We start from the raw sequence: 137,549 nt of genomic DNA, 5'->3' as shown, positions 1-137,549 counted from the left end.
TGGCTTTTCCTGAGACTTGCCCAGCTTTGAGAATCTCCTCATCCGCCCTCTGGCACCCAGCCTATGGGGGAAGGGAGGGGAGGGACGGGCGTAGTGGGAGACCTAGCTAAGAGCTGAGGGTAAGGGCAGGTAGGTGTGAGGCTGTGGACATTATCGGAGTGTTTCGGTTTTGGTTTTGGTTTTTTGGTTTTTTGGTTTTCTTTTTTTTTTTTTTTAAACCGGGCAATATTGTGTTCAGTTCAAGCTGTGAAGAAAAATATATATCAATGTTTTCCAATAAAATACAGTGACTACCTGACATGGGTCTTCCCTCTTGTCTCTGTTTCTGGGCCTGCTCCCTGCATGGGCCCTTCAGCCCTGCCCTGGATGAGCCTGTCCTCCATGCTCACTCAAGAGCCTTTTCCTTGCCATGGCAGCCGAGAGGACTTGTGACCCCAGCCAGGTTTCATGGTCACTGAGGGCATGGTACTGATTGGCGATGCAGCCAATCAGTTTTGGTGCTTGCCGTAGTTAAGAGGGGGTGCCCCTGGAAGACCAGTCCCAGCCCAGGTGCCAGTCACTTGAATGAGTGCATAATGAGGACTGGCCAGGCCTGGGGCCAGTCCAGGGCCACGAGAGCAGCCCATTGTGCCAAGACCTGAAGGCCGAGCACTCCTATAGTTGAGGGGAGGAGGAGTCACCCAAGGGAACAGCAAAGAAGCAGCTCCTGGGGGTGAGACCAGGTGGGGGATTCTCAGGGTGCTCTGGGGAAGGGGTGACATTCACTGAATGAGTCAGTGTCAGTCAAGCGGCCCACACGCCAGACGGTCCCAAGCTCACAGAGCTTTAGTCAACTCCCTATGAGGGCACGAGACAAGGAGATTTGAAACAAAAAGCCCCTTAACTTCCTTGCCACAAGTGAGGTGGTGAAGAAGAAAGACCTGGGGTCCAGTGGTTCTGTAGTGGAGGCATTAAACAGAATCCTTAGGGGCTTTCCCCAAAATATAGGCGCCCTGCCCCCAACTGCACATCCCACCTGCTTGCTGTTCAGGGGTGCAGTGAACGAACAGTTAACGGACACCATCTAACTTGTGACCTGTACCCCGACCACCACAGGGGCTAGGCAGGAGGGAATCAGAGCCCAAATCCAGTGGAATAAAAATAACAACCTTGCTTTGACTCATCTTCACCTGGCCTTAGAAGGGCTGAGAAGCCCATCCCCAGGGCTCTTCCTTGAGGTGGAGACCTAGGCCCAGGCTGGATCTTCCTGGTGTGGGCCAGTTGCTGAGTCCAGTTCTGTGGGTGGGGAAGTCCGGAGCAGCAGACCATTTTTCCGGAACCCCAGCTCCTCTGTCCCCTTTTTCTGCCAGCTGATTGTGGCTCACCTCTCAGTTGGTATAGCAGAAGTAGAGCGTAGGGACGAGAGCTGTGGGCCTGGCATGCCTGGCTGCCTCCGTGACCTCAGGCAGATGACCCTGTCCATAAAATGGGAGTGGTAGCACCGGGGCTAGCTGAGGCCTGAGGGAGCCCACAGGAACTAGGCCTGGGGTCCAGCAAGTGCCGGCCATTTACTCCGCAGACTCTCTTCTCAGCTCTGCCTCCATCTGGGGGAATCCTGCAGGAAACCATTTGGGCTGGAGGCGTGAATCCAGACTAGGAAACAGAGGCCTGGAAGAGTGAAGAGATTATTCCAAGGCTATTGAGGCAAGCCTCAAATGGCAGAGCTGGAGTTTGAACCCAAGTAAACCCATGCTCTCAGCTTCCTGCCTTCAGAGTAGTTGTATTTTTTTTTTAAGATTTTATTTATTCATGAGAGACACGGAGAGAGAGGCGGAGACATAGGCAGAGAGAGAAGCAGGCTCCATGCAGGGAGTTTGATGCGGTACTCAATCCCAGAACCCTGGGATTATGACCTGAGCCAAAGGCAGACGCTCAACCACTGAGCCCCCCAGGTGCTCCTAAATAGTCCTTTTATTTTTTTATTTTATTTTATTTTTTAAATAGTAATTTTAAAACTGACTTCAGGCAAGCCAGAGCCAGCAGGAAGCCTAGGCTGAGTCTGGGGTCACAGTGGTAAAGTATAAGATGGGAGCTGCCCTCCTGGCTGCCAGGACACCTGTGGAAAATTCTAGTCTCACAGTTGAGAGAAACAAGTCTCGGTGACCCACAGAATTGGGCTCCAAGCCCAATGTGAGCACTTGCTCCAGCGAGTCTGTGCACTCCCTAAACTTCAAGGTCTGCTTCTGCCACTTCCTACTTTGACCTTGGGGTGGTGACTTTACTTCTTTGGGCCTCAGTTTGCCCGTCTGCAAAATGGGGAATAATAATGACACTGTTAGAGGAAGATCATAAAAATACCCACTTTGGAGGCTTGTGCCAACCACTTTCTAGACCTACTGCATTTGACTGGCACGCAGGCCAGATTGAATCCTAACAGGATGCAACCCCCATGGAGGGTGCTCATAGGCATGGAGTAATGATCAAGATCTGACACTAAAGAACTGGAAGCCCCGGGCAAATAAAGCCTCTTGCACCACACTTCTTGGAAGTGGCTGAGCTGAGTCTCAAAACCCCAGATCATTTGGATCCCAAACACCCATGCTTTCAACTGCTGCCTCACATTGCCTGCACTGCTCTACCACCTATCATTATTTCCCCCCCTTGGGCCCTATGTTTTGAAAGACTTTTACTCCCAGATAGGCTGCTTTATTAAATAATCATGACTTCTCTTTCCCGTTCTTTATTAATCAAAGATGCATAGATGGCACTCTGAGCTTTTAATGGACATGGGGCAGGCCCTGAGAGGGCTGACTCCAGCCCAGGGCAGGAGGCTGAGAGTGGGAATCACATCCAGTTCTGGCTCTCGGGTCCAATAGACCAGCTCACACCTCTCCTTAGCGGGTGACTAGCCCAGGGGCACAGCGGGAGGTGCACACCCAGGGCCCCTCACTTTCCCCAGAGTAGGGACCACTTCTAAATGCCACTCCCAGTGTGGCCAGCAGGTGGGGCAATGAGTACAGAAGGCCCGGAGAGCTGCCACTCCTGGGAATGCGCCAGAGACACAGAGAGAGTGTGTGTGTGTGTGTGTGTGTGTGTGTGTGTGCCCGTGCTGGAGTCCCATCTGTGGGCCAGGCCCAGTTCTAGGAAGTCCAAAATGAATAGAATGAAGTTATAAATGAACAGGGGCTTCCTGATGCTCCGCCACACCGGGCAGGCCCCCTGGGCTATGCTCTCTCAGCGCTCATCCTGGCTCACAAATCTGTCTTTTTTTCTGCTTACTGGAATATTTAGTTCTGTGATTATTAAGTTGTCATCCCGCTGGAATGTGAGTGAGATAGGGCCAAGGCAGTGTCAATCACCGCTGTATCCCCAGCAGGCACAGAGCAGCCCAGGGCCCTGAGCAGATTCCAGGGACTCTGTGGAGTTAATGAAATGAACAAGAGGCTAAGAGGCCGGAGGCAGAACTGTGAGCACACGGGAGCACCCCTCCGTCCTCAAGTCCAGCTCAGCCATCCCCTTCTCCAAGAAGCTCTCCCCTTTCAGGTGTCCCCTCTCAGCTCTGCCCATTCTGGACTGTGAAACCCAGGAGAGCAGGGCCAGGGCTGTGTGTGTCACCGCCATGTCCCCAGCGTCAATAAGAGCCTGCTGAGTGAGCAAATGTCTGTGCCAGGGCAGGCTGCAGGGAGCACCACCATGGAGCTCCAAAGTGCCTGAGATAAGTGAATAAGTCTTTAAGGAGAAGGAATAGGGGCACCCAGCTGGCTCAATCAGTGGGTCAGGCGCCTTGATCTCAGGGTTGTGAGTTCGAGCCCCACGTTGGGCATAGCAATTACCTAAAAATATAATCTTTAAAGGAAAACTAGGGATCCCTGGGTGGCGCAGCGGTTTGGCGCCTGCCTTTGGCCCGGGGCGCGGTCCTGGAGACCTGGGATCGAATCCCACGTCGGGCTCCCGGTGCATGGAGCCTGCTTCTCCCTCTGCCTACTATCATAAATAACAAATAAATAAATAAATTTAAAAAAAGGAAAACTAAAGGAGAAGGAATAGTTTAAGTGGGACCTGGAAAGCTAGGGCACGCTTTTGACAAAAGAAGGGGAAACACTGCTCCAAGAGGGATGGGCTCAATGACCAAAGAGGTGGAAGCCCGACAGGTCATGCACAGGCCCTGAGAGAGCCCTCGGCTGTCTGCTGTGGCTGAGCAGAGAGCGAGGGAGCTGGCCTCGGCCTCCAGGCGGTGGGGCAGCTCCCAGTTTGGCAAGCAGGGGAGTGACCACTTGGATCAGGCTCCGGAAGCGAGCAGGGAAGACAGTCAGGGGTCAGGACACCAGCTAGGAGAGGAGTTTCTAAATCCTCCCGGAGGGGCTGCAGGCAGATAGATGGGGCAGGAAACGCTTGAGAGCCTCTGACCTGGAAGATAGTGTACACATCCAGGCCAGAGGTGGTGAGAGTCTGCGATGATACAGCGGGATGCAGAGGGTGGACGGATTCTTGAGATGTCAGGCCTGGTGGGTCACAGCCAGCGGAAAACCAGCTTGTGGGGCGCCTCTGAGTGGCTCAGTGGGTTAAGCATCTGCCTTCGACCCAGGTCATGATCCCAGGGTCCTGGGATCCAGCCCCACATCGGGCTCCCTGCTCAGTGGAGAGTCATCTTCTTCCTCTCCCTCTGTACTTGCTTGCTCTCTCTCCCTCAAATAAATAAATAAAAATCTTGAAGGAAGGAAAGAAAAAGAAGAAAGAAAGAAGAAAGAAAGAAAGAAGAAAGAAAGAAAGAAGAAAGAAAGAAAGAAAGAAAGAAAGAAGAAAGAAAGAAAGAAAGAAAGAAAGAAAGAAAGAAAGAAAAAAGAAAAAGGGCAGCCCCAGTGGCGCAGCGGTTTAGCACCTCCTTCAGCCCAGGGCGTGATCCTGGAGGCCCTGGATCGAGTCCCATATCAGGCTCCCTGCATGGAGCCTGCTTCTCCCTCTGCCTGTGTCTCTGCCTCTCCCTCCCTCCCTCTCTCTCTCTCTCTCTGTCTCTATGAATAAATAAAATAAAAATTTTAAAAAGAAAGAAAGAAAGAAGGAAAGAAAAGAAAGAAAGGAAGAAAGAGCAAGCTTCCATACTGAATCCTCACTTCCCCTTCATCCAAATCTGCAAAATGGGAATGATAATAGCACCCACCCCAGGCTTGGATGGGGTGGGCTGGAATGCCCAGCCCTGTGCTGCCATAATTTAGCGAGCCCTAAGAGGCGAGATAGACAGACTGACCCACTTGCTGGGACAGCACAAACGGCGGAGGAGAGCGCCCCCTTGGGGGTCCTGCCTGGACAGGCAGGCAGGCTCCCTTTCTCATGCCTCCCACCCAAAAGGTCCCTCTGGGATCCCTCCGCCCACCCATCCTTTTCCACTACCCTTGGGGCTGGGGGAGAGTCCCTCTGGATGGATTCCCACTGAGGCCGGGCCAGGTTTGCTGACAAAGGCCAGACTCCACTTGCCCTGTTTGTTTTTTGTACAGGTCAGCTTATTTTTTATTACTAAATTCAACCAATATGTCACCCTGGCAAGAGTCATAAATGTCAAAAATGTCAAAAAAATTCTAAACACCCTTAAATTTTTTTAGGGTTACATATTTTTTTATTGTGGCAAAATACCCATAACATAAAATTAACCATTTAAACGTGTATAATTCAGAGATACTTAGTATATCCATAATGTGATACAACACTGAGCACTATCGAGTTCCAGAACATTTGCATTACCCCAAAAGGAAACCAGTACCAACTAACTCAATCATCTTGACTATTTTTGACTCTCCCAGACACCCTCTTGTGCTGTAATATGATTTGATCATAGTGGTTGAAAAAACAAGGTAGCAAAATGTCGCTTTTTTTTCTCCAGCCCACCTTCGCCCAGCTAGCCACAGATAACAATAGCAAAGACAGGATGGCAGTAACAGTAACATTTCTTGTGATATTTATTCCAGGCAGGCCCTCTACTCAGCTGCTTATCAGAGGGAATCAGTTAATAACCCCACACAACCCTATAAACTGAATTCTAGATTATGATCGCCACTCTGCACAAAAGGAAGCCAAGGCACAAAGAGCCAAAGCCACTAGCCAAACAAGTGAGCAGGCTTCTGGAGACAGAACGTTCAGCTTCACCTATAGACTGCTGTGTGACTGAGGGCTGGCGATTACCCTCTCTGGACCTTGATTCTAGTTTCTGTGGAAAGTCTCCATACGAGCAGGGCGGAGGACTCACTGATGTTAGCTGCTGTCATCTCTACAGAGGCCTCCCTACCCTGCCTGTTCCAGGGTGTACATTTACCCTTTTAACACTGGATCCCGTGCTTTTAACCCTAGAGCAAGTGTGAAGGGGAACTAGGTGGGGCTGGGGGTGGAGAGGATGGGCTTTCCCGTATCCCCTAAACACCACTTCCTTTCCTGCCAGTCAGCTCACTCTCAGAGCACTGCTAATCCTAGGCCTCTCTGAGGGCAGAGGATGGCACCCAGAGTCCCCAAGGCTGGAAATCACCTCTGCGGAGTCCAGGAGGGTGGGGCAGAGACTGGTCTGTGTCTCCAGCACCTGCAGAGTCAGTGCCTACCAGCTGTTGAATAAATAAATGAAATTTTTGTGAGGGCTCGGACAACATAGGTGGTTGAGGTCAGGCTTTGTAACCAAGCGACAGCTACTCATCCAGGGACAGGCTCAGGACTTAGGGCTGTGTTCCCAGGTGGTCCCTGGGATCCGTAACTCCCATGCCTTTGGGAGGCCTGGACGCGGCCACTCCATCTCCCCCTACACCTGGGTCCCCACGGTCCACATCTTGCCGCCCACCGAGCTATGCAGATTCCCCGGCACATGTCCAGCAGTGCCACCTACAACGTAGCAGTCTCTCCTTCATCTGCCCTCCCCCTGGGGGGCCAGGGCTTCCAAGTCTGATGGGAAATCAGAAGTGAAGGGAGTCAGGGAGCTTGTCCAAGAATCTCTGGCTCCCAGGAGGCCACTTTCGGAGTGGCCTGGGAGAGGTCAGGGCTGTCCCCTGGGGGCTTGGGGTAGGCAGCCAGGCACCCTGAATGAGTGCGGGTCAGAGCCAGAACCCGGACTAGAGCAGACCTGAGTGCACAGAAGCTTCTGGGAACTTTTCTGCCTTCTAAATATTTAGACAGTGAGATGGATGGGCAAGCGAGGGCCAGACTGGGCCGGCCGGGGCCCTGGTTATTTTGAGAGAACCGTTCTTTTTGGGATCCAGGATAAATGTTCCCTCTGTCCCGCCCTCTTCTCCCAGAGCCTGTCCTGAAAGAGGAGAAATAAGGAAATAGCAGCTGATCGCCCCCTGGCCCCTCATTCAGGGGGTAAAGATCCTGGCAGGCAAGGACTCCGGGACTCATCTCCGTTCGTCCTCCACCAGCCATGCCCCTGAGCATCTGGCTCCTGCACCCAGAAGACAGGACAGGAGATGATGGGCAGCCGATGTCAGCAGAGGGAGCAGGCTGCTGCAGACCCCACCTTGGATGATGCTCCCACAGTGCTGACCGATCGCTGTGCCTGGGGCAAGGGTGCCCCCTGCCCCTCGCCCCAGACTGACAAAGGTACCCAGCTCCCCTCCGTCCCCCCGAGAGCAGCGGGAGGCCTTGAGTCCTTCCTGCCCGAGGCAAGCCTGGAGAGGGTTGTCTGCGAGTCACCGAGGGTAGGCCTGGGGCCCGGGCAGCAGAGCCAGAGCCGGAGCTTCTGGAAGACAGCCTTGCGGAAGAGGATGAAGACCCAGGGGTCCAGGATGGGGTTGAAGGCGTTGAATCGGAAGGCAAGGAGGTCCCCCATCTCACTGCTGTCCGGGGAGATGGCCTGCGTGAAGCCTCGGATCTGGGGGCAGGGTGGGCATATCCAGGGGTTCCCTTGAGTCCTCTGCCCCCACCCCACATACACCCCAACCCTCGCTCCCCTCCTTGCACTTGATTACTGGCAGGAATGAGGGAGGGTCCCGTTCAAAAGGGGAAGGAAATAAAGATGAGATGAAAAGTAAGAGATGCGTCCGGGGAGCAGAGGGAGAGAAAGCCCCAGGAAACCACCAGCCTGGAGGGACGGAGCAGAGGTCATGTGGGTAAGTCCTGGGGCTACGGCTGGGTGTCTCTCCACATTTCCAGTCTGTGAGTCATCTCTAATGCCCCCCAAAGCTTTGAGGAGCAGCCCTTGCATTTTACAAAAAGAGAAGCTGAGGCCCAAAATACAGGGCGGGGGTTGGGGGTGGGGATGACCAGGTAGGTGCCACAGTACCGGGGACCAGGCGACCAACCCACTCCAGTTCCTGGGAGGCAGGCAGGAGCTCTGCAGGCAAGGGGCAAGGCCAGGCGAGTCCCAGGCAGAGGCGGGGTGGGGCTGGGGTGGGAAGTGATGGGGAAATCAGACTCTAGAGCCAGAGAAGCCTTTGGACCAGGCCTGGCTCAGTAAGACCCATCACCCTTCATCTGTGAAAATAGCGACAGGACAGGAACTTCGTTCCATTCCTTGCTGGTGCTTGCAGAATGGGTGCCTAAGGTCATTTAAAGATCACGTGAGAGAGAATTTGTAAAACCGCAGGGCAGAGGGTGGACACACAACAAGCGCTCAATGAATGGTGGATCTTATCATGGTTACAGGGGTAGGGGAAGGCTGGGGCGTGTTGCTGGGGTAGCGAGAGGTAGAAAAGGTGGGGAGACCCAGGGGTCAGGAGGAGTCAAATGGGCCAGAAGCAAATGGGGAGAGACTTGCCCAGAAAGTCGGGGGCTGTCTGATGGTGGACAGAGCCTCTGACCTCTTCAGGCCTCAGCGTCCCCATCCGGGAGATAGGCGCGGCCCCCACCCGCCGCAGCCGCAGGGGACTCACCGTGAGCGGCAGGGAGCACACGGCCATGATGCCCGTCATGAGGGCCAGCAGGATCAGATGGTCCACCTCGTCCTCTCCTGCCCGGGGGCCCGGGACCAGCGAACCCTGGTGGCGCCTCTGCTGGCGGTACATGCGGCAGAGGCTCAGGGTGACGGAGCTGTTGCACAGGACGATGGCGGCCACCAGCAGGGCCACGAGGCTGGCGTAGGCCAGCGAGAAGGCGCAGGCGGCCGGCTCGGCGGAGCGCATGCGGATGAAGCACCAGCTGCCCGGGCAGTACTGCTGGTGCTGGCCCAGGCCCAGCAGGGGCAGCGAGCAGAAGAGGGTGCAGAAGGCGTAGACGGCAGGCAGGGCCAGGCGGGCGCAGCGCGGCCCGTCCAGCTGGGCGTACAGGTAGGGGTGGCTGAGCGCCAGGCAGCGCTCCACGGCCATGGCAAAGAGGATGAGCGTGGAGGCCAGGCCGAAGAAGGTCATGGCGAAGGCGAAGGCGTCGCACAAGGCGGGCCGGCCCCGGGCCAGGCCCAGCAGCGAGCTGTTGCGGGCGTAGGCCACGAACACGGCCGGGCTCAGGAAGCAAGTGCCCAGCAGGTCGGTGACCGCCAGCCCGGTGACCAGCACGGCGAAGGCCGAGGGGCGTGACCGGCGCCGCGCCCCCAGGATGCCCAGTGCCAGCCCGTTGCCCACCACGCCCGCCACGAACATCAGGGTGCTGGTGGCCGGGCCTACCGAGTCCCGCACGTAGGTCAGGTTCCTGCAAGAGTCCGCCATCCGCACCCCCTGCCTCCGGGTGGGGTGCCCGCTGGACTAGAGGGGCCCCGGGGTGGGGGGGGCGAGCGGGGGGTGGGAGCCGGGAGCCGGGCTGCCCCTGAGGCCCACTCAGACGCCCACCGCCCTCCCCATGGTCACACCCCCTCCAGTTCTCCGGCCTGCTGTCCGGCTGTCTGTCTCCTCTCTCTCCCTCTCTCCCTCTCTCCTTCGTCCTTCCCTCGCCCTAGTTCCCTAGTTCTGCACTTCTCCCCTCCTTGTCCACCCCGTCTCCCCCTCTGCCTCGCCCTCTCACTCCCCAGCACCCCTCCACCCCCTCCTCACCGCACCTCTGCCTTCTGTCCCGTCCCCTGCTCTGTCCCCTGCTCTCCGCTCTGCTGGCCGAGCTGCTCTCCGCGCTGTGTCAGCCTCTCAGCCTCCTTCCCTCCCCCGCCCTCCCTCCTTCTCATCTAGCCCGCTCGCCCCGGCTTTTTCATTTCCTCCGGCTGCCCCGCCTTCCCTCCCCCTGCCAGCTCCAGAGCTGCCCCCCTCCCCCGGGGCTCCCTCCCCACTTCCCTGGCCTGCTCACTCCCTCCGGCTCCCCAGCCCAGTGCAGCCCAGTCTCGCCTCTGCCTCCCCTCCCTGCTTCCTCTCACAGTCCCATCCCTGAGCCACCTGCCACTTCCCCACATGTAGGTCTCTCCCAGTGGCCCCACATGGGGATCACTGAGTCATCCCGCTCTGGAGCACACCAGGATGAGACCTGAGGGGCACGGCTGACCAGTCCGAGAAGCTGTCTGGGGATGGCCTGTGAGATCTATTCCGGGCTCCAGGCCCCGGGGTTAGGACATTGCCCAGGGATTGAGAAATGACCAGGAAATTCCTCCCGGATGGAGTGTTTTACAAGCACTACTGAGATTTCTGTTCCCCCCAACACAATTCAGTCCTTCCAGAAGGCTGGGGCAGGAGGTGGCCAAGCTAGAGGGAAAAAATGCCTGTCCTTGTGTGCAAGCCCATCCACCCAGTGGGAGTGTTGGGAGGAGAGATTCCAGGGAGGATGGACTTGGTGTCCAAGAGTCTGTTGGGGACAGGCCCCAGGACTTCCAAGAGCATCAAAGGGGACTGCCCTCCCACCCTCCTGCTTCTCACTCTGACAGTCCCAGGCCCCAGGCCAAGCTCTGAAGACCTTGACTTCCAGGAATAATATTTTGGCCACGGACAGCAGTTCAAGACTCTAAGATCGCTGTCACATCCATCTCTCCCACACCTCCCCAGACACACCCCCGGCCACCACCCTGGGGGCCAGTGCGGTCAGCCCACACGTCCCAGCTGCCGGCACAGCGGTCACCAGCCCTGGTTCCCACTGAGTCAGTGGCTTTCCATACAGCCTCCCTTCACCCATAAGGGCCAGATGCCCTCTCAGCCACCTCTTATTTTTGAGGGAGGCAGTTTAAGCAGAGAAATTACAAACTCCGGGGCTCGCTCATTTGACTCGAGTCCCTGTGCCCCCCCATCTTTGTGGCACGACAACCTGGGTGAGAATGAGAAGCTAGTGTGCCTCAGTTTCTTCATCTGTACAATGGGGTACTCCCGGCCTCCTGGGCCTGGTGGCCATCCATGGCAACATGTTGTATCATGTTCCCGGTCCCAAGGGCTGGACAACACTGGGTAGCTGCAGACTTCCCCTCTCTGGACCCATGCCCCTCGGTGACCACAACTCCCTCACCCCTTCCCCCCTCTCCCTATCACCCAAGCTCAGCTGGCATCCCCAGCTTCCGGCCTCAGCTCCAGCCATACCGGGAGCTTAGAGAGGTGCCTGCAGCCGCGTGGGTCTCAGGCCTCCTGGCTGAGTGGTTCCCCCACCGCCCTGCTCTGCAGTCCCCAGGCTGCAGAGGGAACTCAGGCCAGAGGGAACTCAGGAAGTTATATCATATTAATGAAGGATGATGCCTGGCGGGCTTATGTCCTGTGGCAGCATCAGGGGAGTTGTAGGGTGGGGTGGGTGGGTGGGATAGCTCTGGTTCCTGGAGCCTCCTTCCTCTTGCCAGCCCCCCCACTCAGGCTTCCTGTCCCCACCAGGGACTGACTGTTGAGCATTCAGGAAGTCCACTCTGCTCCCAGGCCCAGTGTGGCCTTAGGCATCCTGCCCCCCTTCCAGGCCTCAGTTTGCCCACCTATGCCACTGGGAGCCGGGAGCCCTTGCAACCCTGGCTTCAGCTGTAGGCTCCGCAGAAGGCACAATAATGGGAGGTCCCTGGAGCTGGGTCAGTGACCCACACCCTTCACCCCACTTTCTGAGAACCCTGTCATCCTGCCCAGCTGTGGCCACACCCACAGCCAGGGCCAGAAAGGGTTCCTCTTCCTTCAGGTGCCTTGGGTTGAGAGGTTGCCCCAGCTGGCCTATGAGGGGGTGGCCTCCAGGGTGGCAGAAGTTGGGAGAGGAATTGTTCCAGGTGGGGGCATCAGTCTTCCTCCTTTCCCACTGCTTGGACAGGACTCAGGTGTCCTCAGAAGGACCAGGGACTGGGGCAGAAGAGGGAGGACAGCTCAGAGATGATAGAAGCAGCCAGCCCATACCTGGGAGGAGAGGGACATGGGCTCCTGGGGGACTGGTGCGCAAGGCGCTGTGCTGACGTATGAACTTCATGTGTGGGTCTCTGTGATATTGTGGGACCTGTGTCACCGAAGAGAGCATTGTTTTTTATTTTTATTTATGTATTTGTTTATTCGAGGCAGGGGAGGCGCAGAGGGAGAGGAACAAGCAGACTCCCTGCTGAGGCTGACTGCAGACCCCGAGATCGTGACCCGAGTGAGCCAAAACCAAGATCAGATGCCCAACAGACTGAGCCACCCAGGCGCCCCAGAAGTAAGTGTGTTACCGTGAGGGGGTGCGTGCGCACTGTGGCAGCAGGTGGGCATTATTTGCTCTCCAGCCTGTTTGTACATCTGTGTCTATTCACGCATCTTGTGTGTCTGTGCATGTCTGTTTATTGTGGGCTCATGTGCTTCTTTATGGCTGTGTCTACCCGTGGGTGTCCACTCGCGGACAGGCTGCCCAGCGCCGTGGGAAGAGAGCGGAACCTCCCCTCCAGCCCCCTGCCAGTCGCTCACCCACTGTGTGACCCTAGAAAATGACTTCTCCTAGCTCAGCCTTGATATCCTTCATCAAGTGGCTGCCATGCCCGTACTGGGGTGTGGTGTGCGGATCAGACACAGAAGCCCCCCTGCCTGCCCTCCAGGAAGCCCTCAAATACTGTTGGCGTTATTATTCGTTCAACAAACTGTCACCCCCTTACTGTGTGCCGGGGGCGAGGGGCACAGAGGGGCTCGGAGGGCACCATCCGATGGAGGCATGTCCCCAAGTGGCATGTCACAGCGATGGGAGAGGAAGGTCAGGGCGGGAGCCTGGGCAGCCAGGTCGTCGGCTGAGTCATCCGCAGCGCTGGGTCTGTCCCACGCCCGCCGGCTGGCCTGCGTCTCCAGCTGCCTGCCCGGGCCTGCATCTGACATCTGACGTGCTGTTGAGTGAAGGCCTCACTTTGCCCGGGTCCCGACCCTCTCCTGACTCCCTGCTGTCCATCCTCCTGACCCTGCCCTGGGAAGAGGCTGGCCCCACCTTGTACACACACACTGGCCCCTCCCCATACACACACACACACACACACACACACACACACTGGCACACACCCCATCAGCAGCTCATACCCGCTGAGCCTATCTGTCCACCCATGCCCTCCTGCTGCTGCAAGAAGTTGCTGTGTATCCATCCTGACCTGTCCCTCATTGGCAGGTGCCAATGCCTTCAATCAGGGGCCATTTTTGTGGTGCCTACCGCCCTTTCCTGAACCCCAAATGGGCTCTTGCCTACCTCCCTTTCTGCTTCTCTTCCCTGCTCACAAGGGCTTGGCCCTGCCATCCCTCCCCTGCCTTTGGGCCTGTGCTTGTCACCTAGGATACCCTCACTTCTGTCCTTCCAGCCCCCCCAACACCTCCAGCCCCCCACAACACTCATCCATTGGCCCACTCCAACCTCAAGCCCCAGCTGGCCAGGTGATGTCATTTCCCTGTACCTGATTCTTTTTTTTTTTTCCTGTACCTGATTCTATGTCTGTAAAATGGGGATAAACAGAGTCCTTTTGGGGGTTATCTGAAAATTAAGCGAGGTGGGGCTTCAGAAAGACTCCAATAAGTGATAGTCATAGCTGTGGCTGGGGGGGGGGGGGCTGCCCCTCCCCCAGGCCCCCTGGGCAGAGCCAAGCACTGCTAGGAGCAGGTGGGGTCCAGAGGGAAGACAGAATGGGAGGGCCAGCTAACGGGCCCTCAGCATTTGGGGATGCTGTGAGGGGACTGCTAGCAGCAAACACTTCCTCAGGCGGTCACCCCTTTGCCTCTTGGCCTGGCTCTGACCCCAGAGCTGACCTCACAGCTGAGGCTGGCCGGAAGGAATAGCAGGTAACCAGAAGCTGGTGCACTACAGAGTCATACCCACTAACAAGATTATCCAGGTTTGCATGCATGGATGCTGGCCACCCAGGACCTGCCCTGTCTAGCTCATCTAGCACTGCCCTTCCCCACCTCCCTGCCCAACCTCCTCCAGGTGGACCTCCTTCCTGCCCACCCTCCCTTCCCCACACAGGGTCAGCCAGTCCCCTTCCTTCTCCTGACTTCCATCCCCCAAGACCAGGAATGTGAAGGAAGTTGGATCTACACTACACAGCCCAAAGATTTCAGGGCTAAAAGGACATCCCAACAATTGAGGCTCAAGAAATCCTTACACTCTCGAAGTGCAGAGCTCTGGATCCTCACCGGACAAAAGAACAGGATTCTGGCCCCACAAAGCTGAAAGACTCCAGAATTCCAGCCTTCTGAGGTCCTGCAATTCTAGATTGATGCCTATGCATTTCAGGTTCTAAGATGCAAGGATGCTGGGTCTGAGAATTCCAGAATCCTCTGGCAACTTCCCTCCCAGCATCCATCCTCCCCAGCCCCCCCAGCTCATCCTTGGCTCTCTCTGTCCCCAGTCTCCCCCGGGGCTCCCACAGACATGATGCAACTAGGCTGGAGCCGGCTGAGAGGGGTGGGAGGCAGGAGGGAGATGTAATTACAGCTGCTCCTGCCTCAACCCAACAGGAAGCTCAGAGTTGGGGCCCAGGGGACCCTAATCCAATGTGAATAATGGAGCACTCGCCAGAAGCACACATGGCCCGGTGAGCCGGCTCCATCCAGATCCAGGGGTCCAGCCCCTGCTAGCCCCAAGCTGGGGAGCACAGGTTTTAGTCTGGAGGAAAGAGGAATTTGGGGTGAGGAGATGGGAGGGGGGTCTCTAACTTGGTGGCCCTCCAGCCAACCAGGTAAGATGATTGACCAAACCCACAGCTCACCCAGTCTGCATCTCTCTCTCTCTCATTCCCTCTCTCTCTCTTTTTTTTTTTTTTTTTTTAGATTCTATTCATTCATTTATGAGAGACACAGCGAGGCAGAGATGTAGGCAGAGGGAGAAGCAGGCTCCATGCAGGGAGCCCGATGCGGGATTCGATCTCAGGACCCTGGGATCACTACACAAGCCAAAGGCAGACGCTCAACCACATAGCCACCCAGGCGTCCCTGCATCTCATTTTCAACAAACATTCAAGAACATTACACGTTCCACTGTAAGAAGCCCCTGACACAACCTCCATGATAAATAACAACTGGCACCCAGTCTTCTTAGCCAGGAGACAATAGGGCACGGTGGAGACTTTAGTGAGCTAGAAAGCCCAGATCCCATCTCCCAGCCTATGGTCACCCAGAGGGATAGATGGGCTTGAGGTCACCCAAACTTCCAATTTGGGAGAAGCTGCAAATAAAGACTTTTAAATGAAGTACTCCTGTTTTTCCATTTGGGAGCCAAGTCAAGAATATTTTTAAACATTATGTAGGCCAAAAGTAGAGAACCCAAAAAAATAAATAAATAAAAGACAAAATAAAATAAATAGAACTGCAGGCTATAAATGTCCTGCGGGGCACCAATGTGTGAAGTGAGAAACATAGGGCAGGAGCCAGAGCTGTCACAGTCACCCCTGTGTCCCCAGAACAAAGAAATTACTATTGAAGGAAAGAACGGTGCACATTAATCTGTCTCCTCTCTCTAGCCACATTTCTCTCTCCTCCTGGTCCCCAAATTTTATTACCATTCTGTCCCAGCTCAGATGTACCCTCCTCCAGGAAGCCCTCCCTGACCCCCTAGGCTGAGTCAAGAGCATCCTCTGAACTCCCACACCCCAGCCCAGCCCACTCTGTGTCATCATTATCTGGGGATAGGTCTGTCTCTCCTACTGGATACTGAGCCCCAAGAGGGCAAGGTCAGGGCTGTCTCCGTGACAATTATGTGCCCAGCTTCACTCAGCAGGGGGCTGGTCAAGAGCAACCAGAACAACAGAGATCAGTGCTAAGGACAGAGGTAAGCAAGCCTGTGGCAGGGCGTGGAGTCATTCAGGGGGTGAGAAAGGCAGGATGAGCACAGAGGCTCCTAAAAATCGACAACCCAAGGGAGGAGAGAGGCTAGTTCAGGGGTTTCGGGGTTCCAGTGCTGGATGCCAGTCTTCACCCCATTCCCTCCTAGCTGTGTGGCTTGGAGTAAGGGAACTCCTTTGGCTGTTTCCTCATTTGCAAAATGGATACTATACTAGCAGCCCAGCTGCGGAGCTACTGGAATAATTAAACAAATTCAAGATCGTGGAGGGCTCAGTGGAGGTCGGAGCCCAGAGGGCTCATTTCCCCTCCCTCGCCCCCTCTGCATCCACACCGCACACCCTACACACTCCTGCACACCCTCACCTCCCAGCACGCTCCACACACACACACACACACACACACACACACACTCAGAAGGGATGAGAAGGGACACAGGTTCCCCCACGATGCCCCAAGCTCCGGGCGTGCCTCAGTTTCCCAGAAAGCACAGGCACTACCACAGTCACCACGTTTATTGGATTCATACTTTGGCCCCGGGAGGGTAAGCTGTCGGGAAGACTCAGAGCAGGACGCAAAAGAGGCGCTTGTCGCGGAAGGGGTTCTCCGCGGCCGGCACCGGCGTCACCAGCGGGTCGTCTTTGGCGTGCGTCTCGCAGAAGGCCAGGAGCTCGGCCGCCGCCTGCGACACCTGCGGGCGCCCGCGCGGAATCCGTCCTCGCCCGAGGCCCCGCCCCGACCACGCCCCCACCGAGCCCCGCCCCCGGGTCCACCCCAGCTGGGAAAGGAATCATCCCGCGGGCCCCACCCCCAGCAGCGCGGGGTGCGGTCCCCCGCCCCGGAGCCCCCGCCTTCCACCCCAGCGCGTCCCCGCACCTTCATGCGGTCGAGGTTCACCTCCAGCTTCAGCTGTTCCACCGTCTTGCGGGCCTCCGCGATCTTGGCCATGTTGTTGGACATGGCTAAGGGTGGGAAGAGCCTAGAGGCCGGCGGGAGTGGGGGGCTGAGAGCGTTAGGCTCGGGCAAGCCTGGGGCCCCAGGTGAGGGTGGCTGCGGTAGTGGGGCCCGCGACGGGGTTGGGGATGCCAGAGGTGGAGGGAGGGACAGGAAAACAGAGGGGGGGAGGAGGAATGAAGAGACACGCACAGACGGGGGTGGGGGGGCAGAGGCAGGCCAAAGCAGGACGTGTGGGAGGAGAGGGGTAAGAGCGGAGGGTGGAGGGTGCCTAGGATGGGGTACCCAGGGCCAGGTGCAGGGAGGGACAGGAGGGGCCAGGGGAGGCAGGAGGGAAGCACGGATGCGAGGCCGCCCCGCAGGTGGAGGGAGGGACCCAACGAGGCCACAGGTGCTGGATCAGGATCCAGGTGTCCTGGGCCCCCCGGGGACCGAGCAGGAGCCAGGAGGGGGGCCTCCCCAGGCCAATTAGCGGTGGCTCCGGGGAGAACAAGGAATTAAGATCGCGGCGGGAAAGGCGCAGAGGGGGCCTCATTAGGGCCTTGGCAGCAGCTGCCCCCTCCGGCCCCCTCGGGGCGCTCCCCCACCCCAGCCCTGGCCACCTCAAAGGCTCCTCTGCTCATTAGCAGCCGGAGAGAGGGCTGGGGGGTGGGGGGCGGGTAACCCAGCCAGGACCGGGGAGACGGGCAGGGAGGATGGAGGGATGAAGCAATGGAAGGAGTAGAGGGAGGGGAGGACAAATTGAGGCATAAAGAAAGGGATGGAGTGATCCAGGGGGACGGAGGCACAGAGGGGACGGTGGGGGGACAGAGAAGGGGAGGTGGGGGGTCCGGGAGGGATGGAGTGAGGGGGTGGGAAAGGAGAGGGATGATCGGAGCGGCAGAGAGAGGCACCGCGGGGATAGGGGACAGAGGAGAGGAGGGCTGGGGGGACAGGGAGAGGGAGGTGGAGGGGCGGGGGCAGAGACTGGCTGATGGAGACGCGAAGTAGAAAGTCATTCATTCGCTCACTCATTCATTCATTCCCAGGCGGACAGACCATGGCTGCAATCTGGGGCAGAGGGATTAACTGCGCGGTGGGGAGACCCGAGCCTCCTACCTGTTGCAGCTCCGGCCGGGCTGGCGGGCAGGTGGCGGCTGGGAGACCGCGTCTGGGTGTCCCCCGCTCCCAGGCCCGCCCCGCCCCCTCCCCCGGGGCGCAGCCCCTGAGGCCCGCCTCCTCCCGCTGCCACCGCGCCGGCCCGCACCCTGGCCCCCTCCCGATGTCCTTCCCCTTTGTCTTTCTGTGTCTCTGTCTCTCCCTTTCTCTCTTTGTCTCTGTCCCTCCGGAACACGCACGCACACTCACTCACAGGTGTGCCCCACACCCCACACTTACGCCAGGTCACACACACCCCTCCTGTGAGGCCCGTGCAGCTTGTCCCCCCCCATCACACGTGCTCTCCCACCCTGTCACAGCTGCCCCCCGGGGTCACCCCACCACAGACGGCCCCCCTCACATGCAGGTGCCCGCCACCTCACTGTCTCACAACACCCTGGTGTTCCCCACAGAGTGTCCTACAGTGCCACAGTCACGCGGCCCCTCAAAATGTCACGCAATGTCTCACAATGTGTCAGATGTCACGTCATCCCCAGTGCCACCTGGCACAAGCACAGATACACTATCTTAGAGTATCAAAGGTGCAAACGGAGGTTCGCCCCGTGTCACACACAGTCTCTCAATGTGTGTCCATCACACACATTCACTGTGTCAGGGTCTCACACTGGGACATGGAATTACACGACATCTTTGTTGAGCACTGTCACTCAACAGCACATGGTGTTACACGGTGACACGCAGTCCCACGTCCAGGGATCCCCACATACACACTCATGCTCACTTTTGCACAGTCTACTGGTGTCACACACAATCTTACACCATCCCTCACAGAGTGTCCCCCCACACACACCCCATCATGCAAACGAGCTCCTGCTGAGCCCCTCACAGTCCCCGTTACCCTCAGCTGTCACCACCCTCACCCAGCAGTCTCGTGTATTGCACACTTACACGGGCACAAGGTCTCTCACTCATGTTCTCATCTGCTTGTGCCCTGCACGGTCACACAACCCCTGGAGGGCTGTCACAACGCCTTGTGTGTCTCACTATCCCACATGATCTGTGTCACACAGAGTCACACGGCTTCTCACAGTTCACCAGTGTGGTTGACATATGCTGTCACACTCACACGGTCCCTCTGTCACACCTATTCCCCCTTGGGCCTGTCACACCGACTTCCCACGCCCCTTCTGGGTGTGTCATACTCATTCTGTCTCACCCTCTGTCACACACGTTTGCCCGCATGACACACACAGGCCCTCATGTCTCCCCACGTTGCACACTGTGCCACACAATCTCTCGTTCCTTCATAGTCTCAATGTCACCACCAGCCCCACGAATAGTGTCTCAGGCAGAGCCAGCCTCTCAGGGTCCCACGCAGTCACCTGCATGTGATCTTTCCCATCTCACAGGCACAGCCGCACACAACCTTTCGGCGTAACACGTGGTTTCACAGTCACACCCTGTGTCTGGTGGTCACAAAATCTCCCCAGGTCACACAGCCACACAACAACCTCTAGCGTCACGCACAATCCCAAGGTAGTACACGCTCATACTATCTCTCGGCGTCTCACGCCATTCCCCGGTGTCACCCAGGGACACTCAGTGTCTCTCCTTGCCCTCGCACACCCCTGTGGGCGCCCACACTCAACCCTCCGGGCCTTCTTGCGACAGCCCCCGGATGACCACACGGGGGCGCTCGCGGCCCGCCGCGCCAGAGCCGTAGGCGGAGGGATATTAGGGCGGGCGGGAGAAGCACCCCCGGGAGGGAGACCCGGACGCTGCAGGGCGCAGGGGGCTGGAGGCCAGGGCGAGAGACTGAAGCTGAGAAATTCAAAGAGAGGTGGGGAGAGGCAGAGAGAGTGGCAGAGAGAGACGCAGAGACAGAAATGTGGAGAGATTGAGACCTAGGGACTAGGTGAGAAAGAGACAGGGGGTTGCAGAGACAGAGACGTGCCGGGTATAGGAGAGACACACAGGAACGTAGAGAGCCAGAGACAGCCAGAGACACCGAGGCGGACAGTCCGGCTCGCACACCGAGCAGCCCACAGGGGCTGGTGGCGGAGGCGGGGCCGGGGCGGCCGGGGGCGGGGCCTCGGGGCGGGGGCGGGGCGGCCGGGGCGGGGCCGCGGGGGCGGGGGCGGGGTTCCGAAGGGGCGCGTCCGGGGCGTACCATTGGGGGCGTGGGCCGGAGGAGGCGTGCCCCGAGGGGCGGGGTTGGGGAGAGCCGGAGGTGCTGCAAGGAGCGTCTCCACGCAGTCAGCCGGTCCCAATTCGCTTTTTATCGCCTAGACGGGGAAGCGAGAAGGGCGGGGAGGGGACAGCGGGCCGGGTGCCTGGTGGCGATTCCATCTGAGAGTATCGGACCCTGACTCCCCCGCCGCCAACCCCGCAGGAGACACGGGGCCAGGTGGGGGAAGGGAACCGGGCTCACATCTGGAAAGCATCAGGCGCGCCGGACGTGCCAGGGCCCCGGGCCCGGCTGCGGAAGGGGGGGAGGGGAGCTGGGGCGCCCTCGTCCCCCTCCTTAGCGGGGTCTGCCGGCGCCGGGGAGGGGCCTGGGCTTGCGCCGAGCCTCTGCGCCTCCCGCAGCTGGTTTCCATCAGCAGTTTTTTGGCCCGGGCCGCCCCCAAGGAGGAAACCCAGCTTAGAGTGGGGGAAGACAGGGTGACGACCCAGGCTCCTATTCCCCTCCCAGACGGCAGCCAGACGCTGGGGGACGGGGGAGACGGACCGACGGACGCTGCTTGAAGCGTACACAACCTGCATTTCTCGCCCGAGCTGCAGACCCCAGCCGTCTCTCCACCCCACGCATGACTTTAGTTTCCAGGTGTGCAGTGTGGTGTTGTGCTGCAAAGGAATCGCCCCAGCCTCGTGACAGCCTAGGATCAGTGGTATTATTGTGACCATTTTTTAGAGGGGGAGACTGGGACCCTGGATTCGGCTTCAGTTCTGGCTTGAATTATTCAAGAAATGTGCAGTGAACGCCAACAGTAGGGTCAACTACCCAATCGCCTGCTGTATATTCCCAACTGGAGGTCTGGTGGGTCTCACACGGCACTGACACTGAGCTCCATCGGTTGCACCCGCCAAACCCTCTTCTGCAGCCTCAGCCATCTGAGAGTAAATCTTTGGGGTCATTCTTGACTTCCCTCCCTCCCTGGCACCCCAACTGACATAGTAACAAATGCCATTAACTCCAGCTTGGGACTGTCCTGGGTGCCCAGTCACTTCTCACCTCCTCTGCTGCTCGCACTCTGGTCCAGCCACATTCCTCACTGGCTTCCCTCATCCTGGTCCCCACAAAGCAACCAGAGGGACCCTGCTTGAAATAATCTCCCCAGATAATAGCAAGTGTTAGCAAGGAGGTGAAGTTGGAACCCTCACATACCGATGGTGGGAAGTAAAATGGTGCAGCCACTGTGGCAAGCTGCCTGGCAGTTCCTCAAAAGGTTAAGCTCACCATGTGGCCCAGCAATTCCTTCCCAAGGTATCTACCTAAAAGAAACGAAAACATACGTCCACCCAAAAACTTGTACGTGAACGTTCATAGCAGCATTATTCATAACAGCTCCCAAGAGGAAAAAGCCCAAATATCTATCAACTAATGAGTGGAAAGATTAAATGTGGTCTGTCCAGACCATGGGATAGCTTTGGCAATAAAAAGAAACGAAGCACTGAGACGTGCTGCCTCAGAATAAACTTGGAAAACATCATGCTAAGTGAAAGAAGGCGGTCACAAAAGGCCACATATTGCATGATTCCATTGATATGAAATGTCCAGAATGGGCCAATATATAAGGACAGGGAGTCAGACTAGTGGTTTCCAGGGCCAGGGGATAGTGGAGGATTCATCATGGTGAGAGTTGCACAACTCTGTGAATCTACTAAAAGCCACTGAACTCTATATTTTTTAAAAAAAGATTTCATTTATTTATTCATGAAAGACAGAAAGAGAGGCAGAGACATAGGCAGAGGGAGAAGCAGGCTCCCTGTGGGGAGCCCAATGTGGGACTGGATCCCAGGACCCTGGGATCACCCCCTGAGCCAAAAGCAGATGCTCAATCACTGAGTCACCTGAAGCGTCCCCGAACTCTATATGGGTGAAGTCTATGGTAGATGAATTATATCTCAGTAGAGCTGTTAACCTTTTCACCTCCCTCCCTGCCCACCCCCCAAACCTAAGTCCCTCTTGTGCTCAGCATTCTCCCTCAAAGTAAAAACCGAAATCCTCGCCAAGGCCCATGCGGCCCCACACAATGTGATGGACCCGACCATTCTCGGGCCCCCACTCTAGCTATTCCCACCACTGTTGTCCGACCCCCAAGACCTTCACAAGCTTCGTTCCCCACATCCTTCAGATCTCTTTTCAAATGACACTTTCTTAATTAGACCATCCCAATCACTCTATGTAAAATCACAGACTCCTCTGCTCCCCCATCCCACCCAATTCCCTCATATCTCTGCTCAGTATTTCCCCATAGTCCTTACCACCTTCAATAAATCATAGAATTTATGTATTTATGTCAACACCCCTACCCCCCTCCCCAGCTCCCATCCCTGTAAGCAGTTCCTTTTGCACCCTTCTAGGGATAATCCGTGTAGTGAATAGGCTATGCAGGTCAGTGCTTAAGAACATGGATGGACTCTTAGGCAGCCTGAACTTAAATCTGGCTTTGCTACTTACTGATTTACTTCAGGCAAGTTACCTACCACCTCTGTGCCTCAGTTTCTCCATCTGTAAAATGGGCATAATAGTATCTATATATCTATCTAATATGCTGTCCACGTTGTGAGGATTAAATGAGTCACTGAGATTAGACTCTGGCATGCAATAAATGCTCAATTTATTGGGACGCCAGGGTGGCTCAGTGGCTGAACATCTGCCTCTGGCTCAGGTCGTGATCCTGGGGTCCTGGGATGGAATCCCACATCGGGCTTCCTTCAGGGAGCCTGCTCCTCCCTCTGCCTCTGTCTCTACCTCTCTCTCTCTGTCTCTCATGAATAAATAAATAAAACCTTTTTTTTTAAATGCTCAGCTCAATTTATTGTTAGCTTTTTTGTTTTATTTATTTATTTATTTTTAAAGATTTATTTATTTATGATAGACACACAGAGAGAGAGAGAGAGAGGCAGAGACACAGGCAGAGGGAGAAGCAGGCTCCAGGCAAGGAGCCCGATGCGGGACTCGATCCCTGGACCCCAGGATCATGCCCTGGGCCAAAGGGAGGCACTCAACTGCTGAGGCACTCAGTCGTCCCTGTTTTATTATTTATTTTTTTAATTTATTTTAAGATTTTATTTATTTATTCAAGACAGACACAGAGAGAAAGAGAGACAGAGACACAGGCAGAGGGAGAAGCAGGCTCCATGCAGGGAGCCTAATGTAGGACTCGATCCCAGGTCTCCAGGATCACACCCTGGGTCGAAGGTGGCACCAAACCGCTGGGCCATCGTTGCTGCCCCAACTGTTTTATTTTGTTTTGTTTTGTTTTATTTTTAAAAGTAGGCTCCATGTCCAACGTAGGACTTGAACTCCCCACCCTGAGATTGAGTCACATGCTTTACCGACTGAGCCAGCCAGGTGTCCCGCTGCTACCTTTTTTTTTTTTTTTTTTAATGAGTAAGCACTAAAATCTTAAAAGAGAAGGAAGATCATCCTTTTGTACTTCAACTATTTTGGCTACTGAGTGGTCCAGTAGCCTTACACAAGTCCCTCCCCCTTTCTGAGTACAGTTGCCTCCCTTATGGAACGGAGATGGGGCAAATATTCCCAAAGGCCTGACAAGCAATCACTTTTCCTGGCAAATGTTCAAAACTGACTTCTATTGATTGGTACTCTACAGGAACTTTTTTTTTTTTTTTTCTGTTTTGTTCCTTGCTATTTCCCCACTGCCTCCGTGGGCACTAGACATGCAGGTGAGCATAGCAGGTCTGCTCTCTGTTCTCTGAGTTCAAAGCTACAGAGAGGTGGACCCACCCGTGTAGACACAAAAGTCAAAGAAGCACAAATACCATTCTTCAGACTGTAGTGTCAGGAGGAGTTTGGGTCCTAGCCTTAGCTCCCTCCTCCTTGCTGTATGATCAGGGTTCTAATGGACCCTCCCCAAACTTCTACTTACCCATCCATGAAATCGGCATGATTACTGAACTTATCCAATAGAAATATGGGCAAAGGGTGTGAACAGGCAATTCATAGAATTAAAAGTGGTTCAATAAACATACAAAAGTATGTGTTGCCTCAAGAAAACGGGGAGTGAAGGGCACCTGGGCGGCTCAGTGTTAAGTGTCTGCCTTTGGCTCAGGTCGGATCCTGGGATGGAGTCCCACATAGGGCTCCCCTCAAGGAGCCCACTTCTCCTTCTGCCTGTGTCTCTGCCTCTGTGTGTCTCTCATGAATAAATAAATAAAATCTTAAAAAAAAACAGAGGAGACATGCTAATTAAAACAACACAGTTTTCCCCCATAAGATTGGCACAAATGTTTGGTAAACAGGTGGGAAAATGGGCATCGCAGGGGCGCCTGGGTGGTTCAGTCTGATTAAGCGTCTGCCTTCAACTCAGGTCCTGATCTCAGGGTCCTGGGATTAAGCCCCACATTGGGCTCCCTGTTCAGTTGGGAGCCTGCTTCTCCTTCTCCCTTTCCTGCTCCCCCTGCTTATCCTTGTACTCTGTCAAATAAATAAAATCTTCAAAAGAAGAAAGAAAGAAAGAAAGAAAGAAAGAAAGAAAGAAAGAAAGAAAGAAAGAAAGAAAGAAAGAAAGAAAGAAGAAAGAAAGAAAATGGGCATTTCAGAAATTGCTGTTGTAAATGTCAATTGAGGGCACTCTTAGTGGAAGGAAGTGTGGCAGTGTCAATTAAATGTTCTTAAATAGGGGCACCTGGGTGGCTCAGTCAATTAAGCATCTGCCTTCAGCTCAGGTCATGATCCCAGGGTCCTAGGATCGAGTCCCACATCAAGCTGCCTGCTTCTTCCCCTCCCTCTGTTGCTCTTCTTGCTTGTGCTCTCTCTCTCTCTGTCAAATAAATAAACAAGATATTTTTAAAAAATAAAAGTTTTTAGGGGATCCCTGGGTGGCGCAGTGGTTTAGCGCCTGCCTTTGGCCCAGGACGCGATCCTGGAGACCCAGGATCGAATCCCACGTCGGGCTCCCGGTGCATGGAGCCTGTTTCTCCCTCTGCCTGTGTCTCTGCCTCTCTCTCTCTCTCTCTCTCTCTGGGCTCCCGGTGCATGGAGCCTGTTTCTCCCTCTGCCTGTGTCTCTGCCTCTCTCTCTCTCTCTCTCTCTCTCTCTCTCTCTCTCTCTCTCTCTCTGTGTGTGTGTGTGACTATCATAAATAAATAAAAAATTAAAAATTTAAAAAATAAATAAATAAAAGTTTTTAAATGAGCATACTCTAATGACCAAGCAATTCTATTTCTAGGAGTGGAGCCTCTGGAAATGCATACATGTATACACAGAAGTATGTACAAGGACATTATTGCAGCAAAATCCTTAACAGCAAAAGAATTGGGAGAGCTGACATTCTCACAGTGGATTCCTATGGAGCTATTGATAATACAGTGATGGGAGCACCTGGCTGGCTCTATTGGTAGAGTACATGACTCTTAATCTCAGAGTTATGAGTTTAGGCCCCACGATGGGGGCAGAGATTACTTAAAAATAAAATTTTTTAAAAAGTGGCAGGAAAATATGTCATCTAAATTTAGATGAAATGGACAAATTCCTAGACGAATATAACTTAGTAAAAACTGACACAGGAAGAAACAGAAAAGCTAAATAGTGCTATAACCATCAAAGAACTCCATTTTTTTTTCTTTTGAGAGAGAGAGAGAGATAGAACAGGAGTGGGGGTGGAGGGGAGGCAGAGGGAGAGAGAGAGAGAGAGAGAATCTTAAGCAGGCTCCATGCCCAGTGTGGAGCCCAACTCCAGGCTCAATCTCACAACACTGAGACCATGATCTGAGCTGAAATCAAGAGTCAGACAGTTAACCAACTGAGCCACCTAGGTGCCCCTAAAAAATCCAATTCTTAATCAAAATCCTTCCCATTAAGAAATCTCTGGACACAGATGACTTAATCCCACCAAAAACAGTGATAAACAATGTAAATATATAACTCAATTTATATAAATATATATGGTAGAACTATACACATAAGTATTTAATGGTTAAATATTCATAGAGTTATTCAGATTCATATATGTAGGCAAACAGATAAACATAATCAACCTGATGATGAGGACTTTGAGAGGAGTTTGGGGTTGTCCCTTCACCTATATTTTTATGAAACCATGTTTATACTCAAACACAACTGAATCAAAGGTCAGATTCATTGTAGTAAAATAGCCGGTGGTAGGAAAATGAGGTTGAGACCCACCCTGAGATTTCCCATCTGGTTTTGGACACTACTATATTCAAAGCAAACAGGAGTCACTCACTTAATGTTAGTCCAAAGGAAAACCACATCTCTCATTTTACCACAGAAGAAGAGCCCACCACATATGTAACACTGTGCATTTATTTACAAAGAGGTTAGAGAAACACACAGAGTCTGGCCCCCCTGTGCACTGGGGAGTCACCATCGTCATAATAAATACAGTAATTTTAAAAAAGAAAAAAAATACTGGATTGGAACAGCTGAGGGTCTTCCTGGGCTCCCCCACTCCCTCTCAGCAGGGGAGAAAGGGGGGGCACCGAGATAGAAGCCATCTTCCTTCCCCTCTCTTACCTCCTAATCCCCTACAACTGTCCAGGGATAGAGGTGAAAGAGTCTTTCTTTCCAGGTGTTACCACCTCCTAATTGACCCTCAAAACCCCAAAGTCAGTGCTCCTTCCTTTTCCAGGGCACTCTGCAGGCACCACCCGGGTCAGACACGGAGTCTCTGACCATGGTGCCAAGGGGATATCCCAAGAATCCAGGGACGTGGACGGGGGCACTTTGTGAATGGGGGGTTGGGGGGAGACACCGCATCTGGGCATGGAAAGGAGGAATAAGAGGGTTCAGTGACAGAAGTGAACGGGAACAAACGGACTAAGCGTCTAAACTAAAACGGGGAAATTCAAACTGAATTGCCCCTTCTGCATACCATAGTACACCCATTGTACAGATGAGGAAAGTGAGGCCCAGACAAAGGGAACTTTCTTGCCCAAGGGCTGCAGAGCCAGCAGCTGACAGTGTCAAACAGGGCTCCTCCCCCATTCCTCCCTATGGTGGAGGGGGAGCCTTTTCAACCAAGACTGCAGTGGATGGGGGGCAGTGAGGAAGGGTCTTTGGAAGCAGAGAAGATGGTGGTCTTTGGAAGGGAGGTATGGAAGGGCCAGTGACTGGGAGCGTGGTGGTGCAGAGGCCATGAAGGCGGAGCCCAAGCAATTCCCAAACTCACACCGTAGTCATGACCTTGAGAGAACCCGAACGGAAACGCAGTATCTTTTTCTTGAGTGCGTGAGAAGCCTTGATCTTCACGAAGACTTTGGCGGGGCCCGCGGGCGCCCCTCCACCTGCGCCACCCCCGGGCCCGGAGGCGGCGGTGGCCGCCACCAGCTGCTGCGGCCACACCAGGCCACCGCTGCCGTCCGAGTCGCTGGACGCGGAGCTGAAGGCCGGCGACTCCCCCTCGCTGGCGCTCGACTCGCTCTCCCCGTAGCCGCCGCCAACGCCGCCCGCGGGCCCCCGGCGTCCCAGGGGCCCCACGCGCCCCGCGGAGCACTCGGAGTCGCTGCCCGCGCAGCCGTAGAGGAGGCGGCGCGGAGGGGCTGACGGCGACGGGCCGGGCCCCGGGCCGCGGGCCGCGGGGGCTCGGGGCCGGCCGCGGCGCCCGTCCGCCGCGTCGATCTCGGCCGTGGAGCGCCAGCGGCGGCAGGACCCCGCGGCCTGAGCCGCGAGCGTGGGCGCGGGGCCGCGGCGGGGCCTCGGCGGCCGGGGCTCTTCCCGTTCGGCCGTGGGGTACTTGGGGGGCCCCGGGGGCGCCGCGGCCGCGCGGCCCAGCAGACTGGTCTCGGACTGAGAGCGCGCGGCCTTGCGCGCCCTGGGCGAGCCCCTGCGGCCGGAGGCCTCCGTCACGCGTCCGCGGCGGCCGGCGGCCCGGGGACGCTCCCGGGGCGGGGACTGCTCCACGCTGCGGCCGCGGGTCAGTGGCGGCGCTTTGCGGCGCGCCGCGCGCCCGGGGAGGCCGCGGGTGGCGGCCTGCGCGCCCGGGATGTACTGCGCCTTCACCAGGCGACCCTCGGCCGGGCTGTCGGGGGGCGACGGAGCGGCGGGCGGCGCGGCGGGCTCGGGCGCCGGCTCCGACTCCCACGGCGGGGCCCAGCCGCGGCCCAGGGCGGCCGGGCTGGCGGGGCGGCCCCCCGCGCGCTCCACCGGGGGCTCGGGCGCGGGCCGCGCGCCTCCGGGGGGCGGGGACACGTCGGGCGGCCTCTGGCGCACGCTGTTCTGGCGCCGCGGGCCCCCGTCCGCGCCCCCGGGACTGGTCCGGGGCTGGCCCGCCCCCCGGCGGCGGCGCCTGCGCAGGAGCGCCGAGATGTAGCCGTCCAGGGGCCGCCCCGCGCCCGACGGGTCCGGAGAGTCCGCCGGGGGCCGGGCGCAGGGCCGCGGGCTGCGCAGCGCCACGGCGTGCAGGGGGCTGGGCGTCAGGAAGGGCCCCGCGCGGGCCCGCCGCTCCGCGGAGGAGCAGGCCTCGGGGCCCGCGGAGCCCGCTGCCGTCGGGTAGGGCGCCGAGTACGATCGCGGCACGGCGGCCCGAGCGCTCACCGCCTCCGGAGCGCTGGGGCTGGCGTCTCCTGGGGAAGGAGGCAAAAAAAAAAAAAAAAAAAAAAAAAGAAGGAAGAGAGTGGAGGGACTCGAAGCCCTTGCTCCATGAGCCTAGGAGGGTCAAGTGGCCAACCCCCGTCCTCTTCTGCTGTCAACCAAACCTCTGCTCTCCCCCGCCCCCTTATACCAGGTTCATGACAGAATCTTCCCGAGGCCCTGAGTGGTGTGTCCTGCCTCTGCCGCTTGCCCTCCATCTCTAACCCCTCTTTTCCATAATTATGGGCCTTCAGCTCCACTGACCTCCTGGAAGCACCTGCCAGTCACGTTCCAGCCTCACGGACCTTTGCACTTGCTGTGTCCGCTCCCTGAACACTCTTCCCCGAGGGTCTCTGTTTGGCCCCCTCCCTCACGTACTTTAGGGCGCCACTCAGGTGTCACACTCTCAGTGACGCCCTCGCTAGCCATGTCTCCTAAAATTGCATCTTCGTCCCCAGCTCAAAAGGGGACCCCCAGTTGCCTGGGAGGCTCAGCGGTTGAGCGTCTGCCTTCGGCTCAGGTCGTGATCCCAGGGTCGTGGGATCGAGTCCTCCATCAGGCTCCCCATGGGGAACCTGCTTCTCCCTTTGCCTGTGTCTGTATCTCTCATGAATAAATAAAATCTTTTTTTTTTAATGAGGGGTGCCCTCCCTAGCCCCCTTCCCTAACTTTCCTCTCATCCTACACATCTATATCTTATTTATCTTGTAGATTATCTGTTTCTCCCACTGGGAAGTCAGGTTTATGAGGACAAGGGTGTTTTTTTTGTTTGTTTGTTTGTTTTCCTTTTCCACTGTCGTATCCCTCACGGTGCTAAGCTGGCACAGAGTGGGAACTCAGAAACTTACTTGCACACATGAACAACAGCAGTTTCTGCTTACCGAGGGGCTACCATGTGCCAAGTCCAATGGCAATAAGGGCTGAGGCTCCCTGAATATGTAAAACTTCCCTCTGAGGTAGGTGCTGTTATTAATCCCATTTTAACAGATGGAGAAACAGAGGCCCAGAAAGATGCAACATGCTCAAAATCACACGGAGAGGGAATGTCACAGCCAGAATTTGAATCCAGGTCAGCCTGACTCAGAAGCGTGTGCTCAGAACCATTCTCTTACTGTCCATTCCCTGGCTCTCGGGGCCCAACCCCACCCACCTTACCTAGGGACTTGGGCCTCTCGCTGGCATAGATGCCCCGGGGTTCAGAGGGACCCAGGCGTCCATAGGAGCCAGATCCAGAGAAGCCACTGTCCCCACAGAAGGTTGAGGGTGGTGAGTCTGGACCTCCTGTGGAGCTGGGGTCTTCATAGAAGCCTGGATTCCAAGGAGAGGAGGAGAGAGAATCAGGGGCCTGGGTGGGGAAGCCAGTGGTGTAGAAAGAGGCAGAGACAGGAGCCTAGGTCCGGGACAGTAGGAAGGGTGGGGGTGTCCCAGGCAGACCCTGCTCCCTCTGCACCTGCTCACCTGAGCTGCGCCCGCTCTCCTGTTCCAGTCCCCCAGACTCCAGGCTCAGGTCTCCAAGCTGCTGGCCCAGGTCCCAGATGAGCCCGGGCAAGGCCTCCTGAGGGCACGAGGAGAGCAGGATGATCACAATGCCCCCCATCCTCTGCCGACTGGTCCCCCACATCTCCCCACCTATGGGCAGAGCTTCACTTTGACAAATGAGGCTCTGATTTCCAAAGTGTAAAAGGAACACTACCCGAGTCCCAGGACCCCCTCAAGATCTCTGTCCCTTCATCCCGTAAGAAGTCCTTCTGACTGTCTAACTCGAGCCCTTCGTGCTGCAGCAGCTACATCCTCCTTTCTTAGGCGTGATAAGCTTCCGAAGGCCCCACCCCTTGCCCCCTCTCTGTCAGGTGTTCCCTCTATGGCCCCTTAACTCCTATGAGCCTAAGTTCCAAAAGTCTTGCAGACTTTTTGCTGCTAAAAGTCGGTATCCAGGACCTAGCAGATCCCTTAGCCATTGGCCTGCGTCCTCCCAGTCCTTGGCCTTCTCCTCTCAGATGTTCCCATCTTCTCCCACTGCCCCTTATCATCAGCAAGTCCTTCTGCAAGTCTTCCTTGAGTCCTTCCTGCTGCAGACCGATCCTTTCCCTCACGAGGATATAGTAGGCTGACCACGACTCATATTAACTCTTTGCTCCTGCCCTCAGGAAGAAACCACTGCCCCCTCCCATGCCTATTGGAAAGTCCTACTGCGAGTCTAGCCTGTCTTGGTACTACACCAACGAGCACAGCAGGTTGTTTTGCCCCAGGAACCACATCTTCCTCTTGCCTTTGCTTCTTTCCCACCCCGAGGCCCCCAGCGTCTGCCCTCTGCATCCCCATGAGAAATTTCTATTGAGTCTATCCTGGATCCTTCTTGCTGCAGGGAATGACCATTTCTTATCAAGTGAGAATAAATGAAGGTGAAAACCCTTTGAGGGGAGCAGCAGTGACTAGGGATGGGGGGTGGTGCGGCTAGGAGCTAGAATAACACCGGTGGGGCCTCCCAGACCCTAGGATTTGGAAAACCCCGTTTTGGAAAACAGGGCCAGATCCAGGAAGAGTCTCACATGGGTCTGGGTGAGGCCAGAGGTGGCAGCAGCCACAGGCTGACGGTTGACCCTCAGACAAAAGCGGTTTGTCTGGACGGCAGGAGGGAGGAGGGAGGGAGGGAGGAGGGGCTGAGGGGCCAGGCGCCCAGCCCTGCCTATTTAGGGCAGAAAGACTGGCCGGCTCCCCCGCAGACGCCCCCCCTCCCCTGGCTTCCTACTCTGTGGCTGCTCTGCCCATGCTCACCCCTCCCCCCCAGAACAGAAGCCCCCATCTGGGCTTGTTTATGGGAGGAAAGTCAACAAATCATTCCACTTTGGGCTCCTGCCCTGGGTGTGCAGAGATGCTCAGGGTCGCGTCATCTTTGAGCAGAACCCAGGAAAGCTGGAGAAATGTGCAGTCTCGGGGTGGCCAAAAAAATTCACAGACCGCCCATATGCCCCGTGTCAGGTTCCCCACTAATCGCCCCCTGGCCCACTCTGCTCTAGCCCCGCTGGGCTCCGTGCTGTTCCCCGGAACACTGCCTGGCCTGCTCCTGGCCCAGTCTGGACGAGCCGCCCCTGCATTTCTTCCTGGCTCACTCCCTGGCTTCATTCAGATCTTTGCTTACCCGAGCCCTCCTCTGACCAGACTTTCCAAAATAGCTCCCCTGTCACTTGGCACCCGTTGACCTGCTTTGTCTCCGCCTCTGCCACACAGCGGTAATGACCTCCCAGCTCAAAACGATGCATCAGGTTGTCATTTGGTTATGGTCTGTCTCACTAAATGTCATCCCTGGAAGGCTGAGATTTTTGTCTGCTTTGTTCACTGCAGTTTCCTTCTCTCAACCCCACCCCACCCCACTCCCAGGGTGCATAGCACAGTGCCTGGCACAAGGCAGGTGCTCATGCAAAGTTTGATGAAAATGAATGTAGACGGCAGAATACTATACAGTTGTCAAAAAGGAAGGAGGCAATTTCTATCATCACTAAGAGGGATGCCTGGGTGGCTCAGTGGTTGAGCATCTGCCTTTGGTTCAGGTGTGATCCTGGGATCCTGGGATCGAGTCCCGCATCAGGTTCCCTGTAGGGAGCCTGCTTCTCCCTCTGCCTACGTCTCTCCCTCTCTGTGTGTCTCTCATGAATAAATAAATAAATAAAAATCTTTAAAAAAAAAGAATCATCACTAAGATACAGCATTGAGCAGAAAAAGAAAAAAGTGCATAGTTCGAGCAGGAGTCAGAATTACCTGAAGGGCCTGGGGTCCACCTCCAGAGCTTCCGATTCCTGTCTGAAGCTCATGTTTTATAAATTCTCATGTGATGCTGCTTAGTCCAGCAGCTGCATTTGGAGAAACCACTGGCATTATCGCTGAGATCTCACCCAAGCAACTGGAATTTGCAAAAAGCAAAGCCAAACTCTACATTTCTTGGTATGTAAACTGCATTGGTAGAGGTAGATGCATCGGTAGAGGTCTGGAAGGATTTACACCAAGGTGACGGCGGCGGTGATCTCTGACGAGACCCCTGTCCCTGTGTGACCTTGAGCAGGTTACCCCAGCTCTCTGGGCCCTGGTTTCCTCATCTGTAACATGGCATCATTCAACTCTCTCTCTTACAGGGCATTGTGAGGATTCTATGATTTAAAACAGCAGATCCTTTTAAGCTCTTAATAAATGCTAGGTTCTATCATTACATGAAAACTATGACTTTCTAACAAGGAAAATATAAAGTCATGTTTCACTTGTGTAAATAAAAATAAATATAAAAGAATAGATGGGGGGTGCCGGTGTCTCAGCGGTTAAGGGTCTCCCTCTGGCTCAAGGCCTGACTGATCCTGATCAGTCCCCGGATCGATTCTCACATCAGGCTTCCTGCATGGAGCCTGCTTCTCCCTCTGCCTGTGTCTCTGCCTCTCTCTCTCTGTGTCTCTCATGAATAAATAAATAAATAAAATCTTTAAAAAAGGGGAGGGGATAGATTGTGGGGGGTAAGTTCTGCAGGTCTAATTTCAGTCCTTGTTCTGTAAGGGAAGAGCAAGGGTGAAAGGAACAAACAGAAGAGGCCTCCTCTTCCCCCATGCCTGGACCATCCAACACGGCCCCAGTCTACACACTCCCATTGTGTGTAAGTTTGACCCCGTCCCTTCCAGGTGCAAAGCAATGACTCTTCAAAAGACCAGAAGGACCTTGGCCTGAATCTGGCTCCCTGTGTACCCACAATGCCCCTCATCCCTTTCTTTTCTTTCCTTTCCTTTTCTTTTTTCTTTTCTTTTCTCTCTTTCTCTCTCTTTCTTTCGCAAGCCCTTCTGCTGGTGGCCACCCAGTTCAGGCAGGTTTAACATCCATGTGGTCAGGACCCCTGGAGACCCCTTTGCCCAAACTTTTCCAGACCTCTCTTCCTCCCATGCTCACATGCCCCTAGTCTGTGTCCAATTCCCTTTATCTCTATTAGGAAGTCCTTCTGCCAGTCTAACTGAAGTCCTTCTTGCTGGAAGGGGACTCTTTTCCTTGGTGAGAGAGAAAAGAACTCCTACCCCTAACCAGGATTCTTACCTCATTTCTCTGAGATATCCCTGGTCTTTCCCTGCCTCTCCACCATTCCTATTAGAAACTAATCAAGTCTGGCTTCAATCTTTCTTGCTTCAAAGGGAGTGTATTCCTGGGCAGGGTCTTTGGGGTGGGAGGGGTAAGCACCGTAAGACAGAGGCTCAGGGATCCAAGGAGGTGCCCGCACCCTCTTCAGAAGGACCCAGGAACCCCCCAACAGCAGTGGAGTTTATATTTAGCGCTTCTCTATTCCTCCTTCGGTATCGCTGTCTCCCTCCCGCTGCCTGCCACCGCCTCCTCCCTGACGCTGGGACGGAGCTTTGCCTGGAGAGTGTGGGGGGAAGAGGCCTCTCCACTACCACCTCCTGGGGGGTGGGGTAGACAGAGGGGCATATATGGGGGGGAGACTCAGCAGCAGGGATGAGGAAGCTGAAGGGCAGAGAGGGGAAACTGAGGCAGACAGAGGGAGAGCCTGAGGGACAGAAGGAAGGACACAGCTCGCCCATCCCCATGCTCTCTCCCTCTCCTCGTGCGTAGGGTGGGAGGTGCCTTCCCAAGCCCAGCAAGCCTGGGGTGGGGTGGGGTGGGGTGGGGGAGCTGGTGAAGGCCCCCACATCGCGTCTCTAACTTTGGGAGGGGGTGGGGCCTCCCACAGCTGTTTCTGTTTCCCGAGAAGAATGTGCAGGGTCCCACTCCCGGTCGGGGGAGGGGCTGTGCGTGCAGCCCCGGAGTCTGGCGGCAGCCCCCCCTCCCCATTCCCCATGTGGGGAGGGGGCAGTGGAGGTCAGCAGCAGGGAGAGCCCCCTCCCCCGCCGCCCGGGGTCAGGTTTCCCCAAACGGGAAGCTCTGACCACACACAGGCTTGGGGATGGGATCTGCAAGGGGAGCCAGGGTCTGGGGCCTGGCAGGCTGGGGGGAGGGGAAGAGAGAGATAGGGACAGGGACGTGGGGCGGGAAAAGGGAGAGAGATGCCGAAATGCCAAAGGAGGCCAGGGAGACCGAGATGGAGAGACAGAGAGAGAGATTAAGAAACAGGCACTGAAAGTCACAGAGATGTGGCAGTAGGGAGAGAGTGAGAGAAATCCAGGAAGAGCCGGGGAGAAGCAGAGAATGACAGAGGAGAGAGGGGTGGTGCTCTTGAAGTCGTTCTGGAGACCTCTGCCTCCTTCTCTACCATTAGAGCACTCGGGGAGTTGAGAAGCCAGCCCCCCACGCCGCCTCGACCTGCCTCATCTTGGGTTAACCGAGGCCGGGACCCGCTAGGGAAGGAGGGAAAGTGTCACCGGGGAGTAAAGATCACCGCGGGGTCCTCAAGGACTGCAAGCTTCCTCTCAGCAGGGATCCCTCCCTCCGGAGGCCCGAGGATCCCCTCCCCCCACCCCGCCCCCTCCAGAGATCTCCAAGCACACCGGGACTTAGGGAAGATGGAGCCCTGCTGGCGGGGCCGGAGGGGGGCATGTTTGGATCCCGGCTGTGTGACCTTGGGTGAGTCGCTTGCCGTCTCTGAGCCTCAGCTTCTTTCTCTGTAAAATGGGGACTATCACCCCCCCCCCCTTTCCTCCAGGCTGCAAGAAGACAACGCATGCCGAATCCTCGGCCCAGGCTTGACACACACTTAGCACCCAGAGGAATTTTCTTTGGGGAAGGGGCCTGTGCATTTCACGAGGCTCCGGCGGAGGCGATGCAGTCCCCCTTCCCCAGTTTGGGGGCGAGGAGGCCAGATCCCGCCCGCCCGCCGCCCGTACTCCTGGGTCTCCAGCCCCACCCCCTGTCCTCTCCCCCTCCCCCACCGGAACGGGTGTCTGAGCATCCGACCGAGACAGACAGACAGATAGACACAGACGGGGGCGGAGGGATGGACGGACAGCCCCTCACCAGCTGCTCCTCCAGGGCCGCTGCGGCCCGGCGCGCCGCCGCCGCATCTTCGTCCTCCTCGGCGTCCTCCTCGTCCTCGGCCTCGGCGCCCCCCATTCCGGGCTGGGCCAGCCGCAGCGCCTGCTGCACGCGGTACTCCTGCCTCTCCCGGAGCCAGTGCAACTCGCAGAGCCCGGCCAGGCTGCCCTCCAGCCAGCCCCGCAGCCGGCCCCGCTCGGGGCTCACCGGGAACGAGAAGGCCCGGATCATGGCTGCGGCCCCCCACCCCAGCCCGGCCGGGCCCCACGGCCACCCCTCTCCGGGTCCCACCTCCCCGCCCCAACAGCCCGCCTGCCCGCCCGCTGGCCCGGCTGTCACCGTCTCATCTGCATAGGCGCCCGCCCATTGGGCCGCCCACCCGCGCCTTATCTGCATGGCCACGCCCCCGGCGACAGAGCAACCGTCGCCTATTGGCTGCTACCTCCCTGACGAAGATGCCCGGCGGTGCATCCGCGCCCCCCAGCGCGACGCATGCTCGCAGCTTCCTACTCGCTCCGCTTGGGGCGGCCTCGCCACGCCCCACCGCTTGCCTGCCTTTGGGGCCTAGTCACGCCCCCTCTCGCGTCACAATGAAACAAGTCCGCCCTTGCTCCAATGTCATTGGTTCGCGCCCCTCCGGTCCCGCGGCTGGTTCCGCCCCCTTGCGGGCGAGCTCCGGCTACCATTGGACTGTCCGGCGAAAGGGGCAGGGGTGATCTATAAATAGAGAATGGGTCCACGTGACAGGTTGGCAGCCTTTCCTCTCCCCCCACCCCTAGCGACGCTAAGCCGCTGAGGCTGAGCAGGGGGCGGAACGGGTTATTGAGTCGAGCCCTGATTTTGCCTCCTCTTCCACGAAGCCTTCCCAGACACTCCGCTGTAAAACTAGAGGCCAGCTGAGACCGACATCCTCCCCTAAAAAAATGCTTCTAAACGGGACCGGCTTCACCGGCATGTGACCAGCTTAGGAGGGCCCCGCGCCTGGTTTAATATTCTTCTGTCACCGTCTTGAAATTCTTATTTTTTTGAACAAGGGGCCTCGCATATTCATTTTGCACCAGGCTTCACAAATTCTGCAGCCAGTCTTCTAAGAGTCGGAGATCGGTTATATCCCAAATTCTGGAATTATGAGACCTTCCTGGGTTGAAGATTCTCCGATTCGACCAAAACAGAATCTAAGCGTCTTTTGTCTCCCAGATCGTGTGGGGCATAGCGTCCATCATTCGACGATTCCAGGAGCCTTTGTTCGACGTTCTAAGAGGCTTTGTTCTCAGCGTTCTAAGATGCTCTGTTCTCAACGTTCTGTGGTCCTAAGAGTCTGAGCCTGACTTTGGTTTCCAAGGTTCCCTTCTGGCTCCCCTGGCTCCGCAAGCCGGGCTGGCGCCCCCTCAGGTGGCCAGCCCGTGTCACTACGCCGAGTGTGTGTCCCTACAACCTTCAAGATCTAGCTCCGACATTCATACCCATTTCTCAGACAGATCTTGACTCCCTACAAGCCAGGGCTCACAGAAGATCATGTGAGAACTTCCCTCTTTTATGATCTCCTCTTTTATGGCACCAGAGACATTCTGGTGGTAAGCTGGAGAAACAGGGATAGCCCTTGAGAACAAACACGGGACTAGACTACCTGGGGGTGGGGGGCTGGGGGGTGAGCCCCAGCTCTGCCACTTTCTACCTGTGTGACCTTGGAAAACTTGCTTAACCTCTGTGCCTCAGTTTCCTTATCTGTATGATGGGAGTCAATGCTGTCTACCTTCTGCAGTCATTCTTAGGACTGAGATACTTGTCCAGCACCTTCCGTGTATAAAGAGCCACAGAAGGGTCTGATAAATAAGTACACAATAATCCTAAGCCCCCTCTTGTTTAAGACAGACCAGTGGCTCAGTGGTTGAGCGTCTGCCCTCAGCTCAGGGCGTGATCCTGGGGTCCCAGGATTGAGTCTCACATCAGGCTCTTCACAGGGAGCCTGCTTCTCCCTCTGCCTCTCTATGTCTCTCGTGAATAAATAAAATATTAAAAAAAAGACACACCTAGACTGTCCTTAAATAGCCTTAATTTTCCAACAGTGGGTAGATGATCGGGATTTATGATAGGTGGATTTGGAGAGCTTGCTCTCAAACGAGATTTTCTCAGTAGTTAGTGTCTGGGATGATGTCAGGGTTGGTTTTTCATCTCTGTTCTTTGTGCAAAGCCAGTTGAACCATTTCTTGCGTGGAATGTTGGATCTGGAACGGACTTAGGTTCTGATCACTGGACATTCGAAGACAAGTATTCCTAGGAAGATAAATTAAAAGATTATTATTAATGGTTGAATAAGGGAGTAAAACCAAGATTTGAGACCCGAGCGCAGCCAGTTGAGAGGGTTCCCAGAAGGAGGTACAGAGAGATCCTTGGTTGATGGAGTAAGAACAGCAGTCACAGTTCTGCAGATTTCCTCGGTGGCCTCTTGTTCTTACCGATGACAATGACATATGAGGGGTCCCTGGAAATGAACCAGCAGTAGCTTCCAACCTTAACACACAAGTCCTTCCCTTGGAAGTCCCTAACCAGGGTATAAAAGTTGCCTAAACATTGGGCACCTGCATCGCTCAGTGGTTGATCATCTGCCTTCAACTCAGGTCATGATCCCCGGGGCCTTGGGATCGAGTCCCGCATCTGGCTCCTTGCAGGGAGGCTGCTTCTCCCTCTGCCTGTGTCTTTGCCTCTCTCTCTCTGTGTTTCTCATGAGTAAATAAATAAAATCTTTTTTAAAAAGTTGTTCAAACATGGTTGGAAGCCATATGAAATCCTCAGAGCTTACTGCTAAGCATTTGGCTTCCTGTTCCAAGCCTCCTTTGGATGCTAATGAAGGAGGAGGTCACAGTCATCCTGGATCTTGCGTCTGCACGGCGACTTTCAGCCTTTACAGAATGTGGCAGATGTCTTATATTTGTGGGGGATTTGGTGGAGGTTTGGAAGAAGATAGAGTGAAGTTTAGACATCCATAGAATGAAGGGGAATCAAAACTGATAAAGGACTTACAGGATTGGCAAGATACCAGAAGCCAGTCCAGCCTCTGACAGGTGGATACTAGTCTGCAAAATCTTTACACATAGAATACACATCACTGGGCAGCCCAGGTGGCTCAGCGGTTTAGCGCCACCTTCAGCCCAGGGCGTGATCCTGGAGTCCCGGGATGGAGTCCTGCATCGGGCTCCCTGCATGGAGCCTGCTTCTCCTTCTGCCTGTGTCTCTGCCTCTCTCTCTCTCTTTGTCTCTCATAAATAAATAAATGAATTCTTAAAAAAATACACGTCACTGGGGGCAATCCCAAGACTCATGTGAATAATTGCCTTATTTATTTGAGGGGTCAGAAAATAAACATTGTGGGGTTTTTTTCTTGTTGTTGTTGTTGTTTTTAAAAATATTGATTAAAGTAGAAAACCAAGGAGAAGATGCAGGGACAGGACTGGGACCATAAAATGAGTCATCAGAGGGGTGATACAATTGATACCAAGAGAAATTGTGAGCGGCACCAGTTGACTTGAGATCAGCAATATTTTGATAGCTGGAAAATCTGGGTGAATTCAGTGAGGAGGTGGTTCTTGCCATTAGGGTTGTTACTGTGTCATCTACCACGTGAAAGGTTCAGTGATTCTAGAGACTGAGTCCCCTGAAGGGGCTGTTGGGGAAGTTGGGGAAGCAGCGCAGAAATCCTGACTCATAGATGTCAGGGAGAGGGCAAGTTTTGCTGTGACAGGCATTGAGGGGCGCCTGGGCAGCAGCTCATTCAGTTAAGCATCTGTCTTTAGCTCAGATCATGATCCCAAGATCCTGGGATGGAGTCCTGGATTGAGCTTCCTGCTCAGTGGAGAGCCTACTTCTCCCTCTCCCTCTGCTGCTCCCCCTGCTTGTGCTTTTTCTCTCTCAGTCAAATAAATAATTTTTTTTGAAAATCAAGCGGTGAGTTGGGAGGGGTCTTTGAGGGGTATGTGAGATAATGCTCAATCCATTCGTAACCATCCTATTTCCAAATCAGATCACATGCTAAGGTATTGGGCAATAAGACTTCAACATATCTTTTGGGGATGTGGGGGGACATAATTCAACCCCTAACAGGCCTAGAAATCACTGGAGTTGCATTTTAGTCTTCGGGAAAGATGATATTAACAATGAGATATTAAAAAACAACAACAATGAGATAAATTCATTCTGTGGATGGGGCACCTGGGTGGCTCAGTGGTTGAGCATCTGCCTTTGGCTCAGATCATGATCTTAAGGCCCTGGGATTGAGTCCTGCATTGGCTCCCCACAGGGAGCCCGCTTCTCCCTCTGCCTGTGTCTCTGCTTCTCTTTCTGTGTCTCTCATAAATAAATAAAATCTTTAAAAAATTCATTTTGTGGATAAGGATAGCCTTTGGGGGTGATGTCATGTCCTAGATGGTGTACCTGTGACTCACATGGCTGGAATCTGTCCCTAGATACCTTGTGTCCCTGTGAGCAAGGGCCTGGGGTAGGTATTGTCAGTGAGTGAGCTGAGTGAGGGATCATCCACATGTGGGATTCCAGGGGTATTGCAAGGGAAAACCACATGGGGCAAATCAGCCTTCAGAGTCCCCGAAAAGTAAGGAGGGGCTTTAGTGAACTCTTGAGGCCCACCCGTCCCCAGGTATTGTTGACTTTCCCAGGTGAAAAGAAAAAGATTGTGAATCAGGCACAGAGGGACATGAAAGAATGTGTAGAGGAGGTGATAATACAGTAAAATGGGGGAGAGTTTGCTGGGCTTGTTTGTGGCAGGGGGCTGGGGAGTGAGGAAGGATAGTGGGCTGAGATGGACAGGAGCACTCCAGGACTGTGAGACATAAACATGAAATCATAACATTCCGGATGGAAGGAAAATCCCTTCCCGAAAGATTTCTTAGAATCGTTTGGGAATAAACCGTCCTGGGTAGTCAGGGGGCCTAATGAGTCACAGAGTGACTTAGACAAACATAAACACATGGCGGACTGTGGGATTCATCGTAATCATTGACTGTGTACGGAGGGAGGGGGAGAGGGGAGCCGGGAGATATTTAAGAGGAGGGCGTGGCCCCTGTGTCCCAAACCGGGTAGGATACCCACTAATGGGGATAGTCATTTCCCCTGTGGCTTGAGGGGTTATTTATAGACACAGAGGAGAAAGCCTGCCAGGAGAGAATCCCTGGGGAGATGAAATTTTACCCCTCAACTTTAGTGTCCCATTTTCTTTACAGTCCCTGCAAGTTTGGGGTTGGTGGTATCCGATGGCTCTGATAGGATGGGGTTTCTCATCTCTGATTGTTTAAGTTGTGGGGCCTTACATGACATCATGTGGCTTTGATTTGAACTGCCGTGGCCTCCTCATGATGTTACACGGCCTCATGGAATTCTGTGATCAAGGCATTTTCCCAGCTAACATTATGGGTTTTTAATTTTTTAATTTCTATTTTTAAAAGATTTATGTGAGAGAGAGCGAGAGAGAGAGAGAGAGAGAGAGAGAGAGCAGGAGCACGAGCAGGGATGGGGGGGGAAGGGAAGAGGGAGAGGGAGAAGCAGACTCCAGGATCATGACGTGAGCCGAAGGCAGGTGCTCAATTGACCGAGCCACCCAGGCGTCCCACATTGTGAGTTTTTAAAAAAGTTTTTATTTATTTATTAATTTAAGTCATCTCTGTACCCAATGTGGGACTTGAACTCACAACCCAGAGATCAAGAGCCCCTCGCTTTTCTGACAGAGACAGCCAGGTGCCCCTAACATTATATTTATGATCATATTTCTAATTTCAGATCTCAGGGCGTTAACAAAACTGGTGGCTAAGATAGGAGCAATGTGGGGGCACCTGGGTGGTTCAGTTAAGTGCCTTCGGCTCAGGCCATGATCTCAGGGTCCTGGGATCCAGCCCCACACACCCAGCTCCCTGCTGAGAGGGGAGTCTGCTTCTCCCTCTGCCTCTGCCCCTCCCCCTACTTGTGCACTCTCCCTCTCTCTCAAATAAATAAATAAATAAATTAGGGGGGAAAAAAAACAGAAGCAGTAAGATCATTCAGGATGAGGCCTGAGTGCATTCCATGCATTTGCTAGCATGGCTCTATCATGAGATGGAGTTGCCTTTCTTGGATCTTAGACCAATCAGTTTTAGAGGGAGAGCCATTCAGGATGGAGTCCAAGAGACTCCAGTATTTCCCAGTTATTATTAGCTCGAATTATGCCTCAAAGGCATTCTTGTTCATTTGGAGATCCTCACTGACTGAGGTTCATCTGGCCTTCTTCAAATCGGAGCTGTAGCTCTGAAACTAGCCAGCAGATGGACTAGACGACATACACCAGGAAGCCTCAGAGAGTGAGCTCTCAGTATTAGCCTGTTTTTCCAGGGTTCGGGAAAGTCTTTATGGCACGAAAATCTGAATGTTTAGAGATAACTTGTTTAGGTGCCTGTTTCAATCGTTTGCCCTCAGCTGTAGAGTCAAAAGTCTGGGTGAGGGATGCCTGGATGGCTCAGTGGTTGAGTGTCTGCCTTTGGCTCAGGGCATCCCTGTGTCCTGGGATCGAGTCCTGCATCGGGCTCCCCCCAGGGAGCCTGCTTCTCCCTCGGCCCAGGTCTCTGCCTCTCTCATGAAGAAATAAAATATTTTTTTAAAAAAGTCTGGGTGACAATGAGGAGCTGGGGGACCAGAGGGCGGGGGTTAAAGGTGCAGTGATGTTCCCTCTGCCTACAACCTCCGGGCTGAGATGAAGCTTGAGAAGTCGTCTCAGAAGACTGGTCTGGACCCTCAGGGTCGCTCAAGGCTGCCCCACCCTCCTGGACTCCCCCAGCCCGGCCCTGCTCATTCTGGTCATTACTATCCCCAGACAGGTCTGTCTCTCCACTGGATGGTGAACCCACTGAGGGTAGGACCTGGGATGCCTCAGTCACTACTGTGTCCCCAGCATCACCCAGCACCCAGTGTATGAACACATTCAGTGTGTCGAGAAGTCATTGCATCAATTTAAAAGAAAATACTAAATATTGTGGATCAAGTTTCCACCATGGACCAGACCTGTGCTAATTGCATTGTAGTTATTAGTAGTTATGATTAGCAGTAACACCACTGACCACAAAAGTGCCTCAAACAAGCCATTGGATGCCTTGGCTCTAAACCCTCTATCCCTCTAGCCACGTTCCTCCATCCATCCTCCCCTTCTGGCATATTCCCTCCAACTAGAACTCTTCTTTTTTCTTCCCTGCCCTCCTTATGCTACCCTCTGTACCTTCCCCCTTGTAGTCTTCCATCCTGGCAGTCCTCCCTCCAGATTGCCTAACCCAGTTAGTCCTTCCAAAACTCCTCCACCTTCAGTCCCCTCTCCCCCACCCTCATCCTCCCCTCCCTCCAGCCTCCTTTTCAGACAGTCCTCTTTCCAGGTGAACTCCATCTCGGTTAGCAACAGATTCATGATAGAGTGCGGTGTGGCCAGAGACCGAAGCCATGGGGCCAGAGATGAGTCCTTTTTAATTGCTGGGGAATTCGGGTTGGAAATAACTATCGCTGACCCGCCACTGACCCCCGCCCTGCTCCTCTCCCGGGGCGTGTCCCATCCATTCGGGGCAGGAAGCCCCTTCTGTGTAGAACAGTTCCTTGCTGAGATGGTGTGGAGGGCCGCTCTCCGGGGACCAGAGGACAGCATCACCGGGCAGCCGAGGCGGGAGGACGGGGCCTCAGAGGACGCTGATGCGCTCGGCCAGCCCCTGCATCTCATGGTCCTGCGGCGGGAGGGCCCCACCCAAGTCCCCATCGGCGGGCAGCCCAGGTCCGGGCAGCGGGTGTTCTGCCACGAACTGCTCCCAGCGCGCGTCGTCACTCTCGTGGGTGATGTACCTCTCGCCCATCTTCCCCTCCAGCTCTCGGAGGTCCAACCACGTCTGGTACTCCTGGGCCCGGGAGAACAGGTGTTAGCAGGAAGAGCACAGCCCATAGCGGCTGAGCGGCGCCCGCGCATCACCTGCCCTGCGGGTGACAGGCCGGGTACCAACGAAAGTGAAGCCACACCCTTCGCAGCCTGCCCAGCCAATAGAAATTCATTCAGCTCCGCCTCCTCCTGCCTCCCAGCCAAATGGGAAGCTCAGCCACGTTCCGGATCCACGGAAAATGCACCTGCATCCTTCACCACCTACACAGCCAATAAGCCGTCGGGCTCCACCCCTTCTCCCAACCCAGCCAATGGGACCTCTCCTCCCCCTTCGCTCTCAGCCCCGCCCCCCGCATCACCTGTAACCAGGGGTGGCTGAGAGACTTGTCCACACTGTAGCGCTTGCGCATCTTCACCTGCAGCAGGTTGTTGATGAGGTCAATGGCTGCATGGGAAGGAGACAGACAGTTCAAGGCCTGAGCGGTCAGGGGCCGCCCCTCCTCCAACAGGCCACTCCAGCCGACCTGCTACCATCCCGGCCTGCCTTCTGCACTGGCCCAGGTGGCTTGGAATCGCACCAATCGCTCACTCACCTATGTCCACATTAAATTACCATTTTGTCAAATAAATAAATAAATAAATAAATAAATAAATAAATAAATAAATAAATAAATAAAATACCATTTTGTCCACCCCTCCCCCCACATTGCACACACACTAGCTCCCACATCTTTTCACCAAGCCTCTCCCTCAGTTTTCCCATTCCTATGTCACCTTCATTAAGTTTTGTCATACACATGACTGGACTATTCTTCACTGAACATTTTTCTTTAAGCCAGGGGAGCCTATGTGGCTCAGTCAGTTGGGCAACGGACTCTTGATTTCGGCTCAGGTCATAATCTTGGGGTCGTGGGGTGGAGCCCCAAGTGGGGATCTGCAGTCAGCGCAAAGTCTGTTTGAAATTCTCTCTCCCTCAACCTCTCCCTCCACACCCACCCACCCATGCACCCGCTCTCTCTAAAATAGAGAAATAAAATCTTTAAAAATATTTTTTTTCTTGAAGCTAAACCATTTGCCCTAGATGTACTGTGAAGAGGACAATGCAAGTTGAAAAGCAGCATGTATAGTACTCTGCCACCTGTATAAAAGGGGGAACTAAAAGAATACATGTCTACATATTTGCTCATACATATTTGTAAGACTTGTAATAGCCATTGCCTTTGGGAAGAATGGCAGACAAAGGACTGAGAGAGTATTTTAACTGTAGGCCCTTCTGTATATTTAAAAGTCTGAGCCACGTCAGTATTTGATCAAAGAAAAAATTGATAACATTTGGCTTTAAATCATTTCGCTTTTTAAAAATTCATTTTCCCCTTGAAGGACTTTCAAGGGGAAAGTGAATTTATTTATAACAGAAATATTCTATCAATGAAATGAAAACCCAAAGTTTATTGGCCATGCCCACAAAAATAAAATGAACAGAAAACAATATTATTAGATGATAGTCAGTGGTTTCCTGCAGAAGGCTCAAAGAGAGGCCCGTTCTTTAAGAAAAGGAGAATTAGCAAGTGTCAGGCATTCGAGACAAGCTGGCACTTGTCCGAGGCTGTCTCCTTGATCAGAAGCTTTGAAGGACAAGGCCTCACTGTGTGAACCCCTGTGAGTCTAGGCCTTGTTCACACGGCCTCCCTCACACATATCCATCCACACCAAATTCACTTTCGCATACCTGATGCGCTTTTACAAAGATTTCTGAGTGGGTCCCAAAACACAATGTTGAGGACCTCCAGTATTACCCCAGTACTCATGAAAAGTACCCACCTTTTTTTTTTTAAGATTTTATTTATTCATTAGAGAGAGAAAGAGAGAGCACAAGCGGGGGGAGGAGCAGAGGGAGAGAGAGAAGCAGGCTCTCCGCTGAGCAGGGAGCCCGATGTGGGACTCCATCCCAGGACCCTGAGATCATAACCTGAGCTGAAGGCAGATGCTTAACGGACTGAGCCACCCAGGTGTCCCTCCTGAATCCATTCTTATCACTTACTATTTTATTTACCTCTCTCAAGCCCACTGCTGCCACCTTTTCCTGTACTAAGCCCCATGTCACCCCCTCTCTGCCTGCTCCATGAGGCTATATCCCTCTAGAGCCCTTCCGTCCTCGACAACCTTCTCCCTACATGACCTCTTCTTTCCAACTCATCTCAGAATTCCCAGCACCTAGGACAGTCAGTGCCCGGCACACAGTAGACACGCACATGCTTGTTGAATAAACTGTTCCGAATAGTGATTGTCTTAACCTCCCTCCCATCCTGTGTTTTCCTGAGCTCCCTGACTCCAAGACCTGCCCCTCCATCTTGGGCTTTCTAACATTCCTCAGGATCTTAGCACCGCTGTAAGCCCACCCTCCACATTTGGCTCAGGCTCCATTGTTACAGGCCTTCCCAGAGAACTTTCAGGGGCTCAACTCACAGGCCCCAATGCCACTACCTGGCCACAGGCCAAAGCCCCTGGATCTCAGTGTCCCCCTAGGGCCTGGCTCCCCTCTCCTTGCACCCCTCACTTGCACCTGGAGCACTTTGTTTCCTGTGAACTAAGAACTAGGCCTGACTAGCTCCACACACACCCTTTAGCCCCTGCCACAAGGTTCCAGGTCCTGGGTACTTCCCCATAGCCCCACCCACCTCCAGGCTCCACCCCCACAGGACCAGATGTTCCAGGGCCCACCTCTCCTATGGCCCCGCCCACTCCCCCACTTCCGGTTGCCCCCCTTGCCCGCCTCCACCCACCTCCGGAGGAGATGCGGCTCCAGGGGCAGGCTGGGTACATGAAGGCAGCGTTCTGGATCTGGTCTTTGATGTCCTCGTCCTCGTTGAAAGGGAACGTGCCACTGAGGCTGACGTACATGATCACGCCCACCGACCACATGTCCAGCGAGCGGTTGTAGCCCTGGTTGAGCAGCACCTCGGGCGCCAGGTAGGCAGGCGTGCCCACCACCGAACGCCGGAAGGACTTCTCGCCGATGATGCGCGCGAATCCGAAGTCACACAGCTTCACCTGCGGAGGGCGTGGGGTGGAGGGTCCGAAGGAGCGTTAAGGCTGCACCCTGCCCAGTGACCCACCACCACGCCCACCACTGCGTTCCAGACAAAACTGCATGCTGGTTGGAATCCAAGCTTTTCCTCTCACTGGTCAAGCGACCTTGGCCAAGTGACTCCCTATGCCTCAGTTTCCTCATCTGTACGGGGAGGAGAATGGAAACAGCGCCTACCTCAAAGAGTCCATCATGAAGATCACATGAGTTAATCCATCTAAGGCACATAGGACAAGAAATGCCATCTGCCCCTATACTTCCGCCACATCGGACAGGTGTCTTAACCACCCCGTGCCTCTATTTCCTCTTTTGCACAACGGAGATCCTAAAAATCCCTACCTTAAAAAAAAAAAAAAAAAAAAATCCCTACCTTAAAGGGTGGTTGTATGGAGTGAAAGAACAAATAAAGTGGTGGGCACAGTGTCTGGCTCACAGTGAGGACCCCTGATCTCAGGGGCAGGCCTTAACTTCTGCTAGCCCCAGCGTCATCTGTATCAGGGATGTTGAAGCAGCTTCCTCTCAGCCTTCCCTGGGGATTAAGTGTGACCCTGCATGTAAACTGCTGACCGCGATGGCCAGCAGTCAGTAACAGGTGTTCGCCCACATTTCCCTTGATGGTGGAGCAGCCGAGGGTCATGGACAAGCTTTGGAACCAGCAACACTCAGGCTCAAGGTCCTGCTCTCCTTCCTACCAAGTCCATAGGTGGCACCACCTCTGTGCTGCCATCTCTGTTCGTGTATCGTTCGTCCCCTGTTCAAAACCCTTCTGTGGCTCACGAAGACTCTCCAGAGTCCAAAACCCTTGAAGCCCCAAGCCTCTGTTGCCTACCCTCAAAAAGAGCCACAGCCCAAACTCTTGACTCCATGTGACAGCCACACCACCCTGTCCTAAGATCCTTTACCTTTTCAAAGATTCACCCTTTTCTACAGATGTTACAAGGGAATACAACTTAGCTGTTAAGAAATGGAAGTACTGATCCATGCTACAACATAAATGAATTCTTAAAACATGAACTGAGTGAAAGAAGCCAGTCACAAAGGGCCACATATTCTATTACTGAATGTTCTGTTTATTATTTTTTTTAATGTTCTGTTTAAACGAAACACCCAGAATAGGCAAATCTACAGAAAGTAGATTCATGGTTGAGATGAGGGGTGGTGGGATTGCAGGATGTCTGGGGGGTCAAGGATTTGGTTGGGGGGCCTCTCTCTAAATGTTCTAAAATTGATTGTGGTGATGGTTGCACAATTCTGAATACACTAAAAACCACTGAGTTGTATACTTTTTTTTTTTTTTAAGTAGGCACCATGCCCAGCATGGAGCACAGTGTGGAGCCCAACATGGGACTTGAACTCAGGACCCTGAGATCAAGACCTGAGTTTAGATCAAGAGTCAGACACTTAATCAACAGAGTCACCCAGGTGTCTCTGAATTGTATACTTTGAATCAGTGAATTATATAGTATGTGAATTATATCTCAATAAAGCTGTTAAAAAAAAATACAGGGTCTTTTCCCAGGCTGTTCCTACTGCCTAGAATACTTGTCCATCCAAAAAATGGACTTACTCTTTCTACAGAGCGGCTTTTTTCTCTTACCCTCTAAATGGGCTATACAGTTATGTGAGCTCAGAGAACCATATCACAGAACTCATTAGAGATATACTAGTATTTTTGTGACAACATGATTGACATTTGCTCTTCCCTCTGTGATCTGTACTGACCAATATGGTGGCCTTTGGCCACTTGTGACTACTGAGCACTCAAATGTGGCAAAAGCAACTGACAAACTAGTTTTTATTTTATTTAATTTTCATTAATTTAAATAACTGATCCTATGTTATATCCAAGAGTGCCACTAACAACTGAACGATTTCCAGAAGTGGAAAGAAACCATGAGGTTGATGTGATCTGTTTCCACTGGGAGTCAAAATCTTTTACCCTTCCACAATAAATGTTAATGAGAATAATATATTTTACTATTAAAAACAACAACAACAACGACCACGACGACAACGAAAACAGAGGCACCTGCATGGCTCAGTCGGTTAAGTGTCTGCCTTCAGCTCAGGTCATGATCTTTGAGTTCTGGGATCAAGCCCTGTGTCAAGCTTCCCACTCAGCAGAGAGTCTGCTTCTTTCTCTCTCCCCCCGTCCCTCCCCACCCTGCTCATTCTCTCTCTCTCTCCCAAATAAATTAAATCTTTAAAAAACAAAAACCCATCTTAGACTTAGTTATTGGAGAACTTTTTAAAATATGCTTGGAACAACTTGGATATGTTAATCTACTTTTCCAACTGCTAATTTTATGAAATCTAAGCAAAAAATCAAGTATTTCTGATAAAAATTTCACATCTGAATGGAGATGTTCCCTAGGTGTTAAATACATATCAGATTCTGAAGGCTTGGTATAGGAATAAAGAATGTTTCATTAATAACTAATATGTTGATTACATATTGAAATAACACTTCCATATACTGGGGTAAAGTATATTATTAAAGCTAATATCATTAGAGGCTCCTGGCTGGCTCAGTCGATAGAGCCTACAACTTTTTTTTTTTAATTTTTTTTTTTATTATTTATTTATGATAGTCACACAGAGAGGTAGAGAGAGAAGCAGGCTCCATGCACCGGGAGCCCGACGTGGGATTCGATCCCGGGTCTCCAGGATCGCGCCCTGGGCCAAAGGCAGGCGCTAAACCACTGTGCCACCCAGGGATCCCCAAGCCTACAACTCTTGATCTCAAAGTTGTGGGTCTGAGTCCCACACTGGGGGTAGAGATTACTTAGAAACAAATTTTTAAAAATCCAGTTAATGTCACCAGTTTCTTTTGACTTTTTAAAGTGTGGCTACTAAACTGTAGTATATGGTATCTCTAGATACCAGCAGCACCCATCCTCACCCCACCTGCCCAACAGCTGTGACAACCCAAAATGTCTCCAACATTGTCACATGTCCCCTAGGGGGCAAAACTGCCCTAGCTGTAAACCACTGCTAGAGATGGACATTCGTTGGCCTTAGAGAGGAGATATCTTTGCTCACCACAGTTTCTGATGCCCCTACATGGAGCTGGGCACATAGTAAGCACACAGCAATTCCTAGTTGACTAAAATGAACCTCTGGCTTTTGAAGTGAAATGAACTCAAAGTTTGCGAAACACAGATCATAAAGCAAAAAAAATACACAGGATGTGGAAGGGCTACATGAGAATCTGTAACTAAGGCCCTTAAACATAGTAGGCACTCAAAAAACTCCCATCTGTTAATAATCATCACCCCTATACAATCTGGCTCTGCCCCTGAGGGGCATTCTCACCGCCCAGTCCAAGGTTCCTTAGGGCTGTTTTCCTAGCAGACCCACAGAAGAAATTGCCCTCCGCTTCCCCCATTAATAATAAAAACTTGAGGGCAGCCCCGTGGCGGAGCGGTTTAGCGCCTCCTGCAGCCCAGGGCGTGATCCTGGAGACACGGGATGGAGTCCCACATCGGGCTCCCTGCATGGTGCCTGCTTCTCCCTCTGCCTGTGTCTCTGCCCCTCTCTGTAACTGTGTCTCTATGAATAAATAAATAAAATCTTTAAAAATAATAATAATAAAAACTCGAATGGGCCACAGGGCCATGGAGAATAAAGACTACATTTCCCAGCCCCCCTTGCGGCCAGCCAGGACCACGTGAGCTACTCGTGGCCAATGGGATGCTGGAAGAGGTGCCTTGTAAACCTCCACACCGCCGTTCTGGAGGAAGGAGGTGTGTTCATTCCCTCCACCTTGTTTCTTTCCTCTTCTCCCTCCTATTATGTCACATGATGGAGACCATCATGAACCACGGAGATGAGGCAACATCATAGAGAGCTGAAAACAAGACAGCCGGAGCCGAGTACCTAAGAAACTGCTTTTTCAGCCTCAAAATGCTTATGCTGGACCCTACATGAGTGCGAAATAAGCCTCTATTTTATTTAAGCCGTTGTTATCCCGAGTCTCTGTCTCCAGTTATCCTGATTCATTCAATCCCCACCCACCTCCAATATTTGCTGGGCTCCCCAAATCAAGCTGGGACATAACTGACCTGAGGAAACGGGTCAGCTGACGCCAGCAACACGTTCTCCGGTTTCAAGTCACAGTGGACGATGTTCTTGAAGTGAAGGTGTCTCAGAGCCACCAGGATCTGAGGGGAGGGGGTGGGGTGGGTAAGAAAGTCAGAAAGGTATTAGTCCCACACTCCGCCTGCAGCTGCCAGCCCTCCAAACCCCATCCACGCCCCTCTCGGCACCCCTAAAAATACCCCCCCAGGGGCAAGGGAGGCATTGGAGCCCCAAATAAGAATCTCAGGACCCCAAAACCATGACACCTGGGTTAAGAGTTGAAGACTCCAGAAAGGCTCGACTGTAGCACTGGGGTTTGGGAAGAGTCTGAGGTCCTCTAGCACGTGGTAAGCTCTTGACAAAAAAGAACTATTAGTAAAGCTGGCTCGTCTGCAGAGCTGGCAACTTGTGATCTCCTGGAACGTGAGTTCGAGCCCTACCTTGAGCCTAGGGTTTATTTTAAAAAGAGGGTGGAGGGCAGGATGCCTGGGTGGCTCAGTGGTTGAGCGTCTGCCTTTGGTTCAGGGTGTGATCCCTGGGGTCCTGGGATTGAGTCCCATGTAGGGCTCCCCGAGGGAGCCTGCTTCTCCCTCTACCTATGTCTCTGCCTCTCTCTCATGAATAAATAAAATCTTTTAAAAAGGGGCAGCTATTAGTAAAGTAGTGGCCTTTAAGATGGTACTACTCTGTGACTCCATTTTCTAGGAAGTATTTTTCATCCATTAAAAAACTTTAATATGAAATAGTCCAAATACCAAAATGATCTACATTATATATCAAATGCAACATTCTAAAGAGGCGGGGCGAGGGGTGGATTCTTGAGCCAGCCTCCGCAGGTGGAAAACCCGGCTCTACACTTCATAACTAGCTTGTAGCCTTCGGCAAGCCATTTTAACCCTCCGGGTCTCAGTGTTCTCGCCTGTAAAATGCGGGTAATAAAAGTACCCAACCTCAGGGTTTGCTATGAGGTTTATTTTTTTTTTAAGATTTATTTATTTATTCATGATAGACATAGAGAGGGAGAGAGAGAGGCAGAGACACAGGCAGAGGGAGAAGCAAGCTCCATGCGGGGAGCCTGATGTGGGACTCGATCCCCGGTCTCCAGGATCGCGCCCTGAGCGGAAGGCAGACGCTTAACCGCTGAGCTACTACCCAGGCATCCCTGCTGTGAGGTTTAAATGAGTAGAGGCATAGAGAGTGCCTAGGACAGCGTCTGGCACAGAGCAAGCACTACGTTAACTACTACTATCATTGATACTGGCTACTCTTTTTGTGATGGCCTGCGGGTGAACATATTTCTGTGTGTGTTTCAAATAGACCTTTTCCTACTCTATCTGCTAATTCAAAAATATCTTATGATGGCGAGGTGAGCTGATTTACAAAACAAAATGCAAAAAACAGATACAGGGATGCCTGGGTGGTTCAGCAGTTGGGCCACTTGGCCACTTTCTCTGTCTCTCATGAATAAATAAATAAAATCTTAAAAAAAAAAAAAAAGAGAGAGAAACCATACAATTTACAACCACTTTATCTGCGGACACTATGACCATCTTGATTCTGTGTAATCCTTGTACTACAGCCAGGGAGATTGAGATCCCCAGTGTGTATGTACCTCTTTTCCAGATTTCCTGTTTGTTGACCACCTCCTCCCTTACTAGTAAATGAGGAGAACAAAGAGGGCAGGTTGGAAGCTGACAGATCCAGGTTCTAATCTCGGCCACCTAGCTGTGTGACCTTGGGCAGGACAAAGACCCTCCCTCCACCTCAGTCTCCTCATCTGTAAAATGGGGGTGATAGTAATACCTACCTCAGAGGGCAGTTGTGAAGCATAAACAAGCCCATGAGATAAAGGGCCTAGCACAGGACTTGGGGTAGGGCAGAGAAGAGGCGGAAGACAGAAATCTGCAGGGAGACAGAAAGGAGCACAGGCCAAAAAGAGAGGGAGAGATGGAAGACTAGAAAGAGAAACTAACCAGTTGCTGAAGGCAGGCAGTTCCCTCTCCCCACCCGAAGTCTGGATGAGCCTGCCTAAGTGGGCTTCTCTCCCCACCCCACAAGCCAACCTGATGAAGGCATAGAGCTGGGGAGAATGAGGGTGCTGGGCCTGCATAAAGGAAGCATAGCACAAGGGACTTTGCAACCAAAAGAACAAGTCCCAAATCAGGTGAGGGGCCAGCCAGATGGGAAGGCCTTTCCAGGAAAGCTGTAAAACCCAGAAGCCACAAAAGGCAATGTTTAACATAAAAACTTTTTTGCCATAAAAAGTTAAACTCTTTATGGCAAACAAAAGCCATGAATGAAATGAAAAAGAAAAGAAATACTGGGATAGAAAAAAATTGGGCAGCCAGGATGGGTCAGCGGTTTAGTGCTGCCTTCAGCCCAGGGCGTGATCCTAGAGACCCTCTTTGGGAATCAGGTCCCACGTTGGGTTCCCTGCCTGGAGCCTGCTTCTCCCTCTGCCTGTGTCTCTGCCTCTCTCTCTCTCTCTCTGTCTCTCATGAATAAATAAATAAAATCTTAGAAAAAAAAATTGAACACAATTGACAAGGATCCAGGGTCCCTCATATACAAAGAGCTCTCAAAATTCAATTATAATAATCCAATTGAAAAATGGGCAAAGGGTATAAAAAAGCACAAGCTAATAAACATAGGAAAATATGGCTCAACCTTACCCATAATTTTTAAACTGCCAAATAGAGCCACATGAAGTATTATTTTTCCACCTATAAGACTGGTGATTGGGGATCCCTGGGTGGCGCAGCGGTTTGGCGCCTGCCTTTGGCCCAGGGCGCGATCCTGGAGACCCAGGATCGAATCCCACGTCAGGCTCCCGGTGCATGGAGCCTGCTTCTCCCTCTGCCTGTGTCTCTGCCTCTCTCTCTCTCTCTCTCTCTCTCTCTCTGTATGACTATCATAAATAAAAATAAAAAAAATAAAATAAAAAAAAAAAAAAAAAAAAAAGACTGGTGATTATTTTATCCAGAGTTAGTAAGGAGTGAGGAAGTAGATAGCCTCAACCTGTTGTTGAGAGCAAAGACTGAAAGGGATTTTAGAGAATAACTTGGCAGCATGTTTAAAAAATTTCTAAAGCACATTCCTCTGGACTCAGGAGTCTATTAATCTGAAACATGTTCTACAGAAATTCTCCCACCAGAACCCAGCAATATGTGTAGACAGATATTCACAGGATGTTGTTTGTAATGGTGGAGAAATGAAAACAACCTCCATACTCAGCAATTACAGGATTTGATGATATCCATCATGGGATACAATTCGGAAAAAGAGGCAGCTCTACTAACTACATACCAAAATAGAATAGCCTTCCAGAAGTACTATTAAAGTGAAGAAAGTAAGAGGCAGGGCGACATATGGATGACACCAATTAGTTTGATATTACTAGTTAAAAGCATGGATCCTAGGTTCAAATCCCACTAGCTGTGTGACTCTGGGCAAGTTACTTAAAGTCTCTGAGCCTTGGTTTCTTTCCTCTCAAAAAATGGGAGCAATCGTGGCCACTACCACATAGGTTGCTTTGCAGAAAAAATGAGTTAAAATGGTGCCTGGCACACAGTATGTAAAAATGAGTGGCTGAATTACTTATCACATTAGCATTCCCCATCCCTGCCCTGCCCACTCTGGGTGATTGCTGTCCAGGGCTGGGGCTATCTTGGTCACAGCTGTGTCCCCTGCACTCTCTGGCATGGGGCCAGGAACAAAGCACGGGTACAGGGAGAGCTTGGTGAACCATCTAATACATGGCTGAATGAGCTCCCTACAGAAAGGCCTCTCTCCCCTTCCCTTTTCCTACACGAATATAGTCAGGCCTAGGGAATCTCATTATCTTAAGTAATAAAAATATAAAATAATAATTTCTTATTTTTCTATACTAATAACTATGATTTTTCACTACTGCTCTATTATTTGTATTGTTCTATTGTTATTATTCTCTTATTATTCTCCAGTCTGTTCTATTATTACTCTACTATTTTGAAATTACCATTCTATTATTCTTTCTATTATTATTATTACTATTTTTTATTGTCCACTACTAGGACTCCCACCAGTGTCTGCCTGACCTGGGCATAGGGCAGGTGGTGAGCCAGGCAGAGGGGGGCAGGGACAGGTGTACCTGGGTGATGAGGAACTTGGTGAGGCGTTCGGGCAGCCGGCCCTTCTCGCTGGAGAGGATCATCTCCAGCATGTCCCCATGCAGCTTCTCCATCACCACAAACACCTTCTCCGGTGTCTCAAACATGCAGTCCAGGTTCACGATCCCTGGGTGCCGCAGACTCTGGGGTGGGTAGGGTGGCAGTCAGGGTCCAGGTTGCGCATGAACTTGGGACCCCCGAGGCAAGCCATGGGACCAGATGGACAACAAATAAGAAGGATGGCCCCGGGGGGTCGGCAGATCCTTCCCTGGGGGTAGCACTGGGGGAAGGGGGAGGGGCTTCCCACAGGCCAGACAGAATCACATCCCCACACCACTGTATCTAGAAGGATCTTTATGGTATGAAGCTCTGCTGAAGGCCCAGGATTGTAGGAGGGAAGGGGGGAGGGAGAGAACAGAAGTATGGAACAATGGGAACGACCTCTGTGCATCTCTGTTTTAAATCCTCTTCCCTCCCCCCAGCCGTGCCTGGCCTAACCCCATTTCTCCCACCCAGGTCCCCACCCAGCCTCCTCCCTGGGGTCCAGGCTCCAGTCCCACCACTCTCCACCCACCTACCAGGGCAGCCTGAGATCTTCCTAAAGTACACACACTCAACCCTGTCCCTTCATTGCTCAAAATCTTTCCATGGCTCCCCAGTACCCTGAGGAGAAAATCAATGGGGTGTCCTCACCTCCCACCACCTCCCCACACATAAACCATCTGGTATCTTTGAATTTCAAATTCCTAGAGGACTTCATGTCCCTCTCACCTCTAGATCTTTGCACAGGCTGGTCCCTCTGTTCAGAATACCTTTCCACCCCTCAGTCCCAACATGCATATTCCCTCCTCCAGGAAGCCTTCCCTGACCACCCTCAGCCTGGGTCAGTTGGCCCCTGAAAGGAGGAAGTGGGAAGGGAAGATCCTTCCTAGGTGGGAACTGAGCTGGGCTCCAGAGCCTGATGTTCACCTGCAGAATGGCCACTTCATTCCGGAGCTGGCTTTCCTGCTTGGTGGGGAAACGTAGCTTGTCAATGACCTTTACTGCCACGTCCCGGCCTGTCTTCCGGTGCTTTCCTGGGCAGAGGATAGGGGAGGTAGGGGATGAAGGGAGCAAGACCTTCCAGTTCTGGCAAGAGGCACATCCCTCCCACCACCACCACCACCACAGAGACACAGGCATAGTTGAACAAATATGGGCAGAAGGCCATTAAGGTGGCTCTGAGGGGTCTCCAGGAGAGATGTAACAAGTGTGGGGCCTTGGGAATAAAGGTGGAATGAAGAAGGTGGAAAACAGCTCTGAGAAGGGAAATCTATAACATGGTAAACTAGATTTATAACCAATCGGAATCTAGGAACTAGCTCTGTGGCCAATCAGAGTGCAGAATTCGTTCTCCTATTAATGGGTGAAAGTCCATTGGCTTTTCCCAGAGAGAAAAGAAGCGCCTGCAACCATCTGGCTGGAGGATCTAGCTTTCTAAGTCACCCAGAATAGGAAGTGAGCATGTAGCCAATCAGATTGGAAGATCTGGAGCCCAGAAACCCCCAGGATCCCCTCTGGATTAGCTCAGAAGCATTCATACCTCCATAGACCACTCCAAACTGTCCGGAGCCCAACACCTCATCCGGGAAGATCTGGTAGACAGTGGCGATGTCCTGCATGGCAGGGAGGGGAGGGTCAAGGGTGCAAATGGAGATGGGGCGTTGAGGAGACTAGGGAGGGTGGGAGGCTGTGTGGGAGGTAGAGGACATCCTTGGGACCATGGGTTGTGGGCAGGGTCTCACCACATTCTCTTGGATCTGGCTGTTGGACACGGAGATGCTCAGAGAAGCTTGTCCTGGAGAGAGGGGAGAGGTGGAGGTGAGGGGACCCCAGGCTCAGGATTATCTTCACCCATAGCTTCAGAGGCAGCCTCTGAAGCCACACCACCCAGGTTCAAATCCAAGGGATCCAGTGCAGCTCCGGGCCACTGACTTGTCCATTATGAATCTGTTTCCACATCTAAAGAATAGGGGTAATAAGAAGAGCTCCCTCATAGGGCCAGGGGAAAAGTAAATGAGATAGGCTGAGGGGGCTCAAGAAACGATATCATGAATGATTTCACTGACCATTGCACCCCAAGTAGTGCCGAGGGAAGCCATGCTGATCCCATTTTATAGAGGAGGACACTGAAGCTCAATGGGAAAGTCCACACTGAGTCCAACATCTCCCCCTTGAACTTACCACCCTACCACCCAACCAGAGCCAGAGTTCTGATCCTTCTGCCATTTGAACATCTGCCCCCTCGCCATTCTGGGTCTGGCCCCTCCTCTTCCTCCCTGGTCTCTCTTCCCCTGTTCTGCTCTTATTCACCATCCATGGGGAAGCACAAACCTGAGCCTGTCCTTCCTCTGCTCCAAACCTGCCGTGGCTCCCCAGCACCCTCAGGAGGAAGCCTAAGCCCCTTCAATGACCTCACAGGCATTGGTCCCTCATTTACCTCTTTGACTTCAACCCCCATCAAGCAACATGTTGGGTCCTCCTGACACCCTGGCCTCCTTGCTGGGCCTCAGATACAGCAAGTCCCTTCCTATCTCCTGCCTTTGCACTTGCTGTTCCCTCTGCCATGAATGTGCTTCCCTAACTCTGGACTTAGTTAAATCATCCTCATCACTCAGTCTCAGCTCAAATGTCACTCCTGGGGCCACGTCATGTTACCCATGCACACGTTCTGTAGGGGTACACTTGTTCATACAGGATGATCTGATAAGTGTCTGTCACTCACACTAGATTACGAGCTCCAGAAGGCAGGAACCTGGGACTTTCTGATCATCTTCTGCCTCTGCTTGAAATATTTCCCATTTGCTTTCCCCTCTCTCCACCCTCCTCAGCTTCAAGGTCTCAGCACAGATGTTGCCATGTCCTGGAAGCCCTTCTGGATACCCAGGCTGGATCAGTTATCCCTTCTGAGCTCCCACAGTCCTCTGGCTCCCCTGTCCCGCCCTGCCAACTCTGGGTCATCACTGTTGGAGACAGGTCAGTTTCCTTTACTGGACTGTGAGCCCTGTGAGGGCAGCTCCTAGGCTATCTTGGTCATTGCTATGTCTCCAGAACTCTCTAACACAGGATGAGCACAGAGAAGACACTCAGTAAATACCTGAATGAAACAGACTGAGCTCACAATCTGGAGGAATTGTCAAAACCTGGGACAAGACTCAGAAAAGGGAAGTGACAGGCCCAAGGCTACACAGCAGGTCTGGGACTTAATAGAGATTTGAACCCAGGCCAGCTGAGTCCAGAAGCCACATTCTAAACTGTGCTATTCCCTGCCTTCTCCCTGGCTCTTCCCTTCCCTGGGACCCTCCCCACCACCACAAGCCCTCCCAGACCCATCCTCTCAGGGCCCAGGGTGGGGACTTACTGTGGGGTGTGTGGCCTGGTGTGCTGGGTGCGTCCTGGAGGATGACTGGCATCAGGGCCTGGCGGATGGCGGTTTCCCAGCCCCGGGCAGCCTCAGCTCCCTGCCCACTGGGCCCCCCTGGGGCCCCCCCAGGCGTCTCGCCCACAAAGTAGGTGACATTAGCAGTGACAATCTCAAAGCAGTGGGGGTTGGTGCCTGGTGGCACAAGGCTGAAGTTCTGGGCGGGCTCCACGGTGAGGATTTCTGACAGTGGAATTTCCTGGCAGGAAAAGAACCAGCACCAATGAAGATGCCAGGCAGACCCTGGGGCTTCCCACTTACTCAGAAGTGCATATAGAATCCAGTATCAGTGGGAAAGGGCCTGCTTTGCATAGAGTAGTCAGAAAAGGCCTCCTGGAAGAAAGTATGTGAAGCAAGAGATCAGAAAGGTAAAAAGAGGGATCCCTGGGTGGCGCAGCGGTTTGGCGTCTGCCTTTGGCCCAGGGCGCGATCCTGGGGACCCGGGATCGAATCCCACATCGGGCTCCCTGCATGGAGCCCGCTTCTCCCTCTGCCTGTGTCTCTGCCTCTCTCTCTCTCTCTCTGTGACTATCATGAATAAATAAATAAAATCTTAAAAAAAAAAAAAAGTGTTCCCTTTAAAAAAAAAAAAAAAAAAAGAAAAAAGAAAGGTAAAAAGAGGCCAGCTGGTGGAGGATGGTGGAAACAGCATGTGCCAAAGCCCTGAGGTGGGAAAGGCTTCTGTTCAACCTGTTCTCTTCCCATTACATGGATGGTGCCTAGCACACAGGAGGTATGCCAGGTTTGGTGAACAAATAAAGTTAGGTCATGAGAGGGGGCCACGGGCTTTTCTTCAGGGCCCTGGGAGCCATGGAAGGGTTTTTTGTTTTTTAAAAAAAGATGTTATTTATTTATTCATGAGAGACACACAGAGAGAGGCAGAGACACAGGCAGAAGGAGAAGCAGGCTCCCTACGGGGAGCCCGATGCGGGACTCAATCCCAGGACTCCAGGATCACACCCTGGGCTGAAGGCAGGCACCAAAACACTGAGCCAACCCAGGCATCCCATGGAAGGGTTTAGAACAAGGCAGGGGGAGGTTTCTGGCTGTATGCAGAGGGTGGATGGGAAAGGATGGGACTAAGATAGGAGATCAGGAAGGAGGCTGAGGGGGCCAGATGGAGGGGAGGGGACAGAAAAGAAGGTGCAGGGTAGGTAGGTGCAGAGGGAAAGAGCATGTTTTGAAAAGTTTTGGAAGAGAAAGCGGGGGTGGGGGAGTGTTGCATTAGGGGGAGAAAAGAATTTTAAAAACAAAAAAATGAAACAGGGACAGACACAGCTAATAAAAACAAGAGATAGAGACGTGGTGGGGATGGCATCTCAGTGTGGCAGAGCATACAGGAAAGATGAGAAGGCACCCCCCACCCCCATCCCCGTGGGAAGCCGCTCCAGAGCAGGTAACCCCGAGGCATCCAAGTTTTATTTTAAGAGCAACGGGAGGGTTCTGGCGGTTTTATCGGCTCTTCTGGCTGCTATGTGGGACAAGAGTGTGGGGGCAGTGCAGAACCAAGGACCCAGGAGGAAACTGCCCGGCGCACAGGCTACCAGGGCAGGTGGTGGGGAAGACTGAAAAATGACCCAATACTTCATTATAAAGTGAAAACGGGACAGGGAGCTCCGCACGTTAGCTTCACGGAGGTTAACTTGGAATGAGGGCAGCAGCCCCACGGCGACGACTAGTCTATGAGGCCTTTTACAGGTGCCAGACTTGAGGTGCGGGCAGGTGAGGTAAGCCGCCCGGGTTCCCCAGCTGGGAAGTGGCGGAGCCAGGTGGGGCCATGTGGGCCCTTTTGCTGGTGACAGGCAAGCAGGGCAAGCAACTGGAAGAGGAGTGGGAGGAGGCGGTCTGGGGGAGCCAGGGGCCAGAAGGCCCACCTTGTAGTATCTGTTGGTCGTGTTGTTCTGGAAGAGCGTGATGCACTTGCAGTCCAGGCGCCAATAGTGCCGCTTCCTCTGTAGGGAAAGGTGCCCCAGGTGAGATGGTCTGCCCTTGGCGCGCTTCGCAGAGCCAAACCCCGCCCCCAGACCTAGCCCCGCCCCCAGAAGGCCCCACCCTTTCGTCTCTTATCTCCCACCCCTCTACCCTAGCTCCGCCCCGCAGTGGGCCCCGCCCTTTCCTAACTCCAGCCCCACCTCCATCTCGTCCCCTTCTCGAGTTGATCACGCCCCTCCCGCCTTAGCCCCGGCTCCACCCCACCTTGCCCCGTCCCATGACCTCTCTCCAACTTTAGGTCAGCCTCCACCAGGCTCCTCCGCCCCTATCTCCTGCCCCACCCCTATCTCCTGCCTGCCCAGAACTGGCCCCGCCACTATAAACCCTCCCCACCCCACCCTCCCGACTTGACCCTACTTGCCTGGCCCCACCCTATATCACACCCCTACTTAATTACCTCCAGTTATACCTCTAGCCCGCCCCAGCACCCGCTGATCCCATCCCCTATAACCTAACCTCAGGTCCTTCTCGCCCCTGCCTCTAACTCTAGCTTCCTAGTTGCGGGTCCCACTCCTCCCCTGACCCTGTCCTTAGTTCCGCCCCCTTAAGAGCCCACCCCTCTATTTGTAGCTCCGCCTCCAGCTCGGCCCCGCCCATCCAGCCTCCTCAGGCGGACCTTGCCCCGCCCCTAACTCTGGCCCCGCCCCGCCCACTCACCAGCGTGTCCTTGTTGCTGTAATGAACCACCCAACCCTCGCGCAGGGTGGTGCTAGATTTCCGTGTCGTGTGTCGCACCGACTGCACCACCCTCATTAGGGGGATGTACCCCAAGGAGCTGAGGGAGAGGGGGAGGGGAAGAGGATAGAGGTTACAAGTGGAAAATACGCATAAGCACCTGGGGCCGCAGGGCACATCTCTGGGCAGCGAGGAGTGGGGTTTTTTTGGCCACACTTCTGTGGTTTCCACATTTCCCATAATGGGGAAGGGGACTCTTGAGAGGGGCACATTACAAGACTGGATTGTGAAGTCAGGCAAATCACCTAACCTCTATATACCTCAGTTTCTCCACCCAAAGGGGTAGCTGTGAGGAGTGAAATCTTTCTGAGGAGTTTACCACAATGCTCGGTACCCAGTGGTCCTCTGATAAGTGCTAATCTGTACTGAGCCCAGTGATTGTGCGGCCAGCTGTGTGATACTGGGCAAGTGACTCAACCTCTCTGCCTCATTGCCCTTATCTGGCCACATGCTATTGTTACAGAGAGGAAATGAAGCCTGAGAGAGTCACAGACTTGCTCAACTCCAGAACCAGCCACCTCTTGATCCCTGCACTAAACCAGGACTCAGGTGGCCTTGGCACTTCTCTTTGCCTCTCTGAGATTTGGTTTCCTCATTGGTGAAATAGGCTGCCTTTCCCAATACCCCCACCCAAGTCCATCAAGATCCAACTCTGACAGCTTCTTACTCCGTTACTAAACACTCCAGGAAAGACCTGGCAGAAAGGGAATTTGAACCTCCAGGCAGCTTGGTCAGGTAACACCAATAAGAAACTCTCTGACATCATCATGACCTGCATATTCATCTCCCCTCTGGCCTGGTCTCCCATCCCCTTCCCCTTGCCCTCCTTGCTCCAGTCACACCAAGCTCTGTGCTGTTCCTGGAACAAGCTTGGCCCTACCACAGGGCCTTTTCACTTGCTGTTCTTTTTGCTTGGTAGGCTCTTCCACTCACTATCTTTCACATGTTTCCTTTCCTCTCCTCCTTCAGATCTCTTCAAATGTCACCTCCTCAGAGAGGCCCCCTTTAATGACCCTAACTAAAATAGCATATCTTCATTCTCTGTCTGCTCTCATTGCTTTATTTCTATTTATTTTGATAGCAATTATCAATACCTGATGCTATGGATGCATCTGTTTACTACCTGTCTCCCCAACTACAGTGTTTGCTTTATGAGGCCAGAGAGTTTCCCAACAGCTGTGTGGTTGGGGTCCTAGAACCCAGTAGGTGGTCATTAAGTGTCTACTGATGCACTGTGGAAGTGGCTCACCCTTCTCCCCACGTTTATGCCTCCCTCACCCTGTGAGGTGAAGTTTTAGCTCCCTTTCTCTTAGTAATTATTGGCTGAAGCCCCTGAGCCTCAATCTTCTAACGGAGGAATGGGGACAGCAATCCTTATGTTCCTTCTGAGAAGGATTTAGTTCAAGAAAAAATAATTAGGGGTGCTGGGTGGCTCAGTGGTTGCCTTTGGGTTGGGTCGTGATCCCGGAGTCCTGGAATCAAGTCCCACATTGGCCTCCCCGCAGGGATCCTGCTTCTCTTGCTGCTTGTGTCTCTACCTCTCTCTCTGTGTCTCTCATGAATAAATAAATAAATCTTAAAAAAATACTTATACATTGATGATGGTTTCAATGCACAGGTTACCCTCATTTACATATGTATTACTGTATTAATACAATGTACTAATTGTGTATTAATATTATTCTAAAACATATTTAAAAAGTAAAAAAATTTAAAAGATGAGAGTAAAAGTAAAGAGAAATGAAGATGCAAACATTTTTTCCCCATACCCCGGAATGGATCACCTCCCAACCTCCACACTTTGGGGATTCAAGAACAGAGTACCAGGGAGGATTCTCTTTCCATCTCCTCAGTGTTTACAACCCAGCAAGCACTTGATCCACATGATGTAATGGAATTTGAAAATTGCCCTGTGAGACAGGTGCCATTACTGCCCCAGGAGGAAACCGAGGCACAGGGAGACGTGACCAGCAGTTTAAGTGGTAGAGCTGGGAGCTAGCCTTGATGCTCTTAACCTTTAGCGCCCCGTGCTCCCAAAACCCTGCTGCCTTCCTGCCTCCTGGACACACAGGCATTCCACACCCATGCCTGAAACCAGGCTCTGTCCTAGGCACCTGGAGAATGGACCTGACCTGACATCTACCCACCAGCTCCTTGCCCCCAAGCACTTGAGCGTATGGGCTAGAAGAACTGAATAAATATGAATCCCATTTATAATGTAAACACATATAATTAAGCCAGTTATTTTTCAGAACTTCCATGCCAGAAGAAAGCCACTGCCTGTCGGGTCCTTGGGGATGGTTTTCCCCTTCCCCTCATTTAACAGATGAGAAGACTAAGGCATCTAAGGGAAGGGACTTGCTTAGGCCATACAAGTCAATCTGAGGCCAAAATGGTTATAAGAAAGTGGGTAGTTTCCCTTCCTTTCTCAGATTTAAGTATACTGCGAGAAGAGCTAACACTATGGAATGCTTACTGTGTGCCAGGCACTATTTTAGGTATTTCATTTCTATTCATTCACTTTGCCCTTACAACAATCCTTAAAGGTAGATCTTCCTGAATCCCCATTTTACTGATGAAGAAAACTGAGGGCCCAGAGAGATTAATCTCCTGCCTGAGGCGATATAGCAGTCCTGTTCTTACTCTCTGCACTGTCACTTTGCAACACAGACTTTCTGGAAGGGCCTGCCAGCAGCTCATCCCAGTGGCATCTTCAGATTGAGGAGCTAAGCAGCTAGGAGACAGGGAAGTAGGAGGGTTTGACTAGCTACTAACTTTGTGTGTGTGTGGAGAGGGGGGGTTGGTGCAAAAAAGTGGTTTGATTAAAGCACGAGGACAGGGGCACCTGGGTGGCTCAGCAGTTGAGTGTCTGCCTCTGGGTCACATTGTGATCCCGGGGTCCTGGGATCGAGTTCTGCATCAAACTCCCTGCAGGGAGCCTGCTTCTCCCTCTGCCTATGTCTCTGCCTCTCTCTGTGTGTCTCTCAAGAACAAATAAATGAAACCTTAACAACAACAACAATAACAAAATGCATGGTAACAGGACCCTTGGGCAGAAAGAGTTGTAACTATCTACCTCTTGAATGATTGTATTAACAGTTCCCCCCAAAGAATTACTATATATATTTATTTTATTTTTTTTAAGAATTACAATATAAATTAACATCTGCTTCTATGAAAACTTTCTAGCCATGTGCATTTTTCAGGAAAAAGGGAAAATTAAAAAACAAAGTGTGGGTGTCTGGGAGTTTTAGAGGGGGGGTGCTGTCAACCCACTGTAGAGATAGGAAGGGTCTTCCCTGAAGGATGCCCTGGGTACCTCTCGGCCTTGCCTCCCTCGCCTTCCTCCTCCTCACTGGCGTGGAGGGCATTTTCCGAGTGGGAGCCTGGGATGACCCCGGAGTCGTCAGATTCATCCATGAGGGAGCTCTTGTCAGCCTCGCTGAAATCGGTGGCCTCCTCCATCGGCACATCTAGGGGGACAAAGGTGTTAGAAGGGCCTCTGCCCAGTCCCACCCCACGCCCCCCTTCCCACTCAGCCCACAGCCTCTCACCTCCGTTGATGAGTGCTTCCCCTAAGCAGTCGTTAGGGACACGGGTGGCACAGCGCTTGTGACAGTTAAACTTGCAGTCTGGTATGAGGACAGGGAACAAGCGGACAGGTGGGAGGGGAGAGACAGGTCACCTGTAAGGGTTGAACCTTGACTCCTAAACCCCAGGCCCAAAAGATTCTGCTTTTGCTGTTTGGGGCAGGAAACCTAGCTGAACCTTCTCTGGTTGTCCCTCTTTGAGTCTAGAATATCTGGGACTGGGTAATTCTTTGTTGCAGGGGCTGTTCTGTGCATCATAGGTGTTTAGCAGCATCCCTGACCTCTACCCACTAGAGGCCAATAGCACATCCTCATATGATTTTAATTTTTTTTTATTCTGCATTTCTAAGACTCCAGATTTCAATGTCCAAGTTTCTAGAACTTGACGTATCTATGATTTTAGACTGATAAGGCTCCTTGATGTCCAAGGTTTTAGGGTTTTCAATATCTAAACTCTAGAAATCAGTGACTCTATAGTTCTACAATTTCTGGACTAGAAATCAGTGACTCTAGAGTACTACAACTTCTGGACTGTGAAGCCTCCAGAATCTGATGATTCCAAGGTTCTAGGATTCCATACACCCGAGATTCTATAATTTCATGCTCCTATTGTTCTTTAGCTCTGCACATCTAAGATTCTAGAATTTGACAGTTTTGACGAATTCTAGAATTGGGTGAGATTCTAGAATTTTAAGTTTTTATATATCTAGATGTCTGGTTTTCTAGAAATTTGATAATCCAGAGTTCTGTGTCCTAGATTTATGGGACTCTAGGATCTCATTTAATGCTTCTAGGCTTTTATTATTCTCAAATCCCATGGTTCTAAAGTTCCAATATTTCAAGAATCTATAATTTGGTAGTTCTAGGATCTATGAGTCTGAAGTTCTGTGGTTCTTTTTGCTGAATCCTAGGATCCAGAATTCCTGAAGCCTAGGATTCCAGTTCTGTAGTTCTAGAATTCTCAAGTTCCGCAGTTTTAGAATGCCACAATAAGTGGCTTATAGATCTAAATTCCTAAGGTTCTAGAATTCTAAGTTTCAACTGACTGAGGTTCTAGGATTCCAGAATTCCAAAGTTTCTAAAACACCAGGATTCAGGGCACTCTTCTGAGGCCCTGTGCTCCTAAGGATCAGAATCCTGGGATTTTTTTTTTTTTTTTTAAGATTTTATTTTTAAGTTATCTCCACACCCAACATGAGGCTGGAACTCACAACCCTGAGATCAAGAGTCACAGGCCCCACCAACTGAACCAGACAGGTGATCCCACAGTACTGGGAGTCTTACATCCTGCCAGCAGCCCAGGTGAGAGAGGTCCCAAACTTCTAAGTGTGTGTGTGTGTGTGTGTGTGTGTGTGTGTGTGTGTGTGTGTGTCAGGACCTTCTGACCCCCTCCATCACCCCATGGGGGCCCCGCTGACCTTTGCACTGCAGGCCCTGGCGAAAGAGGCCCTTGAGGAGTTTCTTGCAAGCCTGGCAGACGGTGGGCCGTGTGTAGCTGTGGATGAGGAATGTGTGCGGAACTTTCACCTTGGAGAGCAGCATCTTGTCCAACTCGATGGGGCGGCCCGTGTAGGAGGAAGCAGACGATGAAGAGGAGGAGGATGGGGGGCGACGAGGCAGGAGCTCCATGGTACTACGGCTCTGGGGTCAGCAAGATGGGAGGGGACACATTAGTGGGTGACCCCGTGCCTGGGCCCTGTTGCCCGCCCCCAACCCCGGCCTGCCCACTTCCCAGCCCCTCACCAGCTCATCAGCCATGCAGGGCAGGGACTCAGAGGTGCTGAGACGCACAGAATGGCCACTGGCCAAAGATGTGGACGATAGGCGCCTCTTGCGGGCGCCACTGCAGTTGTTGGGGATGCTGAAGGCACAGCGCTTGTGGTAGTTCAGTCCGCAGCCTGCGGGGGGCGCCAGATGATCAGAGACTTATTCTCGCCAGTCCTGAGCTCTAAAGCTCCGCCCCACCCTCTTTGCCTTCTCAGTAGATTAGGAATACCGCAGCTGTCTCAGGAGGGCCCCCTAGTAGTGCCATTAAAGTCAATGAAAAACTATAAAAACCCAAATCAGGTAGAAGTGCTACTGGCCTAGAAGGTTCTGGGCCAGTCACCAGGCAAAGAACCATGAGCAGGTGAGGTGCTTGCTAAGGGCCCCAGGAATGTGGACTGGGTAGTGGCAGAAGGAAGCCACAACCACCGTACCAGTTGCACAAAGGAGGAGCGTACTAGCAATGACTACTTCTTCCTTATTCTGATATATGTGCACCAAATATTTTTATCTTCTTCCTTCTCTCCCCTCATCATCTAACACAATACTTATTATTTTTTTAATATGGTATTGGTCCAATTTTAGTTTACGTGCCGCCGAAGGGAGCACCATATAACATTTAAATTACAGGGTATTGAAGGAAAAGTGTGAACACACATTGTCTTCTGGGGAAAGGGTTAGCACATTTTCAATTGTACTCGGGACGATTCTATTATATCAGAAATAAGTATGACTTTATGGTCATTTCTTTCCTAATTTATCTTTTTTTTTCTTTTTCTTTTTTTAAATCCTTGTCCATGAAAGAATCAGGCTCAGCTTATTTTCTTGGTGGGCTTCCTGAGCACTTGCTCCAGCACATCTCCAGTGATTCCAAATCATTCCAGGATGGCTCCCTGTTCTGCAGTGAAGAATGCTCCTCCCACCTTTGGAAGCTTCTTTGGGGCCACCTTATGAAGCCTGTCTTCTGGTAGCCCGGCTATCATAGGCTTTCCTGAAGGTGGTGCTTCGGGAAGAGCTTCAGGTTGACAAATGACCTTTGCCTACAGGAAATACTTCCCAGTGTTGGTTTTTACTCACTCCTGTGCTTCATAGCACTTCAAAATCTCATCCCTGACTCCCTGTGTGAGTATCAAGGTAGAGTCAGACTCCCATCAGAAGGTGTTAACGGCATTAGGAACAGTCATTTGTGATTCCTTTGGAACCACACAAACGAAGACCATCATCTATGATGTTGAGCCAATGAAGTCTGTGCTAAGGATGTCCATTGGAATGGATGACATGAGGGGCACCTGGGTGGTTCAATCAGTTGGGTGTCTGGATCTTGGTTTTGGCTCAGCTCATCTCAGGGTCTTGAGATTGGGTCCTGTGTTGGGCTCCTTGCTAAGCATGGAGCCTGCTTAAAATTATTTCTCTCCCTCTCCCTCTGCTTATCCCTCTTCCCCCTTTATCATGTGCATATGTGCATCCTCCCTCTTTAAAAAAAAATTAATGACATTGCACAGTGATGGTTACATATGCCAAGACATTAAGAGTTGGATATGGTTTGTGCATGATGGCAGTACTGACAGCAGCTCTGAATGCACTGAATCGGTTTTCTACAGGTCTGATGTGGCTGTCATCCCTAGAGCCCTTAAATGCCATAGGTATATTTAGGGCTGCCTGATAACAATCCCAGTCAATGCTCATCTGCAACACAGGGCACTGAAGACTCAAGATTTCCATATAAGCGTGACCACCACGAAGCTGGAGATCCTCAGATGATGGAACATAAGAGAACACTGAACAGTCAATGCAGGTGCAGATAGTCCTCATGGAATGGATGGTCTTCAACTGCTGTGTGTATAGTCAAGGCAGCTTTGTGGCTTTCATCTGCAGGCAAGGTGAGATCTCAATGTTCTTGCTCAGAAGTGTCAAAGATGGGAAGAGTGGACCTGTGGAAACTTGAGACATTTTGGTTATGTGTTCACCCCTTTATTTTTATTTTTAAAGTATGGTTTAAGGACAGGTGTATGAGTGCTTGTAGACAGAACATGTGGTCATCCCCTCAAATCCATATGTTGATGCCCTAACCTGCAATGTGAATGTATTTGAAAATGATCTTTTAAGGAGGTAATTAAGGTTAAATGAGGCCATAAAGGTGGGGTACTGATCCCATGCTACTGGGGTCTTTGTAAAAGGGAGACACTTGAGAAACTGTTGTGTCTCCACACACCATGTGAGCTACCCAGAGAGATGGCAGCCATCTGCAAGCCAGATGGCTTGGTTCCCACCAGGAACCAAGGTTCCCTGTCTGAACCTAGATCTTAAACTTCCGGCCTCCGGAACTGTGAGTTATAAATATGTGGTGTTTAAGCCACTTGGCCTGCGGTATTTGGTTATGGCAGCCCTGGCACACTAAGGTGCCTGGTCAATAGGGAGCGGACTCTGATGGTCAGCTTTATGTGTCAACCTGGCTAGGCTGGCAGCCCCAGTAATTCAGACACGAATGCAAGGGTTGCTGTAAAGATATTTCGTAGGTGGGATTTAAGTGCACCATCAGATGACTTGAAGTGAGGGAGAGTATCCTAGTTAACCTGGGTGGGCCCGTTTCAGTTGACAGGTTTAAAAAGCAGAGTTGAGATTTCCCAAATGAAGAAATTCTGCCTGGAGATAGCAGCTTCTGCTTCTGCCGGGTAATCCAGGCTGCCCTTTCTGACCGGCTGCCCTTTTTGACCGGATTTCAGAGTAGTTTAGCCAGCCCCCATCATCCTGTAAGCCAATTCGTTTCAAATACCCTTTAATATACACCTCCTATTGACTGTTTCTCTGGTTGTTCCCTGTTACATAGGCTCCACCTTCTTCCCTGGGCACATTCCCCTTCTCCAAACTCGGTGCCTTACCCTTCCCTCCTAACCCTTCCCTCGGAGCTCCACCTCAGGCTCCACCTCCAGAGCGGAGCCCCGCCCCGTCCCAAGCCCCGCCCCCAACACCTCCCCCAAGCGGCGCCTCTGGGCCTTACCTCTCCCTCGAAGCCCCGCCTCCTATATAGGAGCTCCACCCCCGCCGCACCCTGGGCCCCGCCCCCTGCCCCTGGGCCCCGCCTCCAGTCCCTCTACCCTCACCATCACACTTGAGGCCCTGGCGCACCAGGCCGAAGAGCATCTCCCCGCAGTGATCGCAGAAGGCAGGCGCTCGGTAGGAGTGCACCGTGAGGGCGTGCGGGCGGATCTGGAAGTCCTCGAAGGTGGCCGAAGCTGCAGGCAGCAGGGAGGGGGTGGATGGGTGAGCCGGGGCAGCGGGGTATGTCCCCGGGGCTCTCACCAGCTTCCAGGCGGCAAGGTTTCATCTTGCCTTCCTTCATTTGCTCGCATGCTATACTCTAGAGGGTTCCAATCCCAGCGTCACCACTGGGCAAGACACCTAAGCCAGGGACTGGGGAGTTATTTAGTGGGTACGGATTTTCGGTTCTGCAAGATAAAAGCACTCCTGGAGATAGTTGCATGACAGTGTGAATGTAATTAACACTACCTAACAAGAGACTTAAAAATGGTTAAGATGGTAAATTTTATGTATATTTCACAATTAAGTATTTTACTTTACTTTTTTAAAGATTTTATTTATTTGGCAGAGAGAGAGAGAGCATAAGCAGGGGGAGCTGCAGGCAGAGGGAGAGGCAGAAGCAGGCTCCCCCCTGAGCAGGATGCCTGGATCCTGACCTGAGCTGAAGGCAGACACTTAACTGACTGAGCCACCCAGGTGCCCCACAATTAAACACTTAAAAATAAAATTTAAAAATACGCATGCCTGGGTCCTACCCTCAAAGTTGCTGATTACTTGGTCTAGGATGGAGCTTGAGCATCTAGAGAAAAGACCAAATACCTATGTATCTCAGTTGTCTCATCTTCAAAATGGAAATCCAATAAACATTTACTGAGCATTGTTCTAGATGCTAGGGACACCACACAGAACCAAAAGACAAATTCCCTGCCTGGCCTCTAGTAAGGGAGGCAGACAACCAAAACAAAGAAAATAAATATTCTTTTTTTTAAAATATTTTATTCATTTATTCGAGACACACAGAGAGAGAGAGGCAGAGACACAGGCAGAGGGAGAAGCAGGCTCCATGCAGGGACTCAATCTCGGGTCTCCAAGATCAGGCCCTGGACTGAAGGCGGCGCTAAACTGCTGAGCCACCAGGGCTGCCCGAAAATAAATATTCTTATTTAACAATCACCCAGGGGTGCCTGGATGGCTCAGTCGATTAAGTTTCTGCCTTCAGCTCAGGTCATGATCCCAGGGTCCTGGGATCAAGTCCCTGCATCGGACTCTCTGCTCAGTCTGCTTCTCCCTCTCTGCTCCTCTCACCTGCTCATGTACTCTCTCTCTCTCAAATAAATAAAATGTTGTTTTTGGTTTTTTTTTAAAAGGGGCCACCTGGCTGGCTCAATTGGTTAAGCATCTGCCTTCGCCTCAGGACATGATCCCCAGAGTCCTGGGATAGAGTCCCACATGGGGCTCCCTGCTCAGCCCAGACTCTGCTTCTCGCTTTCCCTCTGCCCCTCCCCCTGATTGTGCTCTCTCGCTCACCTCCTCTCTCTCTCTCTGTCAAATAAATATATTTTAAAAATCTGGGATGCCTGGGTGGCTCAGTGGTTGAACATGTGCCTTCGGCTCAGGGCGTGATCCTGGAATTCCAAGATCGAGTCTCAAACCAGGCTCCCTGCATGGAGCCTGCTTCTCCCTCTGCCTGTGTCTCTGCCTCTCTCTCTCTCTGTCTCTCATGAATAAACAAATAAAATCTTAAAAAAAAGAAAAACCCCAGCCAGTGTAGGTCCAAAGTTCACGATTTTAGTACTGTACTTACTGCCTCTTGGAAATGTTTAAGTAATAAAATATACAGTAAGTGTCCACTATACTCAAGTAATTATTTAAAAAAAAAGCCTCTCAAGCAATTCGTCTCAGTAATGGGACAAATATTTATTGAAAACCAATATAAACTGGATACCCTGGAAGACACAAGTCAGCCGAAACAGACACTTGCATGCTCTCATTTGATGTTCTTTATCTCTATACGTATAACTTGGCACTTTTCCCCAGGGTAAAATTATTTATATATATATATAAATATATATATAAAAATATATATATAAATATATATAAATATATATATAAATATAATTTGCACATTATGTATATTTATATACTTAGATTACACATAATGTAAAATGTATATAAATATATATCATATATGTATTATGTATGCTTATACATAATTTATTAAAATATATAATGTAATTTATATGTATATTTGTATATTATATATATAAGTATATGCAATATATATATATTTATATTCCAGAAATAAATAACAACTACAAAAAATTTATGTACAACAAGCTAGAAGTCAATAAGTGCTTAGGAGAAAAATTAAGGGAGAGAGAGAAAGTACAGGATGTCCAATTTTAAATAGGTGGTTGAAGAGGGCCTCCTTCAGGTGTCATTAGGGCAAAAGCCTGAAGGAGGTAAGGGTATGAGGCATGCAGGTATCTAGGAAAGAACATGCCCACTATCACAATAGTATTCTTTATAGATTCTTTTTTTAAAGGCTAAATGAATCAACATATGGAAAACTCACAGTGCTCTTTTTTTTTTAAGTTTTTATTTTTAAGTCATCCTTACACCCAATGTGGGGCTCGACCCACAACTGTGAGATCCAGAGTTGCACACTCAGAGTCAGCAAGGTGCCCTGTATTTTTTTGTTTTTATGTTAAAACATTTTTGCGTGTCATCCTTGTGCAGGGGCCATGCTAATCTTCTCTGTATCGTTCCAATTTTAGTATATGTGCTGCCAAACCAAGCACAAATTTAAAAAAAAAAATTTAACCTGAGCTATTTAAACAGAGAACATAGAAAGTACTCAATAAATGTTAGTTTTTAAAATTTTTCTAAAGATTTTATTTATTTATTTCAGAGAGACAGAGCACCAGCAGGGGGTGAAGGTAGGGGCAGAGGGAGAGGGTGAAGCAGCAGGGAGCTCCATGTGGAGCTTGATCCCAGGACCCTAGGATCATGACCTGAACTGAAGGCAGACGCTTAACCGACTGGCCACCCAGGTGATCCTGTTAGCTTTTAAAATTTCATTTTTGGACTAATTCTCTTTTCTACCCCGAACCTCACCCCTGAATTTCAGTCTAATATTGAGCTTTTTTCCTTGTTATTGTGTAACAGAAAGGGGACTCTCTTCTATGTGCCAAGCACTGTTTATACACTCTGGGTAAAGTTATGAACAAGACAGATTTATACCCCACTCTCAGGGAGCTGACATGTTTGGGAGAGACAGACAGGGAATGCAAACATACAAATAAGGAAATTTCAGACACTGGAAGAAATAGCATTCAAGTTCAACTCCAAATAACATGAAGAAGCTAGCTATGAGAAAAAGAGGTGGGGAAGGAGGCACTGAGAGCCAGTGCAAAGACTTGGAGATGAGAGGAAGGCTTGGTTTGTTCAAGGGACAGAGAACAGGCAAGCATGGCAAGAACAAAAAAATGTAAGCGGGACAGTGTAGCAGGTGAATTCTGGGAACTGGCAGGGGCCAGATCATGGACAGCCTTAAGGCCATATTGAGGAGTTTCATTTTGTTCCAAGGGTAGTGGGGAGCCATGGGAGAATTCTGAGCAGTGAAGTGTCATGATCTGATTTACGAGCTGCTGTAACACTCTAAGCAGGGGGACCAGAGGAGGTAGTAAGAAATAGATTCAGGATGTATGCTAAAGGTACGACCACTTGTTTTGATGACAGATCAAGCAATGGGTGAGAGGAAAGAAGGAGTCATGGATGCCCCCAAGATTTGGGGCATGAGCACCTGAGTGAATGGTGATGACCTTCACCAAGATGCAGAACACTGCTGGAAGAAAGGATGACAAAAATCAAGATTTCTTTCTTGGACAGGCCATATCTGAGATGCCTAGAGCTGCCAAGTAAAAGTCAGGGAGACAAGCTATATGACCAAGATTTGGATTTAGCAGAGGGAGACCTGGATGAATACAAATCCAAGAGTTGGCAGCCTCCACGAGGGTATTTTTTTTTTATTTTTTTATTTATTTATGATAGTCACGGAGAGAGAGAGAGAGGCAGAGACATAGGCAGAGGGAGAAGCAGGCTCCATGCACCAGGAGCCCAATGTGGGATTCAATCCCGGGTCTCCAGGATCGCGCCCTGGGCCAAAGGCAGGCGCCAAACCGCTGCGCCACCCAGGGATCCCCACGAGGGTATTTAAAACCTGAAAAAGATCACCAGGGCCATACATCCAAACTTCTGCTAATTGCCATCCATTCATTCAACCCATTCTACTGAGCATTGCACTATGCAAGGGCTGGGGGTGGAAATGCAGACAAGAATAAGGCAGGTACCCCCCTACCCCCGTGCTCCTAGAAGAACCTTGAGCTGTCCACTCCTTTGAGGTGCTGAGTTTGCTCATCTCTCAGATGCAAACAGCCAGTGGGTGACTAGGTTCTGGCTGAAAATAGTGAGGTACAGACTTCATCTAACCCTTCAGAGTGTGATTTCTTTAAAAAAATATACTTTATTTATTTATTCATGAGAGACACACAGAGGGAAAGGCAGAGACATAGAGGGAGAAGCAGGCTCCCTGCGGGGAGCCCAATGCTGGACTTGATCACCAGGCACTGCAGTGGAAGGCAGATGCTCAACTGCTGAGCCACCAAGGCGTCTGAGTCTGATTTCATCTAGCATTTCAGTGGGATGGAGGCATGGGCATCAGAATATTTAACATTCTGTATTCGGGTGCCCAGGTAGCTCAGTGGGTTAAGCATCTGCCTTCAGCTCAGGTCATGATTTCAGGGTCCTGAGATCGAGCCCCTCATTGGGCTGCCTGCTCCTTAGGGAGCCTGTTTCACCCTCTCCCTGCTGCTCTACTGTCTGTCTGTCTGTCTCTCTCAAATAAATAAAATCTTAAAAAACAAACAACAACTCTATCAAAGTAGAACAAACATCTAGAAAAAGACACATCTCAAGTGCATGGCTCACCGAACTGTCAAACTGCACACACTGTGTCACCAACATCCTGATAAATAAATGGAAGTTTAAATCAATCCCCAGAGATCTCCCTCCTGCCCCGCAGGTGATGGTAGCGATGCCCCTTGCGGAGGTGGAGAACAGGGCACCTTCTCAAAGGGCATTGGCCACCCTCACTCCTAACTGTATCCATCTCTGTGCTTCATAAATGGAATTTTACAATACGGAGTCTGACGTAGCATCTGCCTTTTGGCATTAAGTTTGTGAGATTCACCCATGGTGCTGGACATCGCCTACATTCTGTGCTGAGCAAATTCCACTGTGTGCACAAGCTATATATTCACCCATTCCGGGGCGGTAGCACATAGGGGACTAACTTGCAACCAGGGCTTTGAACCACTGGCCCTGACTTTAAAAACGTGTTTCTGGGCCCACCTCTCCTCTCCCTCCGCCAGATGTCCTGCCCCCGCTAGAGGCTGCGCCCCCAGGCCCCCCGGCCGGCCTCCGACGCTCACCAGATAGCACCACCTCCACCAGGTCGCCCTCCTGGATGTCTCCAACCGAGCGCACCAGCTGCAAGAGGTTGGCCGACGTGGGGTCATGTTTGAAGAGAAGGATCTTGTCGTAAAGACCGTAGAAGCCACACTCCGGGAACTGAGGGGCGGGAGAGAGACGGAGGTGGTGACGGAAAGGCTCAAAGGCTCGGCGCTTGCCTTCAGCAGCCGTCTAGAACACTCCAAGGGCAGGGCCCGCAGTTTCCCCCGGAAACAGAGACCCTGCAGCCCTGCGCTTCCTGCCTGCTGCCTCCCAAGCGCAGCGCAGCTCACAGCTCCCGCGGGCAGGGTGCCAGGGCCCCAGGTGTGCGGGGAGAGGGCGCCTGCGGAGTTTGGTGGCTGGACTGGGAAGCTGAGGTGGGAGGGAGTGTGGCTCTGGGAGCAAGAGCACTTATTAGAATTTGCAGGGGGTGGGGGGAAGGAGGGGTGCTAAGTGAACACCCCCTCCTTTATGCCCCCACCCCACCCCAGCTTCCTTCCTGGATCTATTGTCCCTGTTACCTGGCTCCAGGCCCAGCACTGGGGTGGGGCCAGCTGGAAGAAGGGGACTTAGGACTCAGGGAGGGGGTGGAAGAGGAGGGGTGACAGGAAAGCTAGGCTCAAGGGAGCTGGAGGTAGGGAGGGTGCCCCCCACCCAATGTCCAAAAGACCCAGGTGTCCCTAGCAGGGGTTGGGGGGGGCGGAAATGAAACCTGGTAGAACAGAAAGTGAAACTGCCCAGGTGGAGCAGCTGGAAGGAAGAAATGGGGCCCAGCCACACCTGGACAGAAAGGATAGAAAACCAAACTGGGGTGAGGCCTGAGGGAGGAGGCTGAAGATTTGGGCAGTAGACAAATTACACCCAGGGGACAATCTGCCCTCTACCCCACCCCCACCCCATATGTTTGCCCCAAGAGCAGGCTGAGTTGGGTGTGAAAACTGGACCTGTGGGTTTGGGGGTTTTGGTGGAAGGGCCAAGGAAGCCCCATATTCCTGTCTGCTGGGAGAGGGTCCACAGGTGACAGGGACTCCCTGGGCCTTGACTGCTTGTGTATGTGTGTGTCGGGGGGGGGGTGTCTGTCTCTAGGCTGTAAAATGGGGGAGTACGCCTAGCTCCCAATGTTCCTCTGAAGACCCCCAATTCATTTCTGGGGGTCTGAGAAGATTCTGGAATTTGGACATTTGGGGATTCCAACATGCTCACATGATATGATTATACATATATAAAATCTTAGGTTCCAATGTATTATCATGATATATTTTAGGATTTCAATAATCTGGATCAGCAGCAGTTTGATATTTTAATGTTCTGGGCATTTGAGTATCTTACCATTAAAGGATTTCAACAACCCAGCATTCCAAAATTCTAACATTTTAACATCTAGGATTCCAACAACCCAGGAATCTGATATTCTACCATTTTAATGTTTTAGTATCCCAACAAGCTAAGATTCTAATGTTTAAACACTTAAACTTTTTTTTTTTTTTTTTTTTTTTTTTAAGTAAGCTTTATGCCCAATGTGGGACTCATGGCCCTGAGATCAGGAGTTGCATGTTCTACTGACAGCCAGCCTGGTGCCCCTGAACACTTTAATGTCAGACGTGTTCAATTACCTAGCAGTTGTGTATTTGGACAATCTAGAATTCTAATATTCTAACATTTTTACAATCTAGAATTCCAACAACTGAGAAGCCCACTAACCTAACTTTTAACATTCTAGAATTCACACATTGAGTTCTACCTGAATCCCTCTTGCCAGGATTCCCAGCTTCCCGCCATGATGACCCTGGTATCCAAAACTAAGAATAGGGTGGGGTTGTGAAGGCCCGTTTTAATAGGCTGGAATCAGACCTCAGGGGGTGGGGACACTGTGATTAGGAGAGGGGACAGAGTCCCCAGAGCCTCTAGGGGATCCAAAGAGGTGCCAGCCCCTCTACATACAGCTCAGGCCTGGGGCGGGGGCAGAGATTGGGCTCTGAGACCTCACTTGCCCTTGGCAGCTAGCGCAGGCACCCACACCCACACATGTCACCCGATAGCCATGGCCAGCTCAGCTTCAATTTCTACTGTTTCCACAAAATGGGAGGTAGGGGATGGGCTTGATTGGGGAGGTTCCCCATCTGCTGCCCCACCTGCCCCTTCCTCCCCACTTCTACATCTATCTGGCCCCTCCTTTACTCCCTGCTAGCTGCAGAAAACAACTACATGCAGGGACATGCAATTTGGGGAGGCCTTTGGAGCACCCCACCCCTGCTCAGGCCTCCCTCAAAGGCTTAGTGGGGTGAAGAGGCAACGGGGGACTAAATGCCCCATCCACACACCCCCAGTCACCCAAGGCTTAATGTTCCTTCTTCCCCTTCCCCTGTGCCAGGCTCCAGGCCACCCCTGCCATCGCCCCCCACCCCAGACCTCTCCCCAAGCTGGATGGGAAGAACCCTTCCCCTCACCTTCTGGTCCACGATGGAGCAAGCCAGCTGCTTCACATGGGCCAGCTCAGAGGCGGTGGGCAGCAGCACAAACTCGCGGGTCAGCCCGATCTGGATGTGGAAGGAGACCCCGGAGCTCGGAGCTGGTACCTGGGCCAGTAGCGGTGGCGGCGACTGCAACTCCAAGCCGCAGGGGGGCGGAGGGGACCCCGGCCCGGGAGAGCCTGGGAGCCCGGCGAGATGGGAGGGGGAGGCGGCCATAGGTGGGGGGAGTCCCGGGACCGGCCGCCCGGCGCCGGCCGCCCGGCGCCCACCCGGGATCCGGCTGAGGGAGCCCGAGCCCGGGAGCCCCGGGCCACTGGATTCGAGAGCGCTTGGAAGCTGGTGGTGGGAGCGCGGTAATCCCGGGGATACGAGAAAAGAAATCTAGCAGGTTGAGGGCACTTGCGGATGGCGGGACCCTGGGAAGTTAAAGAAATGTAATCTAGTGATCAGACACCCGGGAGTCATGAAGGAGAGATCTAATGGCTTGAGGGGATCCAGTTATTGAAAAAGTCCAAGAAATCAAGAAAATCTAGTAGGTCGGGATCTCAGGGATCAGGAGAGCTCAGGATCAAAAAGCCCCTTGGAGAGAGAAAGGCTTGAAAAGGGAGCAGGGGGGATCCCAGAATCCACTGGCTCTAAGACGAGGATCCAATGAAGAAGGGAGCTCGAGGGATTCACCAGGCCTCGGGGGTGAGGATAGGAAGTCGGGGATCGAGTAGATCCCAAGGATCCGACGGGCCCGGGGATGGGCAAAGGGATCCCGAGGGCCGGGGTGCTAAGGAGGGAATCTCACGGGTCTCAGAAGTTGGAGAAAAGTTCGGTCGTGGGCCGCGGAGAAGGGGGCGTTACCGGCGGCGGTTGGGGGTGGGGAGGGAGGGTCGCCCGGCGCCGGGAGCCGGTGGCTCTTTTTCCCCCTCCAAAGTTTAACTCTGCGGCTGCGGCCCAGGAGGAAGTGTCGGGAGCGATGGCGCAGTCGGCCAATCCACGCGGGCCTCGGTGACGTCAGAGAGGGGCGGAGCCTGTCGGGGGGGGGGCCGGGGGCGGAAGAGGAGGGCAGGTCCGGCACCTCCGAAGTGGGGGCGTCACCTGCCCCGCCCCGGGCCCAGGCGTCTCGGGTGCGAGACGCGGGCAGGGATCCCGGACTGATGCCGACCCCCAACACACCCGAGTCTGGAAAGTTAACTCTTCCCTGAGCTAGAGAGGAGGGGCGAGCCACTCACCCCCATCAGCGGTCGGGGAGGCCGGGGCTGCGGAGGCGTCTGGCCCTTTAAGGAAGGGGGCCGTCTAGCCGGGCTTGCATCCGGCGCCCACCGCAGGGGAAAGGGTGGGAAACTGGTGTCGGGTCCAGCCCGCTCAGGGTTCTCTGGGCTCGGCCTACCTCTTCTCTGAGCGTCGTCCACCCCACCCCCATGCCCGCTCGGTGGAGGGGGTGCAGTAGAGATCCCGCAGCCCATCACACGGTTAGGAAGACAGCGGCTTCCAGATGGGCGGAAGGACCTCCTTGCCTCATGTCTGTCTCTGGCAACCCCAACCTCGATGAAGTGCATGGACTGGAGGGACCGGGGCTGGGTTGTCTGAGCCGGGACAGTCAGACACGGGTGGAGAAGGGGTGTAGTTTCCTTCAATTGGCGCCCCACTCTGCCCCAGCCCTCAGGAGAGCCAAGAGCCTCAGACCCGGGGGTGCCTCAAAGGGCCATAGCAACCAGGGAAGACACCCTCCCCACCCCCTAGATGAACTGGTTGTTCTGGGACAGCGTGCATGTGTCTGTGTGGCTTTAGGTAGGTGGCTTCCCCTCTCTGAGCCTGTTTCTCCATCAGCTCCTGACCCCAGAAGGTCTTTGTGGGGAGATTGCAGAATAGTGCCTGGCACACAGCTGAGATTCAGTAGGTGGTGGCTATTGCTGTACTTGGCAGAGATAAAGGGGTGGGCTCCTCAAGCCCTCAGATGTTTAGTAGGAGTATGTTCATTAATCAGTCATCCAGCAAGCATTGAATGCTGGCCTACTACGCGCCAGGCTTGTCCTAAAACAGCTCTTCCAGCCTGGTTAGGAACAATTCAGACTTGATTTCTCCTCCCCAACTAATAATAAGAGTGGTTGCCATTTAGTTTACACTCAGGAAACTGAACCCCGAGGGGCAAAGTGACTCCTCCAAATCATCAAAGATCACCACTCAAGTTGCTGCTACCACCCCACCCCAGTCACTGAGGGTTCAAAGCCTGGCTTTGAGTTCCAAAGGCATCCCAGGGGAGATGGTCCAGACCAGGAGGGCGGGATGAGGGCCTCAAGACAAGCCCCCCTTCCCCATAAAGGGCTGCTGGGGGCAGCTGAGGTCGGTACAGTAGTGACTCTGCCACCACATCCGGGGGCTGGCTGGGGCTGGGGAAGGAAGTCTGAGGCTGGAGTGAAAACCCAAACCACCACCTGGGGAAGTTGCTCAGAGCCCAGAGGGATGAGGGGGGAGCAAGGCCACGTGGAGCTCGTAGCTAGGTTTTGGACAGTGTCACCTGATGGCCATCTGGCCACCTGCATCCTTCTTCAACTGTTCCTGGGGTCCTGACAAGGGCTGGGTCCTATTCTGGGTACTGGGGCACAGCCTTTGTTAATCCAGAGGGTGGTCATTAGCATCAGGCCTGTTGTACAGAAGATGCTGAGGCCCAGACACATGCAGAGGGAGCCCACAGGACTGGATACAAATGCTGATGGCCCGCTGGAGGCCCTAAGCAGCCCCCCCATTTCACTTTCTGTAACTTAACACTGATGATTCCCGCTTCCTAAGCTTGTTGTGAGGACCCAGTGAACTAGTATGTGAGGAATTTAGTGTGGGTTCTGGCTCCTGCTAAGTGTGTGACTGACCACTGCAATTCAACTGTCCTGGGGAAGGGAAGGGACTCATGGGGCGCCAGCAGTGAGGGACCAGGTGCCTCCACCACCTGCAACCTCCCAGCATGGCGGAGGCATTCTACAGGGCAGGTCCCAGGCTCTCCCTTCCCCACTCCATGTTGGCTGAGGCTCCTTGTAAGCCCAGGCTCACGTGGGGAGGGAAGGGAAAGTGGGGGGGTTAAGTACTCAGGGCAAGCCCTTTAATCAGCCATCATGTGGGGGGCGCTGGGAGTGGAGGGGGAAGGTCTTAATCTGTCACATCACATCATCTGCTTGTCAGGACTCTGCCCCCAGGCCACTGCTGAGGCCCCTGGGGAGGGAGTACTTAGGAGGCACGGGGAGATTCGGTCCTGTGCCCCCATTTCCGGGCCTCCACCCACACTCCGCCCAAACTCTGGGCCCTCTCTTCCCGCCCCCCACCCTACCACAAAACCCCAACCCATCATATCCCCTCTCTGAGCTCCACCCAGCCCAGGCAGAGCCCATTATTTGGCTCCCCAGGTCCCCTCGACAGTCAGCACCGCCACCCATCTTACTCCAAAGGGTTTATTGAGACAAGTTTCACATCCAAGTCCAGGGCAAAGGGGAGGGGGCTTATAAACAGGAACCTGGAAGGGGGCCTGAGGACTCAGGGCGGGACCCAAAAAAAGAGAGTGAAATAAATAGAGGAAGAGAGTGGAGGACCAGGAAAGGAGACACAGACTATCACACAGTGATAACGACATGGGGGTGGGGGGGCAGGGCTCCATTAACATCCCATTTATTTATACAGATATACAGGGAGTTGTGGGGGACCCCCTCCAGCCTCCATGCCCCAGAGAGAGGCAAACGAGGGGCATCTCTCCCCATGGGTGACCCCGTGGGGGCTGGGGGGCTGCCCCTGGAAGGAGTGCTGGGAGCGGTGGGGGAGGTAGGGGTGGGCACCTCCCCTGAGGGCATCACCTGCTCCCCGGGGGGTTACTGGCCCTGGAGGTGCTGGGTAGTGTCTGGAAAGCTGTGTTGAGGGAACTGGAGGGGAGGGTGGTGGGAGTGCTTCTGGGGTGGGCCAGGCCGGGCACTCTGCCTGAGGACAGCCCGGGGTCCAGCTGGCTCCACAGCTTCCCAGGGGGTCAACCACAGAGCAGGGGCGCCTGGAGCTCCTCCCAGCACAGCTGCCACTCAGGTTTGGGAAGATGGGAGAAGGGGGGTTGGGGGTTCAAAGAGAGAACCTGGCACCTTCTGGCGTCTTGGAAAAGCTGATCCCCAAGGACATCCAGCCCTGGCTGTGCTGCACCCAAGAAGGCAGCTCAGAAAGCAGGACTGGGCGTCAGGGCACAGAGAGGAAGCTCCCCGAGGCCATCCCGGAGGGTGATTCCTGAAGGAGGCTGCTCCCCAGGCGGATGCTTGGGGAAGGGACGGCCATGGGGGATGGCCTCCTGGGGAAAGGGCCGTTAGCACCACCAGGTTCCCAGGCAGGCGGGAAGAGCCAGGCCTCCGGGCCTCCAGACTGAGGCTGGGAGTCACCTGAGGTAGACAGAAGGGAAGGAAGACTGGAGCAGGACACCCCAGGTACAAGAGGGAAGGCTACCTCGGCCCCCTCTCTTGATGCCCAGGAGCTACCTTGATGATTCTCACAAGGTAACCCCGGCTACCAGGATGTGGCACCCTCTAGGAGTGCCAGGTGAAGAGATGTGTCTGAGGTCTCACTAGGGGTGAGGATGCAAGGAGTTTCTGCCCTCCCAGACCAAGCCTCCTGCCCAGCCTCTCACCTCAGTCCCACCTGCCCGGCCCCACTCCCCAGCCGGTGTGGCGGCCAGGGTGGGGCCAGGTGGGCATCATACGAAGACCTTGGCCAGGGCATCGGCGCCCGCACTGGCGATGAGGGCCTTGCTGGGGTGGCACGCGACAGCGTGAATAGCCTCTTCATGCTTCTTGCGGTGGGCCGTGATCTCCTGCACGCATGTTTTATTGTCCAGGCTCCACAGACGCAGGGAACAGTCGTGACCTACGCAGGTGTGGGAGCTGAAAGGGCTGTCCCCCAGGACAAACCCCAGCTCCTCCAAACCTCACCCTCTGGATGAGCTGGCCTTGGCACTGGATAAAGGGCCCATCTTCTTCTCCATGCACCTCTCAACACCCAGGCTGAGGGAGAATCCTTTTGGCCTAGCCTGCTATCCATCATCTAGTTACCAAGTATTCACTGGGGACCTGTGTACTAGGCTAACCTCCTCCAGCCCAGGGCTGTTGACGTTCTGATGTGGCAGACGGTAAATAAAACAGAATGAATGATGCCAGATGGTCAGCAGCACTGTGGATACAGGCTGGTCAGGGTGAGGACAGAAGGGCTAAGGGGGAACCAGGAGGAAGAGTCTTGCAGGCAGCAAGGCCAAGGGAAGGTTTGGAGATCCTGGCAGGAGGTGGATATGGCAGTAGCAGCCTGAGCAGGGGTGTGGGGAGGAGGAAGAGGTGGTCAGAGAGCGAGGAGCAGACAGGACTGGGTCTTGGGGCATGAGCCACCTCTGGAGATGACCTGATTTACATGTTAGAAGGAACAGGCTGGCTGTGGCAGAGGCTGGCTCTATTTGTCCTTTACAGTGGGGGGCCCCAGGCCCTGTCCCAAACCCTCTCTCCCCTGGACTTGATGCTACTGACCACTCCCTCTACCATCATCCTTAGAGACAGCTGCTGCCGTCACACGGCAGATGGAGAACAGGCTTGTGGGTGCCCGAGCCCGTCCACCTGCTCTATCATCCCATGCACTTGCTGGCTCATGAGCTTCCACAAGCTCGGTCGGTAGGGAGCAGAAGTGAGTGGAAGGAGGCCCCTTGCCCATGGCCTCTCTGATGGCCCATGCATACCCTCCACCTCCCTGGGGAGCAACGGACCCTTTTCCACCTGCCCACGTCCCACCCCGTCCTGAGGCACAGCTCCACAGGAGCTGGGCTTCAGTGCTCTTATCCACAGAAAGCACGTGGTGGAAAATGCTAAAGATCCCATGGGGACTGAGAGACCCCAACTTCATTCCTGCAACCAACCCACTGGGCTGAGACCAAAGCATGTAACTTCTCTGAGCCTGTCCACATCTGCACGGCGGGTACAACACACCCACCCAAGAGGATTTATCTGGATGAAAGGAGATGGAGGCAAATGCCTCCAGGGGGCTCTATCCAGAGGCTCCCTGCCGGTTCCCCTGCCTCAGGGAGCCCCAGAGCACTCCCTTGTGACCAGTGCCCACATCTCTTCCTCTTCTGCTCCCACATACCCTTGCTCTTTAGGGAGTCAGGAGGGTCCGGACTTACTTCCCGACATCAGGAACACGCCGTTGGGGTCCACGGCAAGGCAGGTGACCGCGTCCAGGTGGGCAACCATGGAGTGCACAGATTTCCCTGAGAGGAGAAAGGGTAGGTGGCAGGTTACTTCCTCTCAGCGCCTTGCCTGGGAAGGTGATGGCCCAGACAAGATGCTGAGAGCCTACAGCGTGGGCACCAGGAGCTCTGCTATCTGGGCAGGCCCTGCCATGAGCATGAGTGAATGGTGGAGGGAGAAGGTGGGGCCTCACCTGTCCGGCTGTCCAGGAAGCGGATGCCTCTGTCGTCGTGGGCAGTGATGGTGAGGGGCTGGTTTGGGTGACTCACCACCTGGTTGATCTGGGTTGGGCCTGGAAGGCAAGGAGGAGGGAAGGACGAGAGGAGAACCACGGCCCTACAGCCCTGCCCTATGCCTAGCTGTCCAGGAGGACTGGGCCCCCAGGGCTCTCCTGCTCAGGGTCATAGTACTTCCTCTGTAACCTGGGCACCGTGCCCCACCTGGGGTGGCACAGCCACCCACATGGAGCATCTGCTCTGCCAAGAGGCCTGATGATCTCTGTTCCCTCAGCCTTCCCAAGAGCCCCTCGCTGGCCACAACAGTGGCAGCTGGGACTTTACCTCCATCTGACACAGAGCCCCCCACAAGGGGGTAGGGAAAATGTCTTCTGTTCACTGGACATCGGGTCACCAAAGCCATAGGAGGGACTGGGGCCTGGGAAGCACTCAGATACCAGCCCCCGGCCCTGGGGCCCCCTCTTACCGCTGCTCCCCCGGGATTCCAGCGAGAGGAGGGCACTGCCAGCCTCCAGGTCATATAAGACAGTGTCGCCAGAGCGGAAGGAGGCCACAATGTGGGCAGGCTCGGTGCTGGTGAAGGCCACTGAGGTGGGGATCCCATGATCTGAGGGTAGAGGAGAAGAAAGGCTGCCTCACAAACCTGGTCCTGCCCCAGGGCTGTGGGACAGGACTTGGGAAAGCTGGGCCCTTGTCAGGAGTAACACTCCTGCAGGGGCCTCCAACTCTATACAGCTCCTCTATGAGGTGTCGGCAGCCCTCACTCACCGCTGGCTGTGAGGAAGGTACAGAGGCAGGCTGGGCTGCTGCTGGGATCCCAGATACGGATGGTGCCATCGGCAGAGCAGGAGGCCAGGCGCTGGGAGGCAGAACTGAAGGCTAGGCCCCATACAGCATCCCCGTGGCCCTCCAGGACATGGCTCAGCACGCTCGGGTCTGGACGTACCAAAGGGAGACAACAGGCTACGTCAGGGCTGCCAGCTCCAACCTAGACAGCTGAGAGCCAGGCAGCTGGGCTGGGTCCACCCATTCACCCAGCTACATACCTAGAGTCCTCATGGGCTCAGAGCTGTTACCCCTGGAACCTGCCCCTGCTAGCCACTCACACTCTGCCCACTAACACTTCTGGGAAGATTTTAGGACTCTGAAGGCAATCCAGAATGGAAGCTCCAGAGGGCAGGGATTATTCCCCCCTGTTCACTGCCATCCCCACAGGACCCATGGATAGTGCCTGGCACAAAGTAGGTGCTTGGGACACGATTTTTAGGACTTAGTGAAGGGGAGAAAGAACAATGGTGGCTTTGAGGCCCGAAGAACCTTTGCAGCCTGGGCCCTATTGGTTGGCCCCACCCATGCTCCCTGTAGTCTTTTCTGACCAGAACACAAGCCCTGCCCACTCTCTCCAAAGCTCCCTAGCCCTTCTCACCCCTGCCTCCCTGGTCACTGAAGTCCACACGGGGTGCTCAGTCAGGCCCTGCTGACGTCACCCCCGTGTGTGGCTGCTTGCATGGCCCTGAGCATATACTACCTGGGACTGACCCTTGACCTTTCACAGGGTGGGACTATTCTTAGGAAAACTGTGTTTTCTTCAAGGGAAGACACATAGCTCTGAATTCTGTCTGCCATAACAACTGCTACACAGAGCCATGCATGTCATCAGAGTTATCAAAAGAGATGTCAAAAAAAAAAAAAAAAAGAGATGTCAGAGGATAGGCGACACACTTAACAGAAGTGACAGTGTAATCACTTCTCCACTTAACTTTTAAAGGTGCACCAAGGATCAAGGGCGGACTCCCTACAACCTGGCCCAACTAACCTCTCCCCCTCCCCTGCTCTACTGTTCCTCACTCCTGCACTCAGCCACCAGAAGGCTTTGCACATGTTGGGGCCCGGGCCCAGTGCTGACTCAGAGTCAGCTCACCCACCAGCCCCTCTGGGAAACCGTTCCCCAAAGCCATCTCTTTCTTGCCTCAGCCTGTCTGACCCGTCACATGCTGAACACACTGCTCTATGCTCCCTCCCCTGGGCTAGGGGTGTACAGTTAGGCACAGGTGGATGCTGAGGGAATGCAGAAGCTCCTGTGGACATGGGGGCAGGAGGGGAGGTGCAGACAGGAGGAGGGAGCTGTCCTCACCATAACCGTCATAGGGGTCCATGTTGAGGTCCGGAATCTTCCAGCTGTGGATGCGGGCATCTGCCCCACCACTGTAACAGCATTCGCTATTGCTGCCCATGGCTACTGCCAATACAGGACCCCTGCAGGATGCAGAGGTGGTGAAGGGGAGATGAAAAACTCCATCTCACTCCTTTCCAGGCTCCCCACGATGGGACCTTAAAGTCCAATGCTAGATTTTTCAAGGATGGTCAAAAGAATTCAGCATCTGGGGCTCTGGTTGTGCCACCCAGGCCCGCCTTCCCCCAACTCCCCATGCCTATTTCCTTCTCTTGAAGGGTGAGCTGAGAACCAGCTCTGGGACACTTGGTCTGCAGAGCACAAGGATCAAGGGGGTGCGTGTGCAGAGGGCATTTGGCCCCCTGGGGTAGCAGTGAGTGGGCCAGGAGCTAGACTGCCTTTGGGGGGCACTTCCCTACCTGTGAGCCCGGAAGGCATGGATAGGTTCCACATCTAGTGCAGCATTCCTGTGGGGAGGCAGAGGAACCAGATGTCACTGAGAGCCCCTCATCACTCAGAACTCTACCTCCCCCTCTGGGGTTGTCTCCCTTACTTCTTGGCTGTGACAGCCTTCTGTAGGTTCCAGAGCTTCAGTGTGCCATCTTCAGAGGCGGTGAGCAAGGCAGACTGGCTGTGGTGGAAAGCCAGGGAGCGCACGCCGTCGTAGTGTGATCGGAGAGTGAACTTGGGGTTCCATGTCTTCTTAAAGGCATCTTTGCTGTCAGAGAGCTAGAGTGGGGGGAGCTCAGTGTCCCAGCAGTCCTGTGGATGCCGATTGGCATCCAGGATATCAAGGGTCTGCCCCTTCCCTACCCAGACCCACGTGGAGCATCCTCACACACTGGGCTCCAGCCCCAAGCACCCTGTGTGCAGCACCCCTCTGAACACTCAGTTCAGAGGGGGCCTGGGGAAGACAGACAGATCACCCCACAGTGCACAGGAACTGTGAACTCCAAGCAGTGCTAAGAATTAAAAATGAACTGGGAAGAGACACCCAAGCAGCCTGACTGCCTCTGTGGCAGTCAGTAAGGCATTCCTGAGGGGACACCAAAGGAACAGGACTTAACCAGATCCAGGGAGGGGAATGAAGGAGGACACTGCATGTGCAAAAGTCCCTGTGGCTGCCGGAGTAGATCTAGAGCCTGAGAGGAGGCCCTGGTTACAAAGCAAGGGACAAAGTGACAGAAGCTGAGACCAGAGCCACGTTTGGGAACTGACATGGACTGGAAAGATGTGAATGGCTGCAGAGAAGCTAAGGGGTCGCAAGAGAAGCCTCTCAGGGCAACAGGAGGCCACAGAGACCACACGTTAGGGGTATTCTAGAGTCACTATACATGCCCTGGGAGGTGGTGGTGTTGCTCTGTGCATGGGGGATTCAGGGGCAGCCAACTGGGAAAGATGATGAGCAGACTGTCAGGCAAGACTCAGTGCCCTGTCCCAACATAAGGTTCACACCACCTAACCAACCCCCTTTCACGTGGGCTCTCTCCCCCATGGTCCCCACCTGCACCATCACCACTGCCCTAGCTCTTTAGGGCCAAAGGCTCTGCCGCTACACGGTTACCCCCTCACGGGCACATCCTCTGCTCAAAGCCTCCATCTTGGCCCCACTTCCTGGCATCCTACAGCAGTGCCTCCAACCCTGCTGGCGTCACCAACCACTTGAAATTCTGCTACAAGCCATGGTGGTGTTCTGCTTCAGGGAAATGCACACACACCCCCGATTCAGAAACTATCAGCGAGCCAGAGGCCCCTCTGTGGGTACTGGGCTCAGAACACTGGCCCTGATGTCTCCTTTCCTCTGGCCCATTGGCCACCAGCCCCACTTGTACTTCGTTTTGGGGTTTCTGGCCACAAAGGTCAGTTCAATGCCCATCTCCTGTCCAGACCATCTTCCCTGCACTGTGCTGACCTTGGGCCCCCTTCCTTGCTGCCAGCCTGCGGGAGGCCAGGACTTGAGATGCACGTAAGCCACAGGTGGAAGGGAGTGTGGCCTGAAGGATGAGTGCCAGCTACACCCCAGTGTCTTCCAGGCCCTGCACCTCAGTAACCTCCCCAAGCCCCCTCAGCCCTGTCTGCACCCCTCCGTAAACCAGGGTGAACTGTTGAATGACCTCACAGCATCCTCTCACTAGTGGACTGAGCGCAGCAGGCAAGGCACCCAGTCACAGCTCAGCAAGAGCAGGCACAGCGTAGGATGCCCAAGGAGGCCCTTCGGGGGAACAGGCAGCCCAAGAACTTACATCACAGCTGAGGTCGTTGTCGTTGGTGACGGTGAGATCTGCCAAGTCCCCCAGGCTCACCTCCCCGCCCCCGATAGTGTCCATGATGAAAACGTCTGAGGAGAAGCCAAAGGAACCTGGTAGGGGGAGGGGAGGGGGGGGCAGAGAGGGGTGGGGGGAGAGAGAGAGAGAGAGAGAAAGAGAGAGAGAGAGAGAAGCAGAGAAGGAGGTAAGGAGTCAGAGAGCCAGGGAGAGGACAAGATCAAGAATCACAGCTGGAAAGAGAGAGACAGGGAGAGACAGACAGACAGACAGGGCAGGACAGACAAAAAGAGAGGGAGACAGACAGACAGACGAACTTTTGCGACAGGGAGGCTGCAGACTAGAGGCCAGGCTTTGACCCTGAGGACACAGAAGCCCCGGGCTTAGCTCTGCAGCCCCCCTATGCCATGGTGCCCCAGGGGACCGGGCCAGGGTGCAGGGGCCTCTTACCTTCGTGTGGCCGGGGCTGGGGTGTGCCAGGAGGGGGACCAGTCACTTTAGGGGGCAGCCCATCTACATCCCGAAGGTCGGCCAAAATGCCTTGGAGTTTGACCCGCCGGCTTTCTGCAGGGACAAAAGCCCGGGGCTGGAGTTGCCCACCAGTTCCACCCAGCTGCTAGAAGCCCCTCCTGTAAATGTGAGGCAGTCAGGAAGCCCCGGTCCCAGAGAGTACTGGGGCTCCAGGTGGGAGTGGGGGACAGGCAGAGGGGACACAGTGAGCTGAGACCCTCTGTGGTCCCAGCCATCCTACGTAACCGCTAAGGGCCTTGTGGCTCAGAGTCACGGAACGGGAGGAAGATGCAGCACTGCCCTCTCAGCCTCTCCCCACCAGGTCCTCATCCGGTTCCTCCCTGAGGGCCACTGAGACCTAGACTCTCAGGGAGGGCTGGAGACCCCCCTCAGGGAGGGCTGGAGACCCCACTCCGGGAAGCACTGGGCTTTCTGCAACCCCGCAGGGATTTTCCAGGGAAGGGGTGAGGGCCTGGCCACCACAGTGTCGGCCTCCTGCTCTCCTTGGCCACCCTCCTTTCAGGAAGCGTATCCGTCCGGTGGAGACCCTGGGGCAGGAAGCAGCTGCAGGCGGCTGTGTGTGCCTCTACCTCGCCTGGTAAGGAAAGCTGGCCAGGAAATTCCACTTACCCAGCTCATGGTGGGTCCCCTCTCCCGTGCATCGTCGAGGGTCTGGGGAGCCCTCCCCCTCCTCTCCTGAGCCCAAGAAATCGAACTCATTGATGGCATCCTCAGAGTCATCCTCCTCGTCCTCGTCCTCCATCTCAGGCACTAGGGCTTTGGAGGGAAGCTGGGCATGGAGAAAGCCAGACAGGTCAGAAGGCTCTGGCCCAGAGCCCAAGCCCACCCAGTCTCCAGGGCAGAGAAGCCAGGGTTCCTGGCCTCCACCTCACCCTGCGCCCTGCTTAGAAGCGTCCTGCGTGCCAGCCACCAGCTCCCCTTCCCTTCCTTCAGTGTCCTTCCCCCTGCAGGACTCCCACACACACACTTTGGCAGCTGTGCTCCCCCTGCTGGAAGCCTTCAAAGGCTGCTCCTTACTAGGGCCAGGGAACTGGCAGTCCCCTACCAGGGCTTTGCCCACCTCTTCCCCATCACTACTACCTCCTCTCCAGATTCCTCCCAGGACTCTCCTCCTGACTCCTGCCCTCTCCCCACTCCTTCCCCTGCTACAACCCCCACCCCCTCAGCACAGTACTTCTCAGGAAAAAAAAGTCAAGTGAGATAGTCTGTTTTAGGACAGCAGAGAAAGATACGTGTGCCTACATGCACAAGTGTGTGTATGGAGGTGCACAATTCAAGTGGGAACAGATGCCTGGGTAGAGCAGTCGCGCCAGCTTCTGTGCCTTATTCAGCGCACTAGGCAAGCATCCCACGTGACTTCACCAGCTTGTGAACAGTTACCATTGCTGCACTTAACGTGAGCAAACAGGCTGAGCAGGGAAACCCTGCACCTCAGGTCCCCCCGGTCCAAGATACACTAACACAGCTCCAGACCGTGAGCCTCCCAAGAGTTCTGAGTCTTCCTTAAAACTTTCTTGGGTGCCTCAAGCTTTGTTTTCTCACATGACAAGCGCATGCTACTTTTTTTTTTTTTACTGCATGCTACTTTTGGGACTAGAGAAGACAGCACTGCTCTTCCATCCTGAGATGTAGGACTCCAGGGCAGGTGAGTGCCAGCGTTCCACCCCGTCAGTCTTAAAGCAATGCTAGGAACCAATCCTCTTGTGTTCCTTGATTCGTGCACCTCAACCTAGCCCAGACTTGGGACTTCAGGGCAGCATGGCATCTGCATTTCCCCACATGGATGCCTTTCACACACAGCCTTCTACAATGATATCTTGTATATGACCCTTTACCCTCTCATGATGCAATTATCACTATATTGTGCACAAAGTGCCATCCAGGGCCTGTATGCTCAGAACCTCAAAGACCATAGAAAATGGCTTTAGGGAGCCCCAGAATTTTCACAAACAGTTCTGATCGCTGACTTTTGCTTTAAGTGCTGGCTTAAGAACGCACCCTACTCTAGCATTGGGGTCTGACCACCACTAGCCTCAAATACTGCCTCTTCCAGGGAAGCTTCTCCCTCTAAAGTGTTCCCTGACTAGATCAAGTTCTGGGCACCCCCAAGGGCCTGTCTCAGTCAGACTGCAAGCCCCCCGAAGGTGTGGTCGATCTGCCCACAGGCTCAGCACTCCAAGCTGGGACTGGAGTCAAAACTGCTCAGGCATCTGGGAGGGGCCAGCCTCTGGCCTGTATGGGAGGGCCATAGGGACAGGTCAGGGTGACCTCCTCTTCCTTCTCTATGGAAGACCTGGGGTCCAGGTTTAGGCAGCACACCAGGAGAGGCAAGGGGGGGGTGCACTGGGGCTCCACAGGAGCATGGCCACATTAACAGGCATTCTCAGGGTCTCGAAAGAGAGGGTGCCTGTCTATTTCTGTTCTGCCCTCTGGGCACAGCAGTGCTCATACTGCCACCACTGATCACTTGGTACGACAGCCAGCCATGGGGGAGTCAAGGGCTTTGTGTTCGTGAGTTCATGTTAATTAAATCCTCAACAACCCAGAGCCAGGGACTCTGGCATCATGGCTAAGACAGAATCACATGCCCAAAGGCACAGAGCCAGGCCAGCGGCCACTCCTGGAGTCTCGGAGGTCTTTGGAGTCAGTCTGGTCACCGCAGGTGCGTGGGGGGAGAGTGCAGGCTGTGGATGCATGAGACCCCTGCATAATAAGCCACCCCAGAGGGTCTGTGGGACAAGCGTGGTGACAGGCACGAAGTCCTAAGGGAGTACAGTCAGCAATGATCTCTGCTAAGAGGAGCAGAGAGGGGTGGGCAGGCTTCCCAGAGGAAGATGCGGTAAGAGCTGAGAGGGGAGTGAAAATCCCAATAGGGTCTCAGGGCCATCCCTATTTCCTGTAACACAGCTCTAGTGTGCTGGCTCTATGCACTCCCTGAGAGCCCACGCCAGGCGGGACCCTGGGCTGAGCCAAACGGGAACACTGGAGACAGAGCGGCAGCCAAGACAGAGCTAGTCCTGTACAGCCATGGGGACAGCAGGCAGGGAGGGCCTGGGGCGGTCAGGGTCCAGATGGCTCCAACTCTGCCAGGGGAAGGGGAGGAAGGGTGGGCAAGAGGTCAGAAAGGGCTGCCTGGAGGAGGGGTGCTACCTGTAGGAGGCAGGGAGGGGTTCTGATGGGAAGCCCACACAGAGGCCCCCCTGCATGGGCACGCCGCTGGCCACACATTCACCCACACCAGGGACCGGACCTCTGTCTCCGCATCGTTGCTGTTGGCACAGAGCAACACCCACAAATGCCCAAACTGGCGTTTATCAGATAGGGGAGTCCAGGCCCTGCCTGAGGTTAGGGCTGCTAAAATGGCAGGAGCACAGTGGCTCGGAAAATTGAGGAGCAAGGGTTAATTAAATGGGGTGGGAGCCATTACCATGAAGCCAAGTTGAGACCTGGACTCTACCCTGCAGGCAGTGCCCTGGGCTTAGGCCCTGACACAAGAGCAGACTGGAAACTTGCACCTACAAAGTCTCCCATGGGACCCCAACCTGGCCCCAGGCTGGGGCCAGGGCCCTGCCACATCCACTCTAGGTGCTGGGGAGAGAAGATCAAGGAAACCCCTGCAGTCCCTGCCTGACAGAGCTCACAATCTACTGAAGGAGAAGACAGAGAGCCACAACCATGCCAAAAATATCTCTGTGCGACCACGATGAGGCTAGGCCAAGAGAGAGGGCTGTGAGAGGGCAGTGCATGGCTGGCCCAGTCTGGAGTTCAGGTCTCTCCAGAAAGAATGTGAAAGCTGAAGGGAAGATGGAAGAAGACAGGAGGAGTGTAGGTGACACAGTACTGAGGCAGGGCTTGGCTGGAGTGGGGATGAGGACCCTGGGAAAGGACAGGGTCAGGCCACACACAAACCATGCCACAAAGGGAGCCCCAAGAGCACCCATAGGTGATCCACTATTTGCAGCTGATCCACAAAGCAGGTGGCCCCCTGGAGGCGGGAGGGGAGGGAAGCGCACCTTTACACGCTGCTTCTTGTGCTGTACGCTGTCCAGGTCATCGTCCTCGTCACTGTCCTCGTCCTCACAATTCTGCAGGAAGGGGATCTGCTCCAGCACCGAACCACTCAGGCGTTCTTTGCCATCTTTGCCTGCCGCATTCCTGCCCATGACAGGGGGACAAAGGGGGCATTAGTCCTGCCAGGTGACAGAGCTCGGATAGGAAGGTGCCAAATCACCATGGCCAGAGCCTGGACCCAGCCCTCAAGGGGATTGAGCCCACTGTGACCTCAGAGAACCTGGACTCTGATCACATACAGGGCTCCAATCCCGGCCTCCACCTGACCCTCATTCACCTAGACCTGACCACCCTCACTTGGACCACGCACTGGGTCCAACTACTGAGCTCTGAGCTGCCACCCCACCACACATCTGCCTGCACATACGGAGTCAGGAGAGTTGGATGGAGTATGCACCACTGACTGAGCAGCCCCCTTTCCCACAGCCCAGGCAAACCACAGGCACAGGTCAGGCAAGTGGCAGACATACCCAGCAGGAAAGAGGAACCAGTCACTGTGCAAATGATTGTGTCCCTATGGCCAGCCTTGCCGCCAATAAGCCTGTACCCTCGGACTGACAGATGGCCTCCTGTTTCCACTCCTGGCCGACTACCTAACGACTCTGGATAATATGTTTTAACAAAGGAGATATCTGCCAAACCTGAGTCCAGGGTAGAAAAGTGGGTGGAATTCAGAGTTTAGATAAATGCAAACATCCTCCTTTCTTGCTGCTAGGTCGATGCCCTAGAGTTCTTGTCAACTGCCCAGGTATGTGGTTACTGCCTGGAGGACACATCTCTCCTCCAGGTTGCCAGATACAGCACTCCCTTCCCAGCCACCATGCGCACAGCCTCTGGCTACGAAGCAGGTCTGTACTCTGCTGTTGGACACCACTCAGGTTTCCTCCTCAATACTGGCTGCACGAGCTCAGCCTCCTTTGCTGTCGCTTCTAGCTTTCAAATCCCACCTGCATGCTGGTGACCTAGAGGTGAGTTTGGAGTCCAGCCCCACCCAGCTCGCTCCAGGCTGGCTCCTATCACGTGTCCTGGGGGCGACCCAGCACAACAAACTCCACCTGCCCTTTGCAGCCCCCTGATGTCCCTTCCACTCCTTGTCCTTCCCACTGCAGTTGATGATGCTCCCATCACTTGGACCAAGCCCCATAGCCACCCCCTCATTTCCTTCCTCTCCCCTATGTTCATTTCTTTAAAAAGAAAACCCACGGAGAGAGAGGCTGGCCACTTCTCACCCCTGCCGCTCACAGTCCCCACCTCTTGCCTGGATGGCACAGGAGGCTCCTCACTGCTCTCCTGCTCCCAACGCTGCCCTACAGCTTCTCCTCGAAGCCGACCAGCTCACTGGATTGTGTCATACCCCTGCTCGAAACCACGGGCTTCCCACAACCCAGAGAGTAGAATCCGAATTCCCTATCGTGGCCACTACGGCCCATTTGATCTGACTCCTGAGATTTCAGCCTCACCACAGACCACAAGCCCCATGTGCTCACTTGCTACAGCCGCACTGGCCTTGCTACAGGTTCCTGAACATGCCCAGCGGAACCCTGATCATCGCCATTCCCTCTGCCTAGAACATGCTCCTTCTGGTACTTGTGTAGCTCACCGTCCCATTTCCTGCAGTTTTCTGTCACCTGCAGTTTCTGCAGATGTCACCTCCATGAAGAGTGCCCCTCCCCCAACCGTGCCATTTTCCCCATCTCTTTTTTCCCCCCTTTCTCTGCATGCTGAACATCAGCACCTGTCAAGTTATTTATGTTGACCAGTAACCACAGAGGAGACAAGGAACCTGGAAAAAGGAAAAGCTCCATGGGGGGTGGAGGACATTTCACACCCTGCCAGGCCCCAGTTTGCCACCCAGGGTCAGCCTCTAGTAGCTAAGCAGCATGAGGCCTGAGCCTCTGGAAGGCATCTGGGCTGGGCATGAGCTGTGGCACAGATCGGCTAGAACACGAGGCCACAGAGGGTACACACAGGGGGACCCAGAACAGGATCCAGGGATCTCATGAAGGGCCCGAGAGGGCTCTGGAGCAAACCAGCCCACAATACACTCCAGGAAGGAAGTAGCCACCAGGGCAACCCAGCAGCACTGCTGGCTTTTCTGACACTGGCCTTCACCAGGAGGAGGGGATGCAGAGGAACGAACCTGTCAGGGCTCACCAAGGGCTCACCTCTTGATCTGCTCTTCAATCTGTTTCACCAGCAGGGATTCACCGCCACTGAGGCCCCCGGGGCCTGGTGTGGCCCTGGGGCCCCCTTCACTGGGCTCCACAGCCCCGTTGAGCTCCAATGAGCGGCCCAGCAGGGAGCGCACGCGTTTGGACCGCATATCCAGGATGGTGTCCGTGTAGCCCACCTCTTCCAGATACCTACAGGGAGACAGACCAGTGCGGGTCAGGCCTCCCCAGCTTCTTTATATTCAATGGGGGCGGATGCAAACAGGGACAGGCTTTTTGGAGAAGCAGCTTAAGACTACATGCCAGTGTTTTAAATAAGCATAAACCTGACCTTACTGCTCCACTTTCGAGTCTATTTCTGGGGGAAGCCTTTATGTACCAGCACAGTGCAGTCACACAGATGCTAGAGGGGATGCTGTATGGACAGCCAGACCGCAGGGGCCATGCTACATGCCCACCATGGGGGACTGTAGCCGCAAATGACTGATGGGGCCACAGAGGCACAAAATAAAGGAGGGACAGAGGGCCAAGATGGCCATAATAAATGGCTTAACAAAAATCATAAGTTATGTGATCCACACAATTCATGTGTTGGTTAAAATAAAAAAAAAGCACTAACATGTGTACAAGTACAGGACACACGCAAACATATATTTGAAGTGTGCCCCCACGAGGCCTGGAAAGATACATACTCACTGCACTCGCAGAAACCTTCGACCTTCAACCTTCGGAATAGGGATTAGAGATCTAAAAGCAACCTTTGCAATTTACTCCACTCGCTTCTACAAATGAGCGTTTATTACTTCCACAATTTAAAATAATGGAAGCTAGCTGGCACTGGTCTGAAAGTTACAAATAGAGAAAAAAATCAATTGTGCATATCTGTGGGTATCTGGTCCTCTGGAGGCTCCTTCAGAAGCCTTTTATGTTTACCATGCCCTGGTCCCTTTGGGACCCCTGGGCCTGTGCCTCACATGTTGGAGCATACCTGCCTTCACCTGCTGTCTCGTCCCAAGTGCCTGCCCTTGGCCAAGGCCTCCTCCTCCTCACCAGAGGAGACACAGAGAAGCATGGTGGTGAAGACGCTGGGCTCTGGGTACAGACTGCCTGAGGTCACAAGACCCTCCATTTAACAGTTACCCTCATCTTATGACAACACATGGCCTCCCTGCACTTCTGTTGTTAGGGGAATACTAGTAGTTTGCCACATGGGAATGCAAAACACTCAGCACAGGGCCAGGCACATAACAGGCACCTCGCAAGTGCTGCCTATTACAACTGTTGTCATTGCTGCTGGCACACACTGCAAGCTAGCAGGGCGCTTCCAGACATTCAGCTTGAGGAAATTGGGGATACGGACAAGTAACTTCCTGATGTTTGTCATACTACAGAACCATCTTTGATGAAATGCACAAGAAATGATTGGCTATGGGAAGTGATGGTTATCCCTGTGGCTGGCAATTTTATGGTTCTTAAAATGATGCAACCTATCTAACTTATATGGAAGTCCATAACACTTAGCAAACATGATGCAGTATAAAACACCAAGAAGGGGAGTGCTTGCTTTTATGAAACACAGACTGGGCCCCACCAGAGACACCAAAATGCTTACAGGTGCGTGAGACTCCCTGGGTAGTGGTGGAATTATGAATGATTTTTATGTGTGTGTGTTTCCCTATGTTTCTCGAGTTTTCTAAAACACACAAATCTCTTTAATACTAAAAAATAATTTGACATAACTTGTTTTTGTTTTGTTTTGGTTTTTGGTGGGCAACAAAGTTTACTGAGCTCCTGAAGGGAGGGGGGGACCAAGAGGGTTGCCCTACCCTTTTTTTAAGTAAGAGACTTCTAGGCACCTGGGTGGTTTTTGTTTTTGTTTTCTAGATTTTATTTATTTATTCATGAGAGACACACAGAGAGAGGGAGAGGCGGGGCGGGGGCACGGGGAGACAAGGACACAGGCAGAGGGAGAAGCAGGCTCCATGCAGGGAGCCTGACGTGGGACTCGATCCTGAGTTTCCAGGATCAGGCCCTGGGCTGAAGGTGGCGCTAAACTGCTGAGCCACCAGGGCTGCCCCACCTGGGTGGTTTAGTAGGTCAAGCATCTGCTCTCAGCTCAAGTCATGATCCGAGGGTTCTAAGATCAAGTCCTGCATCAGGCTCTTTGTTCAATGAGGAGTCTGCTTCTCCCTCTGCCCCTCCCCACCACTCATGCCTGCTCTAGCTCTCTCCCTCCCTCTCTCTCAAATAAATCTTTAAAAAAAAAAAAAAGTGAGAGATATCTGGGGTCACTTCCCAGGAGTAGGGCCCCCCTACATCTGCCTTCTTAGCAAGTCTTCCCCCCCCTCTCCAGGCTGGGCTCCATCCACAGAAGACAGGCCAAGAGAAACCCTGACAGTTCAGCATCCCACCCCCAGGGGGGTCAGGAAGGACTGTGGAGTCTTCAGACTTATCTCCCGAGCCAAACGTGTCCTTCTCCCCAACACAGCCCAGCCCCCCTGTCCTGCAAACTCACTGTCGGAGAAGCTGCCGCCCCTCCTTCCACACCAGCGGGCTGTTCTCCAGGGTGACCGACTCCACAGGGCCATTGGAGACTGGAGAATGGAGATAAAGGAGGCAGGCCGTCTTAGGGCAGCACCATGTACCTATCACCTCCTCCACCCTCCTCACCCTCCAACCCTCTTCAGTCACTATCAGTCACTGTCACAGATCCTACCAAGTCCCTTCCTGAGGGCACCCCTCCACACCCTCTACCTAGACTCCTGAGATTCTTTAAACCACCTCCCAGACTACCTTCAGACTCCCATCTACTTATGTCAGTTTCCCACACAGGAAGCTGGCACCGTTCTGAGAAAGTCTGCAAAGCACACTCTATACTTCGAGTACAACTCTGCCACTCACCAGCTGTGTGAACTGGAGCAAGTTGGTTTACCTCTCTAAGCCTCAGCTTCCTCTTCTGAGAATACTAGTTAATACTAACAGCACTTAGCTCTTGGGATTGTGAAGATTAAATGAGATTGTGTTTATTTTGTTCATCAACTACTTATCAGGCATCGTATCTACTAAGCACCCAGCTAGGTATCCAGGCTACAATAGTAACAAAGACCCCTGCCTTTGTGGGACTCCTGTTGGTGGGAGGGGTCTGACGTAAAGAACATTACTGTTAACTGGCCCTGAAAGGCCTTGACGGGTCGCCCAGCCCCTCACTTCCACTGCACCACCCACCTGTTCCAGTCACACGCAGTAACTCCTCCGTCTCCTAACATACCACCCTCTTTCATGTCGCCATGCTTCTGTACACGTGTCCCTCTACCTGGAACACCTGCCCTACCAACCTGGTGGTGAACAGAGCCCTCTTCCGAGGAGCTTAGAACATTAAGGACAGTGTCCATCTATTTCACAGAGGGAGAGCAGGCAGGACTGGCCTACTTCACACTATCTAGCTCCCTTCCCAGTCAGGGCCCCACAGAGTAGCCCCTGAAGAGGGGAACTGAGAGTGAAGCTCAAATCCTCCCCAGCACCCCCTCCAGCCAAGTCAGCTTACTGCGGAGCAAAGTAAAAAAGAGGTGGCCCAACTCTGCACAACTCCATCACACTGACTTCTGTTGTGGGGGATGGAGGGCCCAAGTTGGGCAGATATGAGGGTGGGTACCTTGTTCTGCCAATTCTGGTTTCTTCTCCCCTTGGTTCAGGTCTGTTCCAAACTTCAATTTATGATATTTGGCCCTAAAAGAGCAAATTATTAATAGGTGACAGACGCAGAGGAGTATACAGGGCCAGCACTCACCTCAGGGATCCCAGATCCCAGAGCCTCCCCGAGTCCCGATGAAGCAGTCACCTCCCCCCCTGCTGTGAAGAAGCAGTTCTGGTGGAAAAGGCACCACACATGGCATTATAAGGAATCCACTCTTTGGAGTCAGGCAGCCTGGGGTGCTATCCCAGCTCCAGGGGTCCCTGAAGACATCCTCACCCTCTGGAAGCCTCACCTGTACCCACGAGGTGGCTCAACAGGGTCAATGAGGCAATGTGCATACAGTGAGAGCCACCATCATGATAAATATTGTCCTTAGCCTTTATCCTGAATTCCACCTACTGTGTGTTGTTCTGTCCCTCTCTGCTACGATCAGACAGTGATGGGCAATGGGGAAGAGAACATTGGATTGCAAACCTCCCAAGGCTGGAAGGCACTGCAGCCAGCCTCCAAACCCTGCCACTCAGGCCTGCCTTCTCAAAAGGACTCACCTCTCCTGTTTCAGTGCATATTCCAACATCTTGATCCGCCGTACCAGGTCTGTCTTGAGATTCTCTTGCCCTTTCCTTTCTCCCTGGAGGAAGGCCACCTGAGCCTGGGGGGACAGAAGGGAACAGGAGGACAGCCGGGCTCAGGTTCACTTAGGTGTGTCCCTCACTCACATAAGGACAATCAGCTCCAGCCCCTATTCCCACAATGACATGCAGCAGCCACTTCTTCAGGCGTGAAGACCCTGAGCCAGGGTTCAATGGAGCAGTGACAGGGCATGCTGGATCTGTTTCCAGAGTCCCCTGCCATGTGACCCACCATGAAAGAGCTGAGGAGGAGTCCTTAAGCCTTGAAATTAAAAGGGGTGACTTGGCCCCTGCCTTTTGGGGGAGAAGTCGGATAGGGGATGAAGGTGGAGAGGTAGGCGTGAAGAGCCTAGGCTCCTTCTCCCCCACCCTAAGGCAGGTGCTGTCCTCTAGGTTGCTGCTGGAGGTGGTGTCTCACTATTTCTACCAGAGCATCTGTCTCTGGGAGGCGTAGGAAGCTACTTCGGGAGCTTAGGGACAAGAGTGGGCGGCTCAGCTCAGCTCCCGCTCCAATGCAAAAGCTTTACCACCCAACCCCCACCATGGGGACCAAGTGTCCCACTGGAGTCTGCCCAGGGTGAGCAAGACATGCTACAGACATGACCCAGGGCCCCTGCCAACCACTTCACACCGTCTGCTGGCATGGGCTGCCCCAGTCTGCTCTGGTCTGTCAACAGGTCTTTTGGAGACACTGGGCCAACGGCCTTCGAGGCAGGATCCTGGCCCCTGACCATGTTCCAGAAGTCCTGTGCCAAAGCCCTAAGAGCAGGGCTCAACCCTGGCTTCTCCCCAAGTGCTCCACTGTTACAGGCTGGGACAGCCTGTGCTCCAGGCCGGGCTCGGCCACTTACTTGCTGCATGATCTTAGGCAGGTCATCAGCCTTCTCTGAGCCTCCATTTCCCCTTCTAGAAAATGGGGCTCACGAGAGTGCCTGCCCCTCATGTGTTAAGTTCTTCTCAGTCCGAGGCCTAGCACAGAAGAAGGGCTAATAAATGCCAGCTCCTACCTCTTATTATTTTTATTCTCCCTGTCTCTTCTTCCACAACGATGAAATGGGCCCAGTTCTTTAAGACCCAAGACCCATCAAGCAGAGATGTCTGTGGCTTACAGGCCTCCTGTCCCACAGGCAGCTGCATCTTCCCGGAGCCAATCCCCAAATATCACATGCTAGTTGGGGAACTTCAATGCTCCACTGGAAGCCCCGGGTCTGACCACAGACACCTTTTCCAGGCCGTGCCCATTCTCAAAGCCCAGCTCCAGGACTGTAAGTTCTCGGCAGTCTCTCAGATGCCCACCCACACTGCTCTCCCTCTCCCTGAGGCTCGAGGGGCCCGGGGGACCTACCTGCCCCGTGCATTTGGGATTACAGCACAGCTCTGTCCACACGCCTACTAACACCTTGGTCCTCTTCCAGGGACCAGGTGTCTCCCTTAGGTTAGCTGAGAACTGAGCATGTGCTAATTAATGCCTGGCACTGGCCAAGGACTAGGGAAACGGGCATGCTCATATACCACTGATGGGGTCATAAATCAACACATCCTTCCCGGAGGGCAATTTGGCCACATCTATGAAAATGTTAAATGCACATTCCCTTTGTCCTGACAGGTCCACTTCCGAGGATGTAGCCTACAGGTATAACTGCAATGTAGGCTGCCTTTCAAAAAAATAAAAAGGAATAAATGTGCATTGATATAAGACAAAAGTATCATGCACTCATTTGTTTACTGCGCTGATTTTTTACTGAGCCCCAACTGTGTATCAGGTACAGCTGCAGAAAGAGGAATATAGCACTAAATAAGACAAGGTACATGTTCCAGAGGAGAGGGTGGGATAAAGAATGAACAGATCACCATATGTCACCAGGTATGGCGTGGGTGGAAAAAAAAAACCCATCTGTCTGTTGAGGGAATGGGACCTTCGCCCCCTTCTGAACACTTTTTTCTCTATACACTTTAAATCAACACATATATCTATAAACACCTAAGACCAGACAGGTGGACTCACACGTGGTCATCATCTTGGAAGTCTGAATCTCTGTCCTTTGTGTATCTTCTCAGCCACCCAAATCTGCCCTGTCCAGTCACTTTAGAAGGCGAGGAGAGGGATGCCTGGGTGGCTCAGTGGTTGAGCGTCTGCCTTTGGCTCATGGCGTGATCCCGGAGTCCCAGGACTGAGTTCCACGTCGGGATCCTTGCATAGAGCCTGCTTCTCCCTCTGCCTATGTCTCTGCCTCTCTCCCTGTCTCTCATGAATAAATAAATAAAATCTTAAAAAAAAAAAAAAAATAGGGGCAGCCCCGGTGGCTCAGCGTTTAGTGCCACCTTCATCCCAGAGTCTGATCCTGGAGACCCGGGATTGAGTCCCATGTCAGGCTCCCTATATGGAGCCTGCTTCTCCCTCTGCCCGTGTCTCTGCCTCTCTCTCTCTCTCCTTCTCTGTGTCTTTCATGAATAAATAAATAAAATCTTTTAAAAAAATAGAAGGTGGGGAGAGAGGTGGGGAAGAAAAAGCCAACCACCAAACCTAAGCCCCAAGTCACCTCCTCACTGTTCTCGCTATCCTCTGGGGCTTCCATAGTGAGCCTTCTACTTGCCAGCACAGGTACATCCTGCTGAACGCCTACATTCATTCAGTATCCAGCACAAGTGACTGCCTGTGACAGCCAGGTCCTGCATGAGGCACTGGCAGCGTAATGGAGAAGATGAATGGTTCCTGCTCCCCACCCCCCCCAAGCTCTCAGTACATCAAGGGACAGGCAGGGACATCAACAACCAACACATGGTGTGATGAGGCACGGTGAGGGAACAAAGGATGTTATGGGAGGAGGGACAACCAGCCCACTCCTGGAGGTAAGAAGCACAGTTCAGCCAAGACCTGAAGGCTGTTAGAAGTTGGCCAGGGGAGTGGAGTGTGCTGCTGGCAGAGGACAGAGACAAGAGCTGTGTGGCAGGCTTAAGGAACGCTAAAAAGGCCAGAACAGTGGCATGAGAACGTGTAACAGGGTTAGTGAGGAAAGGCAGAGAGGCTTGTAGGCCCGAGAAAGGACCGCAGGTCAGGTTAGAGTTTGAGAATTGTCCTAAGAGCAAAGGGGAAGCCACAGAAGGGTTTTAAGCAAAGGAGAGACGTAATCGGTGCCTGCTACAAAGACAATTCCAGTTATATTGTGGAGAACTGATGGCTGGGGTGTCAGGGGGACACCGCATGCCCAAAAAGCTAAAGACCTGTCAGTCACAGGAGGCGGTCCCAGAAATCCTGAGAAGAAATGACAGTGGCCCAGACTAGGAAGGAGTAATGGGTTGGTGGATCTGAGGTAATAAGGAAGCAGGACTGATAACACTGGTGACTCCGTCTGCGTGGAGAAGAAAGGGAAGTCAAGAACATACCAGGCCCTCACACTTGTTCAGCCTGGCCCTTTTATCTCCTTGCTATCACCACGCAAGACCCGATCTCCCTTCTCCTAATAATTGTGGTGTAAGAACCTGGCTCAGCATACTCTGCTCTGTTGTCCCCTTTCCAGCTCCCCTGGCAAAGAAGGGAAGAGAACCAGAAACATGTGGTTGAAGTGAACCAACTTGGTGGAATCCCACTGGAAGGGGAAGTGTTGGCGGCCAGTTCCTCCTACCTCCAAAAATGCCAGCAGCCCCACTGCCTGATCTAGGAGTGCCATGGTGGGCTGGCAGGTAAGCCCAGAATCTGGAAGTTCTCTACCCACCATATCCACCCATCGCCACTCCCTCTGGCCAGACTGTTAGAACACACACACCCCCAGAACTGTGCACAGACACAGCTGCCGCCTCTCCTACGGCTGTTCCATCTCCCCGGCCAGGCAGCACCGCAAAGCCTTTCCAAGAAGCCTTAGCATCTCAGTCCTCCCAGGAGTGGATGCTTCTCTGCATCCTGCTGCTGACCTTTCTGTGCCAGCCCCTAGTCCTGTCTGTTTCCCTTCTGGACCCACCTAGCCCTATAACTCCTACACTCTTCCTGCCCCAGGGCCAGAGGCTCCTGGCAGGGATGACTCCCCACTGGATCCCTCAGAGCCCCTAGTGAGGCTGGCAGTGGGGGAGGGGCCAGTTCCACACCTTCTCTGCCCCCATCATGCTCACCACATCTCCCTATCGCTGCTCCTATATGAATGTCCAGTTGAGATTCCCCTGAGACATTCCTCCTGTCCTCAGGGAGCTTCCCTCCCCAGAAGCACCAGAGATCTATAAACTCTATAGGGTTTGTACGTGATCTTTTGTGCTTGTCCTGTGTTCATTTACCTTAAATTTGTAACATACATATCTATAAAATCGGAAATATTTATGACTTTAACTTATATTTCTGTTTTAAAAAATCTTATTCTTTTTTTTTTTTTTAAGATTGATTTATTTATTCATGAGAGACACAGAGGCAGAGACACAAGCAGAGGGAGAAGCAGGCCCCCTGCAGGGAGCCCGACATGGGACTCGATCCTGGATCTCAGGATCACATCCTGAGCCAAAGGCAGATAGACGGTCAACCGCTGAGCCACCCAGGCATCCCTTATGCTTTCTTAAAGTGATCACTGTGCTTCGAGCAGAGCCACACAGCCAAATAACCCCATTTGCGGGTGAGCGTGCACAGTTCTCTGCAGCCTCTGGTGCAAACTAGCCTCCTCTGTTAGCCTGGAGGTCTCTGAAGGGCAGAAACCACACTGCGGGCTTCTCAGGATCCGGCACCTGACAAAAGTCCTGCTGTTAGACGGCATCTATACCACCTCCCTGCTCCGATCTCTGGGTACCTCTTGGCAGAACCTCACAAGAAGCTGCCTTTTCTACCATCCCCCCGACACACACACTCACTGGGAGCATTGACTGCACAGCTGGTCCTGTGCCAAGAAGAGCTATACTCAGCTATTTGGAGAAAAGGTATTCAGGGTTCCTCACAAAAGTCTGACACAGACCCGGCCTTCAAGGGTCTCACAAGAGAAGTCACACCTCTGTAAGTAGTAAGTGTTCGGGCAAAGGTGTGTAAAAAGAGGTGCCGCTGATGGGAGTGTGTGGAACTGTGGGGCAACGTGGCAGAACCAATCACCATTTTATAACATAGCTTTCTACCATTCCACCCACCTATTCTGCTTTATACCCACATGGGAATATAAAGATATTCACTGCAGCCATTTCTGATGGGGGAAAAGCTGGAAAGAAGCTGAAAGCCGATCAGCAAGGGTCAACTAAAAGAGCTATGGTACAAACAGCAGGTGAAACATAGTGATCAAGAACAGTAAGAAAGCTCTCTGTGCTGATAGGAAAGGAATACCAAGACATGAGAAACAAGTATGTGACACGAGAAACAAGTATGTCAAAAAGTCACAAAATGATATGTATGTGACCTCATATTTTACACATAGAGCTGAACTACTTTTCTAGCAGTAACAGTTATAGAGAAGAGCAGGAAGGTGGGGGGGCTGGGGGGCTGATCTGTTAAGCATCTGCCTTCAGCTCAAATCATGATCCCAGGCTGGGATCTCCAGCCTCCCCCCTCCCCCCACCTATGCTCTCCGTCAAACAAATAAATAAAATCTTAGGGGAAAAAAAGGGCAGGAAAGGGACAAAGTGAGAGAGAGAGCTTTCTCTTTTCATACACACATATATATGTACATATGCACATACTTCTGAGACCTTTGCATTTCCACTAATGGGACAGAACAAAAGGAAAACAAAAGTATAAAACACGTGATGTGGCAGCCTAGACATGGGACAGCCTAACTGGGTGCTATCTACAAGTTCCTCTCACACTCCAAGAAGGGCCGCTGGATAAACATACAACTTTTCTTTAAAAAAAAAAAAAAAAAAAAAAAAGATTTTATTTATTTACTCACAGATGCAGAGAGAGAGAGAGGCAGAAGGAGAAGCAGGCTCCATGCAGGGAGCCCAAGGCAGGACTTGATCCTGGGTCTCCAGGATGACACCCTGGGCCAAAGGCAGGCGCCAAATCACTGAGCCACCTGGGCTGCCCCACAGCTTTTCTTTCATTAGTCTCAAACATGAGAAGGTGGTACGGTGGGTGCTGCAGTGTACACTGGCATAAAGTCCCAGAGACCAAGATTCAATCCCAGGTCTAGTTATGACTGTTGTCTAGGATGACTCTCAAGAGGCCACTGGGCTTCTGTGGAACATTTTCCTCATCTGTATTGGGCAGCAGAGAGGTATGGAGAATGGGCTAGCAGCCCTGCCACCCACGGGCTGTGATCGTAGAGCAATCACAGACTGTCTCTCTCTCTCAGAGCCTCCCTTTCTCTTCTGATTCTTTTCTCAAAAAGCAAGGGTGGGGGAATAGGATCACTCACCATCCTAGAAGGATTAAATGATACCATGTATCTAAAGTGCTTCATACAGTTCCTGGCACTGCATATGTGCTCAATAAACAGCTGCTGTCATTACTGCTGAGTGAGGACTATGATACCTGCCCGGTCTCCATAATGAGGTACTGAGATCTAGCTGGATGTATGCTGGGAAAGAGCTCTGGGAACAGAGTTGAACACAAAAGTAAGGGGTACTTACATAAGGATTCCTCTCCTACCTCAATGCTAAGCCTCAGCTATCACACAGCTAAGATCCCTGGTGGGGGAGGGAGGGGGAGAATTATGGAATGTCTCTTCATTCATCCTCTGGACAAAATTTTTAAGTTATTTATTTGGTGCCCCCATATCAACTAGACAGGAAGCTGTGAACCAGAAGGAGAAAACTGAGTTGCTAGAAGTTGATACCGGTTTCTGCTAATTATACCCCAGCCCAGGAACCCTCAGAGTCCTCAGGGCCCATTCTTGGATCCCTTTAAATCCTCACAACTCTGATGCCCCATCCTCCCGAAACTCTGCAAGCAGACCCATTCTGCAAGCAGACCCACACTTCTCAAGGTCGTGAAATCCAGCCCAACTCCTCAGCCTCTAATAAACTTCATCTCAGGGCACACTCCTCTCCCAAGCTACTCCACAAACCATGGGAACCTTCTGCAGACACATCCTCTCTCAGAGTCCTGAGATGCTTCTTCAACACTGCCTGCCTGCTCTGCAAAATGCTGCCCTGCCATCCTCCAGGTATCCCCCACTGTGAGTCCTGTTCTCCAGCCCGGGGCCCCTTATCTCCACGTTGGCCAGCACCGCACTCCAGTCCAGAGTTCTCCACCAGGCATCCTACACACAGCTCCATCTCAAGGCCTTCCCCCCCACCCCGCACTCCTCCACACCCCTCAGACTGGAGTTTCAGCTCTGCAGCCCTTCCATACAGGCTCCTGGAGCAAGTCCTGGCCCTATCTACGCTTCCTCGCCCGGTACCCCTCCCGCCTGCACTCCATAGCCACACATGCCAGGGCTCCCCAAAGTTTCCTCCTTCCTTAGAGGGGAGGACACACATCTTCCTGCCGGGACCCCTCGAGGCCCTTCTCTCATCCCAAGTGCTCATACAGCCATCTTCCAGTTCCCCCCAACCCCGGACAAGTGCTCCTAAACGCACCCCGTCCCAGGCTCCCTGACTTCCTCTCCCCACTCGACTCACTGTCGCCCTCGGCGGCTCCCAAGTCCCCCCGACGCCCCCTTTCTCCCACCCAAAGCCCATCAGGTTCCACCTCTAACCCCTCACCTGCTCGGGGACGGGGTGGGAGCCCCGCGGCACCTTTCGGGCTTTTGCTCGCTCCCAACAAGGCCCCCCGAGTCCTCCCACCACCCTCCGCTGAGTCCTGGGCTCCTCTCCAGGGAGCGTCTGCCGGTCCGCTCACTCCCACTCCCGCTCAGCCGGCTCGGGTCCCCTGCGCCCCTCCTCTCGGCCGGTCCCGGTCGGATCCTCCCGCCTGTGGGGCCCCGCTCCCGCCTCGAGCCGCCGGGCGCCCTCAGGACCCCCCTCGGACGGCCCCTCACTCAGTCTCCGGGCCGGTCGCGGTCCCCTCCCGCCCCCCCGGCCGTCCCGGCGGCCATTGCTCCAAGATGGCGGCGGCGGCGGCGGCGGCGGCGGCGGCGGGTGAGGCCGGGCCGGGCCGGGCGGGGGGTCGGGGGTCCCGGGGCGGCGCTCACCTGCAGCTCGGCGCGCTCGGCCTCCCAGCGGGCCTTCTCCGCTTCGAAGCGCGCCCACTCGTGCTGTATAAAGTGCAGGATGCCGGGCAGGCTCAGGGGCTCGGGGCCCGCCGTAGGTCCGGGGCTGCCTCCGCCGCCGCCTCCCTTACCAGCCGGGCCGGGCCCCGGGGCAGGGGCAGAGGCCGGGGCCGCCCCGGTCGGGCCGGGGCCCGCGCCAGAGCCGAGCGGGCGGCAGGAGGAGGCGGCGGCGGCGACCGCGGCGGCCGCTCGCTCCTCCATCATGGAGGCCCCGGGGCCGGCCCGCGCGCCCGCTGTGCCTCGCGCGCCTGCGCGGCCGTACCACCCCCCCCCCCCCCGCCCGCGCGCGCGCTCGGCGGGGGCCGGTCGGGGGGGCGGCGATGGGAACGTGGCCGGGCACGCGCCTCGCCCACCCGGGTCGACCCCGAAGCGCGCGCGCGGGGGCGGGGGGAAGGGGCGGGGCGGAGGCGCGGGCCGCGAGGAGGGCTAACGAGACCCAGGCCCAGAGCGAGGGTCGCGCCGGGGGGAGAGCAGGACTTTGGGAAGAGCCGCTTTCCGCCCCCTCTCCTCCGGCTTCGTTCCAACCCCCTCCAGACCCAAATGTCACTCTCCTTGCCACTGTCCCCCTGAAAGAAAGGACGACCACCAGGGGTGGTTTCAGCAATGGCCCCATCCTCTCTGGTTCCTGGCTCAGGTCGGTAGTCATGGTAACCCTCCCCCTTTGTGGCAATGGAGCGCCAAACCTCTCCCGTCCCTGCACCAGGAGGAGGTTGCTAAGGTAACCTAAGTCCCTGGTGGTCCTTCCCCCCTACCGGCTCTTTGGTTACTATGGCAACCTCACCTAGCGCTCAGGTAGAGAGGACCCTAGCCCCAGGGACGCTGACTTGCTGAGAGAACACCTCTTTCCCAACCCCTCCCCCTAGCCACCCAGCTGGCATTACCATGGTAACCATCCCCCTCCTTCTCATCGTGAGAGCCAGGACCAAACCAACCAGGTGTTTTTATTTAGAGGAGTAGATGCTCTGCTGAGGAGTGGTTGCTATGGTTACAGGGCCTGGACCAGGAGGTGGAAATGGGGAAAAGCTAACCCCTAGTTACTATGGTAACATGGGCAGTCCTCCCCTTCCAGAGACCCTAAGAGCAAAGCTCACCAAGGTATGGGACCTTTTAGGATTGTGTCTCAGGATGGAGTATGTCTAGGGAAGGGGTTGTGGTTGTCATGGTAACAGCTTTGGTTACTTCTAGCCCCACCTTTCTGGACACATTCATAAGAAGGGGATGGTTATAGGTCGTTATGATAACTGACATCCTTCCCACCCATTCCCGAGACACTCCAGATGGTAGGTGAGCTTATGGAACAAGAGAAAAGATTCTCTGATCTTCTCATTGCCACTTTTGTAGGTAAGGTGAAATCATACTCTCCTGTGCAAAATTGGCTGATTTGGGGTTTTCTGGTTCTTGTTCCCTCAGCAATGCAGCTGAGCTGGGCTGGAACCACCCACCCGGAGCTCCCACAGCAGCCTCAGAGGTAAGAAGTTCCTCAGTGTCACCAGCACTCGTGTAGAAACTGCCCTCCCCACGTCTCTCATTTTCTCTGCCTGTCGTGTTCCCATGCCACAGATGGAGCAGCCAAGGCTCAGTCTAGAGCAGCACTCGGGCCAGGTGAACCTAGGCCTCAAGTGAATCTGGATCCTTTTATATTGTTTTGTGGGGAACAGAGACAAAGTCTCAGCTTAACTGTCCTCTCCTCCCTGGACCACCTTTTCTCTCTCACACCCCTCTCTGGTTTCCTGACCTATCTGTAAGGTGTGTGTTTGTGGTTTTTGTCTTCCTCTCTGTGGAGGGCCTGCCCAATGACTGCCTCGCTCTCTCCCTGTCCCCAGAACACAGGGTCTGGCCCAGAGGGTACTTAGGAAATATCTGTCTGTTGGTTGAGTTGATGAAAAGCACCTATCGGGTTAGGGCTGCAGAATACTCACTGAAGGTAGACAGTGAGCTGGGCTGTCTGAGTGGACCCAAGAAAGACAGCAGAGTTTATTGGTTGAAAACATGACTGGGGGCCAGCTTTGTGGGTCAAATCCTGAGTCCACCGTTTCCCAGCTATGTGACTTTGAATGAGTGACTTCACTTGTCTGTGCTGGTTTTTCCCCATCTTTAAATGTGATCAGGGGTAGCCCTGGTGGCTCAGGGGTTTAGTGCCGCCTTCAGCCCAGGGTGTGATCCTGGAGGCCCCGGGATTGAGTCCCATGTCAGGTTCCCTACATGGAGCCTGCTTCTCCCTCTGCCTGTGTCTCTGCCTCTCTCTCTGTATCTCTCATGAATAAATAAATAAAATCTTTAAAAAAATAAATAATAAAAAATAAATAAGTGATCAGAACTTGAAGATTAGAGATGCCTAATTAGGTGGCTCAGTGGTTGACCCTCTACCTTCGGCTCAGGTCGTGATCCCAGGGTCCTGGGATCAAGTCCTGCATCAGGCTCCCCACGGGGAGCCTACTTCTCCCTCTGCCTATGTCTCTGCCTCTCTCTCTGTGTCTCTCATGAATTAAAAAAATAAATAAATAACTTAATAACTTGAAGATTAAAGGGATCTGGCATGTTATGAGCAACTAGAATTGTTGCTATTACCATCCTATTGTGGTGCAGAAACACATAGAATATTTGGACCTTCAAAATCATCATTTCATCCACTTTTCCTCAATAAAGGCATTTTGAGCCCTTGTGGTTGAGGAAGCCAAGTCCAACATTGTCAGGGTACTAGATGATTCCTTTCTTTTTCTTATGTGGAAACTGCCCTCATCTGTTGGTCTGGCTATCATACCCTCTGGTCTCTGAGGACCCAGTTTCTGTCCTCTGTTCTGCTGGGCACCTCGTGGCCCAGAAGCAGCCAGACAGAACATGCTGAGAGCCAGAACGTGGGAGATAGAGACCTGGGTTTTCCCTGCATCCTTTGTCTCTGAGCCACAGGTTCCCCATCTGAACAACTGGATTCAGTCATTCGTGCCATACAAATTGATTGAGCATCTGCTATGTGCCAGGCACTGAGGTGTACTCTGAGTATATAGCAGGGAACAAAACAGTAAAATTTGCACAGTAAAGACTTGGAGAGAAAAATGCAGGGATGGGGCACAGGAAATATGTGAGTGATAGGGAGATGCATTTTGAAAAAGACTGGCCAGAGGTACCTGGGTGGCTCAGTGGTTGAGTGTCTGCCTTTGGCTCAGGTCATGATGCTGGGGACCTGGGATTGAGTCCTGCATCGGGCTCCCTGCAGGGAGCCTGTTTCTCCCTCTGCCTATGTCTCTGCCTCTGTCTATGTGTCTCTCATGAATAAATAAATAAAATCTTTAGAAAAAAAAATGTGGGCAAAGAAAGGGCTCACTGGACAGGTGATACTTGAATAGAGACCTGAAGGCCATGAGGGAGAAGACTTGCAGATACAGAAGGGGCGGGGGGGGGGGGTTGGCATCCAGGCAGAGGGAACAGCCAGCGCTTTGGCCATAGTGTCCTGGGAGTATTTGAAGACTGCGGTTTGGTGGCCAGTGTGGCAGAAGCTAAGTCAGCAGGAGAGGGTGGGGGATCATGCAGGGCCTTATGGGCCCTGGTGAAGACTTTGGCTTTTCCTTTGTGTTATGAGCTACAGAAGGGTTTCAGCAGATGCAGGACAGGATCTAATTTGAATTTTAACAGGATCTCTCTGGGCGCTGAGTGGGGAACAGTCTAGGGGGAGGGGGGATGAGGGCAGAGCAGGAAAATGGTGTCTTTAGAATCTTTTTTTTTTAAGGATTTTTATCTATTTATTTGAGAGAGAGCACAAGCAGGAGAGGGGCAGAGAAAGAAGCAGCCCCCCCCCCCCCTGCCGCTGAGCAGGGAGCCTGACACAGGACTCCATCCCAGGACCCTCGGATCATGACCTGAGCTGAAGGCAGATGTCAAACCAACTGAGCCATCCAGGCACCTGGTTTATTTAGAATCTTTAGAAGATTCTAGAATCATCAGTGGTCTCCTATGTTTCTGTATACATAAGCTCTAAGATTCTAAAATTTTTAAGGCCCTGAAGATTCTATGGTTCCAAAGATCCCTCCCCCCACAGTAATAGGAGGTCAGGGTTGCTGTCTGTCTCTGCGTGCTATGTGTCCACTGTTGAGTCCCCAGAGCCAAGAACAGTGCCTAGCATGTCATAAACATTCCACAGAGAGGGAAGAAGTGAAGGAAGGAAGAATCAATCTAAGGTCCAGAAGGTGATTCCAAAGATTAAGAAGTTGCTTTTAAAGTGCAACTCAGATTCTTGAGTGTCAGCCAAGCTGGGTCAGAGAAGGGCAAGCAGGCCTGGGATGGGTGAAGAGAGGTAGGAGGGCATTCCTGGTAAAGGGCAGCGGGAAGAGGAGGCAGGAAGATCCGGGGCCCAGAGTTGTAGTACAGTTTGACTTCAGGAACCTGAGGCCCTGTAGACTCTGAGAACCCTGATCTTGGGGATCAGTTTTTCACCAGGTGCACTTTGAGTGCCCACCCATGTGCTAGGAACATAGAGGTGATCCAGGAACCCTGGCTTTACCCTCCCAGGTCTCACCGCCTAGTGAAGCCAACCGACCCATCCCCAGATGATGCCCAGTCAGAATGGGCAGGGCTGGGACTGGGAGCCCAGGGGCTTCAAGATCCCACAGAGGACTTCTGACCCAGCCTTGGGTTCCGGAAGGGCTTCCTGGGGGAGGAGGCACCAGAACTGAGTGGTAAAGCATAAGTAGTTCTCCAGGAGAAAAAAGACATGGGGAGAAGCGGTGTTTGGGCAAAGATTCTTCTAAGCAGAAGGAACAGAATATACAAAGGCCTAGAAATAACATCTGAGGAAGAGTCCAAGGTGGTTTAGGCAGAGTTTGACAGGTCGCAGGAGATGGAGCTGGACTGGGGGGCCAACAGGAGACAGGTCACCCAAGGCCTTGTGGGAGGTTGTAAGAAATTTAACTTTTGCCTCAGGGTACTGGGTAGCCATGTCAGGTTCCAAGCAGGGAGGGAGAGGTCAGGTTTGTGCTTTATGAAGACCCTCTGGCTACCATGAGGAGCAGACTTGATCAGGAAACCAGGGGAGGCAGAGTGGGGATCTGGGTGGACCAGGATGGAAGGTGGTGCTGTGGTCAGAAGTATTTAGGAGGTACGAAGATTAGCTGGGTCTCTATTGTCCCCCTTTCTGGGAGGAGTAGAAACCTATGGAAATCCTTCATGGGGAAAATTTTTTTTAAGTATCTGCTCAGAGCTGGGGAGTGTTAGTCATACCTCCCATGCTAGAGGCCAGCCAGAGCTTCAAGTTGTGATGGGGACAGGGAGACAGCGCCATCTAGGGGTTGCTCAGGAGTGCTGCTGATGAAGGAAGGGTGAGTATGCCCTGTGGCCCGAAGCCCCTTCGCAAAAGAGGCTGCCAACACCTCTTAAAAAATTTATTATAAAAAAAAAAATTATTTATTATTTGATAGGACTTAGCATTCAAAGTACTTTTTTATTTCAAGTTTTTATTTAAATTCTAGTTAGTTAACACATGGTAAAATTGGTTTCCAGTGTAGAATTTAGTGATTCCTCATTTACATATAACACCCAGTACTCATCACAGTAATAAAAAAAAAAAAAAAAACAATTTAGGGGTGTCTGGGTGGCTCAGTCAGTTAAGCATCCGACTCTTGATTTCAGCTCAGGTGGTGATCTCAGGGTCATGGGCTCGAGCCCCAAAGGGGCTCCAAGGTAGGGAGGTAGGGCTCTATGCTCCTCAGGGAGACTACTTGAGATTCTCTCTCCCTCTGCCCCTCCCCTTGCTTTCACTTGCTCACTCTCTCAAATAAATAAATCTTTAAAAATAAATAAATAAATAAATAAATAAATAAATAAATAAATAAATAAATCTTTAAAAAAATAAATAAATAAAGAGGGCAGCCCGGGTGGCTCAGCGGTTTAAGCGACACCTTCGGCCCAGGGCCTGATCCTGGAGACCCAGGATCGAGTCCCGCATCGGGCTCCCTGCGTGGAGCCTGCTTCTCCCTCTGCCTGTGTCTCTGCCTCTCTCTCTCTCTCTCTCATGAATAAAAAAATAAATCTTTAAAAGGAAAAAAAAAGAAAAAAATTTTTTTAGTTGTGATAAAATACACAAACCAAAACTTATCTTAATTTTTAAGTATATAGTTCAATAGTGTTATGTGTATTCAACATTATCGTGCAAAAAACAGTCTTTCATCTTACAAAACTGGAAATCTATATCCATTAAACAACTCCTATTTTCCCCTCCCCACAGCCCCTGGCAACCACCATTCCATTTTCTGTTTCTGTAAGTTTGACCCATTCCATGTTTTGTTTTGTTTTGTTTTGTTTTAATTAGTGGCCAATATTTAAAATTGGGATAATTGTGATTTAAGAAAACATTTCTAGCCTGTCCTGAAAAATCAAAACTATCTGGCTGACCATCAGGAAAGAGATGGCCAGATGGCACAGGATTTGAGGAAATGAAAAGGGGACAGTGGGGGGGAGGGGCTTGGTGGCTATGCTGAGGCTGCAGCCTGACCCTGGAGCAAGGGCCAAGGTGTGAGAGGGACAGGAGAGAGAGATGGGGGTAGGGAGGCTTCCTGGAGGAGGAGGGAGAGCAGAAGGCGCAAACTGAGACCTGGGAATGGAGTGGGGCGTTTATAACTGAACCCAAACATGAATGAGAAGTTGACAAAGAAAAGGATAAAGATTAGGAACAATTGAACAAGAAAGAAGATTTGACAAAACCTTGCCAAGCACCAGGCTCTGTGCTCGGTGAAACTAGGGACCCAGGGGTGATTGAGAAAAGCTCAGGACCTGCCCAGTGGGAGGATACAGACTTGTCCCCTTGAAGAAATGGCTATGGGTGGGACAACCCCAGGAGCTGTAGGGGGCCCAGAGGAAGTGGATGGATGGGAGGTCAGAGAGGGCTTCCTGGAGGAGGGGAAATCAGAGCTGAAACCAAATAGAGAAAGGGCTGGGAGAGAAGGGCCAGGGCCGTGCTGAGGATGGGAAGGGGGGCGGGGGGGGGGGGGGGGGGGGTTAGGAGGCTTCTGACAACCAGCTCCAGCCCCTCCTTTCGTTCTCCCCTCCTCCCCAGGATGCCCTGGAAGCCCAGCTAGGGCCGGTCTTTGGCCTCATGCGTCTCACCCGCTGCCAGGCTGCCCTGGCAGCCGCCATCACACTCAACCTCCTGGTCCTCTTCTATGTCTCGTGGCTGCAGCACCAGCCCAGGAACTCCCGGGCCCGGGGTCCCCGCCGTGGAACTGCTGGCGGCCCCCGTGTCACCGTCCTGGTGCGGGAGTTCGAGGCCTTTGACAACGCGGTGCCTGAGCTGGTGGACTCCTTCCTGCAGCAGGACGCAGCCCAGCCGGTGGTGGTGGCCGCGGACACGCTCCCCTACCCGCCCCTGGCGCTGCCCCGCGTTCCCAACGTCCGCCTGGCGCTGCTCCAGCCCGCCCTGGACCGGCCCGTCGCGGCCTCGCGCCCCGAGACCTACGTGGCCACTGAGTTCGTGGCTCTGGTGCCCGACGGGGCGAGAGCCGACACACCGGGCCAGCTGGAGCGCATGGTGGAGGTGCTCCGGGCAGGAGGGGCACGCCTGGTGGCCGCACCCGTCGCCTCGGCCAACCCTGCCCGGTGCCTGGCCCTGAACGTCAGCCTGCGGGAGTGGACGGCCCGCTACGGCCCGGCCCCCTCCGCGCTCCGCTGCGATGCCCTGGACGGAGACGCCGTGGTGCTCCTGCGCGCCCGCGACCTCTTCAACCTGTCGGCGCCCCTAGCCCGGCCCATGGGCACCGGCCTCTTCCTGCAGACGGCCCTGCGCGGCTGGGCGGTGCAGCTGCTGGACCTGCCCTTCGGCGCGGCGCGCCAGCCCCCCCTGGCCACGGCCCACGCGCGCTGGAAGGCAGAGCGCGAGGGGCGCGCGCGGCGGGCGGCACTGCTGCGCGCGCTGGGCATCCGCCTGGTGAGCGGGGAAGGCGGGCGCCTCGAGTGGTTCGGGTGCAACAAGGAGACCCCGCGCTGCTTCGGGACGGTGGTGGGCGACACGCCGGCCTACCTCTACGAGGAGCGCTGGACGCCCCCGTGCTGCCTGCGCGCGCTGCGCGAGACCGCCCGCTACGTGGTGGGCGTGCTGGAGGCGGCGGGCGTGCGCTACTGGCTGGAGGGCGGCTCGCTGCTCGGGGCCGCCCGCCACGGGGACATCATCCCATGGGACTACGACGTGGACCTGGGGATCTACCTGGAGGACGTGGGCAACTGCGAGCAGCTGCGGGGCGCCGAGGCCGGCTCGGTGGTGGACGAGCGCGGCTTCGTGTGGGAGAAGGCCGTGGAGGGCGACTTCTTCCGCGTGCAGTACAGCGAGAGCAACCATCTGCACGTGGACCTGTGGCCTTTCTACCCCCGCAACGGGGTCATGACCAAGGACACGTGGCTGGACCACCGGCAGGATGTCGAGTTCCCCGAGCACTTCTTGCAGCCTCTCGTGCCCTTGTCCTTTGCTGGCTTCGTGGCGCAGGCGCCTAACAACTACCGTCGCTTCCTGGAGCTCAAGTTCGGCCCCGGGGTCATCGAGAACCCCGAGTACCCCAACCCGTCGCTCCTGAGTTTGGCAGGAAGTGGCTGAGGCTCCAGGGCCCCGCTCCTGGGGTCTGGAGAACACTCATGCTCGGGGAGCGGTCCTTTGCTTTGGTGCCGCTGGCATTCGATGGGCGGGCCGGGGATGCCAAGCTGCCCTGCGAGGCCCAGCACGGTCCTGGACGTCGAAGACGTGCCATGCCCAAGATTCCCAAGAACTTGGGTTTGATTTAGAGCACGGACAGTTTTGTAAAGAGGAGAAGGTGTACGTGCTGCGGCCGGACTGCCGGATTAAAACCCCAGTTCTACCACTTACAGGTTACTCGGGCCTGAGGGAGAGCCCCAATTTCAAGGTGCGTGGGACCCCCCCCCAGGAACCGCTGCTCGCCCTTGCAGTGTCAGATCACAAAGAGCCCACAGGACATTTGGTTGCTCGGGTTGCTTCCGCCACTAGAGGGCGCCTTCGTCCCGCTTTGGCGGGACCTCAGCGCCCATAGCTTTTCCTAACTCTTGAGCCTTTGGTTTCTCTAATCCCCTGTACCTGGCGGGACAGGATGACTATATCCCTTCTTCCAGAGTGCGACCTCCTTGCCTCCTGGGAGAGCCCTGTGAGGTGCATGCTGCTCTAAACTCCATCTTACAGAGGAGGAGAAAGAAGCTCAGCCCTGAGCTGCAGCTCTGGCTAGGAACCGGGTCCTGGATGCCCGACCCACTACTCCCTATAACTGTGTTACCTCATTGTTTTAGCTCTCTGCACCCAGTAGCCCACTTGCCAGGCAGGATAAATGGTAATCATAACGCACGTTACTCAGCACCATATGGTGTGCCAGGCACTTTCTCAGTGTTCCACACAGATTAACTGGTTGATCATATTTCCATTTTACAGATGAGCAAACTGAGACCAGAATGGTAGTCATTTGCCCAAGGCCAGACAGCTTAGGAAGTGACAGAGCAGGGACCTGAACCCAAGCAGTCTGGAGCCCACACTAAGTTGGATACTATACAGGTGTCTCAGAATGGTCTGTGAGACTGGGCCCCAGGAGGCCATACTACCTAGCAGATGAAGCCATGATGGCCTGTCTTTTGTGATCATGCACCTAAGGCTAAATGCTCTTTGGGCAAGTATCCTGAATATGTATATTTACTTATAAATTATATACAGGTACTGCTATCATTCTATAGATTAGTAATGAGGCCTAAATTATTCCATTTTAAAATTTAAAATAAATATGGACATTTTTTACTTGGCTCATCTCAGTGACTTGTCCCACACACCCCCTGGTTGTGGACACCCTAGCTTTTGGAACCACAGGCTCTGAGGTGGGAGAGGCCTGGGGTCAAAACCCAGTGCTACCACTTTCTCTCAGTGAAAACTGAGAGGCAGTGACTCTGCCTCTCTGAACCTCAGCTTTGCACTGGGAAATGGGGATAATGAGCGTTTACCCCATAGGGATGCCGTGAGTCACTTGAGTGGTAAAAGGGTCAGGAATCAAGCCTGGGTTTGACTCCTGAAATGGCCACTTATTTTGTGTGATCTTAGGCAAGTCACTGCCTCTTCAAACCTATAGCTTGGGCTGGGGGGATGGGTGATATTGCAGAAATGTGAAGCCCTTGGAGGAGGAGGCTTTCCAGACCAGCAGGAGAAGATGAATGCAAATTTGGCCCAAGCTCCTGAGGCTCACTTCCAAAGGCCAACTTCTTAGGACACAACCTCTATTTTTAGCCACTGGACCCCGCAAATGGCTCCCAGGGACTGTTGGGTTTCCATGGAGCATTCTGGAAACATATGGAGATGATTTGGGTTATCACTGTGACCGGGAGATGCTTTTGGCTCTTGGGAGGCATAGGCCAGGGATGGAGATGTCCTGATAAGCAAGGCATCTCCACACACTAAAGCATTGTCCCTTGTCACATACAGTTTTAAAATGTCCCATTGGACATTCATGAAGGATGTTGATATTCAAAATATTTTGCAACTGGCACGGTAATAGAAATTAATATATACGTCAATATATGCATCAAAACGTTTAAATATGTCTTTTTTAATTCTCTAAAGAATGGAAACGATCTCTCTCTATATATATATTTCTTTAAATTGTTTGCCAAGAACATAAGCTGATGCTCAAATCATTCTGAAATCATGCGATCATTTTGTTTTATTTAGAAATTGTTGGTGTGGTTTCTTCATTGATATGCTATATATATATATATATATACACACACATATATTCATTTAATTACTTTATTTATTATATAAAATATATATAAAAATAACCCTGTCTTAGCTGTGATTTTATAAGAGAACCACATCAGGTTCTTCTGGCAATTTCCCATTAAACTAAGTGCCATTTAGGTGACTTGGGGTCTCAGTAGATAAAGAATTTCTCTTAGCACCACCCATAGTGTTTTCTCTTCTCATCATTGTTCCTGAACTAACAACAATTACACTAGAAACTTGAATAGCCTTCATAATACTACCTGATAGCTTTGTGTGTTCAGTATCTTAATTGTGTTCAGTATCTTAATTATCAACTAGGTAATAATACAACAGAAAACCTATTGCAACAATTAACTTGAATTAATGAGTTTATATTAGGATATGTATTACTGAATTTTAGTGCTTTCTCAATTACTCTTGTGTGATGAGCCAGCCAGAACAGAAGTATTTTGATATTGTAAAAACGAGCACCTCCGGACTAGTGCATACTAACCAAATTTTAGCCTCACTTGGAAAAACCTGGTTAAGAATTATCTGAGCCGGGATGCCTGGGTGGCTCAGCAGTTGGGCGGCTGCCTTCGGCTCAGGTCGTGATCCTGGGATCCGGGATCGAGTTCTGCATCGGGCTCCTGCATGGAGCCTGCTTCTCCACCCTCTGCCTATGTCTCTGCCTCTTTCTGTGTGAATCTAATAAATAAATAAAAATTAAAAAAAGAATTATCTGAGCCCAGGGGCACCTGGCTGGCTCAGTTGGAAGAGAACTCAACTCTTGATCTCAGGGTCGTGAGTTCGAGCCCCATGTTGGGTATAGAGATTACTTAAATAAATACAAAATAGATAAAATTTTAAAATTAAAAAAATAAATCTAAGCCCAGAACCTAATTCTGTCTTCATGCAAACACAAAGTCCTTTTTATAAGGTTTTAATAGGTCCTAAATTTTCCTGTAAGGGCAACTACTGAGTAAAATGAGGGAAGCTTATATTGTGTTTTGTATAAAACTCAGCCAGGGGTTGTCAATAATTTCCAAAAGTCATGTTCCACATGGCTTTGGATAATTAGACATCGGAAACCATGTGTTTCCAGCTGTGTTGGGAGCTGTCTACATTACCCGTGTAAACATCTGGCTATTTCCTTGGGTTTGGGGGAGGTGGCCCTACAGTTTACATATTGAAATTTATATTATAAGTTATCATTTTATTTCTCTGTTTTTGGTTACAGTTAGGGCAATATAGAGGTTTTTTTTTTTTCTAAGATTTATTTATTTATCCATGAGAGACACACATAGAGAGGCAGAGACACAGGCAGAGAGAAGCAGGCTCCTCGCAGGAGCCCAATGTGGAACTTGATCCCAGATTCCGGGATCACGACCTGAGTCAAAGGCAGCTGCCCAACCGCTGAGCCACCCAGGCGTCCCTAGAGATTGTTTTTAAAGTCATGTGCAGTGGCCTCCAGCTGGCTCAGTCAGAAGAATATGTGACTTTTGATCTCAGGGTCGTGAGTTCAAGCCCCACATTGGGTGTAGAGATTACTAAAAATAAATAAATAAATAAACTTTAAAAAAATAAAATCATGTGCAGATGGGCATCTGCATATTATCTGGGAACTTCATTTCAGCAGAGCCAAGAGGATGTTCCTCAAGCTGACATTCAAGCCAGCACATGCAGTGGTATGGAGTGATGATCATAAAACATGAAAATATTACATGATAGATAACTGATCTGTTGGTAAACAGTCATCACCATGAGCTCCCTATTATTTCCCCCCTGGCTCTCCCCTCCCACCCCAGCAGCCAAAGGGTTAACACTGGGCATATCTGGAGGGAAGGGGGTTACTGTCTCAAATGCTGTTGGATGCACTGCTCCCTTTACCAATCAGTAAATATTGGTGTCTCCTCCCTGGGCACTACAAATATTTGCTGGATGTGGATGACAAGCAAAGAGCTGCATACCTATGCTCCTTTATATACAATAGCCCCAAACTGGAAATGCCCCAGTGTCCATTTCAGGTGAATGGATAAACAAACTGGTGCACCCAGACAGTGGAACACTTGTGATTAAAAACAAAAAGGAATTAATGGAGGACGCCTGAGTGGCTCAGCGGTTAAGCATCTGCCTTCCAGCTCAGGGCGCGAGTCCTGGAGTCCCTGGGTGGATTCTCACATCTGGCTCCCTGCATGGGGCCTGCTTCTCCCTCTGCCTATGTCTCTGCCTCTCTCTCTCTGTGTCTCTCATGAATAAATAAATCTTAAAAAAAAAAAAAAAAGGAATAAACGGATGTGTGCAAAAGCATGACTAAATCTCAAAGGCATGATGCTAAAAGAAGCAGGACGCAAAAGCTACCTGCTAGAGGATTCCACTAATGCGAAATTCTAGGAGCGACAAACTAATCCTCAATGACCAAAAGCAGGTCAGTGGTTGCCTGGGCCTGAGGGTGGAGAGAGGGATAGAATGCAAAGGAGCACCAGGATATTTGGGGATGGTTGGGAATATTGTGGATCTTAATTGTGGTGGTTTTCACTAATTATTCATCTGTTGATTTTATCCAATTGCCTGCTTTAAAGGATGCAGTTTATTATATGCAAATTATACCTTAATAAAATTCACTGTCTCCCCCTTCCCCCCCTCAAATAAAGCAGATTGGGGGAGGGAGTCGAACAGGCCTAGAAATATTGTTGAGGAGAGACAAAGCTGTCATCACCCTGTGCCTGCCAGCCTCTGTCCTGTTACTGAGTCTAGAATGCAAGTCCAAGCCCAAGGCAGGGCTAGTGTGAGCACAACCCCCAAGCCAGGCTCTTTTGAAAAAGATAGAAGGGGAGAGGGCTCAAAAAACGGGTGGATGGAGCAATGAAGAAAGGGAGAGAAAGGTGGGAGGAGGGCCCCAGAGGGTGCCATCCAGGTGCTTTTCCTCTTTTTTTTTTTTTTTTTAAGATTTTATTCATCAATACGTGAGAGAGGCAGAGATATAGGCAGAAGGAGAAGCAGGCTCCCTGTGGGGAGCTGGATACAGACTTGATCCCAGGATCACAACCTGAGCCAAAGGCAGATGATCAACCACTTAGCCACCCAGGTACCCCTCCTTCTGCTCTTACGTAATCTTCACCAGTGGCCTTTGGGTGAGGCATAACAGAGCCATTGTCATGAGACTCCATAGTGCTTATACAAGGCGACATAGCCGGCAGGTAGCAGAAGCAAGATCTCAACCAGGGGAACAACCTCTTCTAGCCAGGCAGCTCTGTGGCTGGAGCTCAGTTCATTCATTCTGCAAATATTTATTGAATGCTTACCCTGTGCTGGGCCCCATGCTGTGCTCTGGGCTTACAGTGGTGAAAAGGACAGACGTGGCTCCCTCATGGGAGTGCGCATCCCAGTGGGGACTGGGTCTGGGAGCCCCTGTCCACACTCATGAGACTTGAAATGGTTCCAGACTATTAATATCACCCAGATCAGCATCTTAGGCAAATTAGTGATATGTACCCAGCAACTTTTAAAAATGAAGTAGAAAAAAAAAGCAGAAATACTGTTCTGTGGAACTTGGCCGAGTTATGGATTTCCTCATATGTATACATTGTGTAATAGCATATGCAATATATTAGATGCGTGTGTGTATCTCCTTAAATAGGCATCCTTCATTATCCAAATCTAATCCATTTCCCAAAAGCATTAAATAGAAAATTTGAGGATAAACAACTATTTTAAGTGGGGAAAATAATGCATTCCCAGCTCCTTCCAAAAATCCCAACCAATATCCCCAAATAACATTAAAACTCTTCAACACTAAAAAAAAAAAAAAAAAAAAACTCTTCAACACTTTTATAACCACCCACCAAGGATTTTGGCATAATAGAAAGCATTGAAAACGCCAATTACTTCATTATTCAACACTTAATGAACTCATTAGTGGTTATGTTTGTGTGCAATACACAACAATTTTGCACAGAACCCGATATGAATGATTTCCCCTCCACGCTGCAATGATCATGAGATGGAACTAAACAAACCAAAAAAAAAAAAAAAAGATGCTGAAGATACTCAAGATATCATCTAGAATTGTGGACTCAGATTGGTGGTGCCTCCAGGCACCTGGCAGTCTACATAGAGCCCTGGGAAGGGCGAGATAATGATCAGTAATGTGCAACATGTCTCAGCAATGTACAGGACAGGATCTAGAGCAGGTGAGCCGCAATTGGTGTCACCCACATCCTGGACTCAAACAGGACTTAGAAGAGGTCATACAGCGTATTTTTATGAAACAGCAAATTCTGGGTTTAAAAGGGGGGAGGGGCAGCCCAGGTGGCTCAGCAGTTTAGCGCCGCCTTCTGCCCAGGGCATGATCCCGGAGACCCAGGTTCGAGTCCCACGTTGGGCTCCCTGCAAGGAGCCTGCTTCTCCCTCTGCCTGTGTCTCCGCTTCTGTCTCTCATGAATAAAAGAAAATAAATGGAACATTCGCTAGTTCGTGAAGTTTCCCTGTGCTCCTTCCCGGGGAAACTTCCCAGTTTCCCTAAGCCCCCACCCCCCCAGGTCATCTGTTTGGATTTCTCACTATAAACCAGTTTTGCCCATTCCAGACCATCATATAAATGGAACTGTACAGCATGAGCAGTTTCCAGCAACTTTCACTCAAAATATTATCTGTGGGATGCATCCAGATTGAAAGATCAGATTTTTTTTTTTTTTTTTTTTCCTGAATGGCCATCCATCACAGGAAGGATATATCATCCATCCTGATATATCAATTGACTCATTTCCAAATTTTGGCAATTTGTGGGAAGTGCAGCTATAGACATTTGTGTAGCGGGCTTTGGGTGAGCAGTTTTCTTTTCTTTGGTAAGTGGGACTCTTGAAGCTGTTTAGTAAGTGTAACTATGGTAACTTGATAAAAAACTGCCCAGGGACTTCCCAAAGGGTCTGGACCGTTAAGTATTCCCATCAGCGGTGCATGGGGCTCTGTTCCGCTGCTTGGCTTCCCCGGCCACGCTTTTGTACTTCCTTTTTGCCACTCCAACAGATGGGCGCAGGGCTATCTCATCATGGATTTTTCCCAATGGTGTTTTGGATGAACATTTTATCTCAATGCAGTCCTATTTATCATGTTTGTTTTTTCTGTGTAGCTCATGCTGTTTGTCTTAAAAACATCTGATGAGATATACTTGACAATTTTATTGCTCAAAAATGTCCTTTGGAGTGACAGCAGTCTTTGTCCTTGCGCCTCCACCCCCACCCCAACAGGGTCCCCTGGAGTGTTTGTTACTGTAGAGGGAACAGAGGTCCTGGGGACAGGGTGGGATTACCGTAGAGTCACCAGACACACACACACATACACACACACACACACACACACACTCAGCCACAAAAATGACCAGCAAAGAAGCCAGCTACCCATTGGAATATCCTTTCCCTCAAAGAGGGCAGAAATCCACGTGGTGACCTGTGCCCTGTGCCCTGTAATAATGTCCAGAAGGACATTACTACACTATTTCTCCATCTTTGTTTCCTAGCCTTGGGTGGGAATGGGAATTGAGAACTGGGGAAGATTCGGTGAGAGACACACACATACACATATACCCCAGCACTGAGGCCTCCCAGATCTGATGTTGGTGGAGGGGGCAGGGGGAGAGGCTGGAGCCTCTGGATGTCCTGAGTGTGCAGCAGGGCCTCCAGAGCCCCAGTTTGTGATCGCAATATCCAGAGTGCCCCAATCAGGGTAGGGAAAGTCCCTGTGGGGTTTACATAACTGATTCCTTCTCGCAGGGGTCCGCATCCCCAGCAGGTCTTGGACACTGTTTGAGGAGGGGGTTCCCCTCTTCAGTGGGGACAGGCAGTGGAGACAGGGGTGTCTCACTCTTCACTTGGATCAGCTCTGGCACCGAGCTCCGCAATTCTGTGCGATCCACATAGTTTTGTAGGAGTCCTGCACCAAAGGCATCACCTTCCACGTTGAGGACAGTACAGGACCGGTCTCTGAAGGGGCAGGAGTGACAGGGAAGTGAGTGGGAGGGGAGAAGGTAGTGTCCAATCCCCCACTTCTCCCCCCACAAAACTAGGAGTCCCCATTGCATCTTCCTTCATGGGACGTTGTTCTACTCCTAGACTCAGCTTATCCCTCCATCCTTCCAGGATGCCAGATAACCCTTCTTCTTAGAATCTCAAAGATGGGGATGTCTGGTGGCTCAGTGGTTGAGCGTCTGCCTTTGGCTCAGGTCATGATCCCAGGGTCCTGGGATCGAGACCTGCATCAGGCTTCCCAGAGGGAGCCTGCTTCTCCATCTGCCTATGTCTCTGCCTCTGTCTCATGAATAAAAATAAATAAATAAAATCTTAAAAAAATAAAAACAACACCTCAAAGATCTTTTCACCCAGAATCCAATGAGCCTCCTACCTCTCTTCTTTCCCATGGAATCCCAAAGTATCCCATTATACTCTCTCTTTCTCAGAACCCCAAAGATTTTCTGCTCCAACCTCCCAGGAACCCAAACAATTCTTCCAATAAGACAGAAAATTTGCTTCTCCTGGAACATCAAAAAGTCACTCCACCCTTTTCTTGGGGACTCAGAAGACCTATCCCACTTCTCCTCTTCCCCTCGAAATACTTTCTCACTCGGGCCTTTCTCTTTATAATACAAGATCTCTTTTTGCTTTCTCCTTATAATTTGTGTGTGCCATTTGAGAAAATTGAGCTATAGGGCACATACCATAAAATTCACCCTTTAAAAGTATACAATCCAGAGGCACCTGGGTGGCTCAGTCAGTTGAGCGTCCAACTCTTGATTTCGGCTCAGGTCATGATCTCAGGGTTGTTAGATCGAGCCTGCCTTGGGCTCTGTGCTGGGCGTGGAGCCCGCTTACAATTCTCTCGCCCTCTCCCTCTTCTCCTCCCCCTCCACTCCCCTCCACCCCAGTGGTTTTTAGTATATTCAGAGTTGTACGACCATCACTGCTATTTAATTCCAGGATGTTTTCATCACTCTAAAAACACTCCCACACCCACCAAGCAGTTATCTCCCATTCCCTCCTCTCCAGCCCCTGGCAACTGCTAATCTACTGTCTGTCGATTTGCCTATTCTGGGCATCACATAAAAATGGATTCATATGATATGTGGTCTTTTGTGTCCACATTCTTTCACTTAGCATGAGGCTTTCAAGGGCTCACCATGTGGTAGCGTCTATATATGTGTCTGTGCTTCATTTCACTTTATGGCTGAATAATATTCCATTGTTCTGGATATATGATATTTTATGTATCCATTCATCAGTTGATGGACATTGGGTTGTTTCTACCTTTTTGCTATCACGAATAACACCACTAAGAATGTTCATGTACAAGTTTTTGTGAATATGTTTTCAACTCTCTTGGCATTATACCTAGGAGTGATGTGGCTGAGAAACAGTAACTCTTGTTTTAAACTTGTGAGACCAAACTTTTCCAATCGTTAATGCTCTTAATAGCACAACGGTGATTGCCAACAATGACAGCATTAACTGCTTACCAGGGGCTCTTATAATGGAGTTACATGTTTATGTCATCTGATCCTCAAGGAGAGGCTAGTCCCTCCCCTTTACAGATGGAGAAACTGAGATAAGAGAGATGAAGTACTCAAGCAGGGTCATACGGGCTAGCAGAGGTGGCCCTGGGATTTGAACACAAGCAGCCTGGCCTCCTCCTAAGAGTCTACTCTTCACCTCTAGGGCACACTCTCTCTGGGATTTTTCTTAGATTAAAAAAAAAAAAAAAAGAGAGAGACCCCCCCAAGATCCCTTCCTTCCCTCTGACTAGAAGGATCAAGATATCACCCCTTCTTCCTCTCCTCTTCTGACTCCCTCTCAATGACCCTCTTGCTCAATCCCCTTTTCCCAGGGATACCATTAGGCTCCCAAAGCCCCAGACCCACACTTACACTAGCCAATCCACAGCCAGGATCAAGGAGATGTCCTGAACGGGCAGACTGACTGCCTCCAGGATGATGGCCAGAGTGAGGACCCCTCCAGCGGGAATGCCGGCGGCACCCACACTGGACGCCGTGGCGGTGACCCTGGGGAAAGCGAGGGGAGGTCAGGGTCAGAAGCCTTGGTAGCTAGCGGGAGAAGCTGTCACGGGAGCCCGGCGTGCACTCTCAGGAGAGGGGGTCAGACGGGCCGGGGGTCCCTGTGGCCGCCGCACCCACACTCACAGGATGGTGATGATCTTCACAAAGTCCAGGGATCGCTGGTTGAGCTGTGCAATGAACACTGCGGCCACACACTGGAAGAGCGCCGCACCATCCATGTTGACGGTGGCACCGATGGGTAGGATGAAGCGGCTGATGTGCTTGGCGACACCATTCCTCTCCTCCACGCACTTCATCATCAGAGGCAGCGTGGCAGAGCTGGGGCGGGAGGGGGGTGTGGTGTCAGCGCAGCCCCACCCCCATGAAGCCCCGCCCAGCCCACACCCACAGGCCAATCAATGCATGCCCAGGCCCCGCCCACTATCACAAACCCCGCCCCGTGCCGAAGCCCCGCCCAACCACACCCACTGGCTCCACCCACAGCTCTCCCCAGCTCTCCATGCCCTTCTCCTCCCAGAGCCAGGGGCACCCAGGGTCCTGCAGAATGCCTGCATTCCATAATTTATGAGTCTTGGGCCCCTTGGGAGAGTACAGACTGCTGTCCTTCAAAATACACACAAAAATCCCAACCTAATTTCTACAATGCCTAGGAGCTCACTGACCCACACCCCCTCCCTGCTCTACCAATAATGGACCTCCACCAGTAACAGGCTTCTATGGGATGCTGCTGTGCGGGAGGGCCGGGTTCTGAGGACACAGGTGGACAAAATACCTAGAAGAGGGTGGAAAGGGCTCCCAGAGGTTGGGTCCAGGGAGCGCTAGACCACTACCCCCCGCTCCCCCAAGGCCAGGCCTTGTCGGGGAGGAGAAATTCTCAGGAAGGGAAGAAGAAATCTCTAACCCAGTGGTTTTCTAATGGGAGAGGTGGGGGGATGTTGCTGGACCTTATCAGAAACTCACAAAAGTATGGCCTCTGTATCCAGATCCAGTGTCCCCAAACACAACATTTCAAGGGTCTACAGATATCTGATGCCCACTTCAGGCCCCTTGGTTTAAAAATCCTGGACTAGTCTGCCCCAAGGCCATACCTAGAAGAGGTGCCGAAGGCAGTGGCCAGCGCTGTCATGATGCCCCACAGAAAGCGGTAGGGGTTTTTGCGGGTGAAGAGGAAGTAGATGAGGGGCAGCACGAGGAGCCCATGGATGGCATGGCCCAGCAGGCAGCACAGGATGTATTTGCCGAGACTAGCGAAGAGCATCCCCACATCCTCCATCTCCACAATCTTGCCAGCCACCAGGAACAAGATGCCCACAGGGGCATACCTAATTGCAGGAGACAGATTACAGCCTCTGACCATGTGCCATCCGGGAGGACCAGGCTTTGTGCTCAGTACACAGCCTGATCACAGCCTCCCTCGAGGGCAGGAAACACCCAGACCAGTGTGTGCTGAAGCTCTGGCACATTCCCTGCCACCGTCTCAGCTCTTTCCCCTTGAAAATAGTACAGCAGGGATAAAAGAAGCCTGGAGGCTTCTATCGCCATTTGTCAGATTTGGACTTAACACCTGACCTCCAGGGGCACCTAGGTGGCTCAGTGATTGAGTGTCTGCCTTCAGCTCAGGTCATGATCCTGGGATCGAGTCCCGCATCAGGTTCCCCGCAGAGAGCCTGCTTTTCCCTTTGCCTATGTCTCTGCCTCTCATGAATAAATAAATAAAATCTTAAAAAAAACAAAACAAAATAACCTGACCTCCATGAGTGAGTCATTTACATTTCCCGGGTTTGTTTGTTAAAGCAGCTAGGATGATTTAAACCAATACAATCTCTCACCACATCATGAGAAATGAAGTCTGTGGCTCATGTCTTAATAACAGCCCACAGATATGAAGCATTTATGATGGGCCGAGTGAGCCCTTGAACATGAATGAATCTTTACCACAGTCCCACAAAAGCTCCTCTGTAGCTATAGTTGAATTAAAATCTAATAGGTCTGTAAAACAGGGACTTTAAGGCTACTGGCTTCATAGGAATGTTGGAGGAAATGAAGTGCCAGGTAAAGTGACTTGAAAGCTCTTTGTACACAATAAGTGATTTATAAACTTCTGCTGGAATTATTATCACCCTTTCCTGGAGTAAAGCTCCCAGGGGTGCTCATGTCTCCCAGCTAGGGGGCCTCCCCAGACTGCCTCTCGGTTTGATCATGATGGCTGTCTCCCAAATCCCTTCATCTCTTTGGGTAACAGAAGAAAGGGCCCATTTCCCAGCCACCTGTGCAGCTAGTTTTGGCCAAATGCCCAAGCTCTGGCCAGTGGGTTGTGCCTAGAAGTTATACAAGTGACATACTTGATAAATATTAGCTGATACTATTTATTATAGGCATGCTATAGGTCAGGTGGTGTCCCAAGAACTTTACACTCATTTGTGGCTGGTACTATCAGTCCCATTTTCCAGGTAGGGAAACCAAGGCAGACTGAGATAAGTAACTTGTTCTAGGGCACACAAGTGGGAAGAGGCAAGGGGCCTGCTCTTAACCACTACCCTGACTCTCTGGCAGAGTGCACTCAATTCTGCACAGAAGTTTCTTAGATGTCAGTGACACCAGAACTGGGATGGGGAGGGGGGATAGGATTGGTCAAAAACGCAGCAAACCTGGCATCTCTCTGACTTCCCACCTTCTAGAACTATGGTAGGTCCTGAGAATCAGCATGGGATGATGTGAAGAGGAGGCTGGGAAAGAGCAGGGTGGAAGCCAGAGGTCTGTGTGTGTGTGTGTATGTCCCCGTTATCTGAGGTTTAACAAAACTCTTAATGATAATCAGCTAACATTAAGTAAATGCTCAGGAGGTGCTAAGCATTTAAAACACTTTCTTTACAAGTGCTTTACCTAGACCTCCTATTACTCATGTCATCTTCATGATAACTCAGATGTTTGATCACATGCAAATTTCTTCAATGGAAAAAAAAATAATAATAAAAAATTTTTTTTCTTCAATGGAGATGCATTTGTTAAGCTGTGGCCAAAGCTCAGCTGGCTTCTTGTTACCTTCTAAGAGGACTGAGAGGGGATCCCTGGGTGGCTCAGCAGTTGAGCATCTGCCTTCAGCTCAGGGCATGATCCTGGAGTCCCAGGATCAAGTCCCATGTCGGGCTCCTGCATGGAGCCTGCTTCTCCCTCTGCCTGGGTCTCTCTCTCTCTCTCTCTCTTTCTGTCTCTCATTAATAAATAAATAAAATCTTAAAAAAAAAAAGAGGATTGAGAAGGTGCTCAATTGGTCTCTGTTCCCCTGTAATACAGCACTGTCCTAGCCTCATCTTCTAATGAAGAAACTGAGGCACAGACAGGGTAGGTCACTTGCTCAAAGTCACACAGCTGGCAATGGGCAACGCTTGGTGTGAATCTAGGCCGTGTGGCTCTGAGGAACAGATGGAGGGTTGTCCTATCCCACATCCTACTGCTCCCCCGCACCCCTCCCACCACCTACCACATGATCCAGGAGACCAGCACCATGGTGGCATCATTAAAGGAGTTGAAGAAGCGGATGAGCAGCTCTCCCTCAGGCCCCAGCTTCCGCAGGGCCACACCAAGGACAATGGCAAATACCACCAGGCCCAGAATGTTCATACTCTCCACCTCCTCCCCAATGGGCACCTTTGGGCAAGGAACAGAGTGGGAAGGAAGGGAGGATGCTCAGTCAACTCGCACAGTCTCTAAGGGTCTGTCTGGGGCCTTGCTGGGACCCTACGCAGACAAGACAGCTCCTGGAGCTCATTTGTCTCTTCCTCCAAAGGCTCTCAGTCTGGGTCCAGGAGAAATAGACCTGTCACCAGAGGCCAGCCAGAGTGACTGGAGAATGGGGAAACCCAGGGGAGTGTGGGAACTGAGGGCGAATGCCAGCTTCGGGGAAGGGGCCAGGAGGAAGGAGTCGGGGAGGGCTTTGCGGAGGAAGAGGCCGAGAGATCTAGAGAACAAGAGGACTGACCAGGTAAAGACAGGTGGCAGAAGGTTCAGGAGAAGGGAAACAATGTGCATCAGTCTGGAAATGAGAGAGCCTTGGGCACTCAAGGGACAGAGAGAAATCCACTGTGGCTGGGATAGGCCAGCCAGAGCTAAAACACGAGGCTGGGTGGGCAGCTGGGCAGAAGCTTGACATCGCAAGGTCTCATGGATTGGAGCAAGGAGCCTGGGCCTTCTTCTGAGGGCCGTGGGGAGCATAAAGGGGCCCTGGGTAGGGGGCGAGACAGGGTCAGGTTTGTGCTTTGGAAAGAATACATTGTGCCAGGTTGAGGGTAGGTGGGTGAGAGGGAGCTGCGGGGGGAAGGTAACTGGACAGGGGGCAGGGGCAGGTGGGGTGGGAGCAGAAGAAAAGCCTGGACCAGGGAGCAGGGGGCAAAACAGAGAAACCAGAAACCAGGCGGTGGCTACTGAGAGTATAAAATAGGTACCACCAAGTGTCAGAAGCCCCAGGGAGCAAACCCAGGCTGGGGTGGGAACAGAATGGAAAAACCCCAAATGGGCCAATGGATGGGGCCCCACCCCCGTTCCCCTGCTCTCACCTTCACCATGGTTCCGTTGATCCATCTGTGTTCGTAGGTGGTACTGTACTGTAGGTGGGGGTGGACAAGAGTCAGTATCAATTGCCACCAAGGCTCCCCCACTCCATCCTGGCACTAACAGTGCTCAAAGCCGGCCCTAAGCACCCCCCAAATACAACCAATCACCTTGCATCCTGCCTGCAACCCTGCTGAGGTAGGATGTTCATACCATATGCCTGTTTTCCAGAGGCGGAAACTGAGGCTCAGAGAGGAAAAGGCACTTGCCCAGGATCACAAAGCCTGAATTAGAACCCGGATGGGGCTCAGAAACCATAGTCTCCTTTCTCAATTAGGGGCATGGATGGTTTCAGAGGCTACCCTAGAACCCTATAATCCCATTCATAAATGCAGGGGCACATCTGCTTTTCCAGGCACCACCCAAAAGCAGGTGCCTAGGGGCTGCCAGGGGCTGTGTCCCTCCCTGCCCGCCCCCACCCCTCGGGACATACCCCCAAGGACTCACTGAGCGGAAGGCTGCGGACACCAGGTTGGAGGGGAAGATATTTCTGTAGAGACAGACAGGGAGGGGGGCATGTTATTAAAAACCACAGGGGGGAGTTGGGGTGTGTGTGTGAGGGACTGAATTGGCCTCTTGGGATGGAAGCAAACTTGGGAGGCCCCATTGGCACCCAAATGTGGTCCCCACCTATACCTCAGGCCAGGTGTGTTCAGGTAGACCTGAGCCCTGACCTGCACACTTTTCCAGGAGGTAGAGAGGCTGGCATGCTAGGCCCAAGGGATTGTGGATTGAAGGTGAGGAATGCTGGCCTCCCAAGGCAGGCTGGGGCAGTCACCGGGGCCTCAGCTCCACCCCAGGGAGCAAACTTAATACCCAGAGCATCTTGCATCAGCCACTTCCTCCTGCAGGGCTGAGAAACCCTTTGGCCCTGGGGGCCTTGGGGCCGGTCTGAGTGGGTCAGAGGGTTTGGGGAAGGTCTGGGTGCCTCCGAAAGAGGTAGAGAGAGAGACAAGGGATGGCTGTGTGTGTCATGAATGTGTATCTGTGCAGCAGCACACATTAAACCCCACTGAGCCGGTCAGGGAGCTGAACAACAGCCTCTTGTGTCTCAACAGCCTCTTGTGTCTGAGTGGGATGAAAGTTACAGCAAATGGGTGTGTAGTCTCCCCTGTGGTACGTGACATAAATCCACTCACTTATTTTTATTTTGTATTTTTTAAATAGGCTCCACGCCCAGCTTGGAGCCCAGAGCAGGGCTTGAACTCACAACCCTGAGATCGAGACCTGACAGATCAACACCAAGGCAGGCGCCCCTAAATCCACCCATTTAATCCTCCTGACAACACCCTTTCCTCCCCATTTTCTAGAAAAGAGAACCAAGGCACAAAAAGGGAAAGAAACTTGCCCAGCCAGGAGATAGCCAAGCTGGGATTTGAACCCAGCCAGCTGTCTGCGTGGTTCTAACCACGCCGTGTTCTGGTGTCCTCCCTCCCTAGTGATGTGGTGAACAACTGTGTTGTGGGCCTGTATACAGTTTCTCAAGCATTGGTATCCGGTTGGGGGTGCAGGTTCGTGTTCAGATATGTGGGACAGAGTTGGGTATGTTCGTGGTCTTGAGCATGAATGTTTAGGCAACTCTCGCTGCACTGGTGTAGTTATTGGCATCAGTGAGTGGCTGTGTAAAGGGATGTTAGTATACCGCGTGCGTGTGTGTGTGTGTGTGTGTGTGTGTGTGTGAGAGAGAGAGAGAGAGAGAGAGAGGTCCCATCTGTGGCTGAGTGTCTGAGTGCCTGTGTCCAGCTGTGTGTCAACTGGCTATAAAGTTGTGTGGCTCTGAGATGTTCCAGCTAAGTCTCCGAGGAGCTGGCCCAGTGTGCGTGTTACTTCTATTTTGGCACAAGGGGAAGCCTGTGCACATAAACAGCCTCCCAGTGGGTGTGTCCATTGGCCAGTAGGCCTATACCCACCCAGGCCCGGCAGCGCTGGATCAGAACCCAGCTAATCTCCCCCAGCCAACAGGCACCCACCCACTGCAGCTTCTGGACACCAAGCCCTCCCCGAGGGCTCTCATCTCAGCATCTCCGCGGGCACAGATACCCCAGACGGCTGGGAGAACCCAGTTCCGTGACTCATCATTTCCTCTCCCCACTTCCAGGAAGTCCCCTACCAACCTGGAGGCATTGAATCAGCAGGTCCCAAAGGCCAGGCCATGTAAACCCAGGGGTCTACCCTCCTCAAAATGGGGGGTGGGGGTGTGTGCCATTCTTGGGCAGAGAGCAAAGATCAGAAGAAAAGGAGTCTGCTCCTTTTTTAACTGGCCCCCTTCTGTGCAGCCTAGAGGGGTTGGGGGCGGATGGAGGGAAAGCCCAGACAGGAGGAAATGGAATGGAAAGTCCTTGGAGGTGGTAGAGTTTAGCAGGAACATATAAAAGGGAAGCTGCCAGGGCCCCGCTGAACTGGGCGGGGATGGGAGGCTGAGAAAAGAACCTCGTTAAGACAGGGTGACACGTAGCCTGGGGAGCACTGGGGCTGGGAAATGGGGCCTGTGGAGGTCACCCAGATCTCCTCAGGTCCCCCAGGGGCTCCTTACACAAGGGAACCAAGCCCTCTGACCCTGGATCCAGAACCACCATCCTGAGGCCCTTAACAGCCCCCAAATCCCCTTCCAAGCGCCCTCCCTCCCCCACTCATCCTCTGTCCTCACAGCAGACCCTCTTATGTCCCCTCCCTGCCCCCAAACTCCCCAAGCATAAGACTTCTTGGCCTCTCACCCTCTTTAGGGTACCCACTCATGTCCCCAGGCGCCCACATTAGAAGGCTCCTTCCCCAGGGCTCTGTCCTCACGCGCTGGACTCTGACAAAGGGCCACCATCAGCATCCCTCACCATCCGATCCGGTCTCTCTCAGGCCCTGGGGATGCCCTCCCGCCCTCCCTAACACGTGTCCCCTCCCCACGTGGCTGAGGCACCCCCTTTCCTCCCGCCAACCACCATCCCCGACTCCACCGGGCGGGGAGGGGGCTCTGACCTCACGAGATCCAGGAACGAATCGAGGACTTCCTTGCCGGGGGCCTCTTCCACGCCGCCCGTGGCGGCGGCCGAGGCGTTGATGGCGGCGAAGGCGGCGCCGGGCTGTAGGGCCAGCGCCAAGACCACGCCGAGCGCAGACGCCAGCAGCGTGGTGACCAGGAAAAAGAGCAGCGCCCAGGCGCCCAGGCGGCCGAGCGCGCTCGAGTCCAGGCTGGCGGCGCCCCCGATCAGGCTACACACCACCAGCGGCAAGATGATCATCTTCAGCAGGCGCAGCAGCAGCTCCCCGGGGAAGGCGAAGGCTGCCAGGCGCGCGGGACCCAGAGCGAGCGCACCGCCGGCCCCCGACACCCCCATACCCAGCGCCACGCCGGCCACCACGGCCACCACCGTCAGCAGCACCAGCAGGTTGGCGCGAAGGCAGCGGCGCACCCGGTCCCGGGAGCCGCAGCGGCCGCCTCGGGTCGCGCCAGGGTCCTCCAGGGGGGCCAACGTCGGGGCACCGTTCGCGGTGGGCTCAGCCGCCGCGAGCCCCTTGGGGTCTCCCCGGGGCGGATCGGCCACCATGATGAGCGCCCCGGGGCTCCTGAGCGCCTGGAAGCGGGGCGCGCGCTCGGGGCTCCTTCCCGGCGCGCGGACGTGCGTTCCTTAGAACCGAGAGTTTTGTAACGGCCTGGAGCCTGGAACTCTGGAGGGTTCCCGGGAGCCGGGAGTTCACGCGCCTTGGTTCCTGGAGAGTCTGAGATCCCAGCCCTTCCAGATTGCGCCCGGCGCCCGGAATCTGGAGCCCCTGGGTTCCTCGGCCCTAGGGATGGGAAAGCAGGAGTTTATCAGGCTGGGACCTGGGGTCCTCGGCTCTGAGGGCTCAAGGCGTGCAAGCGGCAGGGGTCCTCAGGAAGCCAGGTCCTGGTAGCGCAGATCCGGGGGGCGAGGGATCTCGGGGTGCCGGGGTCCTGGAAACGGAGGCTGAATCGGGGGGGCGGGAGACGGAGCTCCGGGAAGAGGAGAGCCGGGCTCTTGAGTCCGGGACGGAGGGGAGATCCAGGCCCCCGGGCGCGCGCGGAAGGCGGCGACGGGGGAGCCCGGGATGGATTAAGAGCCGCGGGTCCGGGGGAAGCTCGCGGGCGCGCCGCGTGGCTCTGAGCCCGCCTGGCGGAAGCTGCCGGGATTAGGGGCAGGGGCGAGGCTTGAGAAGGCGGGGAGCGGACCACGGGCGCCCATTGGCGGAGGCGCGCCCGGAGCCCTCCCGCGAGCGAGAGGTGGGGCTGAGGCCAGAGCCCGGCCCGGTCACCCGTAGAAGGGCCGACTCGCAGTCGGCTACCTCGGGAGCCCCCGGCGCCGAGGGGCGGGGGCGGGGGCGGGGGCGGGGCCCGCTGGGGGCGGGGCGTTGACGGGCCGCGCTTTTTTTCCTTCCCGCCGAAGGAATCCGGACGTGAGTGGGAGCCGGTAACCCACGGCGGTTCTTGACCGTGGGGGTCTCGAGAGTGCAAGGGAGCCGCAGGTGGCTCCCCCGGCCTGCAGCGCCTCCGCCCGGAGTTTGGTCTTTTGCCGCCTCTCGAAACTCACGTAAAATGCAGATTGTTAAAGCCCATCCCACACATGGTTGGTGTAAGATTTAAATGAGATGGAGCTATTTATTTAATAGTGTTAATAATTTAAAAACTAAATGTTCCCGGGGCGCCTGGCTGGCTCAGTGGGTGGAGAGCGCGACTCTTGATCTCCGGGCTGTAGGTTGGAGCCAGACGGTGGGTGTAGAGGTTACTTAAAAATAAGATCTTAAAAAAAGGGCAGCCAGGGTGGCTCAGCGGTTTGGCGCCGCCTTCGGCCCAGGGCGTGATCCTGGAGACCCGGGATCGAGAGTCCCACGTCGGGCTCCCTGCTTGGAGCCTGCTTCTCCTTCTGCCTGTGTCTCTGCCTGTGTGTGTGTGTGTGTGTGTGTGTGTGTGTGTGTATCTGTCATGAGTAAATAAATAAATCTTAAAAAAAATTTTTTTAGGGTTGCATGTGTGGCTCAGTCGGTTAAGGATCTGCCTTGGGCTCAGGTCATGATCCCAGGGTCCTGGGACTGACCCCAGTGTGGGGGAGGGGGGAGTCCCTGCTCAGTGGGGGGTCTGCTCTTCCCTTTCCCTCCGCCCCTCCCCCATGCTCATGCTCACTCATGCTCTCTCTCAAATAAATAATTCTGAAAAGATTTTATTTACTTATTTGACACAGAGAGCACAAGAAGGCGGAGCAGCAGGCAGAGGGAAACAGACGAGCAGACTCCTCGCTGAGCAAGGAGCTGGATGCGGGGCTCAATCCCAGGACCCTGGAATCATGATCTGAGCCAAAGGCAGACATTTAACCCACTGAGCCACCCAGAAGACCCTCAAATAAATAAAATCTTAAAAAAAATTTTTTTAAATAAATGTTCACTGTCCAGAACCCAACACTCATCCATAACGTCTGTTTTTTTTCTTTTAAAGATTTTTATTTATTTATTCTTGAGAGACACAGAGAGAGAGGCAGAGACATAGGCAAAGGGAGAAGCAAGGCTCCCTGTGGGGAGCCCGATACCGGGACTGGATCCCAGGATCCCGGGATCAGAACCTGAACCAAAGGCAGATGCTCAACTACTGAGCCATCCAGGTACCCCAAAAACAGCTGTTCTTAGGGACCCCTGGTTGGCTCAGTGGTTGAGTGTCTGCCTTCAGTTCAGGGGGCTCAGGGTGTGATCTCAGGGTCCAGGATAGAGTCCCGCATGGGGCTCCTTGCAGGAAGCTGGCTTCTCCTTCTGCCTATGTTTCTGCCTCTCTCTCTCTCTCTCTCTCTCTCTCTCTCTCATGAATAAATAAATAAAATCTTTTAAAAAATAATAATAACAGCTGTTCTTAGGATTATAATCCACTTACCCTGGTATGTAACTCACAATTCGCCCATTAAAAATTAGAATTCAGTCTAACAACTGTGCTAATGATTTTTTTTTAAGACTTTACCCTTCCATTCATGAGAGACAGAGAGAGAGGCAGAGACACAGGCAGAGGGAGAAGCAGGCTTTCCTCGGGAGCCTGATGTGGGACTCGATCCCTGACCCTGGGATCAAGCCCTGAGCCAAAGGCAGACGCCGAGCCACCTAGGTGTCCCTGTGCTAATAATTTTAGAAATGTTTTCACCAAATACTTACCCATATGTATTTTTTAAGTAGGCTCCACGACTCTGAGATCAAGACCTGAGCTAAGATCAAGAGCCAGTAGCTTAACCAACTGAGCCATCTAGGCACCCCGTTTTTTTTTCTCTTTTAAGGTAAAATGTACCTACGATGAAATGCATAGATTGCAAGTGCATTCACTGATTTTTGACAAATGCATAGCCTGATTTCACTGGAATCCTCATAACTGCTTGGTGAGGTAGGTCTCACTATTATACACATTCTTCAGATGCACAAAATTGGGGCTTACGGCCAAAGGAAGTCATTCACCTTAAGGCTACACCTGGGAAGGCTGGGAGTTGCATGCCTGCCTCCCAAGTTCCTAACCCTACCCATT

The 137,549-nt window shown here is 52.9% G+C and overlaps 8 protein-coding genes and 1 non-coding gene across 20 annotated transcripts in view; 2 read left to right on the top strand and 7 right to left on the bottom strand.

Annotated features, from left to right (window-relative positions):
* Positions 1–298, top strand: part of CALM3 (calmodulin 3) — a 9,396-nt gene extending 9,098 nt beyond the window's left edge. For both annotated transcript variants that reach the window (XM_025424568.3, XM_025424569.3), the window contains exon 6: positions 1–298. This exon is cut by the window's left edge and continues 1,399 nt beyond it. The gene's annotated coding sequence lies outside the window, so the exon portion shown is untranslated.
* Positions 299–5,567: 5,269 nt separating this feature from the next.
* Positions 5,568–9,856, bottom strand: PTGIR (prostaglandin I2 receptor). Its single transcript, XM_025424567.3, has 2 exons — positions 8,820–9,856; positions 5,568–7,819 (listed from the first exon to the last, which is right to left on the bottom strand). Exons 1-2 carry the CDS (start codon positions 9,585–9,587, stop codon positions 7,433–7,435), a joined length of 1,155 nt encoding a protein of 384 aa, XP_025280352.3. The 5' UTR covers positions 9,588–9,856; the 3' UTR covers positions 5,568–7,432.
* Positions 9,857–16,513: 6,657 nt separating this feature from the next.
* Positions 16,514–18,149, bottom strand: GNG8 (G protein subunit gamma 8). Its single transcript, XM_025421907.2, has 3 exons — positions 18,066–18,149; positions 16,890–16,992; positions 16,514–16,704 (listed from the first exon to the last, which is right to left on the bottom strand). Exons 2-3 carry the CDS (start codon positions 16,971–16,973, stop codon positions 16,576–16,578), a joined length of 213 nt encoding a protein of 70 aa, XP_025277692.1. The 5' UTR covers positions 16,974–16,992; positions 18,066–18,149; the 3' UTR covers positions 16,514–16,575.
* Positions 18,150–26,565: 8,416 nt separating this feature from the next.
* On the bottom strand, positions 26,566–37,366 carry DACT3 (dishevelled binding antagonist of beta catenin 3). The gene is made up of 4 exons (XM_025424566.3): positions 35,779–37,366; positions 30,307–30,403; positions 30,004–30,156; positions 26,566–28,841 (listed from the first exon to the last, which is right to left on the bottom strand). The coding sequence occupies exons 1-4, from the start codon at positions 36,190–36,192 to the stop codon at positions 27,445–27,447; spliced, it is 2,061 nt and encodes a 686-aa protein (XP_025280351.1). The 5' UTR covers positions 36,193–37,366; the 3' UTR covers positions 26,566–27,444.
* Positions 37,367–43,262: 5,896 nt separating this feature from the next.
* On the bottom strand, positions 43,263–78,435 carry PRKD2 (protein kinase D2). Of its 2 annotated transcripts, XM_025424554.3 has the most exons (18): positions 77,533–78,435; positions 75,067–75,205; positions 69,637–69,768; positions 66,515–66,669; positions 66,190–66,412; positions 64,736–64,813; positions 64,501–64,654; positions 61,104–61,221; positions 60,329–60,406; positions 58,395–58,653; positions 56,779–56,831; positions 56,577–56,649; positions 55,964–56,070; positions 54,976–55,137; positions 50,831–50,929; positions 46,462–46,729; positions 44,038–44,123; positions 43,263–43,700 (listed from the first exon to the last, which is right to left on the bottom strand). In XM_025424554.3, the coding sequence occupies exons 1-18, from the start codon at positions 77,770–77,772 to the stop codon at positions 43,488–43,490; spliced, it is 2,637 nt and encodes an 878-aa protein (XP_025280339.1). In that variant the 5' UTR covers positions 77,773–78,435; the 3' UTR covers positions 43,263–43,487. The 2 variants fall into 2 exon arrangements, with proteins under 2 accessions (XP_025280339.1, XP_048965155.1); XM_049109198.1 differs by lacking the exons at positions 66,515–66,669; positions 77,533–78,435.
* Positions 72,269–72,375, bottom strand: LOC112645784 (U6 spliceosomal RNA). The gene has a single exon (XR_007403540.1). It is a non-coding gene; the product is annotated as a U6 spliceosomal RNA (small nuclear RNA).
* A 2,533-nt stretch (positions 78,436–80,968) lies between the features above and the next one.
* Positions 80,969–107,889, bottom strand: STRN4 (striatin 4). 3 transcript variants are annotated; one of them, XM_025424560.2, is made up of 19 exons: positions 107,586–107,719; positions 100,407–100,524; positions 99,472–99,575; positions 98,882–98,955; positions 97,745–97,823; positions 95,224–95,421; positions 93,001–93,142; positions 89,597–89,756; positions 88,907–89,020; positions 88,436–88,551; positions 86,746–86,921; positions 86,612–86,659; positions 86,154–86,275; positions 84,788–84,955; positions 84,486–84,626; positions 83,977–84,075; positions 83,717–83,803; positions 82,187–82,422; positions 80,969–81,941 (listed from the first exon to the last, which is right to left on the bottom strand). In XM_025424560.2, the coding sequence occupies exons 2-18, from the start codon at positions 100,413–100,415 to the stop codon at positions 82,253–82,255; spliced, it is 2,007 nt and encodes a 668-aa protein (XP_025280345.1). In that variant the 5' UTR covers positions 100,416–100,524; positions 107,586–107,719; the 3' UTR covers positions 80,969–81,941; positions 82,187–82,252. The 3 variants fall into 3 exon arrangements, with proteins under 3 accessions (XP_025280345.1, XP_025280343.1, XP_025280344.1); XM_025424558.3 differs by lacking the exon at positions 100,407–100,524 and having other exon boundaries at positions 107,586–107,889; XM_025424559.3 differs by lacking the exon at positions 100,407–100,524 and having other exon boundaries at positions 88,436–88,530; positions 107,586–107,888.
* Positions 107,464–118,215, top strand: LOC112645259 (fukutin related protein). 6 transcript variants are annotated; one of them, XM_049109222.1, is made up of 4 exons: positions 107,479–107,521; positions 109,075–109,131; positions 113,878–113,910; positions 114,706–118,215. In XM_049109222.1, the coding sequence occupies exon 4, from the start codon at positions 114,745–114,747 to the stop codon at positions 116,230–116,232; it is 1,488 nt and encodes a 495-aa protein (XP_048965179.1). In that variant the 5' UTR covers positions 107,479–107,521; positions 109,075–109,131; positions 113,878–113,910; positions 114,706–114,744; the 3' UTR covers positions 116,233–118,215. The 6 variants fall into 6 exon arrangements, with proteins under 6 accessions (XP_048965176.1, XP_048965179.1, XP_025280349.1 ...); XM_025424564.3 differs by having other exon boundaries at positions 107,489–107,532; positions 109,074–109,131; XM_049109216.1 differs by lacking the exon at positions 107,479–107,521 and adding an exon at positions 108,000–108,297 and having other exon boundaries at positions 109,074–109,131.
* Positions 118,216–123,545: 5,330 nt separating this feature from the next.
* Positions 123,546–135,201, bottom strand: SLC1A5 (solute carrier family 1 member 5). Of its 3 annotated transcripts, none has more exons than XM_025424550.3 (8): positions 134,024–135,201; positions 131,501–131,543; positions 130,999–131,046; positions 129,927–130,093; positions 127,534–127,767; positions 126,569–126,763; positions 126,296–126,430; positions 123,546–124,361 (listed from the first exon to the last, which is right to left on the bottom strand). In XM_025424550.3, exons 1-8 carry the CDS (start codon positions 134,590–134,592, stop codon positions 124,127–124,129), a joined length of 1,626 nt encoding a protein of 541 aa, XP_025280335.1. In that variant the 5' UTR covers positions 134,593–135,201; the 3' UTR covers positions 123,546–124,126. The 3 variants fall into 3 exon arrangements, with proteins under 3 accessions (XP_025280335.1, XP_025280338.1, XP_025280336.1); XM_025424553.3 differs by having other exon boundaries at positions 131,487–131,543; positions 134,024–134,257; XM_025424551.3 differs by lacking the exon at positions 134,024–135,201 and adding an exon at positions 133,768–133,865.
* Between the last annotated feature and the right edge of the window lie 2,348 nt (positions 135,202–137,549).

Source organism: Canis lupus, chromosome 1 (genome assembly GCF_003254725.2).
Source record: "Canis lupus dingo isolate Sandy chromosome 1, ASM325472v2, whole genome shotgun sequence".
Taxonomy (NCBI): Eukaryota; Metazoa; Chordata; class Mammalia; order Carnivora; family Canidae; genus Canis; species Canis lupus.
Note: the sequence above shows the minus strand (reverse complement) of the source record. Positions and strands in the feature narration are given on the sequence as shown.

Coding starts and splice junctions, on each gene's coding strand:
- DACT3 (XM_025424566.3), bottom strand. CDS start 36,192: ATGCAGATAAGGCGCGGGTGGGCGGCCCAATGGGCGGGCGCCTATGCA. Junction 30,157..30,306: donor GGAGAGCGGGCGCAGCTCAG/GTGAGCAGGTGC, acceptor CTTGGAATCCAG/GCTTCTATGAAGACCCCAGC. Junction 28,842..30,003: donor CGAGAGGCCCAAGTCCCTAG/GTAAGGTGGGTG, acceptor CTCCTTCCCCAG/GAGACGCCAGCCCCAGCGCT.
- STRN4 (XM_025424558.3), bottom strand. CDS start 107,867: ATGATGGAGGAGCGAGCGGCCGCCGCGGTCGCCGCCGCCGCCTCCTCC. Junction 84,956..86,153: donor GGACCCCTATGACGGTTATG/GTGAGGACAGCT, acceptor TGGTACGTCCAG/ACCCGAGCGTGCTGAGCCAT. Junction 84,076..84,485: donor GGAATCCCGGGGGAGCAGCG/GTAAGAGGGGGC, acceptor CTTGCCTTCCAG/GCCCAACCCAGATCAACCAG.
- LOC112645259 (XM_049109219.1), top strand. CDS start 114,745: ATGCGTCTCACCCGCTGCCAGGCTGCCCTGGCAGCCGCCATCACACTC.
- GNG8 (XM_025421907.2), bottom strand. CDS start 16,973: ATGTCCAACAACATGGCCAAGATCGCGGAGGCCCGCAAGACGGTGGAA. Junction 16,705..16,889: donor TGAACCTCGACCGCATGAAG/GTGCGGGGACGC, acceptor GGGCGCCCGCAG/GTGTCGCAGGCGGCGGCCGA.
- PTGIR (XM_025424567.3), bottom strand. CDS start 9,587: ATGGCGGACTCTTGCAGGAACCTGACCTACGTGCGGGACTCGGTAGGC. Junction 7,820..8,819: donor TGTGCTCCCTGCCGCTCACG/GTGAGTCCCCTG, acceptor CCCTGCCCCCAG/ATCCGAGGCTTCACGCAGGC.
- PRKD2 (XM_025424554.3), bottom strand. CDS start 77,772: ATGGCCGCCTCCCCCTCCCATCTCGCCGGGCTCCCAGGCTCTCCCGGG. Junction 61,222..64,500: donor GAGGGAGGCAAGGCCGAGAG/GTACCCAGGGCA, acceptor CCTCTCCCTCAG/CTCCTTGGGGTACATCCCCC. Junction 56,071..56,576: donor GTTTGGAGTGGTCTATGGAG/GTATGAATGCTT, acceptor TCCTCTGCCCAG/GAAAGCACCGGAAGACAGGC.
- SLC1A5 (XM_025424550.3), bottom strand. CDS start 134,592: ATGGTGGCCGATCCGCCCCGGGGAGACCCCAAGGGGCTCGCGGCGGCT. Junction 126,764..127,533: donor GCCTTCGGCACCTCTTCTAG/GTATGGCCTTGG, acceptor CTCCCGCCCCAG/CTCTGCCACGCTGCCTCTGA. Junction 124,362..126,295: donor CTGGCTGTGGATTGGCTAGT/GTAAGTGTGGGT, acceptor CTGCCCCTTCAG/AGACCGGTCCTGTACTGTCC.